Below are 138743 nucleotides of genomic sequence, written 5' to 3' on the forward strand. Positions count from 1 at the left end.
GTCCAAATCAATCGTCATCATCGTCTGCCTTAGTGCGTGGGTCCCATTTTTGTTTCTGCAGTTTTCTCTCCTGTGAAGTAAAGCATCATCGATCTGTCCCTTCCTTCGCTTCCTGTGGGACTGTTCGCACCCAATCGCCACTACCCCCTTCATGTGAAAATGGGATTTCTATTATATGGATATTAATTAAATTTATCACTGTAATATATTGTTTTAATAATTGACATTGTACAAATGTCGCATGCCATTAAATAGGATATTGACTCTAAACAAATTTATTTTATTTTTATATATGGTGCAGAATTTTCTAATAGCATATTTTCTTTGAAGGTATTTAATTGATATATATAATTCTATAAAAAATCAACAAAATTATGTGTGGTCATGCATCGATTATATTATACCATCATTGAGTGTATAGATATTTACTAATCGATTAAATAATCGTTCTAATACGAAAAAATTATGATGTCTCTTTTAATATTTTAATTATTTTATAGATACAAAAATAAAAATAAATTCAAGATCATATAAAAATATATATATTTAATACAAAAAGGGGGGGGGGGGGGTTGTGATGGGCAGACAGGAGAGATGACGAGGTTGTAGGAAATAGGACAAAGTTTGGGCTGTGGACTGCAGTGTGGTGTAGTGTAGTGCAGTGCACTTCCCAATTGGACAAGCCATACATCTAACTAACATCTTATCTTTGACGACACATACAACAAAAATTAAGCCCTGCGTTTTATGACATACTGCAAATTCCGTTGAGAATTGCTAGAATCCAACTCTTAGCTTCTCTCTCTCTCTCTCTAAAAGAAAAATAAAATTGAAATACCATTATGATATAATTTATTTATTAAAGTTGAGATTTTATAATTACAAATTATATTTTTAAATACTGCAAACGTGTGGATATTATTTTACTTTGACAGATATTGATTATAATACAATTATTATTGATCGAAATAATGTAACGATGATTGATTTATTCTAAGAAAACATACAGGTAAAATAGAATTCAAGGAATTACGTAGGCGGTTAATAATGTAAGAAACCCATTTATTTGAAGTATAAATTATTTGAGTAATAAAATAAATTTAAATTAAATGTATTATTAAAAAAATTCAAAATTAATTGTAAGTCGCCCTTTATATATTAAAAAGTTCAACCATATGTTTACTTTGGGTTATAACTAGTTTGTTTGAATTCAATTTAGCATATGCCCATGTTAGCAGATTTTTCACCCCCTAAATGAGATGCATGCAAGCCCTAATTTCTCGTCATCCAAGTGGATACCCGCATGTTTACCTTATGCATGCATGCATGTTGCCAAATTTGCCACGATGAATCTACAATGTTCTGTTGATACTGTTTATAATACTCTTGCGTGCTCGGCTTTTTCTTTTTTTTCTTTTTAAATAAGAGTAATGAACTATTATTAATTGAAATATATTGATTAGAATTACAATTATTCCTGTCGACATCAATATTTAATAAATATTATTACAATAATCATATTATGGTCAATAAGACTTACTACTTCAATAGACAATAACTCAAACTATGCAGTAGATAACATTCAATGCATATGGGGGATTCGAACTCATGACTTTTAAGATCATGGGATCTTAAGCAACGTAAATGGTTGGGCAAAAATTTGGACATTTTGGTCCTTCTACATGCTTATCAGATCATGGGCTTTTGCCCGATAAACTCACACCATCACTTTTGATGGGTTGCGTTATGAAAACTCAACAGTAAAAACAATTGCTCTTAGTTTATGAGATTACAGAGCTAATGGGCCATTGAGATGGGCTTCTCAAGAAAGTTATTTAGCCATTCAGATGGGCTTGAATCTACAAACTTGGGCCAATTACAAGTGAAGTAGCGGGCCTGTTTTTGAAACTATAAGAATTTTTTCGAATAATTCTAAAATGAAAAACTGTTGAAATAACTTCTTTGAATTAAAGGAAATTTTTTATATATAAAAACTTTTTCCAAGTGTTTTTTTCCCTCCATTATATAGCTATTGTTATTTAAAAATAAATAATATAAAATTTATTAATAGTTCTTGCAATAAAAGTTTATATATGCAGTTAATAATTAAGAAGAAGGGGCTCCTTGCAATTACTGGTTACATTTGGGAGGAATTTACAATTATACCAATATTTTCAACATAGTCTTCTTTTACATTTTAGTAGAAGTTCAAAAAAATAAATAATTAGAGTTTTTTCTTAGAAAAAAAAAAAAAAGTTAAGCTGACTTGGAATAGTTGAACAACTTTTGGAGTTCATGACCCAAACTTTATTATAAATATATATAAGAAAGTCTGATCGAATTATTTTATAATTATTCTCTTAAATATAAGTAACTAAGTCAAAATATATTTTTCAAGTTTCACAAATTAACACATAATTTTTAAAAAAATTGTGGGTTTTTCCACCAAATGGAACCAAAATTGTAAAATTAAAGTACTAAAATTTATTCATACAAAATGAAAATTACTTCCCTTTAAATTACAACAGGAAAATTATATTTTTTCCATAGATATTATATATGGAGTGAATTATAGTGCCCCTGCTACTTAATTAATAGTATGCAGATTGAGCAGGTCAAAATATGAAGTTGAGATTTACCTTCAAAGCCTCGGCCTCCCGCTAGCATACGCATCTCATGCAAGTGCACGCCGCCACGCGCCTTCGACAATGGCGGCCACCACATCCCGATCCCCACTCGCCCCTCTCTATTCCCAGATCCAAAACCCTAAAACCAATCCCTTCTTCACCCTCAAGCTCCCTGAACTACGACCCAACATCTCTCGTCACGCCTGCAGTAGCACCAGAAGTAATAGACGGAAAATCCAAGCAATCGAGCTGCAAAAGATCATCGAGGACTACCCTTATGAGTTTAATTCTAAAGATTCTCCCACTTCACTTCCTCGTATGTTTTAATTTTGTTGGTTTTTGTTTCATGGCTTGGTGTTTCTAGGTATTAGGGGATTGATTTTCTTCTTCTGCTTCTTTGAAATTCTCGATTATTTTCAGGGCCTCTGACTTCTGCTCAACTGTCTAATTTGACCTCCGAAGGGTCTCGTCTCCGCGTTGCCTATCAGGTTTTGCATTAGGGATATTTTTGTTTTTCAAAGTCTTCTTCTGTTAATGATACAAACTTCGATGCACACGGTACAACATCTAAGTGCGTTGGGTGCGACATATAGTTGTTGTACCTTGTGCTATTACATTGTACTGTGATTAGTATATTTTCTGCGGTAGATGAGTGCATATGTTTCTGATATCAGTTAAATCTTATGAAAGGGGGTTCGAGGTGCGTACAGTGAATCTGCAGCCGAGAAGGCATATCCCAATTGTGAAGCAGTTCCATGTGAACAATTTGACACGGCTTTTGAAGTCAGTAATCAGATTTCCTTTTCTTTTGGTGTATTAAATCAATCATACTTCTTGGAAATACTTCCTAATGTGGTTAATTTTTATAATACTATGGCCGAACTGCATTTTCTTTAGATGAATGTAGGCATATCTTATGAGGCTAAGATGAACGACGAGACATCAAATGTTGTTGGTAGGATTGCCTTTTGGATCAAACGTGGGAAATATATGATAATAGAGCTTTCTCCATCAATTAAAGTTCTTGCTTTGCTGTTTTCATCCGATCAGAATGTTGCAAGCTCCTTTCTAAGCTGGTTTAGTTTACTTCTCTATTACATACAATTATTTCCAAAATTCCCAAGTAGTTACTGAGTCAAATTTGTGGTTAAAAGTATTCCATTCTGGGTGTTAGGCCATTCTGCTCAGCAAATGATCCTTTTTGTTTCATACCATTTTGTGTCCTCATCTTAACTTTTTTATATATGAGAAAGACAGCCTTGTTGTTATACATGATGCACTAAGTACAAAGTTGCACAACCATATGATGCAATAAAGAAAAGCACCCCAATCCTACTGACATATAAAGACTTGCCCATAATGATGAAATATCCCAAAACAATTTCAAATATGATTTCACATTTTTTTTATCTTTCTACCTTATCTTTAAATGTCCATGTTCCAGTTCTCTTTATCCCTATTCCCCACTCTTAATTAGGGTTCTGCATTGGTTAGTGCTGGGTGGGATCTCATTTAAGATGTAGTAATTTTGACAAATAATTTTTGAGTTCCTTTAAATGGCAATTTAGGATTGTTTGAATCTGGTCATGTTGAAGTAGTAATGTTTGGATGACCTGCTCATTGGAAATATTTTTGGATTGAATATCAAAGGCACGATATTATCACATGAATGGTATGTGAAATAGTCAGGTAGAGAAAGGAACTCGACGACCTAATACTTAGCTAATGTGACATGGACTCTGGGAAAGAAAAGGGTGGCATTATATAGTAATAGAAATGCTTTTGGACATCTCTGTAAAATGGAGGCAACAGATGTGGGCAGATGGAGGAGTTTATATTTGTGATTTACCAACATACTTTGCATTGTAAGTTGAGAGGTCAATATTTTGGGGAGTTGAACCAGTCGCTGTCTCTTCTCTTTCAATTTCGTTAAACTAACATTATTTTTCTTGACTATAATTTTGCAAAGGAGCAGTACTCACTGAAACTTGCTATTTCCAACAAATAACTATGGAGGAACTATTGCCTGATTTATCATTTTTTTATTCCATGTTGGTTCCATGATTTACAGGCTGTTGAAAGGTGGCTTGTGGATAGAGCAGTTTTGCCTATAGAAAATTCTTTAGGTGGCAGCATTCACAGGAATTATGACCTTCTTCTCCGACATAGGTTGCATATCGTAGGTGAAGTTAAACTTGCAATCAGACATTGCTTACTAGCTAACCATGACGTCAAGGTTGAAGACCTTAAGAGGGTTCTTAGCCATCCACAGGTACCTCAAAGTGAATAAACCCATTTCATTAATCTTTTATGACATGCAACTCACAATCTGTAACTTCTGATGATGCAGGCTCTTGCACAGTGTGAGAACACATTAACTCAATTAGGGCTTGTTAGAGAAGCTGTGGATGATACTGCTGGTGCAGCAAAGGTAATTAATAGCTATCAGTTTTTTGCATATGCAGTTTGATTTAATACTGTATCAGAGACCAATAAATCTTGTCTTTTTGCATTTTTTACCTGGCTAATAGCTATAGAGGAGTTTGAGAACAATATTCTGAAGTCTGGGCCTTTCGACCAAAGCATAGTCTTGCGTGATTAGATTTGGGAAAGAACCCTATTGATTTTCTTGACAGTGTTTATGTTGTTTCTTGCTGTAATTGGGATCAATTGAGTTTGACTTTATTCTTACCTTACACTTCTTTCTTGAATGGTAGCATGTTGCTTTCCATAAACTCAAGGATGCTGGTGCAGTTGCTAGCATGACTGCTGCTAAAATCTATGGTCTGAATGTACTTGCTGAGGACATACAGGTTTGTCTATGGATATTGTAAATGATTTTTGGCATATATACAATTCCAACACATATTTTCAGACTTGAAACATTTAGTCACACATCTACTTCACTTTCCAGGATGATTCTGATAATGTCACTCGATTCCTTATGCTGGCTAGGGAGCCTATCATACCAGGCACTGATAAACCTTTCAAGGTTAGCCTTCCTAGATCAGCAACTAATTTGATTGACGAGAAAATTCAGAACCCGGACTTGCAATTCTATTTACTTCAAAATGTAATTTCTCCCATCCACCTTCTCATTATTCACATTAATCATGTATCAGACCAGTATAGTCTTCTCACTTGAGGAAGGTCCTGGGATGCTTTTTAAAGCACTTGCTGTATTTGCTATGAGGAATATCAACCTTACGAAGGTGAATTTAGTGTCTAAGTTACTTTATGTGAGGTTTTTTGTATGGCTGAACTACAAAATTGGTTTTCATGCCTATGCAGATTGAAAGTCGTCCACTTCCAAAGCGGGCTCTACAAACACCTGATGAGAATGCCACTTGCTTCCCTAAGTACATGCAGAAATCTTCCATCTTTTAATATATGAATCTCTACTGAAATTCATTATACATTCACACGTTTGGTATCTAATATGTCACGTTTCTTATAATGCATACTTCTATGTGTCTGTTTCTAGTGGAATGTTTCTTATCAAGCACATATGTGTCTGTTTCTAGTGGAATGTTTCTTATCAAGCACATCTTCTACTATCTGGCTATTTTGTTAGTTCAAATGTGTCTTTGGCCAAGCATCTGAAAATTGATTTTGACTAATAGATTCTTGAAAGTTGATTTGTGAAAATTGTTTGAAGTTGGATTCAAATTCAAGAAGCAAAGTTTATTGTCTTTTAATATTAGAGAATTCACATGTTTGATTCTTTACCTGGAGTTCATCTTTTGCAATAGGCAGCCTTGATCCTAATTTAAGCATGGGTCAAAACTCATCATAAAAATGGCAGTTGTTTTCCCAACTCGATTCTCAATTTTTCAAAAGCTTTTACTAAATTTCCCTAGAGTAAGATGGGTAATCAGGTGTCAAATTCCTGCACAGGTACTTCCCGTATCTTTTCTATGTTGATTTTGAAGCATCCATGGCAGATGAAAGAGCTCAAAATGCTCTTGGTCATCTGAAGGTACGTCCTGCTCCATTCTCAAATCCTGCATGTAGTAATTATTTTCATGAAGCAACATCACAGTTGTACATTCTTGGCAGGAGTTTGCAACATTTATGAGGGTGCTTGGAAGCTACCCTGCAGACAACGGCCTTCCATAAGAAGAATTCTTGTAAGGTGACAATATCTGATAACTATCATATAGTAGATCTGTGAGTGTGCCATGCTTTTGTACTGGAATTGTTTATTTTTGACGTGTTAATGTATATACAAGTGAAGTAACATAGCGGAGGTTGTGGGGTCAGTTCTTAGCTTTAGTGACATTACTTTATATTGCAAAATCAGGACTAAGTATCACTCGTTAATAAGAAGCTACCTACAATTATTTCTTGAGGAACGATTTGTTACAAGCATCTTAAGAATATGAATTATTTCGCTTGGGTTGTTAGTGGGTAATCTAGTGAAGATTATATACTGGTAACTGGTGGTAAGGCTATTCATTGTGTGTCATCTCACTATTACGGGAGCCAAATCTTTATCATGATAATTGCGTCTCGGTTGATTAAGACTCATGTTTTAGCAGGCATAACATCTTAATTCTAACTTGCATGAGGCGTATGAACTTCTCTTTTTTCCTTTTGTGAAACTTAAACTGAGCTCTGATGAAGTAACTCAGATCCTTCCCCCTCCTGAAGTAAAATGTAAAGAGGATAAAAAAAGAACCTGATTTGGTTATATGTCATTTACATATTTCTTTATTTAGACTCCATCCACATTTATGTGATATGGCGCAACAACTTCCTACATATCTTATGTCCTTAATGCTGACAATGATGCAGGTCTTCCCATTTGGATGATATATGTTCATATCCAAAAGAAGAAAGTTTTTAAGGAGTTTGTACAATGTGTTCGCTAATGCAAAATTGAATAACATTATGCTAGAGAAGAGCAAGCGCCATGAGCTGTCAGCATAAGTTGCAATTCACCAATGCTGTTATTCTTTCATGTAATTACTTAATTTTGCTTTTCACTTCTTTTTGCCCGATCCATCGTGGGTGGAGAGATAGGGACATGTGATCCAAGAACCACACTGCACTTCTTTACAATTGATTATATTTTTGGTCAATCAAGTTAGCTGTACTAACACTTAAGAAATTTTTTGAAGAGAAGGAGATCTTTGATCCTCCTGTGTTGTTTTATTGCAGCTGAACCATTTGTTGACTTGGACATCGAGCTTCGATATTTTATATGTTCTGTTGAATCCATGTCTTATTAGTTTTTTTCTAACAGTTTTGCTTACCTTTTACCTTTTATCAATGTCTTAATAGTTGATGAATAAGAATTCTCTACACCCTGGTGAGATGGGATTTAATATCTCCAGCAAGCTCCATGTAGAAACTAAAAAAAACACGGGGCCATTGTCAGTGACTAGTATAGCTGTCCATTGTCAAGTATAGCTCGCCTTGTTAGAATGTATTCTTAATTTAAGGAGGGGCTATCCTGCCTCCATTTGGACCATAATTCCAATTTATTTCATAGATCAGGTAAGAAAAATATCATTAATACTAGAATTGGTGGGGTGTATCAGGTCAAGGCGATAGTGCAACGGCAAGGGTACACTTGAAAGCCCCAGCGATATTAAACTGATAAGAATATTCTTAGCCAAAAGGCCGAAAAAGGTATAATTAATGAAATGTCAGAGCCCAGTTATTTGTAGCAGCAGCAGTCCTTCTGTATGGTCTGCCCCTTTCCAATCGTATTAGATGCTTTGGTGAGCAGTGTAGGACGAATTCAGGTTGCGGACGTTCTTTGTCGTCCTAATGAAGGCAGAAGAAGGGCTCTAAATTTCTCGGCTGCTACTGCACTCGCTTTTGATTTCTAGTTATCTGCTGCATTCACCTCTGATTTCTACTTGGTGTAGTTGAAGTCCTACCATGAGGATGAGGGTTTGATTTTCCCTGATGCACATGCTTTCAACTAAATAAAAATTCCAGGCATGGTTTATAGTACCGGTCAATATTCAATGTCTTGGAGATAATGTCCAATATTATTGGATGAAGTCACCAACACAAACGACATCATTAATCATATCAGCATACTGGCGGCATGCACATTAATTAAACACTGTTATTATGAATTAACTATTTTTTTATATTTTACTTTGTCTTATTCTTGAACATCTTAACACAAACTAATTTTAACATATTATAATGTATGTTTTCATATGGTTCAATAAATATAATCACATAACCTACCAATATTATCATCCATGCTGCAACTTTAAACTATAATTCTAAAGCAACCAAAATGAAATATAAATTTCAAACATAAATTGTAGGGTGGGAAACATAAATTAGAGTATGCCGTTGAATAAGATAAATACACGGTATTCTTTAGTAAAAAGCCAAAGAATACTTCACTCTGTGTTGTCTCAGTAAGGAAAAATTATTTTTTAATTGCAAGAAAAAACAAAAATTAAGGAAAAGGTGTGAGTGTGCAACAGCCTTGAAATTTTAGTTACAGCCCGGATCTCTAACACGATTTTTTTTTTTTAAAAAAATAAAGCCACACGCAGATTTGGAATTTTTGACCAATTTTTTTTTAATAAATGACAAACAAAAATCCCAGATCTGACAGAATTTATGCTTCAGAACAATGTGACACATGCATATTTTTCTGTGTCAGAATCAAGATTTCACAAAAGTAAAAGCTTTGTTTGGATTCCACTCTTTGCGTTTTTCGAGACAAAACACCGAAGGTTTGTTTTTGTGTTTTTACACCTTATCTGTATGTTTTTCTGGTTTTCAACTTTACATATAATATATATATATTTATATATATATAAAATATAAAACAGACATGATTTGACAATAAACAGTAATTTTTGTCTCCAAAAAATACAATACTAAACATAAAATATTTATATATATACATATTTATATATAAAATTATATATAAAAATATATGATTTGACAATGAACAGTCATTTTTGTCTCCCAAATCCCAACATCAAACCTACACCACTTATTTTAAAATATTTTAAATTACCCCAAAACACAAATCCAAATATATCATCTATTTTCAACACACACTAACTTATCTCTATTTTCAAAACACAAAAGAAAACAACTAAAACACAAATCTAAACACAATGAAAAAAATTCATTTCTTGACATGTATGCATCCAATCAAGAGAAAGTAAAGGGTAAATTACAACAACCTCCCTTGAAATTTAACATAATTACAAATACCCCTTGTTGTACGAAAAATTACAAATATCCTCTTGATGTTTGATAAAATATGTAATCTTTGAACTGGGGTATGAAATTGTCAACTTTACCCTTATTGTATTTTTTTTTATTTTAAAAAAAATTAAACACTTATAAAAAATCGAACGGGATGGATGAAATTTTTTAAAAAATTATAAATAATTATCCAGTTAGTCCATTAAAAAATCAAAAAAATTTAAAAAATAAATAAAATTATAATTTTTAATCCACAAGGGTATTTTTTGGTTAGTTCATTACAAAAAATAGATGAAAACCTAATGGATTGGGCTAATTGTTAGACAACCATTAAAATCAGGAGGGTCTTGGTAATTTTTGAAACAATGATGGGGTATTCATAATTATGTCAAACCTTAGGAAGGGTCGTTGTAATTTACCCAAAAGTAAATTTGGGCATTGATAGTAGAAGGACCACAAGCAATTGATAAAACTTAGTGCGAAAAATTATTGTGAGGAAAAAATTTTAGTAGTTGAAAAAAATTTGTTATTGAGAGTAGAATTATGACTAATTTTGGTCCGCATGATAGTCGTATATTATACAGGCAATCAACTCATTGATCTGAAAATGTGCCCGTAGGTCAAGACACAATCTTTAATGTATAGCGTGGTGATATTTCTTTTTTTTTTTTTTTTTTTCAGCTTCTTCAACTTGTTCTACGCCGCAGTCGTGTTCTTCAAGTGTTGCAGAATATGAATTTTTTAGGAGTTATCCAGTATTGTCATATTCAAATTGACCAACATCTTATTACTGCTTTAGTAGAAAGATGGAGACCCAAAACTCATATTTTTCATTTTCTTTGATACACGGTCTGAAAATCTAGAATACATAGTTCAATATTTTCAAACCAAGCATATCAGTGTCCAGATGCAATCACTCAACAACGGTCTCCGGATTCCATTTCTACAATGCAAATATGTACCTAGGTAATTTCTGCACAAAGCTTTTCCAAGTTCCATAAACCTCTTCTTGAGCCGCTTTTAAAGCCTGTCAAGCTTTATGATAAGATATTTTAAAATCAAACCTATCTTTCACATTTTGTTGGACATAGTTGATGTCATATGTTAGGTCTTAACGAACCATACCAAGCAGATGTGTTGCAATTAATCTCTTATCAAGTTACAATGATTAATAGAAATCTCATTTATCAAACAGATGTGTGGTCCCACGTACTTGGTAATATTAAATAATCTCATATTGGCTTTGAATATCCTTCGTAGCATCCAATTGCACCCAGTGGCCTCATTGTACTTGAACGCAATTTTTCACAGTTTTGGTTTGCTCTCAACCACATGATATTCTAGTCTTGCAAACCTCATTGAGAAATTTTGTACACTCACGTTCAAGTGTGCTTTACCCTTGAAAACCATTCCACATTCAAGCTCTCCAGAATTTGAGTCGCAAAAATGACCCCAACTTTCAGAAGAGATATTGTACGAGTCGACAAAGATCTCTGTATGTGTTTTACTGAAAAATGGACGGATAGAAAAAAGATGGGCTCGATGAAACTGGTATGTTCAAATCAATTCCCTCTTCAACACGGATTGGTCTTTAACTCGAATGTTGATTGCACAATCTAAAAATGAAAACTCTAACAAATAGTATGTCGATATACTCCATTTATTTATTATTTTTTTCCTTTGAAATATAGTACGATAAAAATAATTAATTACTCTTTTACAAATCATTTATTCTTTAACATCTAGTGTTGATCTCAGAATCTGAAAAATTTATATTTTTGTATTTTGCGTTGCGACGAGATATTTTTACCATTTAATAAAATTCCAATACTACATCATTCATTTATTACTTTTTGCCGTTGAAACATAATATGGTAAAAATTATTAATTATTCTTGCACAAATTATACAGTGATTAACATCGAGCGTTACATGCACAAAATCTTGAAATGAAAAGTCGGAATAGCAAACTTAATTAATTGTGCATTGTGTACTATATAAATAGGGTGGTTGAGATCGTTTTCATAGCACTACTCAACCAAACTCAAAAATAATTTGTTTTCAGGGATCTAAGGTAATTAGTTTTCATAGCATTGCACGCTCTAATTTTTTTCATATCGTCCAATAAATACATCAATGAAATAATAAGTGTTGTTTCACTTAATTTAGACGAGAATTTAGCATATACATAAAGTACTTTACATATGTTAATTTTTTGGAATTTTATTGTATTTATAGTTTTTTATATTAATGTTCATAATTCAATTTATATTACTTTTCTTATATAAGTAATTGACATATATAATATTCAATAAGTATATTATGAAGAAAAACATATGAGTTTGTTGGACAAACAATATCCAGTCTTAAAATTAATAAAAATTGGACAAACATATATTTATATTATTTATTTTGAGATGGTTTTGATCAATTTGGTTTGTATGTCAGAGTTGATTATTTATTAATGCATAATTATAGCATATCTATGTCTGAACTAAATGTGAATATCTTGTTAATTCTCGATGTGCAATGGTCCACTAGATATGCACACTACATGCATGCAAAATGCACCAACAATTTTTCAGACTTAATTGTGCTATTATTGTTAATGTGAATATATATGTGTGTGTTCAAGTATTAAACTCTCTCTCTCTCTCTCTCTCTATATATATATATATATATATATATAAACTCTGATAATGATGAAAGAAAAGTTATTAATGGAAGGATATATCTTATGTTTCTAATATATAGCTTGTTACAAATATTTTTGTTATTAATTTTCTTTAATGGTGTTAAAAATTATGTTGTGGTTCTAGCGAATCAAACATGTTTACCGTAGAAGAATTGGCCAGTTTTCATGGAGTCATACAGAACACACAAGAGTTTTTAGAGATTGACTGCGGTTGCACGAATCCCAGATACGGTGACACACCTGGGAAATTTAGAGCTTATGTCGATGGAAGACTTGAGATTGATTGCAAGTGCACGGAAGATTGTCCGAGAGGTATTTTTATCTGAGTAATACAATAGACCCAATAATTCTTCTGACTCGTGCGATTTGCATTAAAACTATTTTTACAGCTCCAGATTCAAAAGCCAATGTCTTGATATATATATATATATATATATATATATATATTGATAATTATCTCTATTAATAATTACTTCTCCAATGTTCATAAGTTCATATTATTTTCATTGAAAAATAAATATCATGAAGCTACAAACATTAAAAAAAAAAAAAGATAAAATATTTTACATTAATATGGATTTTGCTAAATGATTTCACAGGTAGTTTATCCTTAAAGGCTAAAGAAGAATAAATGTTTCACATTTTATGATTTGAATGAGTACTCGTTTACTTTATATATTGCAGTTAATTTATCCCCAGTTGAGTTTGCTAGACATGCTGGGAAAACCAACGCCCATAACAACTGGATGAGTCAGATTTGGGTGTTTACTCGTGATGGTCATAAAGTTGCTCTAAGGCGGACTTGTTTATTGAAGCATTACAGACATACTTTTCAGAGACCCTTACGTCAAGTAACTCATCGAGATGAGTTTGTACGTTGTTCTCGATGTGACAAACAACGTAGATTTAGCCTCCGAACTAGAGAGGCTTGCAGGATCTACCATTATGCTCTTGTCGACAATAATTGGAAATGTTCAGACATACCAGACCACTCGTAAGTATACACGTGCGTCAATTTTGTCCGATGAAGAATATGCACATTTGCAATTTTATCAAAAATTGTTCAAGGTTGGAAACTTATTTCATTTTTCGGATTATGCAATGTAGTAAAATAATACTACAACAAGTTCTTAAAAAATAATTAAATGATTGCTTACTTATAAAATGCTATACCAAGTTATGAAACTTATTTCATGAAAAAGTATGTGAGCATGAGAACAAAAGTATAATTATCATTCTTTATACTCATTTTTAAACTTTCAGGTTAACGTGCGATGATGCAGAGGAGCGTGAATCTCGAAAGGTATGCAGAGGTTGTCCTAGAGCTCCAAGATGTGAGGGTTGTGAGCAGTGTGTGTGTTTAGGTTGCGACAACTGTCGCTTTGAAGATTGTCACTGTCAAACGTGCGTTGAATACATTATGAACATGTGACTTTCTTTTAAGATCTATCTTTAGTGTTTTACAAATAAGAATATCACAACGAGTGAATTATATTTAAGAATTTCTCATTATTGCAACATGCATACAGAAATATAAATTTGCTATTTTGACTTTTTATTGTTTAGATTGTGCAATCAACAAACAGTTTTTGGGATGCAATGGTTTTTACAAGAATAATTAATTAACTTTTTTCATGTTATATTTCGATGGCGAAAAGAAATAAATGAATGATGAAGTGTTGGCAATTTTTTGTTATTGCGACATACATAAAAAGCAATAAATTTGTTATACTGACTTCTCACTTTTCGAATTTGTGCGATTAACGTACGATATTGATGACTACATAATTTCTTGAAGAATGATTAACTGTGCTTATCATATTACATTTCAACAGTAAAAAGACATAAATTAATGATGTAATGTTGGCAATTTTCTACAAAATGAACAAAAACATTTTATTGCAACATACATACAAAAATATAAATTTGTTATTTTGACTTTTTATTTTTCAGATTGTGCGATCAATGCACGATGTTGAGGACTAAAATTTCTACAACAATGAATTATTTTTACCATATTATATTTGAAGGACAAAAGAAAATAAATAATAACATATTATTGACAATTTCCTATAAATGACATGGAGATTTTATTGCGACATACATAAATTTGTTCTAATATGACTTTTCATATTCCAGATTGTGAGTTGATCAACGCACGATGTTAAGGACTTAATTATTTCTAGGACAATAATTTAATTATTTTTACCATGTTATATTTCAGGGCAAAGAAATAAAGGAATAACGTATTGTTTCGCAGCTTATTGTGCAGGACAAGAACATCTTATTGAGATATACATGCAAAACTATAAATTTGCTATATTGACTCCATTGTCCAGATTGTGCGATCTAAGAACAATAATTAGTTATTCTTGCCATATTATTATTTTAACCGCAAAAATAAATAAATAAATAAATGAAGGACGTATTATTGACAATTTTCTGTAAGCAACAAAACATGTTATTGTGATTTGTGACACATATATGTTCTATGTTCCTTAAAATCACGGAAATATATTATGATTATCTGAATACCTTTGTAATTAAGACCTTATCCTATCCCATTGCCAAATTATATTGGATGATTGCATAATATAAAGACTTTTAAGGGTAGGGTTCATACAAATTTATGAATTGATTCCAATTATCTGAAAGAAAATATAAACTCATTAAATTCATATTCTCAACCTCTACCTTTTTTTTTCTTTTAACAAATAGATTTCGACTTCGTGGAGATAATTTCTGAATTTTCCAAAACCTTCATTTTTATTTTCATCAATTTAAAACAATTGTGCTTAGAAAAATCATTGCTAAAAGTAACAATAACTAATTCTTGTCAGTCAAAATTCCTCGATATTCACAAAACTCAAGACCTCCTAATAATTTCGGAAGCACTTTTAATTATAAGAATTACTCTTAAATTACTCATTCTTCAAAACAATAATTAACAGTGCATGCAGAATGCTCTATAATTTATAGCGCACCGCTAGGTAGAGGAATAATAAGAACATTAGTGAAACTAAAATTGGTGGGGTGCGCCAGGCCAAGGAAATAGTGCAACGCCAAGGCGACGCTTGAGAGCCCCAGCAGCAAGCTGCCGTGATGGGCTCTCCCCCTCGAAAAATTAATTTAATATCATGTGAGCCAATGGCTCACGTATCAGATATTAAACTGATAAGAACAGATACTACACTTGATCTTAGCCAAAAGGCCGAGAAAGGTATGCTTTTCTTGATCCTGAAAGAGTCATTTTATAATTCGATACCGCTATTTCTTCTTTCAGAAACCGATGTGGGATAGATGGTCTAACTTTCTTGTCTCCGGAGAACAAATATGGCAGGTGCTTGGAGTTTTTCTCTTTACAAATTAAAACTTGGCTAAGGCTCTACCTATAAACTGTATATAATGCAACACAAGGTAAAGTCTGGTTATACAGATCGAACTCTTTGCGGGGACTCTACCCTCCAAGCTTCAGGTCTCTGTATTGTGTCCTCGTATGCGTATGCGAGAGGAGGAATAAAACAGGCCAAAAACCCTACTAGAGCAGTACTCTTGTTTCACAAACAAAACTTGAAAAACTTAAGACTACAAAAACATCATTTGCAAAAAAGATCTGCACTTATCAATACTCATGAAGCATACAAGCAAAGTGCAGGTTATGAGTCCGCTGTGACATTGTTTAACAACCATTCAGCCAGCATAATTCACTGCTTAGACATTAGACTTCTTACTAGTTCCAAGATATCATTTCGCATCTTAGAGACATGAGATGGTGTAATCTGCTCCTTAATGGCAGCAAACCACAGATCGTCTGTGCCCCTGGGTCTGTCATTTTGATACCATTCACAGATTACTCTTGCAATGGCTGTAACATATAGGCCACAATCGTAACCATTATCTTGCCTTGGTGAACTGGAGCATTCGACATACTTGGCATCCGATGCTGTATAAGAAATTACAGCTCTATACACCCGCTTGGCGTGTGCGTTGTTGATGCCTCCACTGCTGTCGTGATGGACAAACACATTAGCGTTTCTCTCGAATGCAAGTAAGCTCCAGTGACTCCCGCCTTCTGCCATACTTACGTCAGCATTATCATTTATGGGAAATATTATCAACTTCCTTCGCTGTAGATGAAGGGGCTCGACAAAATCTTTGAGGCTCGAGATATCTGGGCACTCTTTTATCCAGAAAGCAATTGAAGGTGGTATGAGGAGGATGTCCTCGGATGGATAGCAAGATGTCAGATAACTGAAATAGAACTCAATTATGCGATCATTAAGGAAATATGGACCACTAAGAATGTCAATGTCTGATCGCCTCAGGACAACATCATTGTAGCTGAGAATTTTCTCATCAGCCTTTGCTTTTGCCATTTCTGAAATGTCAATTATACACCTGTAACACAAAAGTGATTGTTAAAACAAGATATTATCTATAGAATACAGGAAGAACATCTAATTGAGCATAGAGCTAAAGCTGAAAACGGTATATAGGACGAGAGCCTTCTCTAGGTACAACAAGAACATTGGAGGATATATCCGAATCATACACCATAGGAGGTTATATGACATGAAGAGAAAATTACAGGTTAGCCAATAAGAGTCTTGCTTTGACGTGCAGGACTACAGGTTGAGCTACGATTAAAATGACTATATTTTGGTGATACAAAAGAAATCAGGAATGTCATTATGTTGTTACGACTTACAAAGTCCATTGTTCATTTCAACAGAGGAATTCAGTTTTTGCATGTTTTACAAATTAGTTAAATCTCCGTTGACTTTCTATCGAGAAATATTCAAAAAATCTGAGAGGTTCTTAGGGTTGACAACTTTCTAAGAGATTCAAAAAAGGCAAATCTTTTACCTCGAATGTCTTATTCATCTACTCTTTCTATATATGAGCCCTATGTTCTCTGTCGGAATAGCCCTTTAAATCCAACTAAAGGGGCTTCCCGGTCATAGATATCACTATGTTAAAATGGCAGCCAATACCAGTCTTATAGTAGAAATTGATCTATTTAAATTAAAGCCCTAGCTGTTTATATGTCCCAAAGCATATTTCTTGTTGCACCACCAACTGTGTCACCTTATATAACACCATTTAACCAGACTATACAAACTAATCAGAGAGCAATCAGAACAAGAAAATATCAAGCCAGAAAACTTCTTTCTGCCTTTGAAGTTCATCCAAGGCAGGCAAAATCCTCGGCAGAGAATATGAGTGATGAGCACATGTCTAGAAATAAGTAAAAGTTATAGGAGTCTGCACACCGGCATAAACACAGAAATATAGACACATACCGAAACTCGTACATGAAGAAATCAGTTCAGTCCGAATAAACATTTTATCAAACAATTCATGTTCAACAAAAAGAGTTGAGCAGCATAATACACTAACAGTAAATCATTGAGGAAAGTAGGAAAGCTGTCTTGATTATGTGATCAGCAATGCATAATCGATGAAGAAGGTAGATAACTTTTCATGCTTGCACCGCAAAAACCTCAAAATGCCGAGTACCATGAGGAAACTGGGTAAAAGAGACTCACCAGATAGAATGTGAAGAAATGTGGCCGACAAGACGATGCTCAATGCCTCAAACCCACTGCGTATGCAGTCAGCAAAAATATTCTGTTTGGAAACAGTAAGAAGGAATCAACAAGTGATGATAAATAAGATGAAAACGAAATAATCAGGAAAGAGAACCCACTTCGTGAGGCAAATGTTCATTCAATCGAATCAATCCTACGCGAAACACAACATAAACTACAATAGCATTAACCAATTCAAATATATTATCATCTTCACATAAAAATAAACACAAATTTGAAAACACATATTTTTCAAAATAAAACGAAATCAAAGGTAAGATATAATATGAAATAATATTTTCTTGAAAAATATGCAACAAAACCTTCATTTATTACGTTTTGGGGACTGAAAGTATCTTTTCCAATAAGATTTCATTAATGCCCATAGATATAAGTCGCTATCACGACAACATAAATCAATGTCAGAATCTTTTTATTGTTTTTTCTTTAATAGAAGAAATTAATGTCAGATTCTTTCAACCTAATTATCTGACTAGCCCAACTGTTGATATAAAAATGAAACATTAAATGCACTAGCTAACCAAATGTAACATTCCACATGACTATTTATTAAGCCAGGACTAATACTTCATCTTTCTTGCTACTATTACTGTGAGTGTATTATGCATGGACACAGACACGTCTTGTATACATGTCGAACACGGCATCAAAGTGTTCAAAAATTAAACTAAAAAAAAGGGTAGACACATCTTGAATTTTTCTTTTTTTTTTTTGTAATTTCAAAAAAATTTGAGTTGTCTTTTAAAAAAAAGACTTTAGGCTTAATAAAAAAAATAATTCATTCACTCTTATTAAACTAAAAGTATTATGATGAAATTACTAAAAATTCGAGATATGTTTATGATAATTTAACTAATTTAAATTATCAGAAAATTTTTACCGCGTCCTTTTTAAAATAAACTAATTATGTATATTTTTTAAGTGACAATTAATTAAAAATGTATAATTTTGGAGTCATTTCAACCTTACCAACTAAATTAAATGAGTGTATGTGAAATTTTTAGAAAAGAGCTTTTAAACTTTTAATTTAAAAAAGAATTTTTCAATATTGAGATTGTCAGCTTCTGCTTTTAGAATTGATAAAAAGCCACCTTTGAGACAAAAGCTAGTAGCATATTGGAGGTGCTATAGCTGTTTGGTTATTTTTATTATAATTTTTATATTAGATAAATTCATTTTCTTAGACTACTTTATTTATTTTATAATAATTTTAATTTAGATGTGGCCTTTTGAGCTTATTCTTCAAAATTACACATCTATAATTAATATTGAAGGTTTCAAATAACTTGTAAAAGTTAGCACCATTAAAATTTATATTTTCACATATTTCATATTTAAAAATTTATTTGATAGAGTATCAGATATTATTCATGTAGTGTAGAAAAACATAAATTAAGTTGCTATAATTAATTAATATACATTGCAATCATATTGTGCATTAACAATCCATTATATGGCGTATTAAAGGAAGCATTAATTAATTAAACATTAAGTTTTTCTATGATTCTATCAACATTCAATAGTTTAATAATATAATCAAAATATTTGTAAGAAGTTAACTGTGTAACATATCGATTGAAATATTGTTAAAAAAAATAATATATTTTTAACACACCAAAATAAAAGAATATTTGATCGATTGATCCTATTTTATATTTTTATTCAATTTAATTATTATTAATTTATCACTATTTTTACAAATTCAACAAATGCTTAAGCTAATGGACGTGTCTGAACCGCTACTTAACCTTCCCTTTTTGCAGGAAGCACAAAAATGGGCTGCAATTTTCACAATTGATTTTGTTCCTCTAATTTAGTAAAACGTCTGGGGAACAGTCTTAATTACGTTAATAATTAAAATAGTAAACTCGAATTTCTAAAAAGTTGACCAAAACTCACCCTTAACAGTTTCCATTTTCCTTCCTTTGGAGTCATCGGCTCCCCGCCCGAGTACCCGAAAACAACCAGAAATTACCCCATGGCAGTTGCCACCACCGCCAGCACTATCAGTTAGTTGCTGCCAACATATACGTCCACATATACATACAACTGAAATCGCATCACCACCACCGACACACCTCGCACTCTCGGACGCTCTACGCCTCTCCGTCTCTCTTGTCCTTACACGCGAACGCACTGGTATGTTAGTTTGATCGGATTCAGATCTGAAGAAGACAGAGTGTGTGGTTGTGACTCGAGCGGTATCGAATTAGGGCGCGTTTTGACGGTGGATGGAAAATGGAGTACATAGACAGATTGCCGGCCATGGATCTGATGCGCTCGGAGAAGATGATGCTTGTGCAACTCATTATCCCCGTCGAGTCCGCTCACCGCGCCGTATCTTATCTCGGCGAACTCGGTCTCCTCCAATTCCGCGACGTACGCTCAGATCTCTCTCTTTCCATTATACGTTTTTGTAGATTAGCGCATAAAATTGCATTAAGTTATATCCATTTTTATTTATTGGATGAGATTTTAGTTTCTTCAGATCAATTATTTGGGTTTCTGTAGAGAGAGTGCCTAAAAGAGTGTGCGAATTGATTGGAAGGAATTTAGTGTTTATGCCGACAGGGTGGAAATAATAATCATCAAGTATTAGCATTGATATCTGCTCACGTAATAGGAATGAAGTATGATTAATGTATCCTGTTTTTTTAACAATTGGCTTCCGCATGTGTGTTTGTAACTGAAAAATTGATCCTTACTGAAGAATTCATGTATATATATATGTATTGGTGGAAGAGTATATACTGATCATTCAGAAAGACACAATCTTAAAAGTGCATAGATAGTATTTGTTCCCTTGTTTCAAATTTTTTTATATTAATTTCACTTTTTGTTTACAGCTCGAGTCCCATAGGATGTTTCAAGTGGATGTATAAAAGAAGATACCCCTGTATTTCAGTTGACTTTTCTTTCTTGCTAACTTTAGTATTTCTGAAACTTAAGTTTAGATGCTGTTATTGGCATTTATACAAGAGTTTTCTACTTATATTGAATATATTTTATAGAAGTCTTCTTTATGCTTGCGGTAGATTTTGTATATTCTGTGTTTACATGACGTCCGTCAACACACTGAAATTTTTTTATGTTGATTTGCAGTTAAATGATGATAAAAGCCCGTTTCAGCGAACATTTGTTAATCAGGTATGCTCATGCTATTGTTTGTTTATCATTAACAGATACCTAGTCATTTCATTTCTTTTCCTAAATTTTGAATGGTACAATTGGAGATAAAGCTAAGTTTATGACGGAATCTGTCTTGCCAATTTTAATTACTACTCCACTTCAGAGCAACTATTGTTTGGTTTTTATTGTTAACTGCACGGTTTAGCCAGAAGAATTTCTCAATAAAATAGTGTTAAGATGCAAACAATTTAATGCTGATACAGATTGTTTTAGGATGAGAAACTTAAAAAATAACAATGATAAATATAGCTCCGGAGATTTTTGTTGACTAGAAAGAATAATGTTCGAGTTGTCAAAAATAGTTGCTTGAAGGGGCCTGTAGCTCATCTTGAAACTCATTGTCTGTGATTGTTCAAGTGTTGTTCACCAAAAAGAATCAAGAATCCTGACAGATATTGTAACTTTGTTGCTTGAGTCTGCTAGAGCTTATTATGAAATTAATTTGCTATGGTTGTTCATATGCAATACTACTTAAAGATTTGTAGCATTTTTAATGAGACTGGAAATACTAGTATTCGCATAGCAGAGTTTTACCTCCGTTTAGGGCATTAATTCCTCTCTCTATTCTTCTCAAGTTTATTTTTCCAAAGAAATTCGACGATTCTTTTTCATAAGAGGCTTATTGATAATTTCTCCAATTAAGATCTTCCACCAAAATAATTGGGTTGCATTAGTTTAATTCGAGGTCACAAATACAAGCAACAGTGCTATATTCATGACAGACTACCTCCTCCACCAAAACAGTTAGTTTAGGGATGCATGTTTCATCTGATGTTTGGATGCTATGGTTTCTGCTCAAGAATGCAGCAAGCTGATTTTTGATCAGTCTTGCTATGTGGTTTGGTAGTGTGACAATGGTGGTTTGAGGCTCAGCCTTTGAGTGAGTTTCAGCAAGTCTTTGCTTTAAGCCTGTAACTATTGAGAAGAGAACCTCCTTCATGTGCTCACCTTTGTCTCGAGGAATTGGATTCTAGATCATCACTGGTGACCCTAGAGTCATGAAAGATCATATGCTTTCATACATTTGAGCGTTGTTCCTAACTAATATCTTGTTGACTGTGTTAGAGGAAGGCGCTTTGATGTTTCAAAAAGAATACTTTCAGAAGATGATTCGTCAGTCACAATATACCCCAGCAGCATAAGGAATGCTGCCTGGTGGTGAGCAGTTTTGGTGGTTCAAAGTTACTATCTTCCAGCAATCTCCAAAATTTTAGCTTGGTTCTTTTCTCATCAAGCTTCATAGTCCTTATCCTGAAATGGATAGAGGTGGTGCCTTGGTGGTAGTGAAACTGGTATCACAGATTACATCGTTATTCATTAGAAAGAAATTTCCTTCTTGTTGCTCATGGAAGAACTGAACTTGTTTACAGTTCTGTCCATGAATTCATACTATGTTAAAAAGACTGGATGCACTATAGATAAATGAGAGATAGTTTTATCTAATTGAGGGACTTCAAAGAAGTGAGCCGAGTATGTTAAGGAAACCATATACCGGAGCCGTAAATAATGTGATTTTTGCTCTTAAAGCTTTAGCTATTTTACTTTGTTTTTGTGGGAGGTGGTCCAGAAGACATTTGGCCCTGTTATAGTTGTCTCTAAATTTATACTTCTTTATCAGCAGACAAACATATATAATACACGTGAAATATTTTCTCAATCTCATTGGGAAGTGAAGTTACCTGCTCTACTGAAATGCAAATCTGCAATATGGCACTTGCGTGTCAATTAGGCTCTTATGATGGTTTGCTGGAAGTGACTGTCTTGTACCATCCTCATTGGTTGTTTGATTTTATTTTGGTATATTATCCACAGGTTAAAAGGTGTGCAGAGATGTCTAGGAAACTACGGTTTATCAAAGAGCAGATACATAAAGCTGGTTTGACACCATCTCCTAGTCCAGCCCCCCAACCTGATATTGACTTAGAAGAACTGGAGGTCTGTTTCTTTCTGTTACTAGCCTTTCTATGTTAAAGAATGGCTCTACTTCTCCTTCTACTGTGACAAATTATGATTTTTTTCGTATTTGATATTAGATTCAACTTGAGGAACATGAGCACGGGCTAATAGAAATGAATGCCAATAGTGAAAAACTGCAGCAAACATATAATGAGCTGCTCGAATTCAAGATGGTCTTGCAGAAGGTACATAGTCGAACATTGTGCATATCTTCTTTTCCTTTCTCAAGGAAAAAGAATCTTGTTTTTAAATTAAAAATTTAAACCTTGTAATCATATAAGTGTAAGAATTGACAGAAGTGTAAATCTAAATTAATCCAAAGCAATCTAGACAATACCATTTATGTTGAGGGGACTGGCATTAGGTTACTTTGTAAACCTGTTTTTCAGATATTTGTTTTATACAACTGGTGTTCTTTTGTCTGGAAGATTTAGTCTAATCTTGATAGTTTCTTTTGTAGCTTGCAGATCCAACAAGCGCACCGCAAGTTTTGTTTGCTTAGTGCTTGTGATACATGGTGTCGTTTGTTCTTATGATTTATGGACTTAGCGAGTAGTTGGTATCATATAGTTATTGAATGGTTGTTGAAGTTTAACTCTCTAGAATCACAAGGAAATATCTCAACTTCGTGATCCTTGACACTTGACTTACTAACCTTATATAACCAATGGACTGTTGTCCAGGTCCAGCTAGGAAGAGAAGTATGGAACATCCAGTCAACTCATCCAAAATTAAGGGGCAAGTGCTGACTGTAAAAAATAAAAGAATGGAATAGTTATTCATGCATACAACAAGCAACGAAAATAGAAACTAGCCAAAAAATGAAAGAAGACAAGGTTTGCATGGGCCAATTGATTTACCTGTGTCCACTGGCAACATTAGACAAAAAAAAGATTTTTAAGCTATCGCCTCTGTTGTTTGCTGCTTCTTTCTTTCTGCTGGGAGATTTTATATTGTTTTACAACCTCTGAACTCCGTGTCAGTCACATGTTGGAATCTAGGAGTTTGGTTATCCTATTCTATGAGGTGAATCATATAAGATGTATCTTTTCCTGGAAAAAAATTCAAATGAATGGATTTGTCAGGTTGCATGAATTAGATGCAACCCGAAACTACAGTTAAAACAAACTCAAGACCATAATGGAATAGATTACAGAAGGATATGTATCTGGATGTTGTGCTAATATGTTTCTTCACGGATCCTATATTCTACTTGTAAAATTTGCATGATTTTACATGATTTTTCACATTTATGTGTTGCCATGGGTAATTCCAGGCAGGTGACTTCCTTTTGTCAACTGGGAGTCATGTTGCAACCCAGGAGACAGAACTAGCAGAAAATATCCATGTAAATGATGATTATGCGGAGACATCATCGCTACTTGAACAGGTAACAAGCTATATGGTCTTTTGTCACTGGATGCTTTTATATTCATCTAGCATATTGCTGCTGTAATCAGGTAGGTTCTAATTTTCAGGAGATGCTACCTGGACCATCAAATCAAACTGGCGTAAGATTTATAAGTGGCATTATCTGTAAATCTAAAGTTCTGAGATTTGAAAGGATGTTGTTTCGCACAACAAGGGGCAACATGCTTTTCAATCAGGCACCTACTGATGATCAAATCCTGGATCCTGCAACAAATGAATTGGTATTGTTTCTTTGATTTTCTTTCTGGAGTGTTGAACATTTGTTATGTGAATGCCAAAGCATAAACTACAGAAACAAGCCTCAAGAAAGTGAAAGTTTACCACTCAAGAAATGAATGAAAACACTATGTCCTCAAAATTTTATTTCTTTGCTTGGATTTTCACTTGTTAAATAAGAGGAAAGTTATATTTTAGATTGTCTTTACAGATGAACAGTAATAACAATTTTCAAGGATTTGACGTATAGTTGGTTGATTGTTGTATCTGCAGGTTGAAAAAATAGTTTTTGTGGTATTCTTCTCAGGTGAGCAGGCGAGAGTGAAAATCCTGAAGATTTGTGAAGCATTTGGTGCAAATTGCTATCCAGTTGCAGAAGACACAATCAGGCGGAGGCAAATAACTCGAGAAGTATGTTTGTAACCAGATTGTTTTGTGTTCTGTTGCGTATAGGAAGGTTCATGCACATTTTTGCTCTGTGCATTTTTATTATTGCTACCCAAATTTATTAAATGACCCCTGTTTTTCCTATTTCACTCAATGCATGTGAGGACTTAGTATGCCATGGATCATCCCTTTGATTTAGTTAAATTTATCAAGAATGATTGTATATGCAACAAAGTTTGTCGAATTCAGGTGTATACTTTGACGTAAACATAGGATTGGTTGATTAACAGTAAATTTCTGGGTTGCTAATTCGTATTCTTACCCGGTACTGTAGAAATCCATATAGTTGCTGAAATCTATATTTCAATTTATCAAAGCTTTACCAATCAACACAAGTATTTGACCTTCTGCTGTTTGTATCATATTATGGTGTTTCCATGAATACTAAGTAGACCCATATTACTTCTAATTTACAGGTTTTATCACACTTGTCTGACTTGGAAACAACCTTAGAGGCTGGCCTCCGTCATCGCGATAAGGCTCTGATCTCTATTGGGTTCCACCTTGCTAAGTGGATGAATATGGTAAGCGATAGCTGTTGTATCTTCTTGTGAGTAAACTCAAAATAGCTGGAATAAGTTGTTTCTTGAACTCCACTTTCTAGGTGAGAAGGGAAAAGGCTGTTTATGACACACTAAATATGCTGAACTTTGATGTCACAAAGAAGTGCTTGGTTGGTGAGGGTTGGTGCCCCATATTTGCAAAGACTAAGGTGGTTTTCTACTGTTTAATCTTATATTTGTCTGCAAAGAACCTGGTTATCGTATTGATTCAAAGTTATAAAATCTGTCATATTGCAGATTCAAGAAGCTCTACAACGTGCAACCACTGATAGTAACTCACAAGTGGGTGTAATATTTCATGTGATGCATTCAGTTGAGTCTCCTCCAACATATTTCAAGACCAACCATTTGACAAATGCATATCAAGAAATTGTTGATGCATATGGGTAAGTCAGCACGTGTAATCATATTTGTTTGCGGTTGATATCTTCTCCGTTTATTTCTCTGGTTTCTATTTACTGTTTACTCTCATAAATTTAACAATATAATGTGCTTGTTGACAAGGAGTAATTTCTATGAAGTGCCATTGATAGTTTGGTGTTTGTTTCCGTCTTTCCGTACGATTGCTCTTGCGTTCTCTTAGTAAATATAAGATAAGACTGTTAGCTTCTTTTTCTTTTTTAATTTTGTTCGACCAAATGGTTTAGCTGGTACTTGTTGGTATTACTAATGATTTTGCCCAAACTTTCTAGGGTCTCCTATGAAATGAATAATAAAAACATGTCATCTTCCCTGAATAAAGTCCCTTGATTTCCCTTCTAAACAATGTGGCCTGAGGAACTTGTCTGGCCTGAGGAACTTGTCTCTTAGTAAATATAAGATAAGACTGTTAGCTTCTTTTTCTTTTTTAATTTTGTTCGACCAAATGGTTTAGCTGGTACTTGTTGGTATTAATAATGATTTTGCCCACACTTTCTAGGGTCTCCTATGAAATGAATAATAAAAACATGTCATCTTCCCTGAATAAAGTCCCTTGATTTCCCTTCTAAACAATGTGGCCTGAGGAACTTGTCTGGCTGTTTGCTCCGCCATAATCTTCAATGTCCTATTTGTTTTATTAATCAAGACTATTTTGTGTGCTTTGGAATCAATGATAGGATTCAGTTGGATTTGCTTTAGCTTTCTGTCTTAGGATCACAGACCTGTTCCAAGTTGCAGGGCAGTGATTTTAGCTAAAATTATGTTTTATTTCGTGCTGTGATTGACTTCAGTTGCGGATTGATTCAGGCATCATTTCAGGTTATAGCGTTTTCTCATGTAGTTTTTATGTGTTTTTATGGTGGCATCATAAAATATAATAGCTTCTTGCACACTAAATAAAGATCTAACTACATTGAAGGAGAGTCCACTTTGGACCCTATGAAATCTATTTGTGGAACTGCAATGTCCTGCTCAGGCCTTTGTGTTGCTTCTAAGCATTCGCCCCAGCATAAGATGTTCTTGAGTGGTGTTTCTATTTTGAATAAAAGAAAACTCTTGGGAACTATGTATTCTAGCAATTAAACCAACAAATGTTTCTTTTTCCTCTCTTTTGAACATTTGATAAACAAGTTTGATGAATACATTTTCACATGCTTTGGAGGTGTTCCCAACTTTTAGGCAACAGACAACCCATAAAACGTGCTCCTCCATCAGCTATGTAAATCCAAAGCATCTTACAAGGTGTTCTTTAAGAGCGCTTATAAATGGTTGAAAAGTAAGACCATAATGGGTACTATGTTGAAGCTACTTTGACTTGATATATGCTGTTGATATTAGGTTCAAATTCACTCATTTGATTAACATTTCATTGAGTATGTACTTACAAAACTATGATGTTTTCTTGGATATTTGTCTCTGCTTGCTAGTCCTTAGCTGCAAAACTCTAACACCCTTATCTGAAACTCTATTTTGTGCAGTGTTGCTAAATACCAGGAGGCAAATCCTGCTGTTTATACTATTATAACGTTTCCATTTCTTTTTGCTGTGATGTTTGGGGATTGGGGTCATGGTATATGCTTACTATTGGGAGCATTATTCCTTATTGCCCGTGAGAAAAAACTCGGTTCACAGGTATGGCCATTTCATTTGATGATTTTCTATCTTAAAGATTAAGGTCAACAATCTATCATATACCTTGCATATTTTTTATGAGCCTGAAATTTTCTGGCTGCTGTCGTGCATTCCTTTTGTATTTCAGGTGTTTTTTAAAATTGACTTATTGTTAAATGGAAACTCTTGTTCTTTTATCGGATTCTCAAGTAGCTATGGTGTGTATATGATGACAACATAGGTAATTTTATGTTGATTCCTGGTATTGAGCATATAGTATAGTTACTTGATCATTCGTTTAAGACTTTAAGATATGCAGAGGTATGGTGATTGCTTCAAAATTATTTGATCTATCGACCATGTCTTTTGTGAATTGTTTATAGCTTTTTTTTCTTGACAGTTTGTGTGAATTTGTGAATTATGTTCTGCTGCATACTTTTCTGTCAACTTTAGAAGTTCCAGTTATTTTCTTATACTCCGTATAATTTAAATGTTTATTTCTATCAGAAACTGGGAAGCTTCATGGAGATGCTATTTGGTGGTCGATATGTCCTCCTCTTGATGTCTCTCTTTTCAATTTATTGTGGTTTGATATACAATGAATTCTTTTCCGTTCCTTTTCACATATTTGGTAACTCTGCCTACAGATGCCGAGACACCACATGCAGGTAAGAATCAGTACCTTCTCTTGGTCACTGAAGTGACTTCTGTTATACTGGGTATGTGACTGGAATTAAAAATTATTCCATGTTCTCTGTTTCTTCCCAAGTTCCAAGTCCGCAGACAGAAAAAACAAAAGTCAAAAAGAAGAAAAAGGTGAAAATAAATAATTTTATGGAAGGTTTTGGAACGTAAAAGGGAAACTTGGGAAGCCGAAGGCGAAGAGCGTTAGTAGTTGCTATTGTTGAATGTGTTAGTTTCCATTGATAATGCCTAAGTTTCGTACTTGAGTTTGAATTAGGAAAACAAATTACTACAGCATATGAGCTAGGGATAATTTCCTTTTCCCCTAATTTAGGATCAGCTTTCTGGCTAGTCAAGTTGTTCGAGTTCCATCTGATACTTGGAAGTTCATTGTAAATAGTTTAGTTAAACAGTCTTTTAGCTGTATACTTGACATCTGGTTTGAGTGCATTATTTGATTCTTCCAATCCCAGTACTCATATTTTATCCTTTCTGTATACCAATCTTCTCGTCCAAGTTAGTGACAAGCACACTTTTTGATGCACATAGGTATATTACATGGATTAATGACTTCTATGCAAGCTCATTGTGCAAACCTTTAATTGCATATTCATTTTGGCCTATTTATTAAGCAGGAAGATGTTAAATCTCATTAACCCTAAATGTTGGGGGTCTGAGTTAAATACTATTTAGTCAAACTATTCCATGGGATTTCTCCTTAGATCTCTGGTATTGTAATGCTTTCCTCTTGGGGTTCCCTACCTTTCATTTCGCTATTTGCTATCATCTGGTATTTGATCCATTTTCTTTCTTATTTTCTGATGTATTGTAATATTTAGGTTTGCCTTCTTTACTTTTATGTTCTATAGAACTCAGCTGATGCTCTCTTTCTCTTGTTAACAGTGATTCACGTTCAGTTGGTTTAGTCAAATATCAAGATACATATCCATTTGGCGTAGATCCAAGTTGGCGTGGAAGTCGTTCTGAGTTGCCTTTCTTGAATTCTCTCAAAATGAAAATGTCTATTTTGTTCGGTATTGCACAGATGAATCTAGGAATTATACTAAGTTATTTCAATGCGCGCTACTTCGGCAACTCACTTGATATTAAGTATGTTGTCTTTCTACTTTTCTCTAGTTTTTAATAATTTAGTACCGTTATAGGAACTTAGTCTTTTAATTTCCTTTCAGGTATCAGTTTGTGCCCCAGATGATCTTCCTTAACAGCCTATTTGGATATCTCTCTCTTTTGATCATTATAAAATGGTGCAGTGGTTCTCAAGCAGATCTCTATCATGTGATGATTTACATGTTCTTAAGTCCTTTTGAAGATTTAGGTGAAAACAAGCTATTCTGGGGTCAGAATGTACTTCAGGTCATTGTTAAATCTGATTTGATTATGCCATTGATATATTTGCAGGTGCATGTCGACATGCAAACATACATAATTAAGTATTGATTTCATTATTTTGCCCCGGTTTTTGGCAGGTTATATTGCTGCTTTTAGCTGTTATTGCTGTCCCATGGATGCTCTTCCCTAAACCTTTTATTTTAAAAAGACTTCATACTGAGGTACTCTCTATGTCCTCTATTTGTATTTATGTATGTTATCTTTCTTTTATCTTATCCGACCTGGAAGATTGTGGAAAACCTCTCTTTATCGGAACCTGTCCTTGTTTTTCTTTTAGCCTTTTTCCATAATTACAGTTTATTTTGTCGTCTTTTTTGTTTATGTAGTGCATGTACCTTTTTGGCTTTCTACTTGTATGTCTGAAAGAAATTCTAAAGTGCTTGGTTTGGTTGTTTGCAACATGATTTTTCATAGTTGAAGCAATGAAAATAGGTATTTCTTTTATATTTGTCTCAGAAAATATTTGAGCAAGCTGAGAGAAGGTAAAGCTTTCCTTTTTGTTTCTTCACCTTGTACTTTTGTCTTAGAAAATAATTTAAAGAGCTTAGCTGTGCCTCACGAGTGTTTGTAGCTGACACAAGTTGAGTAAAATGGAAGAAGACCGTTCTTATTGTTTCATTCACCCTTTGTAAAAACACTTTCGGTTTGTTAAAGAGTTTTTCTGCTATAAGACTTCTTTTCTTATCTCTTCACATTTATCTGGCGAAGTATTGACGTTGTCCCCCAACTGGAACACCTTCTACATTTGTCTGATAAAGTAATTAAAGGTTCATGTTTTGGCTTGTTTTGCCTTTGTGTTTCACGGTAGCAAGTTGGGAACGTGTATGTTGTTGCGCTTAACTCAAATACCCTGTTGAAATGCAGTAATATGATTGAAATCTTTGGGAACATTATGAAGAAAATTGGAAAGAGAGTGGTACGAACTTGAAATGCCCATTCAACTGTTTCTCCTTGAAATATGCACCCAATATGCTTTGTTTCAAAATAGAATTTTCTGAAATTAAATAAGTACCAAAGAACCAGCACTCTGATTTTGACAAGCCTATTGGAGTAAAAATTGAGTGAAGTACCAAAGTAATGAAACCTTTGGGACAGTTATTAACTTTGACATTTGTTGTGCATATGTAAGAGATTTCAAGGTCGGTCATACACGGCCCTTGGAACCTCTGACATTTATGATGACGAGGAACCTGATTCTGCAAGAGAACCACACCTTGAGGAGTTCAATTTTAGTGAGGTCTTTGTGCATCAAATGATACACTCCATTGAGTTTGTGCTTGGTGCAGTTTCAAACACTGCATCATATCTCCGGCTATGGGCTTTGAGGTAGGAGCAATTTCAACATCAAATTATGCATAAGCATTCTTGGCTTATTCATCTTATAACTCTTGTTTTTGTTTTATCCCAGTTTGGCACATTCAGAATTATCAACTGTTTTCTATGAAAAAGTTCTCCTCCTTGCTTGGGGGTAAGTTTTTTTGGCAGCAGCATGCGCCCTTAATAGATCCTGCTTTTTATGGTTTTGCTTATATTACTTTCAATGTCCTCTTGAGTTTTTCATAGTGCTTACACTTGCTTGTAAAAAGTTTTGTTTCTCTTAAACTGCTGTTGCACTTAGTTTCAGCTGTTTTGGAGAATATTTTTGTTGATTTCACACTCCCCTCAACTTATGTCCTATCTGGTCAAATGTGTCCTGCTAATAAACATAGTCAATTGAACTAGTAAAATAAAATTGCCAGGAAACTTGTATATTCATATTTCATGTACCTTTATGAGGTATTTGCAACAATTAAAAATAAGTACTTATCAGTTTTTTGTTGAAAATAAGTTGAAAAAAGAGTGTTTCATTTACAGCCTCTTTTTTTAAATTGTTAAATTAAGTTGATTGAAGTGAAAAGCTATAAGCAACACCCTACCAACTTTTAAGTTCTTACGCCAAATACTTCAACTTCAATTTTTTTTTTCGCCTTCACTTTTGTTTTTGAACACTCCCCAGCTAAACTTTCAACTGCATTTTATTCCCACGTCCAAAGCAAAGGTTGTTGCACACGCCTAATTAATTAAGGATGTGTTTGTGATGATCTTAAGTAATTTTCTCTATTTCTCCTCACCCAAACCCTCCTCCCACCTCCTCTCTGACTAGTGATACAAAGTAGAAGTGTGCAAGAAAGGCAAGAAGCTGTTGTTTGCCTTGATAGAGATGCATGTGAAACATTGCATGCTTTGTCAGAATTACAGCCGACTGATTGAGCATAGATCAAAGTATGACATGCAACATATGATTCCATCACTGTAAGTGATGAGAAAGCAGAAACTGTAGTTCTGTACAAATGGAGATGTGAAATGCAGAAATCTCTATGTTGGGTGTTGTATTTGGGATGTGTAATGAAATGGTATTCCTACAGGACCATCATATTACAACACTGATGGTCATTACCTAGTGCTTATACAGAAGAATCTGACACTGAATTTGAGATAGCATGACAAAAGATACCAATAGGTTGCAGGCCATGTGCATGCTTAATAACAAGTTTGCTTTCTGTATGGCCAAATATTTTACTGCTCCCATGTATGTCAGTGCAGGTACGACAATCTTGTCATACGTTTAGTGGGTCTGGCAGTTTTTTCTTTTGCAACAGCGTTTATACTACTCATGATGGAGACCCTCAGTGCTTTCCTCCATGCTCTCCGTCTCCATTGGGTGGAATTTCAAAACAAGTTCTACAGCGGTGATGGATACAAGTTTAGGCCCTTTTCTTTTGCTGCATTAAATGAAGATGAGGACTAGTACCTTCTTTGTGTCCTTTCTTTTTCGAAATTTTTGTCAGGAAGTTGTACGCAAGATGGAAAATTTTGCAGCAGCAGTGGTGCATAGTTGAAGCATATTTGAGCTAACTAAGGATCTTTTACTTCTTGCCTTTAACATGATACGGGTCCATTTGGGTTGCAATCCTTGCTTAAGATTGATCGGATGCAATCGGCAGCTTATCGGGAGAGCTTGTAAGTAATTTTTCTCCTCTAATCCATTCCTCTCCTGTGCACAGAGGAATTAGGATTCAGCTTTTGTAAACAGGGACCCTTTATGTCTTAAGATATCTACCCTGCCTTTTCTTTTTCTTTTGTTCATTTAGGGGGTTACATTTATATAATTTTAACACATAAAAACCCTTGCTCAAGATACCTATTGGCTACGTTTAGATAGTTCTTCATGTAATAAATAGTCATATTCTTATAGAGTTGTGACTTTTGGAAATAGATTTGGCAATTTACATGTGCCAGATTTGACTATTGTGGCCTTGCAGTCCCATGTGGTCTGTCAATCACAAGCGGGGCCTGACTCGACAGCGTGCTATTTGCTTATATGGAAGTCTGATATAGACAAAAATTGGGAAGATTTTTGTTGCCCTGCTTGGATTATTTCTGATATATTTATGTTTGTTACCTGAAAAAATTGTGCCTGGCTCCTTTGCAAATTTGTATTTATCTCATTTCTATTCCGAAATCATAGAACTCATTGCAATTGAATTTGCATATTTGCTGACATTATGATATAGCCTTTTTTACAAAATATGTGAATTACAACACCAAAGATCAATAGTTTTATACGTACACTTCATGACCAGTAAAGACTCAATCCTGTGGATCTACTAATGCTGTTGCAAGCATTCCTCGAACTGCTGTTCCAGTGATGTACTAGTTTTCCCCGACATCCAGCTTAATTTAAGTCAATTTTTTAGATAATTTTGCTAATCAAAATTTGAGAATTAAACGAAGAATAACCATCAATCACTTTCTTGTTTAAGTTTAACTAATGCACAAGCTACATGATCCTGTGTTATAAATTTATCTTTGATTTTTTTCGATGGGTATATTTATCTAAATATACAAATCACTATATGCCTGTATGTATAATGAATAGAAATCATCTTATTTATTTTGACGTGAACTTACCGGATACCGTAATATAATGATTACTATTTTTACTTTGATTTACTTGAACAAAATTTCGTTGATCCCAAATCAAAATTTATTTAAATCCCATTTCTACATTTATCACTGTGTCTAAAGTTGTAAGTAGATAATTATTATACATTATATCAACAAACATTATGATGTGATAAGTGAAAATTGGATTTACTCACATTTATTTAATTTCATAACAAATATCATTATATTTCATATGTCATTTCATATGTATCTAAATTTAGTAAGTTTTCTGAGGGCATATTCAAATAGGAAAAGATTCAAGTATGTTTAGATAGTTTGATATTCTGAAATGTGACTTATTCTAAGACAAGAACCAATAAGTACTATACTGGAAAGATTCTGGTTATGGTTCTCGAATGTTAAGGTTGTAAGGAAGATATAATAAACGTTGTAAGAGAATATGAGTCATAAAAAATTGTAGTTAATATAAGACTAGAATTTATAAATTTGGTGTACATTAATCACAAATCTACAAAAAAAAAAATCTAGAGGCATCATCAGTTTATTCATATTTGGTTTCAAGTTGAGTTGTGTCCTGAATCTCCAAATCAATGCGACTCGAATGTGAAAAACACTGCCAATCTTGGCCTGTTTTGAGATTAATAAAAAATTTGGGGATATTTGTATAAATTTTTAGAATCTTGAGGTAGTCCTACGTTATATACTTAAATCTTCATATTCTTTTTTGGATGATTCCCATATTCATGTTAATACAAATATAATTTATTTATCCTAATGTTTATTTGAATACAAACAAACTTATTATGTAGTAAGAATTTTCCATAGGAAATAGGTAGACACAAGGTCTTGACAGTTATGAGTAAAGAAGGGTTTGAGATTTTATTTTTAATTACGGAAAAGGATTTGGGATTTATGATAATTGATACCCTTCTTTACTACAACGCGAAACTTCTTCTTATTGTTTTGGTGAATGTAAAACGCGAAACTTCGATCCCTATGTACGCAGTGGGAAGATCATCGTAAGGTGACCTGCGTACGACGTCGCTGGACCTGCCGCCTCCTGTTCGCCCCCACACTCTATCTATCTAACTGTATGTATAGATTTATACTCTGAGCTTACAATTCCCATTGCATGGTGCCTCCACTTCTTCTGACTCAACGGATGCCTCTGTCTCCATCCACGATCCTCGCTTCTTGCTTCTCGCTGTTCCAATTCTCCTCTTTCTACTGTCCAACCCGCTGTTCTTCTTTCCTTCTCTCTGAACTTGCTAGCTGAAATTCAGGCGATAATCGATATGGAGGGAGTTTTCAAGAATTCTGATAATGGGCTGCTCGAATTCTTCAAGAGGGAGATGGGTTTTTGCTCTCCCAGGATTTTCTCGCGCCGCATGTCTGCTTCCGAGGTGCTACTCCTCTTCCCTTCTCCTAGGTGTATCTCTCTGTTTGATTTGATGATGGTTTTCTTTAGTATAATTCGGCTGATTTTTGCTGTTTTATTTGGATTTGATTGTGATTAGGTTTGTGTTTCTTCTTTTTGTGTTGCTTATAATCCTGTTGGTTTTGTCTGCTTTATTTCTTTGAGGTGTGAATTCTTTCGTGCCTGCCGGTTTTATGTTAACTGGAATTTCATATGCTTATGTCTTTATCAGAATGGTAAGGGATACTACAATTAGGTTGCCAAGATAGTGCAGTGAATAGGTACTCTTGAAATTGTTTGTGATTATTATATTGGCTGTCAGGGCTTTAGTTGTAGATCCTCTGATGCGAAAATTGAGTCTTGCTTCTCTGGTAGTCTGCTCGTGCTCACATGGACACATACGTGTATACAGAATACATCAATGAGAAAGGCAACAAAAGAGATGCTGCATGAGTATTGCTTTAAATTTGGCACAATTTGATCAAATGCAGATGCAGAAGCCTGGAGTCATCTATGTAATTGGACCAATTTTTGAGATATAGACTTTGATCTTATTAGTAGAAAATATATTCAACTCATAGAAGATAAAATATCGGATTTCTTCAAATTTTCTGCTGCTTAGATAGTTTCCCAAAACCTGAATCGTTTCCCAGGTTCTTTTTGTTGAGAAGTCTGATGTTCTTTTCTAGTCTCCTCTTCAATGCATCATTCCAATTTTCGAACTTAAATTTTGTGTCACGCCATTTACTCCTTCCGTCAAAGATCTTTTCATGCATTCCAAGCGTGACAATGGACATGTTTGCTAGGAGTCTAGGAAAGATCGACTTAACTTTGAATTGTTTGTTTGCTGCGCCTATATACTTAGTTTTTAAGGTATTATTGGATTTCCTAATGCTTTCCCTATATGTGATCTGTCATCAATGAATTGCACTGAAGACATGCTAGATAGATCCTAGTTTTATCAGACAATGGCCTGCATCTAGTTGGCAGTTTCTTCTACTTTTAGAAGACAATTTTGGGAATTAGGTATTACATTATGATCTCTTTTACAATAAAACCTTATTTGTTGATTATTTTATGTGCTATTCAAACTCTATTGTTTGGTGTCCATTAGCTTGGCAAAAAGCCAACTAGCTGAGCAGGCCTGCGGGTTTACATTGTCTATAGTTCTTGCCAAACATCTATTTGATCTTGAACATGATGGAATTGATTAATAACTCAACTCAAGAAAGTCCTATGCCTTGGAGCTAAACGAAGCTAATTTTTTGGTAAATAAACCCTTTTCTTCTATTCACTTAATTAAGTGAAATTAGCAACATTTCCATCTCAGAAAATCTGACTTCATGTTATTTGGGGTGAGTATAACATAAATATCAATTGAATACTGGAGCCTGCTAGTGTTCACTAAATGTGCCAAAACAACTTGGACACTTCTCCTGCAACTTGTCTTCTATGGATGCTATATTGACCAATATGCCAAAAATGTTTTGATCACCCTATGCTATCTGGTCTAGCCAATATCCACTCTTAAGTCTCTTATCCACTTCCCTTGATTTATTTTGTTGTGCTTCGGTGCTTCTTAATATCCTTGAATTGATCTCGTACAACGTTGTCGTCATATTGCATTCATATATTTGTTCCTTTAATTATTTAGGTTACAGTTATTAGACAAAAATCTCAGAGACATTTCTCCATATTTTTCCAAGAATTCTTTACGTGTTTCCTAACATCATCTTTCAAACTGTATCCTTCCTTAAAGAAATTGAATCCACCTTCCTACAGTGCACTTAACTTTCATTGGATATCACGTTTCAAATTTAACAGGATTTTCGAATTGTGCAGTTATAGTTATAGCAATGATTTGAATTGAAATATTCCAGAAGAAAAGAATCTTTAAGTAAATACATTCATATGATATCTGACAGTAATAAAATTGACGCAAAATGCTAAACAAATTCCGTCGCTTGATGTTGGGGGAAAACTACTCTCTACAGTTTGTAGAATAAACTGTTCTCTAATAGAAAAATGGATGGTACTGATGGGGAAAATAAATGATGTACCAATATCAATATGTAAAATAATTGTTCTGCATAGACGATACTGAGCTTCTAGTTTGTACATGTTGTTTAGATAAGACGTCTGTGCATTATTACATCTCTTTGCATCAAATTCCGTTCATCTTTTGGTTTGTTATTTCTGTTATATAGGTGCTACAGCTGTATGTTCCTTGTTTTCACTTCCTTTTTTTTAGCTAGGTTATATGCATCAGAATAATATGTTCACAGTTTTGACAACTTACTTTGTCTATCTCAACATCTTCTTGAATTTTGTGTCTATCAATTGTTCAAAATTTAGCTCTGATCCTCAGTGACTTTCATGTCATGTAACGTGCCTTTTCTTGCTTGATGCAGACCCTGATCAAGCAGATTGATTTGTATGGAAAACTTACTGGACACCAGGGTTGTGTAAATACAGTTGAGTTCAACTCTACTGGTGAGCTTCTCGTGTCAGGTTCAGATGACAGACAAATCATGCTCTGGGATTGGGCAGCACGGAAACTAAAATTTTCTTATCCATCTGGCCATTTGGACAACATTTTCCAGGCTAGATTCATGCCATTTACTGATGACCGCAAAATAGTAACTTCATCTGCTGATTGCCAGGTAATTTGGCCAGTAATATATGCGTTGGAGAGTTCTATTATTGTTCCTCTATGTCAGAGTAATTCTTTGGGGTTATAATTTAATTAAAAGTAAAGCCTACTATTATGATAAGATGGCTGGCTAACTTGGAATTTATTACTTTGAAATATCCAGAATATTCGTTTGATTAATAGTAGAGGCAATGTCCCAAATTTGAAGTATCTTGTAGGTAAAAAGATGCAGAAACAAACTGTAATTGTATTTGGGTTTGCTAAATAAGAATAGAGGGTTATTTTCAGTGTTTTCCACTGCTATTATGAGTATTTATTGAAATTACAAGTACCCCTTTGATTAATGACCATTAGTCAAACTTGATGGAATTGGGTTAAACAACAACTTTACCCATCTAAAACTCCAAAAAGGAAATGAAGGAACTCAGTAAGATACTTATACATGAAATGAGCATATCCCTCAGCCCCCTCTCACTTGAATGTGGTGTTGCAGTAGATCCACCTCTTTTCTCTCTCCCCCCCCCCCCCCACTTGTTATTAACAAGTCCCAACCTGAGGGTGGGTGGGTTATTTTGTTAAGTTGACTAAATAAAGGTTTTTTTTTAAGACATACATATCCACAAGGCTCGTGTGATTTCCATAGTAAGATGGGAAATCTGTAAATGCATTTAACAGGGCAGAACGCTGTAATAGCCAAAATATACAATAAAATTTACTAGAATTAGTAGGTTATTGTGAAATTCCCTAAATTGGGGCGTAAAATTTTAAAGTCTACACTCTCTCATCTCTTGTTGCTTTCATTTATTTTCATTTTCCTACAGATTTCTTTCATTCTCTATTGAAATTTTATTTCTTGATTATTTATGCTTATGCTTCTTAACAAAAGGATATGATATGGATTTTTGAGAAAAAAAAAATCTCAATAGTATAGGTTTAGGATTATTTTTTCTATTGTATATGAAGGGTAAAAGAAACATAATAATGAATATGACAATGACTGGTCACCTCTACTCAATATCCTGTATACTTACCCCAGTGGGCCTTCAGCCTTCTTATGAGCTCGTTTTTTCTAATGATGTGGTTGATTATGAAGTCTGAAACTCTGTTGGCTTCAGTAACTAAGAATTCGTAATAAGTAAAACATGTCTTTTTCTTTCAGGTTAGGCTCAGCCAGTTGTTGGAGAATGGTTCAGTAGAAACAAAGAGATTATCCAAGCACCAAGGTCGTGTTCACAGGCTTGCTGTCGAACCAGGAAGTCCTTATGTGTTTTACAGTTGCGGGGAGGATGGTTTTGTCCAGCATGTAGGCTCTCCAAATCCTTATGGTCACAATAAATTCCTTCCAATTCATTATCATCTTCCAACTCTCCTCATTTCTTTTGCAGTACGATCTACGAAGTAATTCTGCTACCAAGCTTTTCTATTGCTCATCCATCGGAGAAAACAATCGGTCTTCAAGTAGTATTGGGCTGAATTCCATTGTTATTGACCCAAGAAATCCTAATTATTTTGCTGTAGGAGGTGCTGACGTTTATGCACGTGTTTACGACATCAGGAATTATGATGTAAATGCATCGACCAAAGCAGGAAGTCCTGTTGACACTTTTTGTGCTCGTCACCTTATTGGGACCCACGACGCTCACATTACAGCACTAGCTTACTCCAGAACAAGTGAACTGCTCATCTCGTACAACGATGAGCTCATATATTTGTTCCAAAAGAACATGGGATTGGGTCCTCATCCTACGTCTTCCTCATCTGAAGACTTGCATAAACTGGTGGACGCACAAGTATATTCCGGTCACAGAAACTCCCAAACTGTCAAAGGAGTCAATTTCTTTGGTCCCAATGATGACTACATCCTAAGTGGGTCCGACTGCGGTCATATATTTATCTGGAAAAAAAAGGACGGTGAACTTGTCCGTCTGATGGTTGGTGATAGACATATCGTGAATCAGATGGAACCCCATCCAACGATTCCACTTCTTGCTTCCTGTGGGATAGAGAAAACTATAAAGCTTTGGGCCCCATCTTCAAATGTCGTTAGCCCTCTGCCAGATAATGTTCAGGAGGTAGATCAAGAGCTCAATGCTTCTTATCATGTGCTTGATTACCATTTCTTTGACTCTTAACCATATCTCGTCTGTGGACAGATAATGGAAGCCAATAGGCAAGGTCGGGAGGACCATTCACGGGTAACTCTTACTCCTGATGTGATCATGCATGTTTTGCGTCTGCATAGGAGGCAAGCACGGGTGTATATCGAGAGAAGATATAACAGAGAAGATGTTGAGAGTGATAATGATGGTGACGAAGGGGAGTCTTATGTTCTGGGATTTTCCGATGGCGATCCTTCCGAGGAGGGTGGAAACTCCAGAGAGTGTAACATTAGCTAGATCAGACATGTAATTATATCCGAGCTTTACCTTTTTCTGTTTATTCTTGCTGCTTCTTGTATAATCGAGCGCATTTTTTGTAATTCAAGATTTGATGTTTGGGCCACACTTCCTCTTGTGGAATATCCTTTAGTGCAGAGGCCTTGATAAAAAGTAGAATAAAAACCAACAAGTTTATCAACCTGGAATCATTTTTCAATTTCTGTTGGAATCATCCACAACATTATCAACACCTTGGTACTTGTACAATGATGCACACACAAGAAAGTAAGCGAAATTCAGTGCTCCCAAGGTACAACAAAGCCAATACACATTGTCCAATCTCCCGTCATTTATATTTTCTGGCAGCCACTCCGTCACCCGTTCGACCACGTCAATCACTGCGTTGCTCAAATAAAACGCACCGCCGATAGACACAGCAACAGCCGCAGTTGAGATAGTCTTTAGCGACCCCGGAAATTCTTGGTAGTAGAAAGCAACCTGTCCGGCAAAGTGAAACGCTTCTGCTATACCAACAGCAGCCAGCTGAGGCCCCAGCCAGAAAACTGACATGGGAATCACAGAACCATTTGTTTGGTTTTGAACATTCTCAGACTGTGCTATTTTCAGCCTCTTGGACTCGACAGCTCCTGAGATAGCCATGCTGAGTATGGTGAAGAGATGTCCGACCCCGACACGTTGAAGAGCTGTAAGAGGGTGTGCAGCAAGTCTTTCCCAGAGGGGGAATAGAATGCGGTCTGTTATTACTATTGTTATGGAAGTTGAGATCAGTGTGAAGACTTGCATTGAAGCTGCTGGGATTTTGAAGTGGGATCCGAGACGAGCATCCATGGTTTTGGCCTGGAAGATGATGAAACTTAATTGGATCGCAATGGGAATAGACAAGATTAAGCCGCTTGACCATATTGGGAGGATCTTGATGATTGCTTTGAGATCTTCTACTTGTTGCACTGTGCAGAGTCTCCAGGGGTTTGTGATCGAACCATCTGGTGTGGTTTCTCCTTCGGTTCTCAGGGCTGCGTGGTTCAAGAACCTGCAGCCTCATGGAAGGTTTCGTTATGAATTGCAAGACAGATTGTGAAACGTGTTGCAAACACAAGAAAGAGTATGAATGATCTGCCCTGATGCTGTACGAGGTTGCTCAAGTTTGTTAAACAAATAGATATACTAACCTGAAAAACTGTGTAGGAGGCTTAGCCACTGTCTTGATGGCATCTCCATGCAGACCATGATAATAATTTTCACTCTCCACTGGAAGAACCATCTTCCTTTTACTGATGGCCGCAAAGACAACGCATGCCAAACTCTTGAAGGGGCTGCCCTGTCGTTCGACAAAACAGTAGAATCTGGTACCGGACAAGAAAACTACTAAACCGAGCACATTGGCCACAGCGCAAAGGCTGAACCCCCACGTCCAGCCCACGTTCTCCTCCACATATACGGTAGCGGTGGCGCTCACAATATTGGCTATGTACATTGTGAAAGTGTACCAGTTGAAGAAAATATCTTGATGTTTTGGGGAGTGGAACTGGTTTGCTCCCATTGGTGCAATAGTGAAACGTGAGAATGCAGTGCCCAGAGATGCTAGAGCCAAGCTGAGGTACAAAATTGCAAACTGAAATTGTGAAGGGTATTTGCAATGTTGTGATCCCTTTTCACTGCAGGTAGGAGGCCTCAGCTGATTGATTGCTGCTGTTAATACAAGCAGCACTATTCCCTGCACCACCCAAAACATCAATTTTATGCATCAACTATCTCATATACCATGTGGAAATCTCCGTATTATCCTTGCGCTCTTCTAAAATTTAGTAAATTACAACCACCTCCCTTGAGATTTAGCATAATTACGAATGATTTCGTTGTTTGAAAAATTACCAATACCTCCTTAATTTTAACGATCCTCTAACAAGTAGCCAATACGTTAAGTTTTCATCCATTTTTTATTGTGAACTGACCCAAATGCCCTTATGGTTTAAAAATTATAAATTTATTTTATTTTTTGAAATTTGTTGACTTTTTTATGGATTAAGTGGATATATTTTTTATAATTTTTTAAGAAATTTCATCAATCCCATTTGATTTTTTTATAAGTTTTAATTTATTTTTTTTAAAAAGCAAAAAATACAGTAAGGGCAAAGTTGATAATTTCATACCTCCATCCAAAAATTACATAATTTCATAATACACAATTTTAATAATTTCTCTTCATCTAACAATGATTTTTTTTATATGCTCGTGCGGACCGCGTGCAACAACAAGTAGTTTATCCTAAAAAAACCTTTGTCATATAAATTTTAGAATACCCATATTCACCCTTTAATTTATTTCTTTTCTTAAAAAAAATAGTCAAAATAGTAATTTCATATTTTTTTTTGATCTCACAGTTATATTCTTTTTTTTCTTTTTTCTGTCAATCAACTAATCCATATTTTTCTCTCACAAACTTTTATATTTTTAATAAACTCTCTATTTCTTTCTTCTTGTGGATTTCTTTTTCTCCTTCCAAAACCATGTTAGTTTTTTTTATAATTTTTTTTTCTTTATCTTACTCCATATCTTTTTTATATATTCACGAGAACCACATGTAAAACGACTAGTAATAAATAAAAATAACTTCAGATGGGGGGATATTTTACTCGTAACCATATGGGGATATTTGTAATTTTTTATCATAATTGCGACTAGTGCTAATGTAAATACTAACAATTAAAATTTATTTAATTTTTTTTATCTTTTAAAAGAATAAAAAGAATTTCAAAAATTAAAATAACGGGATGACCATTTGATCTTTAATCATAGAACGTATACATATAATATTTTAATATTATAAAATAAGTTAATGTAAATATCAAGAATACGTTTTTTTTTTCTCTTAAAATTTTAAAAATTAAATTAGTACTTTTTAATTCAAAGAATAAAACCATAGTTGTAATTAGGCCAAATTATAGGGGCTTCGTGCATAAATTACCCTTTTAAAAAAAAAAAAGGTAAGGAACGTGGGAAAATTGTAACCTAAATCAAATTTGGTCAAACTTGAATTAATTATATGATAATGTGATTGATATACAATTTAAAAAAAGAGAAATCATATAACAAGTATATTACACTTATTGTGTGAATAATTTTGTCTGACCAAAAGAATTTTCGAGTAAATAGGAATATAATATGTTAAATCATTTAAATAAGAAAGCGAAAGAGCAAAAAATGAGAGGGTAAGGTAAGTAATAAGTACCAACAAAGAAATGAGAGAAGAAAAGCAGATGACAGAGAAGCAGCCTAAGAAGGAGTCTGCAATAATTGCTCCAATAATAGGAAGCACAGTGATGCTCCCATTCACATAGTTGTAAACCTTAGTTGCATCTATGTCTTTCATGTTGAACTCCTCCTTCAGACACGTTATTAGGTTTGTTACCCATCCTGCCGACATCGTCAACCCCGCCACCGTTGCTGTATATTTTTACACCAATCACATAACAAGTATATAAATTAGAAGGTGAGAGAAGAAAAAAACCTATGATGAAAGGGAAGGTGATCCAGCCCCCTCGCCTGTCAACCCGACCCGGCTGCGCTGCTGAACTTGAAAAACTGCCCATCACCATCACCCTTAATTTTCCTGGTGAAAGGCAAAGGTTATATATAATTGTAGGAGGTGTGTAATGAACTCACTCTCATGCAAATCTTCTTCCTGTAACATTAACAACCATTCTTGCCTTGCCAACCTAACAGCTCAAACATTGTCCCCCACATTAATACGGGTGGGTAAATGAATGGGTCAGGTCATATTTGTCCAAATCTAATAAAAACGGGTTGAACTTAAAATGGGTTTACAAAATTTAACTGAGTTAAGCTTGTTTTCGATCTAAAGGAATTTTTGACAGAATAATAATTAATTTTTTATGGGTTAAATAAATGGATTTGTACGGTTCAAGTCTAAGTGTTTGAATCCATAAGAAACATGCTAGTTAATCTTTTTTTAGTTTAATGGCATGAAAACACAAATATCTCCCACATCCGGAGTTTACGCAGTTGCCTTTTTGTAATAAAAAAATAAAATATAAAGCTACTCGCATAAACTAATATAAAAAAAAAGGGAAAACAAAACAAAAATTCGGACCTAGTTTTTATTGAATTTATGTAGGAATAAATCCACAGGAAACATCATGAACAAGTAATGGCTAATTAGAATAAACAATGAATCAAATGTAAGAAAACATAAAACTGAAGCCTCCTAATTTTCCACCTTTAGGAGGACAAATTGAGAGGGAACTTACAAAGAGTGGAGTCTGAAGAGCAGATTGATTGTTGTTGGCTTTTGCTTCTCTTTTGGTGCAGAAATTATTAAAATAGACAAATTAGCTTTTTGTTTTTTGCTTTTGGAGTAGTGGCAGTGACAAGGTGGAAGTATTTATGATTTCTTTTAAGGTTATAAATGTAATTATTAACAACACTTGGAGGTTATAATGTCTTTTGAAACCTTTGTTCAAAAAGGAATGCAATTTTTGAAATTATGATGATCAAATTTAATTTTAATTCAAACTTTTCTTTTTATGGTTATATTTTTCTTTTTTTTTTTGTTGACCAAAGATCAAATTCTGTTGATTCGTTTTAGATTTAGGATCCTATCAAATTCAGTACAATTCAACCCTAAGGCTCGAATAATTTTGTGGTTTGGATATATGGTTGATAGGATTCGAATGGATTTGTTGTAGAATTTGATAAATTAATAAAAATTATAAGTTGTTTACTTGATTAGATTAAGTGATGGATGAAAAAGTTTTAATAGTAAAAAAAGGTTGGAAAATGTCCGCGTCTACCTGGATTTCTCAATCAGACCACATATGGGCTGACTTCATATCAAGCCCAATCAAGACTTGTCCATGCTTGTAAGATTTGAACTGAGCCGATATCATGAAAAGAAAATAATTTATACAATTGTATAGATAGCACAATTCAAATTTATACTTAAATGTAAACAGTCCTTAAGAATCTTAGAAATCTTGATTTAAAATTAATTGGGTGGGGTTGTATTTATGGATCTTTAACTCATGTTCCCACCAATAGTGTATCAATAATAGTTTTAATAACTAAAAAAAACACCTAAATATTTGTTGAGGTATAATGATATTACAATCAACTACTTAATTTTGGGAAGCTATGCATGTGGGAGGATTTGAGAAAGAACAAAGTAGGATTGTAGGGATTTATGTTTGGACCACTTCATAGATTAGTCTGTTGCAGTGTTCATGTTGTATTGTGTCCGTTATTTTTTAGATTAACATGGCATGATATGAAAATAAATTGGATCGTCCTGAAAAAGACAAAGTAACACGATTCCGAAAAAATGGCAGCTCATAAGATCCTTAATGCAAAGATGATAAGTTTCTCTTTTAAAAGTTTAGGAGTGGTAGCCCTTTCATGACAAGAACATGGAATTTTGGGGATTTGTCAACTCAGGAAAGTATTTATTGTCTCTCAAGAAAAGGAAATTGGAACTTAAGGTTGAAAATTCTTTTATGACTTGTGAGAAAAAAATAAACTACTACCCATAATAAAGCTTAAAATTCCTTATTACTGTGCAAGATGATGAATAGGTCATAGAGCTGCAAAGATTCAAAGAAACATCCAAGAATCATATCAACTCTTACTACATCCATCTGCAGATTTTTCGACATTCTGATACTTGTACAAGGATGCACATACAAGATAGTAACCGAAATTAAATCCTCCTAGGATGCAACAAAACCAGTACACATTATCCAACCTCCCCTGGTTTATATCATCCGGCAGCCACCCCGTTGCCCTCCGAATCAAATCTATAATCGCATTGCTGATATAAAATGCAATGCCAATAAACATAGCAACGGCTGCAGTCGACGTGCTCTTAAGTGACTCTGGAAATTCTTGGTAGTAAAGTGCAACTTGTCCTGGAAAATGAAATGCTTCTCCTATACCAGCAATAGCCAGTTGTGGCACCAGCCACAAGGCCGACATTGGGACTACAGCGTCTGTTTCGTTCTGCACATCGTCCAAACGTGCTATTTTTAGCCTCTTTGACTCCACAACTGCTGAGACCGCCATGCTAACAATAGTAAGGGCGTGGCCGATTCCAATGCGTTGGAGAAGTTTGGGAGGCCGATGAGTGAGTTTTTCCCAAAGGGGAAAGAGCAGCCGGTCTATGAGAAAAATGGAAAAGGAAGTTGAGATCAGTATGAAGACGGACATGGAACCGGCTGGGACATGGAAACGGGGTCCTATATGACGGTCCATGCTTAAGGCCTGGAGAGTAGCCAAGCTCAGTTGGATGGCTAGTGGGGTGCACAGGAATAAACCAGTTGACCACAGGGGAAAGATCTTGATGAGGCTTTTGAGCGCTTCTACTTGTTGCACTGTGCATTGTTTCCATGGATTTGTGATGGAGCCTTCTTGATTAGCGTCTCCTTCAGTACTCCTCAATGCTGCACGGTTTAAGAACCTGCAAATGTCGTGGAAGATATTGTCAGATAGGCTACATTTGGCCAGGAGGATTTAGAGAAGTTATAATCAATTGATTGCATAGTAAAGAATTTGAAATTTATTAATATTCAATAAAACTTAGTTCAAAGTCAGAATTGAAAGATTTCAAATTCTTTCTATTATGGACGTTGGAATTCTTAATTTCAAATCCGTCCATTCAAATACAATGTTAGGAATTGTAAGATGGAATTGGAACTCTTGTGAAGAAAGAAAAAGGGAATCAAATACTTTTGTGTGTTCATGTTGTTACTTTGCAGTAAGACAGGGCTACCTAACCTGAAGAAACGTGTTGGACACTTAGCATGTACATTCAAGTCATGGTAATAATCTTCGGTTTGGTCTGAAAGAATCATTCTTCTTTTACTGATAGCTCCAACGACAACATGAGCCAAACTCCTAAATGGGCTCCCTTTTGGCTTAACAAGGCGGTAGAACCGGCTGCCAGACAAGAAAACAGCTAAACCGATCACGTTAGCCACAGCACAGAGGCCGAAACCCCATGCCCAATCGACGTTATCCTCTACATACACTATGGCCGTGGAGCTAACGACTGTTGCTGTATACATTGTGAAAATGTACCAGTTAAAGAAAATCCCTTGACTCTTTGGATTATTGAATTGGTCTGCTCCCATCGGTGCGATGGTGAAACGAGTGCCCGCATTTCCCAGAGACGCCAGCGCTAAGCCGAGATATAAGACTGCAAACTGAAGATGAGAAGGATATCTACAAGCATTCGACCCGTTTTCGCATGATGGAGGTCTCAAGTGACTGATTGCTGCAGTTAAAACTAAAAGCAATGTGCCCTGCACTTTTTAATTTGACAAACATAACATATTAATTGGGATATGATATATATATATATATATTAATCATGAGACTAGAGGTATATATAGAGGAGAGTACCAGCAGAGAGATGAGAGATGAAAACCAGATGACAGAGAAACAGCCGACAAAGGAGTCGGCGACTATCGCTCCGATGATAGGAAACATTGTAATGCTTCCATTGACAACGTTGTAAATCTTAGCAGCACTTATGCTCTTAATGTTGAATTCTTGAATCAAGTACACGATCAAGTTTGCAATCCATCCTCCAGCAGCAAGTGTTAGCCCAGCCATTGTCCCTATTTTTTCCTCCCAAAAATCGCATGTTATAACCAGAATCATCACTTTTGAAACATTATAAGTTCTTGTTCCCATTTCCCACCCTCATTATTAGTACTATCTAAATACCTTAAACTTGTGAAACATTGATACGTCCACACAAAATTGAAGCTTAGTCTAACATGCGATAAATTACGTGCACATTTATGAATTGGTGTTGTAGAGACAGGAAAGAAACCTATGATGAAGGGGAAGGTGATCCAGCCACCTCGCTGCGAACGGACCGACGGCGGTGCTGCTTCGTCTGAACTGTCCATGATATGTCACCTCTGAACTGCAGCCTGTTTCTGCTAAGCATCCACTAAGGTTGAGAATCTTATCCAAAATATTCTGGTGTACCGAAACTTATTATTATCTATTCATAGCATAACAACCTATTCTACGTCCGGATTGCATTGCCAACTAGCAAAGTTAGAATTCTTCTTCCTAAAATAATCAGACAACTATTTTTTCTGCAAAGATACAGCAGACTGACTGACCCCATTCGCAGAAAAAATGGGCTCATGAGGAATATAAAAAAGAAATTCTCTTACACACTTATCACTTAGTACATAAGCATTTGGTGAATTAAAAGAATAGTTTTTGCTTGATCTTTCTTGAAGTAACAATCATGAGAATGATGTCTCTACTACTTTTCTGTACATATGTAGTAATAATTGGAGGAGAATTGAGAGCAATGTCTCACCAATAAGTGCGCGTGTGTTGACTTGGAAAAAGTGGGAGATGGGAGATGGAAGATTATTGATTTGAGGCCAGTTTTAAATTGCTAATGAATGGTCAATACTGTAAAGGATGAAGGAAAAACTAATTCTCAACATATACACTGTGTGCATTTGTTTGACTTGTGTAATTCATGTTGTTGTACGTATTACATCATCGTAAAGAGTCTCAACGTTTTACTTGGACTAAGAATAATCATAAATTGTCTTAATTACGTGGTTCTGACTTTTACCCCTCTCTCTATGTTGGAGCGAGTATCGTTAATGTTTACACATATTGGTTCGATTGTAAAGACAGGGTGACTTCCGAAGGTTTTGCTCGAATTCTTATGTTGATGCAATAGTTGTTTTGGTAGGTAATTTGTAAGTATACCTTTACGCGATGTGGTACATCAAACTTTCTTAATTTTTTATGGTGATTGAATGGAAACCACCTAAGAGAGAGATAACAAATTAGAATACATTTACAGAGTTTAGATTGAAGGACTGAAAATTTGAGATATATTATAGCATTTCATAGGAACAGACATGTCTGAATTAATATGTAATCTGTACATAACATAATTTCGATGTGCCAATGAAAAAAAAAGAAAGAAAATTCTCAAGCCCTCAATACAGGACACACTCTAAAACAAACACAGGAAAAAATCTCCAATTTAAGACAGGACAACCTCAAAACTTGCCAGGTAGCATAACCTTGCACAAGCGAAAAAATAGGATGCTGGTTTGCCTATGAACATCATATGGTTATTAGACAAGTCCCAGAAAGATCTGCAGGCTTCGCTTCCTTCCGTTGTTGCTTAAATTATGTGATGACAACTAGAAAGATTTCCATGCAGATCGATAAGTCTTTATTGCTTAGAGAAAACACTATTGATATGCCTTGTTATTGCATCATGCATAATGTGGGTTTAGGTCCAAGGCCTCCTTGTAAATCATGTCCTTAATCTGCTCCTCCGTCAGCATTTGCTGCTCAAAATCAAAAGAGAACGACTGCGAGCATACTGGTTCATCGGCTGCATCGTGTAGTCTTGCGAGGTAAGGATGCTCCAGAGCTGCTTCGACTGCAAGAAAATCAAACAAAATTGATCATGTTTGAGCCGTATGTAAAGAATGGAAATGGACACAAATCAACCAGGTAGGAAACAGATAACCGAAAACAAACAATGAAAAACAACAGAACTTAATGTACCTGTTATTCTCTTTGTGGGGTTTACTGTCAGCATCTTATCCACAAGATCGATGGCTAGAGGGTTCACGTGTGGGAAAACCTTCGCTAAGTTCTGACGAGGGTGTCGTGGGAGCTGCCTTATGTACCTTCTTGCATCCTCATTTCGTGTGAAATCAAGGTCGGAGTCGGTTGGCGTGCCTAGAAGCTATATGCAAAATCACTGAAATGAGCAACTGACAAATAAAAACTCACAACTTTCTGTACAACTTATTCCCACCACAGAAGTAAAAGTTATGACAAACACACCCAATAGTGCAACTTTAGTGACTACCTCAATCAGCAAGTGCATTTGATGAACGTGATCTTTCCCCGCGAACAGAGGCTTTCTATTCATGAGCTCCATGAAAATGCACCCGACCGACCACACATCAATAGCGGCAGTATACTCGGACGAGTTCAGCAACAGCTCAGGTGCCCTGTACCACCTGGTCACGACATACTCCGTCATGAACTCATTTTCTGAGTTGGGCCGAGCAAGGCCAAAATCACATATCTTGAGATCACAATTAGCATTCAGCAACAGATTGCTCGGCTTCAAGTCCCGATGGATCACTCCAGCAGAGTGTATGTATTTCAGACCTCGAAGGATCTGATACAAGAAGTACTGAAAACAAACAGATTTTAAAGCAAACTTTTAGTCTCGGCTCCTGAGCGTTCCTTCCCAGTTCAAGAAATGAAAACTGGAAACAGAGAGATTGCAACCTGACAGTGTTCCTCTGATAATCCCTGATTAGACCGGATTATTTGGTGAAGATCGGTGTCCATGAGCTCGGTAGCGATGTAAACGTCGGCAAATTCTCTCCTTAAAGGAGGAGGAATCACATCTCTTATACCAATCACCTGTACTCACCCATAAGGACTAATATCAACTAATTATGACAACATGAAATTCAAGAAATACAAGGTCATAAACCTCAACAACAGTGTCAACTTTCAGAAAAAAATTAAACAGAAAATATTCAAAAAATCATTTGAGAAAATCAAATCAAGATTCACTCATTAGGCCTACTGGACAAAAGTTCAACTAGGCCCTCTTGCATCCCGAATTTCTCGCATCATCAATTACATCATTCAATACACTAATATCAAACCAGCAGCCAAGAATTGTATAATAATACGAACATTTTCGTGGTCCAAGTGGCGAAGAAGCTTGATCTCCCGCAGGGTCCTCTTTGCGTCCATATAGTTGTCGAAAGCATTCGCTATCTTCTTAATCGCCACCATCTCATTTGTCTCCGAGTTCAAAACAGAGCTAAATTCAAAAGTATATCATGATCATAATCAGTTCAAGATAATTCAAAGTAGTTCCAAATTAAATGTGTATGTATTTATGTTGGTTACCAGACTATGCCGTAAGCGCCACGGCCAATAGGTATGATGGGAGGGCGATACTTGGTGGTGATCTCGAACATGTTGCCGAAGATGTTGTACTGTATGTAGTGTCCACCGTGAGTCGCCACCGCCGGGAAATCAGGGTACTGGCCTCCGGCAGCTGCTCCCATGTCGCCCATATCTCCTTGTATGAATTACTCTCTCTCGTTCGTATGCACGTATCAAATAAACTCTGTATATGTCTGAACTTGCATGTATGTATGAATCTGAGTATGCATATATATATATATATTGATGAGATATAATAATTTCTTGGAAGAGGGTTGCTGGGAAAGAGGAAGGTGATGGGGAGGAAAACGCGTATGACAAAGTTGCGAGCCGCCTGTGATCAACGGCTGCTTTTGGTCTTCATTTGAATCCTAGGAGAGGAGAGGAGTTGTCCATTTCTCTTCAAACTGTTAATTATCTTGTCAACGACTACTGTCCGCAACTCTCTCTTGCTGTCGGATCCCCCCGCCATATGTATATACATTTATTTTTAAAATTATCCTCTTGGTGTGTCTATATATATTAGGTAATAATTTGACACTAGTAGCTAGCTTGGAATCACTATAATATAGAATGTGACAACTTTTATTTTCTAAAAAAAAAGATGCTACATACATTAATTTCCCATGAAACAAATATCTTTCCATATATATATATCCGTATTTAATGAATTCGTTTGAGTATTTTATTTAATGAAATAAATTTCTAATTATAAATTTAAGTTAAATTATATTTATACCCCTTAAAATTTAATTTAATTAAATTCGTCCGATACTAGTAGGGTTCCATCAAATGGGTTCTGACCAAACTTTGAGCATTTTATATGGATAAATATTTTCTTTGACCTCAAAAGAAAAGCGCTTTATTTTCTATGTGATAATTGTAACTTTTCTAAATTAGTAAAGGGAAAGAAGGTTTAAAGTCATTGAGAGTAGAAAAGAAAGATACGTATATATATACAAATGTTCTTTTTTCCCCTAAACTATTTATGTTCGTAACATTTTATATCAAAATACATGTATATTTGTATGTTGTAAAAGAGAATATACAGAGATGATCGAGACAAAAATAAAGATGAAAGATGCATTGATTGGATAAGCGAGAAAAGGACGGGATTGACCCCGAGAATTGGTGCGAGTCGGTGTGAGAAAGTAGGGATGGGAATGAGTTGGGGCAGTGGTGGAGGCCGCCTCGAATTAGGTGATTGGATGCAAAAGGAACATATAAAAAAAATATGGAGTAAAAAATAGAGACATGATTTTAACATGTTAAAAAAAGGAATATACATAGATATATATTTCAATATTTTATACTAACATTCTTTCAGGTATACCTACCAACTTGGGGTAAAATTGTCATTTCCTTATTTTTAGATTTTAATTCTTTTAATCATTTCTTTTTTCCTTTTAATATCGTATGGGATATATTACATATAATTATCTCAATCATCACAGCGCATTTTGTAAGTTTCCAAAACGATGAGGGTGAATATCGTAATTAGACCAAATTTTGGGGATGAAAAGGGCAAAAAAAAAATGAGGTTGAGGTTGCACGTTTCTTATAGGTTAGGAGAGAGAACACCACAGAAAAAGTGGAAGGGGTTCTTATGCTATTAGTTTTCAATTCAAGAACTCAAAAAAAAAAAAATTTCAAAAAATCAACTCATTTTAAAATTAAGTATTATAATCACTTATGAGCTATTCGGGAAATTGAATTTATTTGAGATTGTGTTTACGTCATTATATAAAATATACTTTTTGATAAATAAAATACACATACATTCCTCCTGAACGAGAAATTACAAAACAAAAAATCGTAAGAACCACATCAAAAATATCTAGATTATAGCATCCCCAATATTAGACAATAATATTATAAATTGTTCTAATTTACAAGTTCAGGTGAACCACAAATCTTAAAATGCTCGATGAGTCCACACATATTAGCATATTGAATCAAATTGAAATCAGGTGAGAATAAAAAGATGGGAATCTAGAGCTTGAGATATTAAATTTATGAACGATTTTTAATGAATTATCCCATAATATATATATATACACACATGTATAGATATTATTAAAATTTCGGGTGACTTGTTAAATTAATTGCCCTGGACAGGAGTTAGTTGACTGGGTCCATATATCTATTTATTTAGCTTGCAAATAATGTTAAAAAAAATTAATAGAGCACGTCGACGTTGACCAAAAGTCTCTGTCTCTGTCTCTGTTTCATTCCCAGACAGGCAGCTTTCTTCACCCTCAGTCCTGCTATGGATTATTAACATTTCTGTTAATCTTAAAGTCACCAAAACACAAAAGTATTGTGTGGATTTTGCATATACTTTTGTTGACAAATACACTGCAAGAAAATATAATATTATTGACGTTATAGTATACTAATATGTGATTGTGCCAAAATTATTATTACGAATTTATATATAATAATTTTAAATCGTAATATAGTTATTAAAGACAGAATTATGTCAAATTGAAACTACAAATAATTAGTAACATGTTTATATTAATAACTTAATGATAGCGGAGATGTAATGATAATTATATTTATAATCATTGCATTGTGATTATACATATATTATTAATTATTTATTGTTGACAAATTTATACACAATTTTGTTTTCGTTAATTCTTTCTAATTGGTGTCTTTTACTCAAATATTGTCTTTGTTACAACTATCGAAATCATTATTGTGACAAGATAGAAGTTTATCCATACACCAAATCCAAAATTTTGAATCCTTAACTTTGACCAAAATGTTTCAAACACACCACGATGGGATGTGTCCGGAAGGAGAAAAAATGGTCAACATTAATGTTGTTTTCTTGCATTGTCATTTTCTTTTTTCTTATTGGGAAAATAAATTAATATAATGTGTATTTGTCAACATTAATTTTGATGGTATGAATCCTACTCAATGATGAAATGATCAAAATAAATTCTCCCTTCATAACGGCAAAATACCTATTTGGATCGAGAATCCATGTCTTTCTTCCTTGAATCGGTCGCACCCCTGCCTTGACAACCCTACTACTAAGCTGCAGATTGCTAACAACAGCTCAGGATCATGTCACATAGCCCATATAAGTGAGTACATTTGATCATATAAACACAACTATTTCATTTATGGTCATGTTATTTATAATTTTTACACCATAATTAATATTTATAACCGACCTCACAAACTGATTTAAGCGAACCTAACAATCTATTTTCTTCTCAGGTTTTTAAATACCCAATCTAAACTATCTTCGAAACGACTTCAATTTTCAATTCGAATGAAATTTAAAATTCATTAATAATTAATCCTCTTAAGCAAGCAGTATTGGAGTTTCACAAATTTTTTTTCTTTTTTTATGATATTGCGTATATATGAAAATTGAAAAGAATACTCTACTAAATTGTTATTAAATTTAGTGAGTGGAAACCGAGTCTACGTACCCTAGCTCCAAGTTTGACTCCAACATTGTCATGTGTGAACTATATTTGGAAAACGTCAAGCTGACTTCGTACAACCTTAAATCAATTCAACTTATTTGACCTGTCCAGAGTCGCGTTTGTTAAAGAAATCAATATGTTCTACAAAGAAAAAGATGAACTCAGTAGTATACTATTTGTAATGTTAAGCGGGCACCGACGCATGATTTTGTAGTATTTATTAAATCTTAATGATGATTGTAAGATTTTTGGGTGCAAGTCAACGCATATAACCCGACAAGAACACGTAAAATCGCACTTCCCCGGGAGCACTTTCCCAGCCACTCTTCCATGGATATTGCACACGTGCATTACTTTGTGTTTGGTAATTGAACGCGTTACTGCCCATTTATCATACTCCCTATGTCAAAAACAAAACCCTCATTTTTTTTTCCTTTTCTAAATCATAGCAAATTACGACTTAAAATAAACTTATCATGCCCTCTTATTAAACCATTAATTTGAATGCTGCCAACTTCAATTTTTTTTTTCTTTTCTAAGTTCTCATTTTAAGTTTCATGCTTAGTCAAACTAAAAAATTTAAAAAGGGGAGAGTAGAACAAATCTAACATGTGTTAAGATGACTACATTCAATCAATCACTTAAGAGGGGAAAAAAGAAAAAGAAAAACTATTATTCAGAACGAGTTGAGCAGAATCAATTGATCTCTCTTTTTAATCTCTACACTTACTATCGGTTAATTCATATTAATTACACAAATTTTATTCAAATTATAATTTCCCATGTTTTTTATCGATAGCATGAGACATGAAATTGCGCTAGGAGTGCCATGTGACTATGTCCAACACCTAATAATGGATACAGAGAACCTTAGCTCCATCGGCATACGCATGCGCGCGCAATTATAGGATGGAGAGATGGAGAGGTGTGTAACATCTTCTCGCTTAATTATTTCTCTAAAACATGTGTAAAATCTTGATGACTAGCAACATCGTCAAAATCCAACACAGCCATCAAAAGCAGTGAAGGAATCTGCACTCCATCTGTGAGGAAAGACGCTCTGTAGCTTAGGCTTCGGCAAATCTTCAAATTTGCAGTAACATGTGAACAGAATAGCGCTTCTCACACAGAGCCTAACACATAAACCTTTAACATAAATTATGGCTAACCCCAACTCAGAGAGCTTCATGTGGGAAACTGCATAATCTGCATAGAAGCCATCCTCGTCCTAGTTCGAAATAACTACAAGTCAGCACAGAAATAAAACATGCAATGTATGAGTAGGGAGGCAGATCTACACACCGCCTCATATTTCTCAACGAGAGGCTGAAACACAGGGTCGGATAGAAGTGCCTTGTCTGATGGCAACTTCATAAAGCCTTCTTTATCTCCACCCAGAAGCTCGCTGTTAACAATCGGATGGAGAAATAAATTAGAGGACAGCGGCATCAACATGTTATGTGCTAATTCTAAATCCAAAAATATAAGAGGCTTATAGGTCTCACGTAAAGTAAGAGTTGTCAAAGTGAGAGGGTTAGCCGTCCCATGGTCCCTCATATCCTAAAGGGTCCTTGTGGCGTCTTCCCTGTATGATAGAGGATTATTTATTTAGTTGCTGGTATATGAAAGTAACCATTTCCCGGAAGTGGCGTCGAGGAAACCAAAAAGTAATAGCAAGAACAAAACAGAGTGTGGCCACCAGAGAGTACAACATTATCCTGTTTGCTCAGGCCCATTTGTTTGATGAAAACATCGCTCAAGTGGTCACATCCTGCGTTTAACAACAGATGAAATAAGAAACAGGATAGACGAAAAACATATACAAACAAAAGGAAGATTCCAATGCAACTGAAATCTTAGCTAAACATATAGTCTCTTTCTAATTACCGAGTGGGTAGAATGCTCAAACTCACCCTTGGTAGCATTAGGTAGGCGACCTTCAGTAGGGGGCTCTGTCCTGAGATATTAAACCATCAACATTTTTCAATTGTCGCAGTTGTAATGCTATTAAGTATTAGTTAATACTACATCCACGCCATATGGAAATGGAAAAGGAATGTTGTTATTATTTCCCGAAGGATAATTCTACTTAAAGGATAAGACCACGAAAAGAACAAAAAAACCCTCACGTTCAACGAATAATGATCACATTTCTTTATTCATGTGATACATGATAGCCAGTCAACAGGTAATCCAGCATTTGATAAGGCAGTCCCCGGAGCTAAGAAAACTACGCTATTCAAAGCAATCCGCGGGTTTCTAGGGGGGCTTTGCTCAGTATGTGATGCAAAACACAAGATAGAATACCAAGAAGTAGACTTATATACTCAATTTTCGTAAAGAATATTTGCCACCAAGAATTTATCACAATTAATAGGATTAACCTGTTATAGCTACATAAGCAGGCCACAAAGAAAGAGCCTCCTTCAAGCAGAAACCGATTTATAATATGATAGAATTTATCACATTCAATGATTCATTAACCAAAATGTGTTCCGGATGTCAGATTAGATTATTCCTCCACAGAATTGCCATTCAAATATAAAAAGGGAAAGCCATACATACAGCACCACCGCTTAACACCATACCCTCACAGTAACAAAATAACTCCTGAAGCATGTCCTTTCTACATAACAATACATTGAATAAGTTAACGGTTCAGAAGAAGAGTCCACTAACCTGCCTTCCAGGGTGAAATGGAACTTCAGGTCCTCCAGCAACTTCAACAGCAACAACACCAGCCAACTGTATGGAGTGGAATGACACAAAAAGTTCAACTACCTAACACTTCTTGTGTTGTTTCAAAGTAAAAGATATACTTTTCGAGAAAGTACCTGATAGAAGTCAGCATAAGAAAGCATGGGGAACTGCTCTTGATGGGCTCCAAGAGCCTAACAGCAATTTCAATGCCATTGTTGGCAGTATGTCCTTGCTCAGCCTTTAATCTCGTGGTCCCAAAAGGGCCTGCAGTCTTGCTGCTCATATCAAATGTACCAGCAGAGTGCCGCCTACAGTAACAGCAGACTGTGTTTCTAATTGTCCGAACTAAATGTTATAACAATTTAGCTCAAGAACTTTGCATATCTCCAACACTGACAAAAGCACATGTAATATCATATTATCATATATATTTTACATGTATGTATGCGTGCATGTGTATGTCTTTAAAGTTACATGTAATACATTCTTGGCCTCATCAATATGGAAAATAGGCTGCGGATACCGAATTACAATCACTACAGATGATGACAGCTAGCGAACTACAGAACTTTCTCAAACCAAAAACAGTAATCCCATTTTAAGCTGCAAAGTGATAGATTAATTACTACACATCTACTAATTCACAGAATCATTAGAAATGTAGAGCAGATGGAATGAGGGTGATCCAGGTCGCTTTTATGGGTCGGGGCGTGATCCTCAATTACTGAAGGTCAAGAGTCGATTCGAAGCCGGGATGTGGATCCGGAGAACAAAGAAGCATGCCAGGAAACCCCAGCTAAGGCCACTCTTAAGTTAGAATAGGTGGGGTCTAGAGGGTTTAAATATCATCCGGGGAACAATAAATGCAACATAAACGACATATTTACGTGTTCCCATGCAGGCCGATGTGTTAATATTTAGTAGAATGTCTACCCTAAAAGATCCAACAACTAATAATTTAAATCTCAACTCTGGGTCGGATTGGGTGGGCCAGTCCAGCAACCCAACCCGCTAAAAAGTGGACAGATCTTGGGCCATTTTTGTTATTTTTCTCTTATTTGAGGAGCATTCTCGTCATTCTATTTGAAGCATGAGAGGAGCGCAGTGCTTGAAGGCGATGAAACCTCTTAGCTGCTTCTTGCACTTCTCCACGGCCTTCAGGTACTCCTCACTCACCTTTGAGTAGTTCTTCACCATTTTCACCGATCTCTACAATCAGATTCATTTCCATAACACAAAAAACTCTGATAGAATACATAAAATCACTTCAACAAACAAGAAAACAAGAGGTAATCAACTCTGATCCTGAAAAACATACAGGATCATTAGCATTTCATCTACACGCTGAAAAAAAAAGAAGGAAAGAGAACAAAAATCAATGCTGCGATCAGAAAGTAGAAGAGAGAACTAGTGTGGAGAGCGCAAGCAGAATGAGGTGAGTACGTAGAGAGGGCCGTTAAACATACAAGGAAAGAGTGAAGGAACGTTTATGCGGAGCCGTTGGATCGCAATGATTGGTCCCCAGGAGTCCGAATCTACGGTTGGCATTTTATGAGTTGGGGACGAATTGGAAATAAACAACCGAATTTTAGCACAAAAAAAGGAGGAAATATTTAATTGGAGGTATTGTGCAAAGCTGGGAGTATTTGGTCTTATGGTTGTTGAGAAATAACCAAAATGACCTCATTGTTCAGTTATTTTTATTAATTAATGCTAATTTTTTCTTTATAAGCTTGAATTTGGGGAAAAAATTTAAAAATCGATATCGAAAGAATTCCAATATCTTTACATTCAACTCGTTCACATTATCAACATTAGTTCAAACTCGACAAAATAGATAATGAGCTACTTGATGATCAGTGCTGCAAACAAAAATAAAATTTCTTGATAAAGTCATGATGACTTCAACAATTATACCCTTGATGGAAGTGTTATAATGGTTGCAACAACTTTTCTAGCTCATAGTTAAACAATCACCTTCTCCTTCAACTTAACTTCCACCTTTGGTTAGTAATTTATAACCATTTGAGAGTGATTTATGCTGCAACCGCTTCCGCATGTTTTAGTAGAGAGGGGAATTAATGTAGATTGCAAATGTTAGATTCTAGACATATATTTTTATGATATGTACAAATAATGTCAATACTACTCGAAAATTTTAAACATATAAAATATTTATTTTAATTATTGGGCCTGGCCCAATCTATTTTTTAAAAATATATATAGGGTCGAATCGTGTCTAAAAATAAATTCAATAAGTTTTGTGCTGATTTGTTTGGATTAATCTGTCGGTATGAGGTATTGGACGTCTTGACTCCTTTTCAATTTATACTGTACATGAAACAAAAATTTTAAGTCTTTCCAATACACTTATTAATAAAAAAATGAAAAAAAATATGACATCTCACTATTTAGATAATTGGATATTAAATTTGTTATTTATTTCACTCTAAAAATAATAAAAAAAATCATCGTAAAATGAAAAAGAATACATAACATGCATTTTTATTTGTATTACCCGTATAAAATTTAAATATCGGTGTAATAAGAACAGAAACAATTAATGTATTCCAATTTTAGGTTCCTCATATATTACAAAGAGTCAAATTAGGAACAACGATAATAACAAAAATTGCAACATTGTAGTACGGAAATAACAAATAATTATTCTTTTTATTAAGCTTAAATTATAAGATAATATTGAATTCAAAATTTCGAAAATTCAGCAATCATGATATACCATTCATTTAAATCTCTATTATAATTCTTTTATCAAAAAATCTTTTTGTTGATTTTTCCAATTTCAACAAGGAAGAGCACCAAATTAGCAATTGGGTTTCCTCCCATTTTCAGTTGGGTCGCCCATTCATCGGCATCGGCTGCAAGAGAGGAGAGATCTGAACCCGGGTCAAACCCAAGTCGAGATGGAAACCCGATCCGAATAGCAACAGCATAAAAGGGCCCATCATCCGAAGCCAACCCTTTCTCTTTTCTCACTCTCATTCTCTCTCTGAATACTCAGTCTTCTTTGTGGCTCTCTTTCTCTCTCTGTATCTGTATCTATATCTCCATATCGCTGTTCATCTTGTATCCTTTTTCTCGATCCAATCATCAACTGTAAGTCGCCGCATCTCCAATCTCAATTCGCCCTTTAGATCCCTTATTTTATTTACAGATAGCGGATTCAATTTTCTTTCTTTTTAATCAATCAGGTTGAGCTTTGTTGATTTCTTGAATTTTTTGAGTTAAATTGATGCTCTTGAGTGTTCTTCTCAATCGGGTTTTGATCACGACCTTATATTTTTGGAGCTCTGTTTTGTTTATTTTTCTCTACTGGATTTAATTTTGATTTTTTTAATTGGTTTTGTAATTGGCCGAGATATTTGATATTTCTTTGTCGATGGTGATTTTAATTAGGAAAAGGTGTATAAATTATATGGTCATCATGGTTAAAAGTCCTTTGCTTTTTCACTTTGGATTGGGTAGGTAAAATGATTTCTATTCCGAACTAGTGAAGTTTATCTTACCTAGATTCAGACTTTATCCTTTTGCATTTGGTCGATCTTTTTCGTTTTTTACTAATTTTGAATCTTTGTTGTGATGATCTGTTGTTTTTTGTGCTGGATGTTGGGCCACTTTTGTTTTGTTATTGCATTATTAGTAAATTCAGTTTAATCTACTTGTAATTTTTGGTTGCTTCTAAACATGTAACGGTTTTGTGTTCTAGTCGAATTAATATCTACTTGTATGATATGTAATTGTCTTAAGGCAACCATGAGCGACGAAGGAGAGAAAACTTGCCCCCTCTGCGCTGAGGAGATGGATTTGACTGATCAGCAGTTGAAGCCTTGCAAGTGTGGCTATGAGGTATATTACTGCATGTTGCATGTAGATTTTATTTTTATTTTGTAACATCTGCCGGAGTTTGCATTTCTTTTGCACCTGTATTACATAACTGGCGATTGGAGAATGTAGTGCTTTTGAGCTAACTTTTTTAAGATTAGCGTAGTAACTCGTGTTGCAGTTTGGAACCATGTGAAATTGCATACAAAACACATACCAATTGTAGGAGGGTTTCATCTTGCTTTTGTGTTGGTCGAATTCGGTTCGTTTGCTGAGGTCTTGCTGCCGTTCCACTTCTCTGGCTGGCGATAACCAGAAATTGGACATGTGATTGGGATTCTGAGTGCACTGAACTTCTCTTTGATGGATTTGTCGGCATCCTTGAGGAGGCTGGTCCTGTTTTGCCCAAGTTCTCAGTAGATGTGACACCTTGGTTTGCTATACTTGTTACCCAATTAAGGCTTGAAAAGGATGCTGAGCTATGCTGAAAAAGTATAAGTTTGAGGACAAAAGATGCAAAATGGTGTTATGATGCCATTATTATGAAATATACTGTGATAATTGAGAAATGATCTTGGAAGAGGTTGAGATGAGGGAGGTGGTTAGGTTATAGTTGAATGCCTTTTTGCAACTGACAGGATCTGCTCTTAGAATCAGTTTCCTTAATCAAGGAGCAAAACCTTTTGTGGTCCTTGATAGTTCTGCCTGATACTGTTGCTCAAGTATCAAAACTGGCACTTTTGGTGTATAGTTCAAAACCATCAATTTGTGAGTATGGCATGATTGCTCTTCAAGATAGTTCAGATAAATGCTCATTGCACTGTGTGTTCTCTTTTCCTCCTTTTCTTTAGTTATATTTTTTTGGAGGCGTCCTATTATATTTCTTTCTTGTAAGATTGAGGACTTGGGATTTTTTTATTCACCCAGTACAAACTGAGAGAAGTAAATATAGAAAAAAGTGGAGAGAGAAAAATTGATGTTTTCTTGTTACATGTTTGCCTAGGCCAGTCAACTTTCTTTAAAATATGACTTTTCATATGGTTTGCAGCATTATCTTTAACATTTTATTGCATGTTCATTGCATGATCCCAAGTTAGGGGCCATTAAGTATTACTGATCATAACTTATAAGACTTTAAGCCGCATTCTAATTGATACTAGGCTGAGAAAGGAGCTCTTTCTTTCTATGTGTAGAAATGCACATGAAAAATAGTTATTAGTGAATATGCTATATTGGCATAAATAATGTTTTTTTAACTTGTATAAAAACTAACAAGTTAACCCTATGTGTGAGCACGTTGATGTGCTATTTAAACCACTCCAAGGACAGAATATATTTTTATTTTGCCATTCTCTCAACTCCAAGACCAACCTACATTAACATGCTATTTTGGACTTTTGCTTTATATCATTACTTGAGTATGGCTTGCACCTTTCCTGACCATACTTTGTTGTACCTGACTTGTGATGATTTACTTCTGATGGGTGTTACTGTTACATATCTTTTACTTTCAATGACAACATACCTGTTGGCAGTATATGGGCACCATTCCTTTCCATGTTTATTGCCAACTATAAGAATGCATCTGCCTCTTGAGCTAGAACTTTAATGAATTATTGTAAGGAAAAGACAAAACCATGTTGGTTTGCTCCTCTTTGTCCAAGAGTTCTCTCTGAGTGTTTCTCTTGTCCCCTTTTTGTTTAGTCTTCTGTGATCTATGAACTATGTATATGGGATGCTGAAATTAGTGGTGGTATTAGAACATTCCAAAAATTTGCGGTTTGGATTTGTAAAAGAATGAGTAGCTCTTTCTCCGAGCTTGCGAGAAATTAACTCTATGGTCTGACTAAATACCAATAAAAGTTTGATATTGAAAGCTTTTCCAAAATATAAGTCAGTGAGGGGTATAGCTGCTACAGCAACAGGTGTTGCAACTTCTTGCTACATTTTTGTGTACGTAGCAGGTAATCTGTTTTTAGCATCAAATAAGAGCAATAGGAGTTGAGAATCAGTCATGTTTTCAAGAAATAATAGACACTGCTGTAATTGTGATGGCTGTGCCGGGATTGTATTTGCTTACTGTTAATTCCTAGCTGCATTGACAAATAGTTATCTCTTACTATCTATATGCTGTCAGAAATGTTTGCTGCTTCCCTTTTCTTCATGTACTGAATTTTCTGCTTATATGGACGCGCAATCTTTTCCATTCTTGCAGATTTGTGTTTGGTGTTGGCACCACATAATGGATATGGCTGAGAAAGATGAGACTGAAGGGCGTTGTCCAGCATGTCGTACTCCTTATAACAAGGAAAAGATTGTTGGAACGGCAGCAAAATGTGAAAGGTAATTACCATAAGGCGTTAAGTGGACTATTCTAGAAGATCTCCTTTCACTCTTCGAAAAGTAAGGTTATAGTGTTCTCTGCCCTAATTATGACCTGCTATAAATTTAGCAGGCTGGTTTCAGAGATCAATGTGGAAAAAAAGCAAAAGTCACAGAAGGGAAAGAGCAAGACTTTAGAAGGAAGGAAGCAACTAAGTAGTGTACGAGTTATCCAGCGGAATCTTGTGTATGTTGTGGGCTTGCCACTGAATTTTGCAGATGAGGATGTAATTACCTCCCTTTTCTTTTGCTCATACCATCCCCCATCTCTCTTCTTGTCTTATTACTGTTGGTTTTGGTTGAGCAGCTCCTTCAGCGCAGAGAGTACTTTGGTCAGTATGGAAAGGTGCTGAAGGTGTCGATATCACGAACAGCGACTGGTGCTATACAACATTTTGCAAATAGTACATGCAGTGTGTAGGTTCCAATTTTCTGAGTGCAAATGTTATATTATGATATTAGATAATGTGTGTAGGATTTAATGAATATTTACTTGAATGATTCTGTGGATGCTCATCTTGCCTAATTTGTTTACAATTTCCCTTTATGCGGGAGGAATCAGAGCTAGTGGTGCAGGATAATTGCAGAATGTGATTTTATCGAATCCCAAGCTCCTGCGGAAGTGAACATGCCTGATTGTTTTTAGTTTGCTTATGTACTAGTACTACATAGAATTTTACGTCATTTATGACTAACTCGCCTTAGGGAGATCAACAATGTCTTCTGGCCTGTGTCGTTATATATTGATGATTAAGATTGCTTACATGTTATATTTATTACATCATCAAGTGCATCTGTTATACCAAGATTCTTGTGCAAAGTGTCTTGTTTATGTGTGACATATCTTATTCAGTTTGGTTTTCTTTTATTTTTTTCTACATATTGTTGTTTACTTGTTTCGCGTTGGTTGTTTCGAACTAGATATATAACATATTCAAAGGAGGAGGACGCAGTACGGTGTATTCAGTTGGTACATGGATTTGTTCTGGATGGTAGATCTTTGAAGTGAGTTGTTTGTATTTCTGTTCTTTGACCTCTTTCTATGATATCGAATGGTTTTTGAAAACCCCTGTTGCAGGGCGTGCTTTGGGACTACAAAATACTGTCATGCATGGCTGAGAAACATGGTACGGTTTTTATACCTTTTACGAATCAAATTTTGAATAGAATCTCACATTGATTATAAGTTTGTCAATAGTTCACAAGCTCTGGTGATGCACCCACTGGGTGGTGCATGCATAGTGTCTCCTAATGAAGGGTTTAAATTTTTGGTCCAGCCGTGCAGCAACCCAGATTGTCTATATTTACATGAGATTGGCTCACAAGAGGATAGTTTTACTAAGGATGAAATAATATCTGCTTACACAAGGTATTTATATCAGGATGCATTCAGCTAAACTATTTTCCTGTTACTTCATTTTTCACTTTATGTTAACTTGCATATGTTGACACTGCTGCTTCTAGTTTGGTTAAACTTGTGAGTGTTGAAATTCTCTTTTCTTAGACAGACCAAAATCATGTCTTCAGAGATGACTTCTATAACGTATAGTTCTGCACTCGTGTTGCTCTCCTGGAAGTCAAATTGGTTACCTGTTCATTCTTAAGCAGATAGACTGTAACTACGGACCTTATTTCTTTAATTCCTGTGTACCCTAAAGCTGTGGCATGTACTGGTTGAGCTAGAAAAGAATGGCCCTTACTCTCATTGCCAATTCGATCAACTTATTCATAAATCATCCTTGGTGTTTCCTCCACGAAGTTTTGTGTCCAATCTGGTATTTCAAAGTAAATGTTTCATTATCCTCATATATATATATATATATTACCTGCACTATCATGCCTTTTCCAGTAATTGCCATTATGTTGTTAGCTACATAGTTTGAGTCTTGAGGATTGGATTGTATGTAGGAAAGTTTTGTGTACGTTCTTTTTTCTTTTCTTGTCTTTTTTCTTTCTTTCTTTCCTTCCATCTTTTCTTGCCTTTTCTTTATGGTGGTGAGGGCAGGGGGTGGGGGAAGTGGGGCTTCCACCTTTTAATGTTTTTAGTGCAAGCTTGTCTCTACAGGATTTTTGTGTTCTTTGCTAGGCATCTGACTGTGTGAGGATTAAATTTGCATAGTAATCTCCACTAGAGATCTGTTTTGGCTGATAATCAGTGTACTGGGATCTTATATAGTCGACATATATTTTAGTTGAATCAAGATTATTGTTCTTAGTGCCTGCAATTCTTTGGCTGAAATTGATTGTAAACTGGTTCCCTGTGGTACTGAAACCTTTTATTGCTACTTTATGGTTTGAGATATGCATGTGGGTCAGGATGTGTGGAGCCCAGGCTTTCTAGTGAAATGACTTGAGTTCTGTGTGAGACTCATTTTTCCCTTGAGGTTGATGAAGTAAAATACTTTTTCTGTTGTATTCAAACATAGTAGTCAATGGCGCGCTAAGGCGCGCGCCTTCTCTATGGCGTCGCCATAGCGCGCTCCTGGGCGCCATTTCGGACTGCCCAGGTGCGCCATGGAGAAATCCCGGGCTGCCCAGGCCCATGAGTTAAAACAATAAATTAGGTTAATTAACCCTAAATATAAAAGGAATTTAGGGTTTACAAAAGGAATTTTAGCAAATTAAGAAGTTTGCATGCATGGGTAACTTTCATTCTTGAGTCTTATTTATTCAGTTCTCTCTTCTCCTCTTTCAACGCATTTTCTTCTCAATTCTTCTCTTTTTCTTTCTTCCATAGTATCTGCCACTGCTGTTCACTGGTATGACCTTTTTTTCTAAATTTATGAAGTGTAAATTTTTGGTCTAATTATGTCGATTGAATCTTTGAAATTGATGTGATTTTATTAATCTTTGAGTGTTTTAGTTGTTCTGTTAGTGTTTTCTTTTTGGGATGATTAATTACAATATTTTATTGTATGTTTATGTCTATATTTATTGTAGATTGATAGCATATATTGCCACTTTTTATATTTATACATTAATCTAATCAAAATAATACTAATTATATAAATATATAGATTATTTCTTATATTTGCGCCATCCTTCGAAAAGGCGCGCGCCGCGCCGCGCCGTGCGCCATGGCTCCAGGAGCCCTTGGCGCCATTGTGCGCCGTGCGCCACTGACTACTATGTATTCAAAGTGCTTTTAGTATCTTCTGATGTCTTTCTCGGGCCTAATGTCTGCTCCTGGAAATTGAGTATGATTTTAAAATTGTGGTAATCCTGTTGGAGAATAATTTATACTGCCCAATAATCATTGTCCATGTTTATATTCATACATGATTTTAACTGAGTTGAATAGGTGAAAGCTTTTCTGGTATTTCTGCATTTTTAACCTTGAAGGTGGTGGTTGATGGGTAGTAGTATAATTCCATCATATTTAAATGTTGGAAAGAAAATTACCATTTTATGAAATGGAACATTATCTGTGGAAGTGCAGGGTGTGGCCGGAGGGACTTGTTTGGTTTTGGTATATGTTTATTTTGACCTTATTATTGTTTCTCTAGTATCTGATTCACCTCTATTGTGATTTTAAAGGAGTAGAGTTCAACAAATTACCGGTTCCGCAAATAGTATGCAGCGGCGTTCAGGAAATGTGTTACCTCCTCCTGCAGATGAGTACTGCAATAATAGCTCCACTTCTTCAGGGAGACCTACAACTAAGACTGCTATAAATACAAATGTAAGATTTGTTTCTTATTGTTTTTGCCACCAAAGTCGTCTTTTTCTGAGTAAATTTGCTTGCTGGTTCAGCTGTATTTAATATCCACTTTTACCTTTTTTACTTTTTCTGGCATTTCTTGTCATTATGCTGCATTGAGCTTCATGAAGACTACGTAAATCAGTTCTGCAGTTATGATGATTACTTTTTTTCAGGAAACTATATCTGTTGTCTTAGCTGATGTAGTGGATGATTGTGACAGTTGACAATGCATTGCTTGATATACCATATTTGAATTGTTCCTGTGGTAATTGTGACTGAAATGTCAATTACTGCTGAAAAACTTGATTCTTTCCTCCCTGCTCACGCTTACTCCTTTTAGCAGAGTTCAGCAACCAGTGGTAGAGTCTCTCCACCAAACAGTAGCTCTGGCAGGTCTGCTGCTCTTCCAGCCGGAGCCTCATGGTACCCCATGCTTCTGCTGTATTTCGTCCTAACATTATTTTTCAACTCTTTCTGAGGATCCGATTGTCTTGACCAGGGGTACTCGTTCATCCAATAATCAGCCTTTGCCAACAAGTATACCGTGTTCCAGTGGACCACTTTGTGAGAAACCTGACACATGTAATGGTATAGTGGCAAATTCGAAGGCAGTTTCAAATGCAAGTCAAGTTTCTTTGTCGCAGAGTGATGCTGAAAAGAATGTAGTTCCTAATTCAGACAGCACCATTTGCGAAGAAAAAAGTAAAATGGAAAATATTGAACATGTAAAAAAGGAATCAAATATGGATGGAAGAATTACTGGTTGTGGCAGTTCCGTGGAATCTTTACGTGTGGTCGACTTGCCTTTCACTAAGCCTCACAGCCCACCTACAACCAAGCCACCACCAAATATTTCTAATGTAGTTGATTCGTCTGTATCTTCTAGTGGACCTGCATCAGATAAAGATTCTATTGATGTCACAGATGGAAACTTTGACAATGTTTGCTCTAGTGTTTTATCAATGAGCATTCATGAAAACCAACAGTTAGGGAATGGCTATGTTGAGCACATTAGAGAACCACCGATTTGTCAGAGATCTGGAAATGCTGCAAGTACAACTGAGAGGGTATCCGATGCAACTGTCCACTCTGAATATAGATTTGCAGTGCCATCTGAAGTAACAGAAGTCAACTTGCATGAAATCGAAGATGATTTGTTATCTTTTGATAACCAAAGGATTAAGGATCCTGAGATTGCTACCAATAGAGTACCAGATTTTTCTCATGCATTGAATTTATCAAAGCATACTGATATTGATTCTCCTCATTCTAGTAATGTTGATGGGTTAGTCAGTATAGATTTGGGAAGGCAGGTTGTAGATAGAAATAGCAATCTGATGGTTTCAACCTCTAATTTTTCTAGTGGGCATCCTAAGAATATACTCAATAATGCTGAGGCTAATGATGACGAATATTCTAATTTGCTTCCAAGTAAAGAGAAAAGGTCTCTACTTGGGAGATATGAAGGTATAGCAGACAATGGTACTGTTGATATTGGGGAGAGCAGCATAATATCAAATATTTTGTCAATGGACTTTGACTCATGGGATGAGTCTTTAACTTCACCTCAGAACCTGGCTAAGTTGTTAGGTGAAACTGAGAAACAGAAAGGGTCTTTTGGTGTGCCGGTCTCTCGGAAGATTCAGAATAGCAGCCAATCAAGATTTTCATTTGCTAGAGAGGAGGAACCTATAAACCAAGTGTCTGATTTTGGACAGTCTATTAATTACTATGAAGAGGCCTTTAAGCCGCACCGACTTGGCCATGATTTCTCTGGCACCAACAACTTGCATCTTGAGAAGTTTGTCAATGGTTTACCTGTTTTAAGTGGCACAGAATCGGATCTTTTTGCCGGCAGTCATTCTCATATCTCTTCAAACAAGCTTTCTGGTTAGTTTTCACTAACTTCAAATTTGTTGAATATTTTATCGTTTTATTTGGAGTCCTAGACTGTGTGACCTTTATCATGAATTTGTTGGTTATTTGTAATTTGTAAGCGGCTGAGGCTGTTCACAAGTTAGTTTTTCATTGATCCGAATACAGAGTACTAATGGAACTAAGTCGTATTTCTGTTGAAACTTATTCCTGGGAAGAGAACAATGCACTTGGGAATGTCTCTCGAGATATTGCACTGATTAGCTTATTTGATTCACTATTTTGTTTCCTTGTAACTTGTGCTTGTATCCTCAACTTATTGACATGCATTTCTGTTGTTTTGACATTTTTTCTTGAAGTGACAAATTTGTTCTCCAGAGGCAGTGTACTTTAAAGTTACTCTAGCCCCTTTAGTGTCATTAATATCTGAACATGTCAATTTCTTTCCTTTACGAGCTGTTATTTGTTTTTCATCTCGCTCAAGCTCTCTTTTCGAATGTCTTCAAACAGTTTCAAGATCTCAGATATCTGCCCCTCCAGGATTTTCAGTGCCTAGTAGGGTGCCACCTCCAGGCTTTAGGTCTCATGAGAGGACAGAACAGATTATGGAATCGCTATCTGGTTAGTCATTCTGAGCAAATTTAAGGTTTATGTTTTAATTCAAAATACACTTGTCTCGTTGATAATTAATTTTATTTTTTATTTGCAGGAAATCATATCCTTGATGGTGCTTCTTTATTAAGAAATCAGTATCAGACACCCTCAAGTGGTAATAATTTTGGAAATGGTGATATTGAGTTTATGGATCCGGCAATTCTGGCTGTTGGCAAAGGGACACTTCCAGGTGGCATCAACACCCCAAGCCTAGACATAAGATCTAGTTTTTCTCCGCAATTGAGTACATATGCAGATGCAAGATTCCAATCGTTGGTACAAAGATCTTTTCCTCCACATCAAGACCAAAGATTTACCAACCTTGGGGACAGTTTTTCCAACCTTCGTGATGCTTATCGAATTCCTTCTAGGATTATGGAGCAAACTCTATCCAATAATCTCTCTGCATTTTCTCAGTTCAACCCCCCTCAGTTTAGGAATGGAATAATTTCAAATGGGCAATGGGATGGATGGACTGAGGCCCAGAGTGGGAATAACTTGGGTGTGGCAGAGCTGCTCAGAACTGAGCGATTGGGATATAATAAGTTCTACAGTGGTTATGAAGATTCCAAGATCCGAATGCCCAGTTCAGGCAATATATACAATGGGACATACGGGATTTAATTTTAAAGACTCTTATTCTGCTTGGTTTGTGACGATATCAGTGTGAAATAGGATGGTGATCTGCGACTCTTAACAAACCAGCATTAAGGGTTCGAACGAAGGCGCTCAATTTACTCAATAACTGGTTACTGTATCCACTTTACAGCAATGATGCCAAAAGATTTTGGAGAAGTTTCCCATTAAGGGATGCATTGTGATTCGTCTGGATGGGCCCACTTTCAGGTTGGTAGAGGATCAAACCTTCTCAAATGGGGACTCCAGAAGCCAACAGGTAAATTTTGGCTGGGGTTTTTCTTTATATGTGATGAATGTTACTGAATATCAATAGCAAGTTGGACTGTTAATCTTGATTCTTATATTAATGGGCAAAGAAGGGGTGGGGAGAAAAGAGAGTGAAGAAGACAGGAGAAGAATCATTTGCCCGTTCTGAGGTACTAGTAGTTGTTCACCTTGTTGAAAAAGTAAGAAAAAAGAGAAGAAACAGTTTGAGCTTATTGTACTATTATACTCTCTCCTTGATGTCATCTTATTAGCATCTCTCATCTGCGCTTTCCGCCCATTCTTGAGTTGAAAATATGGAATGGTCTGATATATGTCGTGAGAAATCTCATAGGTTTCAGTAATGTTTTTGCAGGTGAAAGGATGTTGAAGCTAAGGCTGAGGCTCGATCTAAGGCTGGCGAAAGGATGATTTGCATGGCAGTCCATCAACTTCGGAGTTGTTTTTCTCAGTGGGAGAGGAGGATGACGAGATAACTGATTCCGGACTGGGTGATGGGAGTTTACTAGTCTCTGCTCATGTTAGAGTTGGAGGGAGAGAGAATAGCAAGAATGATCAAAATTTGTTACATTTGTAGAGAAAATGTGGGTGTTGAAAAGAACCCCCTGCCCCTCCTCTTTCCATTAATGATCAACACCAAATGGTTGGTTCTGAGGAGCACTACACCAATTACTAACTCGCAGTCATAAAAAGACGGTTGAATTTTTCAAAACCATGATATGTACGAAAGGAATTGGTAGTGTAAGAAGCAAACTGAATGGCCGTTAAGTGCAGTTTCCATTCAACTCTTGAAATTAAATTTGCACCCAACCATTAAAGCAAGAATATTTTTGTATCTATTGGGTGTCAGAATATTGAATGATTTAAATTATGTCACGTCACGCATTGTGCACCCACCCCACTGCCTTACTGAAAATATTTTCGGGAGATGCACTTCGAATTATATATTTCAACTTAACAATTCATTTGGTATTTTATTTTATATACTCATTATTTCCATAGTTAAAAAAACATTTATTCTATTAGTATAGTGAAATGCAAGATGAGCACTTATTCGGAATAATTATTACCACTACAAGAATATGTAAAAATCATTACTTCATGTGACAGACGTACATTCTTATAACTTCACCAATAATAACTTTGATGTTGTCAACTCATGTCTCCCAACACTCATTTTTCTTTCCATTTTGGTCAATAAAACATTACTCTCCTCTGTTTTGACATTTATTATTATATGTGATGTTAAAAAAAGACCAGACAAGAATGATCAAAGTGGTTCCTTTTTTCTTCCATCATGATTTGTTCCGACCAATAATTTAATGCCTTCAAACAAAATTCTACTTAGTCAGCCTCTAATTCTTACCCTCAATTATTTGGTTGACTATTTCTATTCGTACTTTCGGGTCGGGTCATAATATTTTTCAAATAATTTAAAAGTCAACATTGTATGAAAACTTGTATTTGAATAGGTCGATGTTACTAATTCAGTCAAAAAGGTAATCTGAAATACGGTTGTCAACACGCATTTTGGGCACGTTCTTAATGAATTATTAGGCTAAGTATATTATTTTATCAAAACCCCTTGAGACTTGTACCAAAAGTATCTTTTTCCCACTCTCATTTATAAAAAGATTAGAAAAGAGGAAAAAGGGTAACAGAGACATAAAGATGGTAAGAAAGAGAAAAGAAGGAAGAAATGAAGAAAAGAATGAAAGTCTTAATGAGGGAGAGGGAAAAAGAAACAGTAAAGACAGCACCAAAAATTACGTTTATACTCAAAAAAAAAAATTTAACCAAAATCAATCGCATATTTAAATAAATTGGGACTCAAGATGAAGTAGTTTGTCTGGTCTGTATATATATATATATGTGTGTGTGTGTGTTATTTTAAGGTTTCAAAGATGGAAAAACATGGTACCGCACAAATTGGTGTGCAGCAAATGTTTGACCAATGTGAGTGAATTTGGTATAATAATGGAGTAGCATTGATTGAAAGGTAAGAGTAAGAGGCGGGATAGAACCATTTGTGGCAGACAATTATTGATTTGACGGTACATGGCTACCGAATCTCCCCATAAACAGTAACCTAAGATTCGATGCGGCTAAATGGAAAAGGACCTCACCAACCACGTGGCATTTCCTTTACCAATCACCTCTCTATACTTCATATCCCATTGTTTCTACTACGTATTAATACCCACTTTAGACAATCATCTCTTGTCCTTGTTGAAAAGCATATATACGAATTTTCTTCATTCCTTTAAAAGAAAAACAAAAATTCTTTTATAGTATCATCCTCATACCTTATATAGCACATAAAACCCACAAAAAGTTGGCTGGAATTAGTGGGTTCTTGCCAATGAACCAATTTTAAGGATTGACAAAAACTTTGATTACATAATAAGAAGAATCCTTGTACATGAAAAGGCAGTACTAAGCTAAAATTGCTCTCTATGTATATCAATCTCCATGCTATCCATCAAAAAGAATAACCCGAAAAGTTATTGACTTTTAAAAAAAAATGATTCGCTATTTCTACATGCATATCCACATTTAACCTAGAACAACAGATCAAGACGGCGGGGAGTACAGCTTCATCTGAGAGTAATTAGGACAAGTATTTGGCGATGTACTAGGATAAGATGAGACGCGGAGTGGAATTAAAGAAGCAGAATCGAAGGGAACAGTCTTAGCCAGTGACGAGAATCCTGATGATGCTGCAGCACACAATGTTGTTGCATTCGGGGTAACACGAGCCTGTCCGTGCATTTTCCACGCCCAGTTCGCCGCTTCTTGTGGTGAAATGGAAGCAGTTCTTTCGGCAGATGATGTTTCCTGCAATATTGTCCAAAAAATCTCGTACATCATAGAAATTCTACTTTCAGACATGCAAGTCCGTTTAGTGTACCATGATCATAATATGCCTGTTGTCTCTGCTCATTTTATATGGATAAATGTAGTGATGCCCCCTCGGATATTATCAAATGAGAGAAACCGTCTTTGTTATTTTTAAATTATTACTTCGACACACCACGTCCATCATGTTTTTACATCATCAACAGGATGCATTAGTACAGCACAGCCCCTAACAATAACTTGATACCACTGTTTAATAGAATTGGAAGTTGCTAGAACAAAATAACCGGCATATTACCTCATAGATGGGAACAAATTTAGGATTTAAGCCAGTCCACAACATAGGATGCTCCGATGTTACTGGTAGTCCATTAAGTGGTCGATTACCTACAATTGTCGTGGCAGAACTTTCCGCATGTAGCTGCACAAACAGATTGAATCATCAACACATAATATCGATTCTCGCAAGAAGCTGACAGATTTGGCAGAAACATGGTGGAAGCAAAGTACATCAACGTAATACACGCAAGATAAACATTAGATTTGGACACTTGTGGTTCAATTCTATGTTTCAGCTTTACCTTGGATGTTCTTGTGTGTTGAACGTCATGAGTATTGAACACTAAAGAACCCAACCGTCCACTCTCCTCCGGTGGAGATGTTGAAATCCCCAAATTCAGATCAAGATCATGTTGGCTACCTGCTTTAATATATATATCTCATCATGAAATTTGAGCTACCTTTTTTAATCAAACGCACAAAACATTACCCAAAATATTATGTAGTAAGATACCATTAAAAAAAAAAAAACATTACCTCCTTTACAAGGTTTCGATCGGGTCTCCACATTGTACGTGCTCGGATTAAAATTCGTGAAAGCTTCACTCCCATTACATTTGATGGCCGCCTTGTCATAAGCCCTAAATTTGGAGAAAATCAAAAGGGACAGAGAGAGAGAGAGAGAGAGAGAGGAGTTGGATGACACGAATCGAGGTTTTGAGATATTTCACAGGGTAATAAATTTCAGTATCAGGGAAATTTGTGAAAATTCATGATCATTACGACCTTGCAGCTTCTACTTCAGTGTCGAATAGCCCAAGATATATATACCTGCAGTGCAAGCATCGCAATCCCCACTATGAACATACAATCCCAGATTATTTCTCGGCATAATTTACACACAGAGAAATCTTAGTATTATTGTTCATTCGATGATTACATATTTTCCCAACGACCTATATTTGTATAACAGTTTTTACCAATGTAAACACATACAAATAACAAAATCACAGTACACTACTCGAAATATGACCTTTTGTCAATGGTCAATAGTAATTAACTACGGTTGTCCAACGATTATTGATCGTTGTTTCAGCAGGCGATGGTAAAATATCAGCTATAACTAAAAAGTCATGGCATGTATTGGGTCATAACTAAGAACCATGTCAAATGTTGATTAACCATGGTCGATAGCTTACGTTTCTACATTAATTGGGTTTTTGTAGGTTTATAACATTGATTTATAATAACTTTTAAACCGTATTTTATTGCAATATAGGGAATAATCTATTACGCTGTAGGGACTTAGAACCAGAGCAAAATCATAGTACCAAAACAAAACAATGTGAAATGATGTCTAGTTTCTTACTTCTTGCCAAGAAGCTGGCCCATCCGAGCTTCCCAACGGCCGCATTTGTGGAGCGTGACTCCTCTATATTTAGAAGTCCCTCTTGAGAATCCAGTGCTCTGCCGACGCAGTAACTGCACAAATTCCTCCTTGGACAGATTCATAATCTGACAAAATGCAACTTATGTGAACATACATACGCTCTCAACACTACTTGATTGTTGCCTTAGAAGAAACAACATTAGAACCAAAACGAGGAACCAACATAGTAATAGCAGAAACGTTTTGCCAACACAAATTGTCCAAAACCTTTCTCACCTGTTTCATATCCTCCTCGTAGTCGCTGATGTTGAAGTTAATATCGGCATCGACACCCCGGAATTTGATTGCAGCTCTGTCATAAGCTCTGATGCCAGGACAGAATCATACCATCAAATCAGATGCTAAAAGAAGTAGAAACACAAACAAGGCAAAATGATCAAAAGAATTAAATTCAGAGGAATTTACCTGGCAGCAGCAAGAGCAGTATCAAATCCACCTGAACAAGAACAAATACCAGAACCCATCAATTATTTACCAAAAATAGAAAGAAAAGAGACAACATGATCCCAAATATGGAAAGTAAACCTCGTATTCTTACCCAAATAAACTTGTTTCCCACAGTCCCTGGAACAAAGATCAAATCACGACATACACATTAATTAAAGAAAATTCAAGAAACATATAGTCAAGTAATATAAATATAGTTGAATTGAAGGGAAAAATTACACACACGCACATATATATATATATATGTATATATAGGATTATAGAAATGCAAATTACCATATATGGGACTCCCATCTGCCGGTCCGTCTATAGAAAGTAACTCCTCTGTACTGAGAACTCCGGGACCTGGGCCCGCGCCGGCTTTTCCTCGCTTGTACTTGCTGCTGTTGTTGTACCGCCATTCCCGGTATGGAGTGTTGGCGGAGTCCCTGATCGACCGGGGGATCCGCCGTTTCATTTTGCCGCCTACCACGGATCAACTCGCCGAGTCGGCTCACGGGGAAAAGCTCCCGGGTCACCAATCCCGAATGGGTCGAAGTCAACCCAAGATCATCAGGGTCATGGTTCCCTAGTACTGGATCATCAGTCCGAGTACTGTTGAGGATGTCGAAGTTGAAGGTGAAGGCGGAGGCGCGTGGGGAGGACGCGTCGTCGTTGCTGGAGCTAACATTTTCTGCCTCGCCGTTCACCACCGAGGAAAGGGACGTGGCCGGAGACTGCCCCTCCAAGGTATTCGGCTCCCCGATGCAATCTACGGTGAGATTGAGATCAAACATCTCTGTATAGCGGGGAGCCTCTATCAAAGTTGTAGTCCTCTCAAAGGGCTGCTAAGTAGTATATATGCAGAAAATTAGGAAAGGAGGAGGTGGGAACACAACATTGGGAGAAAAGGGTCTTCAAAATTACACAGTAATGGAGAAAGAAGTGATGATCAGAGGCGATCCAGTTCTTGGGAGTTGAAGCATATATATACATACATACACAGCTCTTCAACTATATACATCCCCAATTCTTGGGCTTGAGAATATAAATAGATATAATGAGTTGCAGGGGAGGTGGTGGCATTGTGATTGTGAGGAGGAATCATCTTAAATAATAATAATAATCATGGAAGAGTACTGTGGTGATGAGTGATGCCGTTGGCAAGAGGGGGAGAGAGAGAGACAGAAATCAAAAGTAAGTTTACTACTTTTGGGGATAGTATTATAATAATAGTGTGGAAAATTTTAGGTCAGGTTGATTTAATTAGATTTTTTATTTAATTATATAATAAGTGTAATATTTTTATTACATAATTAATATATAAATAAATTTAAATTAATCCAATCAAAATTTAGTGACAGTAGAAAGTGAAGGGTGAATGCGAAGATGGGGACGTTTGAAGGAAGAAATAAAGAATATATTTGGGTCACTCCCCATTTTCTACACTATATTTTAACAATCTCGACTTTACTTTGGTTGTCTTTGCCACAACCGGACACTCCCGTTGCCGGTTGCTCTTTGATTATGTCGACAATTTCTTTCTTTCTTTTTTTTTATTCAGCTTTTCTTTTTGTTGATTATTTCATGTTTTATTATGATAGTATATATATGACGGTATGCAACGAATATTACATCCCAGTCAAATTAGATTTACTGCTGACACCAAACATTCTACTATCTCTCTCTTTCTCACAATTTCATGATTTCAGCCCACTTAATTTTTTATTTTAAATTTTATTATATTTTTTATTTTATTTAAAAATATTGTACATGTAATGTGTGTGTATATATATATATATTAAATGTAATAAAATGTGGAGTAAATTTTGAAATAAGAACAATCCAATTGGTTACTCTTTTCAAATTAACATAAAAAAAAAAAACGTTATACTTCTTGAAATTAAATTCACGATATTTATTTTACGGAGCATATTCTAAATATTGTACATCTCTTGATTCTTTCATTCGTTTTTAATCAAATCAAGTTCAAATTAAATTAACAAACAATATGTAGTTCTTACTTTTACTGTTAATTGTGAAAGGACGGCAAATAATGCATTTTCATTATTAAAAAAAAAAAACATGTGATCGGTAGCAAAATCTGAGGATGTGGAAAAGGGTGAAATAAATAATATTATAATAACTTATATACTAATTCATCGTCAATATCAAATAAGTACAATTAATATTTACTATCTATCTTATAAAATCAAAACAAGAAATTTTGTCCCAGCTCTAGGTAATGTTCAAGTGTCTTTATATATAATTAATTGTTAAATATAAAATATATATATATATATGATGTAATAATTAATTAAAAATAATGATTATATACATAAATAATTACCGTACATATTATTAAAACTAAGATACTAAGAATGAAGTCATATTCTAGGGTAGCTCTCTAGCATATCTGTTGCATATGTTTCTTGACTATGTCAATAGAAGTAGTTCAATGCAATAATGTGCATACCTTCAAAGTCTCCCTACTATATTATATATATATATATATATATCATTTATTACTTATTATATATAAATGAAGTTTGAATAATTTTAATTGAGCCCCCAAGTTTGAGTTCTTCTAAATGCCGCTCCAATAGTGTGTGTGTATATATATATATATATATCTATACTATATGCTATATATATAAAAAGAAAAATCTCTCATAAATGACGGTTATAACACCACAATATAAATTTTATTGTTATACTAATTATACCCCTACGTACATTGATTTTCATTTTTCTTTGTTGTTTTCTTTCTTTCTTTCTTTCTTTTTTTTCTTTCTAAAAATGTAATGTATTGGTTTATATATATATTTTTATTTATAATATAGTTTAAAACATAAAATCTTATTTATTATATACATGCGGGAATGGCGTGCCTCGATGGTTAGTATATATATATAAAAAATAATATTTAAAATTTGGTTGGACGGAAGTATATAGGGCAAAATAAGATGTATAACCACTACAACAAATATACTTTTTTTATAATGGTTAAAAGTAAAGAAATATGGCGGATACTAATTAACTACAGTAGCACAATGACTATTAGTTGTTATTTCTGTAAATGAGGCTAAAACATTTGCTGCAGCAAAAAATCAAACATTTTAGTCATAAAAAAATCATGATGAATGGAGATTAATCGTGATCAAAATTTAAATTTTCACATTAATTTTGTCCGATTATGATATATAGTATATATGTATTAATTTACTACGATTTTTAATTCATTATGTTATATATAATATAGGAAATAATTTTTTTTTGAATTAATCAGGGACAGATCCAAAAGTAAAAATTTGAGTCGATCGGAAAATTGTCACATTATTAATGATGAAATTGATAAATTGAATCTAATGGCAATATTTAAAATTTTGAATTTAATATAATTATTTTACAAAACCCAAATATAAAATGCATGATGATCACAAGGTACTAGTCGTATGCAGTGTTCTGTGTAGCATAGACCGAAATTGCGATGGAAAAACAAACATAAAAAGACAAATAAAGAAAAGATAAATAATGGGACGAGAAAATTGTGATTGGTCTGTCTGGAAACTTGAGAATCTCCGCATGTCACGTTAATAAGCTGTCTTTTCTTTTTATTTGTTTTCCATTTTAGCCTCCTCAATCAATCGAATGACATAGAAACTACTCAAAGTTAACAAGGTTTGCCGCTTCAAGGATCCGAAACCTTAACGAGGTTTCCTTATTTGTCCATGTTCTTGTAGTAAATCCTCTTTTTTGTATTTATATGAGATATTTTAATTCAAATTGAGTTTATCATATTTGAATTAATTATATGACAAATATAATATATTCATATGCTTATCATATAATAGGTGTACAGTTTAAAAAAAAATTGTATCTCATTTATTGTGCGATTAATTTCGTTTAGATAAAAAAAATTCGTACTTATACATACATGTAGTCTCTTACTCGAGGTATTGTCTGTTCTCATCACTAATAAAACTATCTCTAATATAGTAAAAGTATGAGTTTCACAAAGATCCCCCTCAAAAAGAGAAAAAATATCAAAATCAACTCAAGATTCACGTGTTTTTGCGTAGAGTCGGATAATTGTCTGACCGACCAATTTGCCAAGCGTAGATATTGAAAACGTGGAAAGGATTTATCAACCACTAAGATCTATACAAATGTCCAAACTATAAACATTAAATCATAACTTATACTAGACAAGCTTTCAGATAAATACGATCTTTTACTTCATTTGCTATATCTCCCAGCTGCAAAGACCTTATATCTAACTTGACGATCGAATCATTTTTGCCAAGTATGAACCGAAACACATTCGATGTTTGTTTTGATTTCAAATTTATTCTACAATTTAAAAAAAACGGACCGACAGCACAACCTCAACCACCCTCCTAAAAACACACCTCGTAAGTAGATGAATACCCTAATTAAGACATATATATGTCTTCATTCGATATGAAACGGGGATGATGATTTCAATATCAGACATTATTCCAAAACAAGCCAAAACTAAAAAAAAAAATTAGAATTTGAACCCATGTACTAAGAGATATTTTTTTTTTCAGAACTTGGCAAATAATTAAAAAGAAAATCTTATAAAGTAATAAATTATTGATAATAATATTATAATTACAACAAATACATATATATGTATATATATATATATATATATAGCTGGGTGTGAAAGATCATCACACTGATTCTCCACACATGCTCCTGATATACCATGTAATATAAAATAAACTGAAAAAATCGAAGACATATGTATGTATGTATCTGGAAGGACCTGTTGTTGCCTGTCTCAAAATTTTTGGTTGGATTTCAATTACCTAACTTATGATCTTATTGCATTACTTAATATTAATTAGACCAATAAATCTTTTCATTAATTAATAAACTATGTGATTTAATTACCCAAATTATTGTAATTTATTTCACAGCTCGATTGAGTCGACAGCTACATATATCTAAGATTTTATTCAAATTCAATTTCAATTTGCATGCGTGTTTGTGCAAACATACCACAAATTAGGTGTAAATAATGAATATCCCAAAAAAAAAAATAAGTAATAATAACTAATTTTAGTTATACCGCAGTAATTATGTGTAGCGGGTACAACAATTTATATATGTCGAACACATTATCCAACCCAAAATAAAAAATTTTAAATTTAAAAATTATCATTAATTTTTTTATAGAATAAAGCGATGATTTTATTAAAACTAAGACGACAAGAAAACCATGTAACCTCGATCAGAAAGCCTGAACATGGTGAGACATTTCTCACACTATGTCATAATTATAAATATTTTTATTGTTATTTAAAAATTTAATAATAATATAGTGTAAGTGCCATTCTGATGTGAGTGCCAAATAATTCAAGTTTTTTATTTAAATTTATAGATGGAGAAACAAAAAAATTAAAAAAAAAACTGACAGATCACTTTAGGGGTCTCATCTTTCCAACAAATAGTATATATAGTAGAACAATACTATAAAAAAAAATATAATATTTAATTATGATTTATTAATAATTAAAAATTAAATAGTTGTATCAAATAATTATTGATTACGATCATTTAAAATCATAACAAATATGCATAGAATAGTACATAACCACCAGGTGTATTGAGGTACATGTACTACATAGATCAGATAGCAATAAAGAGGGAGAGAGAGAAAGAGCGTTGGTGGGACCACCACGCATTCTTATAAGAATCAAACCCTAAGACACAATTGCAACCAAATGCTTATAATGTTTTATTAATTTCCTAGGACCTTAACTCTCCACCTTCATATAATCAATGTTCTATACCCACAATTCTTTATTTTTCAATTCTATAAATGAAACCTAAATCCAACTACTCAAATTATTAAGATAAATATATTTTCTTTTTTGTTGTTATTAACTGTTACAATCACGAATAAAAATTATGGTAAATATTGACTAGGAAAAATTGCATTAACACCCCATGAATTTAGATTTAATACACTAACATTCTATATTTTTTTAATAAAATTACAAATAGACTAGGAAAAAACCTTAGCCAAAGAGCTTACAGATAGGAGGGTGGGGAGTTGTATAGACAGAAGAATGTGGTCCCTACTCCTTCCCCTTACGGTAACCCATCCAACCTTAAAAGACCTTTTTAACTAAACTTACATTCCAAAACAGGTAACATACGGTCCACTGATTACGACAACTGCATACCGGCTCCACCCGGTTCCAGTTCTTCAACGCCTACCACATCTTACACTCTCTCTCGCTCTCTACTCCTCCTTTCTGATCATAATAATAATAATAATAATATAATAAATTGTTCTTCTTTCACCCAATCCTGACCTGCCACCTGTATTCTCCACCAACGTTATCCGATGTGATCCTATTCCACACCAGCTCATTTATTTCAGAATGTGGCTCATCATCACATTTGTTTCATGTGATATCTCTCTTTTTTCTTTTATTTTTTTTCTTAATATTTTAAATTAATCATACATCACATCCGTTAATATATTAATATAATAATAAATTTACATAAAACAATACACCACAATAATAATAATAATTTAGACTTAAAATAATCGTATTCTCGTCTCGTTAAGTCCTTTTGGTCTAAGTATGTGTGAGTTCTCGAGAAAATTCTTTCAAACAAATATATTTAGCTATAATTGCATCATAACAACTTCAAATTTCACATTCTTTCTTAGGTATAATTATTAAGATATTACACTATATGAAAATTATTCAATAGCAACGAAAAAAATTAGCATTGAAATAATTATCAAGTAAAACTTTAATTGTTAAATTATATTATTTAATACAAAAAATTTTACTGAATAATGAATTTACAATAAAATTAAAAATACTTTTTACAATAAAATATCATGAAAAAATATTTAGAATTTCTTTAAATAATAATAAAATAATTATGAATTATATAAAATACGGTCGCAATTTGGCGTGATAATAATTTACAATGTGCAAGTGGCGGAAGGTGGAATTGGGAAAGCAGTGGGTAAGTACAATGTCGGTAGAGGTGGTGTACTATACGAGGTTCAACGAGTAGGGTGACGTGGACCCTTCTTCTCCATTGCTGCCTGGAAACTCTCGTACTATATATATATATTATTTTATTTTATTTATTGTATAGAAAAATGTTAGGATACCCAAAAGCGGTTTCCAATATTAACGACTTTGCTTTTCGTCTCTTTCGCTTGTGCAGCGCTTCAATTGTTTGCACGTCCAACTTTACGCAAAGTACAATATAATTTACATTGGGTGGAGAAATGAGTAATTAATAATTATTGGGCTTATGCATATATAAGTGGTAGTATCTTTTATTAATTTAAATACTATGGTATTTTTGGATATTTGATTTATTTACTTCTCTATCACTCAAGCTATTAATGACACACAATTTACAATGTACTCTAATTTAAAATAATAATTCAAATTGTGTTGGACACAATTAATCTACCCAACAATAAAATCTGATATTAATGTTATCACAAAGTATTTAATCGAATATTGAAATATTAATATAATCACACATTCAGTATTTAAAATAAAAATGTATAATTAGCTTTGTTGGTTTTAAAGAAAAAGTATGTGAAGTCACGAAAATCACACCGAAAACGTAAGCATCAGAAGCAGTAAAGTAATAGAAGTGGAGGAGGATGGGACAGACATCAAATGTTCCACCATATCAATATGTCTTGAAAGTGAAAACGCATTAACAACTTGTGAAAACTTGCAGTTAACAAATACCGCTTTCTTCAACTGTTTTTCTCACAATTCAGATCTAAATGGAGCTCCTGATTGTCTGAATATATATCCTATTTATGAGTTGTTGATTGATAAAATAAGTTATAAATTGGAGGCACGTCAGTTTTTGTTACAAAGATGACAGATTCGCATTTCAAGACTGTATGAGGTTATATATTGGAGGAAACAGAGTGCATGATTATTTGCATATATGTAGGTCTTGCATCGAATCTCTCCAACCCCATTCTCTTACCTTAAGAAAAGCAAAATATATAATTAAGTGTATTTGATATGGAGGTGAAAATCAATGTCACATAGCACAAGGAACAAAAGAAATTGTGAAGTTGGTAACAAGTAAAAGGTGGTAGTGTCACATGTGCATGCATGCACGTATATATAATATTACAAAATTGAAGTTCGAGGCGATTAAGATGCCAAAATTACTAGGAACAATAAACAAAAAAGGTATTCATCATAGTTGGATCAGAATATGGACCACATTGCTCTAATCTACATTGTTTTTTACAACTAAGTCCTATATATATGTAGATATCCCATGATACATTATTATTTTTTTCCTTGTTATATATATATTATAATTATATTTATAACTTATATAAATCTGAATCATTGATCTAATTCAAATGGATATGAGCCATTGATCTTATATATAAATATGAACAATTGATCTAAATAAGAAAAGATTTAAGTCATTGATTTACTTATCAAATCTCCACCGTAAATATATATGTATAAGGATACATTACAATGACCTCTTTTGAGGTTTTGTCATAATTACGAATATACCCTTATTATTTCAAAAATTATAAATACCCCCAATGTTTGATGAAATTATGTAATCCTTTGATGGAGGTATGAAATTGTAAATTTTGCTCTTACTGATTTTTTTAAAAAATAAAAACTTATAAAAAATATCTAATGGGATGGATGAAAAAAATTTAAAAATTATAAAAAAAAGTATCTACTTAGTCCGTAAAAAAATGAAAAATTTTAAAAAATAAATAAAATTAGAATTTTTAATCCACAAGGGCATTTCAGTCAATTCAGCACAAAAAATGAATGAAAACCTAACAAATTGGGATAATTGTTAAACAATCGTTAAAATCACGGGGTATTGTAATTTTTTAAACAACAAGGGAGTATTCGTAATTATATCAAATTTCAGTGGAGGTCATCGTAATGTACCCTATAAACAATCTTACGATTTAAATTCAGGGGTATAAATGTTATTTTATAGGTAAAATTTAATCAAAATTACAAGTAGAAAGAGTGTGTTGCACCTCTTGTACGAAGGGAATAATTTACTTCTTTTTACAGAACACAATGGGATGAATTGCTTATTTTTCTAAAATAGGGGTATATTCGCTCTAAAGTCCCTAGTTCGACTCCCAAGAATAGTAATTTTTTATAAGGGAACTTATATGTTTGTGCGTGACAATAATCAGTCCACTAGAAAAGGACAGGAGAGGCGGCTTACAATGAAAATACTCATAATCCCACCACCTTAATTAGTGCCTTCTCTTTCACTTTTACACTCACACTTTCTCAACTTATTTAATAATAATCCTTCTCTCTCAACCTAATTTTCTCCAATAGTTGAATTTTTCAAATTTCTATATCCTTAATTATGTCCACAATCATCACTAATTAAATTAATATGACTGCTAACAATTAATTAATTCATTTCAAATAATAAAATAATAATTATTATGTTAATATCTCTGATTATTAATATCGCCTGGGCCTTCATGTTCAAATTAATATATTAGAGGAAGATACATGGGCTTGGGCTGTCAAAATACAATTCCTTTAGGTACCGGCTACTGAAGCCCAGTAATCACAAATTCGAACTCAATATCAGCCCATTGGGCTTTTTGTAAAAAAATGTCAAAGTCAGGCCCAGTCTAAAATGATCATCAGAGTTGATAATTATATGTATAATTAAAAAAAATATAAATAAATACAAGTAATCCTAATTTATATATACGTGGTTCTTATCTTAAAAGCGTCCTTGTCTTATTTGTATGATTACGTCGTACTGATGACGCCAACACGTTTTCTAGATTTATTTATCAAAAGAAGAAAAGACAAAAACAAAAACAAACAAACACGTTTTCTAGCTGATTAGGATGCCTAAATTCCATAATTACTTGAACCAACTTCCTTACTTGAGGTTGCTTGTACTAATTTTTAATTTTGCATTCAAAAAAATAAAATTTGAAGCGTTTTATTAAAATATTTTTATCAAAAAGTTTGCAGAAAATTGCTTTATAGCTTGTGACTTAAATCATTTCGATTTAACAGTTTTAAAAATATTATTTTTAACTCATTCTCAATATATAATAAATTGGTAAATACTTATTTTAAGTCGTTGCAATCACAATTTTTAAGTGTGGTAGGAATTTCTATAGTAGTTTAATTAGCAGATCATTTTATCGATTAAGTCATAGTAATTGAACAACATGATTTCTTATAAAATACCTTGCAATCTTTTCATATTTTTGTAGACGGAAAAAGCTTATAATTAAGATAGAAAAAAAAGACGTTAAAAAAATGACTTATTCGTAGTATCTTATGAACAAATTAATTCGATTTTTTACTCACATAAATTATAAACTTATCATTCTCAAACTTTTATAAATCTCATAGTCCAAATATTTTATGACTATATTTCTAAATTATAATTTAATATTTTATAAATTTATAATTTAAAAGTAAATTTTAGTCAAAAGCGAGATGGGATTGATGCAGAAAGTAAACGCGAAAGAAAATACCAAAAAAGGTGGGTGTGGGCATGGGTGAACGTACGGAAGGAAAAGGACTGGCACGTGTGGATTGCTGGTGCGCGTGGAAAATACGTGTGTCGTAGCTGCCGCCCCAATAACTGCATTTAAATCCACCACTCAATGGTTTGAGCTCAAATTTTTCAGACCGAAGCTGACAGATTTTGTGTTCAATTTTATTACTTATTATAATTAAAAATAAAATTGAATCAAATACTAATTTTAAATTTAAATTTTTGCTTTGATTTTATATGATTGCATTAGTAAGTATTTGATTTGTCATAATTTTTTATTTGTAGTTATTAATTATAATATACACGATCAGTGAAAGTCGTTTATAATTATAAATTAAAATATATAACAACAAGTGGCACTAATTTTGGTATCATTTAATTAAAACGTAAACTTATTACCCTCGTAAAATTATATTTATACCGATTTATTTTTGCTATGAGCAATTTTTCAACAAATATATGTCCTCAATGCCATCACAAAAATATTTAAAGTTCTTATTTATACAATACAACCTTTTGGCACAAAAGTACGTCATCATATTAAAATGAACAACCTACTGACAAAATAATTATTTCATTATATCATGAGGAAGAAAAGAGAGTTTTATTTAATACATTCGAGTCGATGTGGCACATCGTTTTTATGTGGATATAATAAATAAATTTTATATTTTAAAATATCTTATAAATAAGAGTAAAATATTAAAAATCAATATATTATATTAAAAAATAATAATTTATCAATTAATGTAAAATTTGAAAATTGAATAAGTTAATTATCTTATCAATTGAAATGTACTTTGACTTTACAAAAAAAAAAATAATGTAACAATATCACTAACCGCCGTTGGTAAGTGTCGAGATTTTTTGTTTTTATCAACATAGCATACAAGATGACGTAGGACTGTATGTTTGTAGCCAATTCAATTAAATAAGGATAATTACACTCTCACTCCCTAAGGTTTGGTGTAATTACATGTAAACTTTATGTGGTTTAGAAAATTACATCTAGCGCCTTTGAGGTTTGTTTCAGTCTAACAAATAAGTCTCATCGTTAGTCAAAATTTATTTAATTTGTTGATATTAACAAAAAAAAAAAAACAAAACATAGTAACAATTGACATTTTATCCTTATTAACCGATTACTGACTAATTGCAGGTCATATAAATTTTTTGGACCAAACTATTCTTATAACGATGAAGATATACATACCTCTTCACATGTGTTAGCAAATAAAAACGTATGAACGTAATTTGATCATAAAAAGATTTATTTGACCTGCAATAAGTTAGTAATAAGTCAATCTGGTTTAACAAAGACTTTTTTTTTAATTTTTTTATTAATATCAACAATTCGATAAAATTTAACTAACGGAGCAATTTATTTGTTAGACAAAAGCAAATCTTAAATGTAATAAATATCATTTCTCAAATTATAAAAAATCTATATATAATTACATCAAATTTTAAAAAAAAGAAATACATTCATCCCATTAAATAATAAAGAAAAGAAAAAAGCAGAATGGCAAATTTGTCTCTTAAAGTAAGAAGCTACAAGGAAAATAAACAGGAAACAAGTCCGCAGGCAGGTGGGGCCCATGCTGGTGTTGCTTCTCGACCGTCCACTGTCATGATTGTTGGGCTGCAGCAGTATTCCTGATACCAGGACAATAATAATACTAGGGGCATTCAATTAACCCTACTTGCACCAATTATTCCATTCAACTCCTTTCTGTTTCACATTGCTTAATATATCTCTTAATAAATTACTCGGAAATTATATCGATATTCTTGATATTACGTCTCATATACAAATAATTAATGCTTTTTTTTTATTAAATTATAAATACATAATTGGAGGGTTTTAACTGTAATTTACTTCAAATATATACTTATTAATAAAAAGCGTACTTATAATTATAAATTTTGACATTATATTGATAGTTCTGCAAATAACGATGACAGTTTGTGTAGTTAAAACCTAACTAGGTGTTGATACAATTTGCCCATGAATTAAACCAATAAAATATGCAAAATATTGCGAAAAAAGAATGTGTTGGTTTATTAAGTATAATTTAAGTTAGGAATAATTTTACGTACACTTCATAATTTATGATTTATTTACACAAAATTATATATGCATTTTATATAATTTCATAAATTACTCATAACAGTAAAAAAATAAAAATAACTTTTGTAATAATATTGAAATTTTTGTAATAAACGGATAAATAGTGAAATGAAACATGAAAGGTTGGAAGTAGAGGAGGGGGAAGAAGAAAGAATGTGAAGAGCAGAGTGGGATGGGTCGGCAAGAAAAGAGTGGGGATTTGACTCATCTCATTATCCTTTTTCATTTTTTATAAGGGGCAACCAACCTCCAACTTGCATTTAACTTTGACAAAATCATCATTTCCTTTACTTAAATATTCTTTCTATTTTTATTAATTATTTGGTTACTAATAAGTCCACATGAATTCCAACTCTACACATACTATAATAAAAAAATTTACTTTTTCATTACATTATAAACGACCACAGTTTAAAAATTATGATAAATTAAAATTACAGTCCAACAAAATCAATAAATTTGTTACCGCAAACAATTTATATTTGCCATAATTATTAACTATGGCCAAAACACTTCTCATGATTTTAGCTAGTTGTAAGTAATGTTTTGGTATCACCTGTCGTTGCGAAGTTGTGGTTAATTTATATTAATGTTGATTTTTGTTGTTAATTTTTTTTACCATAGTAATTATGTGTTGTAACAAAAAATTGGTTGATTTGAGGATGATTGATGTGTCTTTCCTTTCTGATTAACTACAACTTAATAATAAATAAAGATGAAGACAATTTTCATCTTTCCTCTCATATGGTAGTTTAAGTAAGTAAAATATAGTATTATTTCTATATATTATAATAATATGTTGTCCTTTTTGTAAGTTTGTAGGTGTCTGAATTGTAGGAGTAGAAGCAGAATAATGATGATGATGCTGGCATTGAAATGGCAACTTTTATTTTTTACTAGTTTTAACGCTTTTGCTTATCCTCATCAGCGCCACAACCACCTCTCCTTGTGGAAAAGCGCCACACTTTTTGAATTTCTTTATCTTTCTGACTGACTCTAAAATCGTATCACAGCTACCCGGAAATTGATACTAATCCCTACACACGGCAACTACTCTCTCTCTCTATCTCTCTCACACACACCACAAACACACAAATTGACTTCTATTATGGAGTGGTATTTTGTGGGGGTTTCTGACAGTGGTTTGGTATATATTAATACATATATACAGTTCTTTATTATTTATGTTGATTTCTTTATTTTTTAATTATCAAACTGTTTGGGTGATCGCGGCGATTTTTTTATCATGTGATGAGTATGTTAGTATTATTTATTTTGATTTATGTCTCGTTAGAAATAAAAATCACAAAAAACCTTCATAATGTTTGGATTCATTTTTTGAGTGTTTTGTTGTGTTTTGTGAAGATAGAGAGAGAAAAACAAAGATAAATAAGTGTGTGTTAGAGATAGTATGTATGTTTGGATTTATTTTTTAAGATAATTTAAAATAAATATTGTATGTTTAATGTTGTGTTTTGGGAGACAAAAATTACTATTCATTGTCAATTCATAGTCAAATCATATCTTTTTTATATATATTTATGTATATGTATGTGTATATATATACGTATGTATTTATGCTAAAACAGTTTAAAACACCTAGATAAGGTGTTTTTGAATGATGGCAAACATTGTGTATGTTTTGATTCGTCCCGAAAATAACTTGAAAATGAAAACAAACATAGCGCTTTTGTCTGCGATCTATATGAAATATTTCGACAATATGACCAGTCCTCACGCGGGATTTTTGGATGGACACATAATCTGGTTCTCATATATGACTCCAAATAAGATGGTGTGCAACAGGATCAATATCTCATGACATAAGCTATAGTCCGATTTGATCTAATCTCACGATTTTCTAATTGATAATATGCGTCTAAATAAATAATTATTATGGAACGCAAACCAGCAACACTCTGATAATTTGTTGTGGTTGGTCAAACCACCAAGTACATATTGATCGAGTGACCCAAATACATATTTAGTTCTGATAATAAGGGCAATCTTATTCCAACTTGCATTTTGCGACCATATTAATTTGATTGTTGTTCTAGTTATCCGGGGTTGAGGATGTACATTTCGAATGCTGTCCAAATTTTCTACGTCTGACTCACTTATAGACAAAGTAACAAGTTTTGTACTAAATTATTCAATAATAATTAATAAATAGCTAATCCGATTGACCATTCTCTCTCTCTCTCTCTATATATATATAGAGATATGTGATACATCAATACATATATATATATATGTATATTTTGTCCATATCCATTTAACAAAGTTCATGTACAATTTTTCTAAAATTGACCCATCATGCGTTTAGGTAATTTAATTTTATTAATATATAATATTGCAACTTAGGTAGTAGTGAAATGACAAGAATATCCCGGGGGCGCTCTCCAATGTCATCATAAATACAGACACACATGGCCCTCCTCCTCTTCATCCTCATTCATATTTCCACTCTCCCACAAACCCTCTGCCCCGGAGGGGGCCCTTTCTCTCTCTCAATTCATGGCAACTTTTCCTTCAAACCTTCCGAGAAGACAAACCACCAGCCTTCCGCCGCCGAGGAGAGGCCGTGTCAAAGCTCAAGTTTTTAAGAGCGTGGCCGGAAACCTATCCTCTCTCGCCGGTCACGTGCTGGCCAAATTTAAAGGAGACTCCTCCGCCGCCGCCGCCGCCAGCGACGCCCCCATCTCCGTCTCCACCTCAGCCTCAGCTTCCACCTCCGCCAGCCCACCGGCAAGCACGTATGCTTCAGATGGATACCCTGATCAGGTGTGAAGAAGATGGGTAAGAACGAGCAGGAGTACGTACGATTGATGAAATGGGCCCGTTTTTGTTGCCTTGTTCATCATCGTATGTAGCTAAGTTAGGTCGATGATGTTGTGTACTATGATGTGTCGGATCATGAGAGCTTTTGTTTTACTGTTGGCTCCGATGATGATGATGATTGAATGTTTACCTCAATTTGGTTGTTTGAGGCTATGTACGTGAATCCTAGTATTGTTATTCTGTGGCTTCTCTACTTTTTATATGGGCTGCTTCTCATCATGTATGTCTTGTCTCCTCTCATGTATAATGTATTGCTATGAATAAATAAATTCCAGTGTGTTTGCCTTCTCTCTCTCTCTCTCTCTCTCTCTCTCTCTCTCTGTATTTTTGTTTTTTTTAATCTTTTCACTTACCCCTTCAACATGTTACAAATTAGGTGATTAGAAAATTCCAAACCCAACTCTTCTACTTCTCATTCTCTTATCTTCCTTTCTTACACAATTTGTGACTCGATCGGTATCTTATTACACGAAATATTGTACATTTTAATTATTCATAAACTTTACAATTTTTTCATAAATATATGCCGGATGAGGCCTTCAGGTCACTGCAACCAATGTAAAACACATTTGCTTGTTTTTGTTTTGGGAAAAATAATATTTTAATCCACTAAGTATGTCTAATTTTAATTTTAATCCGATAACTATGTCCATTTTTATTTAGATCCAGTAACTTATGAAATTACTTACTTATAGTCATCTGATAGATTTTTGGATAATTTTACTCCTATGAGTGCATATGGACTAAAACTGCCTTTCAAAAGTTTCATAGGGGTAAAATTGTCCGAAAATCTACCAAATGACTAAAAGTAAACAATTTCATAAATTATTAGATCTAAATAAAAATAGACATAGTTATCGAATTAAAATTAAAATTAACATACTTAGCGGACTAATACAATACTTTTCCCTTTTTTTTTTCCTACTAAAAGTCGTCCTCAGGTTCCAAAGAAGAGGTTTATATATAGAAGGCTATGTTTGAATTAAGAAGTTAGCGGAAGACGTTTCAATTCACGTCTCTCATCACACCATTAATTAATTTTGGACATATGCTTGAAGAGTTTGGGAAATTTCCGGTGCTATATGCCTTCCTTCTTTTAGCCTACTTATGTAATATTGGCAGATTTACATGGCAGCAAGTTAGATATATAGTCTTATTTTAGCCAAATCTGATTTAATTTGGATACAGGGAAAGCAAGTTGGGTTGTGAATCTTTGAATAAAACTATCCATGTTATTATTATTATTATTATTTATGAACTTTTATACAAATTCTATGGGGACAGTGGCACCTTAATATGCGGGTTATGGTACAAGTGGAAGTGGTCCCTTCAAATTTACGTTGCATTCAAGATTTTGTGTATTAAATATAGGAATTGATGTCATACAATACCTTTTCTCTTTAGAAAATAAAGTTTGCACTATAAAAAGATTAATTATTCCTTACATTATAAATCACTACGATTTTAAGATCAAGACAAATCAAATTTACTATGACCGAACAAAATTAATGCTAAATAATCATTTTGCAGAAATAACGGCCAGTAATCATTGTCCGTCCGTAGTTAATTAATATTCACCGTAATTTCTTTTATCTTTAACTATAATAAATTAAGCATTACGAAAAGTTATATATATGTGTGTGTATATATATATTTCTTCTATTATACAGCGAATATGATATTTACAACATTTTCTGTTTGAAAAGAGATGGACAGAAATCATAGTCTAATTAAGTTGTCACAGTCATGAATTGTTGTCACTTTTTTTAAGCATTTATATATTACCCAAGATGTATACATATGTTTCGAATTATGCAATACCTTTTTTGTTTATGATAATCATGTTTTAGATCATATCACCCTCTCCAAGTATGTCAACTTCATAAAAGTTTATTGAAATTTTATTTTATGGGATTAAAAATATAATTATGCAGTATGAGATAAGAGGCCCAATTAAACTTATGAATACTGAGAAAAGTATTGGAAAATATGCTATTGATTATTTGTGACTTGGGCACACTATATCTTTAATCATAACTTTAATAAAAGTATTATTAATTAATAAATTATTGGTTCAGCATTGAACGAGTTACAAATTAAGGCGTATTCTTGTTAATAAATTGGGTTTGAAACCTCAAAATCACATTTATATATATAGCTAAAAAATCATGCTTATGGTATAAGGAAAGTTTCTCAAGCTTAGGTACGGGCGACTCAGCCACATGTGCTCGACTGAATTGTAGCCACGAAACTGCTAAATCCCTCGTGAGACTCCAGTTCCGATCAATTGTGTCGGCCTTCATCACCGCTGCTTTGGCGATCCGACTGAACGAATACGGTGACGCGACTTGTGTACATTAAAAAGTTATTAATAAAAATATATACAATAATTAAGTGATGTTTAACAGAGCACCGCGTGAGAGGCAGCGTCAAATTGAGTAAGTCCTTTGTCTTCTTGATAGTGATCTTTGAGGGTCCTTTTCACTGATTTTCCAAAATTAGGTGTTGTAGAGATTGTATTTATCAAGTCTAATTCAGTCCAGATTTCATGATTATGAGGTTATGTAGTTCAAAATCCATGTGTATGAATTTAGTCTATTTTCATAGTAATAGTATTTATCTAATGTAATAGCAGTTGCTAGTTAATTATAGATTTATTAGATGATTATAATTAATATATTGATCGGTATAATTGTTAATATTTAAATTCATGATCCGAAATTAGGGTGGTTTAGGGATTTAAGTCTATATGAAAGCTCCGAAAAACTTAAGTCCTTAGATCCATTTACGTGATCTGTAAGAAAATAATATTGACAACGCCTCAATTATGGCCCTCCAATTATTCAATTAGGTCATAATAGAGAATATGTGAGCTCAAATGAAATATTGTGTATTGCTAAAGTTCTACTCGGGGCATCCGGGCGAGTATTGATGAACATGTCCCCAATTTTTTATTACACGTAAATCAACGATACATAATTGATCGTGTGGTCGTCGTGAATTCATATATACTCAAGTTCGAACAAACCCCAGATCAGGTTGATGCGGTTCAAATAAAATATGATCGATTAATTTTTTTTTGTATAATAATCAGCAACTTAAGGACCTGTGTTTCATTTTGGGTGTAATTTATTGATCATTTTGAAAAAATGGTTCGATCCACGATGAGAATTAAAATTTTCTTAGGATGATGAAGCGCAAGTAGATATATAATCAGACCAAAAGTTTCTTGGGCCCAACCACTTACTTTCATAGTCAGGGAGGGACGAACATCTTAGGACCAATGTGGGATCTGCTCAATGACCTACCCATTTAAGTAACGGTCGTATCACTTGACTAATTGTAAGTGATAATAATAATAATAATAATAAGTTGTATTTTTTAAAAGATCAAAATGTAAATTACGTATAATTACAAAATTAAAATTATAATAAAACCATAACAGATCAAAATATGGCCTGTTTCGTAATAACATTATTAATTCACATGATTTTAGTACAATTTATTTTCTCCGACGATAAAAAATAGCACTAAAGTACTGATTGTGATATTGTCAAATTCCTCGGTCTATAATGGCTACATCCAATTTTTTATTTTAAATATTATTATATTTTTATTTTATTTAGTAATACATATGCATCGTGGTAAATAAATATAAGTTTGAAGTAAAAAATTTAAGTGCACGATCAAAATTCAAATGGAACTTTCCATCGACAATACGGTAAAAATGTTACTTATAGAGTAAGAAACAATTATATTAGCTCACGTTGACTTTGACCAAATGATATATATTTGGTTTGGACTAACTCTTAGTGATGAATAATAATTAAACTCAAATTTTTCTCAACAATTTTAGGATCCGTTTATAAATACAAAAAATAAAAATAAAAAATAATTTCGAGAAATATCTCAATTTAAAAAGTTCACCTAATTATTAAATTATTTTCCCACTAGTTTTTTTATTTGCTAATTTCCACCTAAATTATATATTTATATATATGTAATTATGCATAGCTATATATATTTTAACGATAATCTTTTTTAAATTTAAATTAGAAGCACTGTATAAAATTATGTAATTATATTCAAGATGTGTGTTAACTTTTGCTTGAAAGTAAGGTCAGACCAATGTTTTTTATTTACAGCTTATGTTTTTAAATACTTCATTTTTAACTTTTTTTATACATATATATTGTGAATTTCGTTTTAATGACAGTAAAACACTCGATATTTTCTGCTTATTAAAAAATATGGATATTTTTTTTTTTAATTTTAAAAATACGTGCAAATGCAATTTTTCCTTATTTTTCTCCTTTGGCTCTTCAATAGTTTCCTTTCTCAAATGGGATATTCTATTTTCATCGTATCATATTTTTTTTATCTTATTTAATATATAGAGTAATGATCAGGCTCGAAATCGCGGATCGCACTTATGGGTCGTTGTCTACGTTTCGCTCCCGATCTCTAGAATTCTGAGAATGAAAGAAAACGTTATCTAGTCGGGTAAGACCCGACGGAAATACTCCGACGCGCAAGTTAGTTTTGACTCGAGTGGAAAGTATCAGTTTGTCAAAATGTAAAAAATTAATCTCTGTAAAGCGGAGATAAAGATTACCTTATTCCCTGATATTTTCTTCTTCTTATACTGAACGTAACCCCTATGCTGACGTGTCTCCCCACGATCTCCATTAATGCCCCATGATTAAGTATAATGTGTTAAAGGTCCGGTATTATGGGCATTAATTATGCCATTAAATATCTAATCACTAGAGGTCTAACACTCGGTCAAATCCCCTAGGTGCACAAAGTCATTCTTACCCTCTTGTTGGGGGATATATCTGTCTTTTCCTAAATTTTCCTCATCAAGTAAATTACGTTTTATTATTCAAATTATATTTATTTTTACATTTTGCCATTGGAGCTCTTTTTTAATTTATATAACTTATCTCACTACCATATTTGTTGTGATAAATTATTATAATAATATATTATATGTGAAATTATTTTTTGAGATAATTTAAACACAAATCCTACAACTCCATAACACTCAGGACCTAAAATAAATACTTCCAATAATGGAATTCTTTTTCCAAAAATATATTAAAAAGAGAGAGGTGAGGTGGGGTAGGGGCGAAAGAGAAATATTTGCGAATCTTCTTTATCTTCTTTAGATGCCAAGCAACCACAATCAATTTACTTTTCAGTCGCCAATGCTACAGTAGATATATTATTTGCATTTCCACATTTCAAATAATTATCTTTTTTTTTTTCTTTGTTGTCCTAAACTTTTAAATACGAAACTCATTAATTCCCACTCGTTCTTTGCCTGAAGTAGTGTTTTGTTTGAGGACTAAGTTGTCATTTTTTCTATATATATACATTTTAAAAATTGGTTATTTGATTAAAAATAAGAAATATAATTTCGACATCTATGCTTCTAGAAGCTAACCGAGTTTGCTTAGTTATTAATTTACTACTACTCGAATACAAATCCCTCCCATCTCTTAGTATTTTCAACCACTATTTGAAGTATGATTCCCTTTCATATCTATAATCATTTTTGTTCTCTATTAAACTAATACCAAATATATTTTTATCCATTTTTTTTAATATTTCTCAATCATTTCTAAAAATAATATTGAAAACTAATAACATTTTCTAATATTTTTCAAGTTAGGGATAACAATAGGACAGACTTATTCGGACCAGGGACTCGCCCGACTTAATTTTATTTGGACCTAAAATCCACCTCACCTCGCCTTAAGCTCGTTCAGAACCTACATCCATACCTAACCCAATAGGTCTAACTTGAAAATTCAGGAACTTTTTTCCTTCAATTAATTAGTATATACTTTGAAGCAATAATTTTATTATTTATAAATAACCAATAAGATATTATAATGTTAAAAATACATTATTTTCAAATATATATGAAACAAAAAGAAAAAATATTAAATACATTTGCTAATATTATTTGAGATGCGTTCGAAGCAAGTTTTAGACAAGACTCAAAAATTAAAATCCTTCTGAACTCTACGAAGTCTGTAAAGTTAAAGCTTATATTTAGATTTAAACTTGATAAATTACAATAAAATAAAACAGTTTCAGAATGAGATTCGACGCTACTGGCCCATTTGTCATCCCTACTTGAAACCCTTCAAAGTCAAACTTAAGTTCATGTAGACAAACCATCCAAAAAATCAATCAAAAACAACTAAAATCCAGTACCATTTGAAACAAAGGAAAAAAAAAAAAAAAGGCCTAAAACATAGTAAAAATGGGATTTCAAGCTGCTAAGTCTAGATTGAGTGGTGTGGAACAATTTCTTGCGCTGACTTCATGCATGCCCCACCACCTACACTGCAGTCTGCAGCCAATCTTGGAGGCCAAGTATCTTGAATTTGCTGACCACTCCTAGTCCCCACCTCCACCTGTATAAAATCCTCCTCACTCTTTGGACCCAAATATCCAATCACCACTCACTCATTTCCTCAACCCATACACACTTTTCTCTGTTTTCCTCTGTTTTCCAAAGACACACACACACACTTTGCTCTGATGGAATCCATCACTGAAAAAACAACCTTCAAGGAAAATTACAACATGGTTCCACCCAAGAGAGGCCAAATCAAGGCCAAGATACTCAAGTCCTTGGTGAAGTCGGCCCTGGAATTGTTCGAAGAGAAGGAAAGAGAAGGCTCTCAGCTCCAACTCCACAACCCCACAAGAAACTCTCAGTGGCTACAACTCAGGGGATGATGATGATTGTTATCAACGATTGGAGCCTGTGATGTAGTCTCTGTACAGTAAACTAATCAGGGGAACCAAAAGGGTCCGGAAGTTTTACCCTTGTCTTGATCTTGTACGTCAATTTTCGAGACACTTTTGTTTCTTCTTTCTCCATCTAATCGCTGAAAGCCCGTGAGGCCCTCAGATGGATGTATTATAATTTTTGTGTTGAGATTTTAATAGTAACATATTTTTGCTTGTTCTTGTTGAATTAAAGCAATTCGATTACTAGAAAAATTTGAACGTTTTAGTTGCAATGCTGAGTATTGATCCATTACTTGGTTCCATTCAAAGTGTATTTACTATCATTGTAATTTTATATATACATTGTTCTTAATTTTTTATAGTGAAAAAAAACTTCAATACATAGACAACAAATTTGTTTCTCCAGCGCCAATGCTACAGAGTGGTCTCATCATCCAATCAAATCTTCTTTACCAAATTTGAACAAATTCTCTGTTTGCCACTTGCTTTGCTCTGTTCTTAACATAAAAGCAATCCTCCCCTGTTTTTCACCTGCAAGTGCTGTCAACTCAGTACTTTACAAGATATTTGCCTAAATTTATATCATATGTTTTTATATCTTATAAAATATTTTTATATTTTATTAGAATATAAACTCTACATTGGGTTTTATCACATCCGACAAAAAATGCCAATCATATATTTACTTATTTTCACAATATTTTAACTATTATGCATGTGTGATTTAAAATTTACAATAATTTTTATTTTTTCAAAAAACGATATTGAATAAATTATTTATCTACTTTTCATACTTTTTTTAAGCCATGTGCCAAAATAATACTAAAAGCCAATATGATTTTTCCAAACCAAGTGAAGATTCGTATTTTCAAAGTGAAAGAATCAGAAATTTTAATGATAGATTTCGTATTCACAAAAATATTATTAAAAATTCAATTTGGGTCTGTTATAACATTTTTTTACCTTATTAATTTACATACACAAAATTTACAATTATCATCATAAAAATAAAAATTATTTCAAACACTCTTCTAAATATAGATTGACTAGTGTGAAAACTATTTATTGACTTCGTTCTTACATGGCCCACTCCACAGTGCAGCCAGTCTTGTAGTGCAAGTATCTTGAATTTGCTGACCAGTCCGCAGCTCCACATTCATAAATCCCCCCAACCTCTGGACTATCCTCAAACCTCGTCAGTAGTCTCAGTTTCCAATCACCATTCACTCATTTCCTTGCCCATAATCTCATTTCTTCTGTTGTCCAAGACAAACATCCCCTGTTTCCTCTGTTTTCCAAGAATACACACACACACCTTCCTCTGATGGAATCCATCACTCAAAAACCAACTTCAAAGGAAAAGCATAACAGGGTTCCACCTAAGAGAGGCCAAATCAAGGCCAAGATACTCAAGTCCCTGGTGAAATCGGCTGTCGAATTGTTGTCGGCGGCCGACGAGTCGAAGAGACGGAAAGAAAAGGCCCTCAGCTCCAACTCCACAACCCCACAAGAAACTCCCAGTGGCTGCAACTCAGGGGATGATGATGATGATGATGGTTGTTATGAATGATTGTAGCCTGAGATGTAGTCTGTACAGTGAACTAATTTGGGGAACCAAAAGGCTCTAAAAAGTTCTATTGTTGTCTTGATCTTGTAGGTCAATTTTGCGCAACACCTTTTTTTTTCTTGTTTTTTTTTGTGTGTGTTCTTTCTCCGTCCAATCTGCTTAGAGTCTGTGAAGCCCTGAGATGGATGTATTATAACTTTTGTGTTGAGATTGTAATAGTAATGTGTGTTTCTCTTGTTTTTTGTTGATCATAGATTTCCAAGTTTAAGTTCATCTCCTTCGAGTTTTTTTAGTTGAATATGTTGTATGTATTGTTTCTTTAATTTCATTTTAATTTTGAGTAAAGTAATGGTAAATAATAACTTTCTAACACTTGCTTATTATATTATGGCCTGCTTAGATTGCTTATTGACTCAGCAGCGTGGGCTTGTAACTCTAGTAAGGGCACCAAGATGTTTGGACATTAGGACTATTTGACTGGCTGGATTCAAGTAGCTTTAATCTAGCCCTACCCGTTTCAAGTCAATTAGGTTGATCCTAATTGAACAGTCACCTTCATGCACTTTTTTCTTTATAACATATGTTATTAAAAATATTTCAGAAATTTAAGCATTTTCGTTACAAGTAATGAATATTTAAACATTGTTTTTGATTCATTTCTATTATAAATTTTGAAATCGTCATAAAAATAAAAGCATGTTGATTTATATATATTTCAAATGGTATGCGTCATCTTTTAATCACCGTAAATAGACCATATTCCATTGATAGATTAGAAATTTCCTAATTTAAGTTCATTTCCTTGGGATTTTTTAGTTAAATATGTTGTATGCATTGTTTTTGCAACTCTATTTCAATTTTGAGTAGTTGATAGAAAGGTGACCTTAAAGTAAACGGCATTACATCATGTTAGTTCATATCAACGATTACTTTTCACTCTTCAAGAGAAGGATAACGGACTAGTGCTGCTTGATCCCATTAAAGTCACTTGAGTTGGTCCTAATTGCATTGTCACCTTTTTGAATTTATATCATTTTAACACTGTCATCATTTTTCTATCAAACAAAAAAAGAAAAAAGAAAAAGAAAACTATTTAAGCATTTTATAGTTCATTTCTATTACTAATGTCGATTTTCAAAATCATGATAAAAATAAAATATATTTATTTATATACTTTTTAAATAATTTACATCATCATCTTTTAACCCATATAAACAGACCGTAGTGGTTTGATTGGTCTACATCATCATTTAATTGTCACACAAACTAATTAAAACCAAACACATCATATTCTCAAACAGAGAAATCGTCAAAATATAGCCATTTATTTCTGATGAAAAATCACGTTTTATTCCACAAAAGCACAAGGGTCGGGAATCATCTCAACCAAATTTCTACATATGAAAATTATAAAAGCGATATTCGTTTGATTGTCACTTTTGAACAGATTTTTTCGAATAAATCACAACATTATAACTATCCACTTGGAATAAATTTCTTGTTGGGATTTACTTTTTTCCTAAATATTCTACCTTTCTTATGAGCACTTTATAACAAATTATATTAAATATATCATCTCTTAAATAAATTATTTACTCAATTGTGGAGCGAAACACATGATTCATTGTGAATTGTAGTAATGCTGAAGTTAGTGAACTTCTCTTTTTAAAAATTTAAAGAAATGTGTTGCCATTTTTTTTCCTTTTTGGATAAATTATGCCGAAGCCTCTGAAGTTAAATTTAATCACAAAAATAGCTAATGTAATTTGTAAAATTATAAGTACTCTCTATTCAGTGACGAAACACTGAATTTTAAAGAATTTGTAAACACCTCATGTTTGTTTAAAGAATTTTATACAAACACCAAATGCGCTACATTAACTAAAGGAGTACTAATAATTAGCGGTGGGCACTTGAGCTGGATAGTTTGGATCCCGACCCAACTTGATTGGGTTCGGGTAGTTTTTTCGATTTTTTTTTATATTGGGTATTAAATTACTGAATACTTGAAATTAAAAAGTTAGATCGGGGTTTGGGTAGGATTCTCCTACTCGAACTACCCAATCGGATAACCCATTTTTTTTTTTTGGAGTAAAGATTACGTGTAAAATCATATTTGGGTTTAGGATTACAAGTTAGCGGTGTAAGTTCTATCATTTGCTCTTTAATATTTTTCTTCCCTCCCAACTATTAAGTTCGAAATCCAACAAAAATTCCTCTTCTTCTCTCAAATTCCTGAATTTCTAAAAGTCACAAGAGATGGTTGATAAGACTACAAAATCCAAATTTTAGTATTATTTTCCTTTTCTTTTGTTGTTTAGATAATAGTATATTCAAATTTCTATTATTTATTGTAAACCCAAGAACACTTAATTTTAATGAAAATCTGAATGATGTGTTGATTATCATTTATTCATTGTAAAAAATTGTACTATTGTTTTATTTTTATTATGACATGTGGATTTAATTGATTGTAAACTTATTAAGATGAATGTTATTACTTTTATTAATTTTATTAGCTGCAAAAATGAAATTTGAAATTGATTGAGCCTCTTTCAAAGCCAAAATTTTGCCTCTGAATCGTTCATTCAAAGGCTCGAATTTTTATTTTTTAATTAAAAAAAAATGTGAATACTCGAAAGTCGATTGCCTGACAAATTTTGATTTAGGACCGAACAGCTAAAATAGCTACTTGAAAGTTCGAATACCTGACCTCAACTAACTGAACCCAAATTATTTGACCCAACATCCATCCTATTAATAATTTTAAAAAGGAAAAGGGTAAATTAATTAGTACCGTCGCAGAATCGTACCTGAAAGTTTATTAAGAATATAGAGTGTTTGTGTAAGTATACCTTATTATTTGCTATAGAGATTATTACATTTTTTAGTTGTAATTTTAATTTATTGTAAAGGTAAAGGTATTAAAAAAAATCAAATATGGAAAAAAATAATCTTAAAAGCTACCAAATGTCAATTATCAGAATTACAAATTAATTATAATTTCAACCTTTAAAAGGGAAAAGATAATATAATACCGACACGACAATTATACAAATCGCAAAAAGAAAGCATAATAGTGTGCGACAGTGCCCCTCTAATATTTCAAATCTAGTTAGGGATCAAAGCTTTCAAAATTTGAAACGCGAAAACCTCCCAGAGAGCCCCACCAAAGGCGCTTCCGCACTCGATACCACCCCCAAAACCCTTCCCCCACGTTCCCTCCTTTCACTTTTCCTCTTGAATTTCATAAAAGCTGAGGCGAAAGTGCTGCAAAAATTGAACAAGTTTCCCTCAAGGAAAAGGAAATGGAAAAGGAAAACGACTCCAATGGTTCTGCTGTTCAAGTAAAGGGAGTCCCCATCCATGGTGGAAGATTCGTTCAGTACAACGTCCTCGGCAACCTCTTTGAGGTTCCCTCCAAGTACATACCTCCAATTGCTCCCGTTGGCCGCGGCGCTTACGGTCTCGTGTGGTAATTTCCTTTACTTTTGAGGTTGTCGTAGTCTCTAGGTGCAGTCGTGTGTGTGTGGCGCGTATCTGATTTTTGTTGATTTGGTGTGATTTATTACGCCAGCTCTGCTACGAACGCCGAGACGAAGGAAGAGGTGGCGATTAAGAGAATTGCGAATGCTTTTGATAACAGGATTGATGCGAAGAGGACTTTGCGCGAAATCAAGCTTCTGACGCACATGGATCACGAAAATGTGGGAGAAGCTTTTGATGCGTTTTAGTTTTTCTTTGGTTTAGGTTGTTTGTGTGCTTGTTTACATTTTAATTGTAGGGATTTAATTGAATTACGTGTTAGTTTTGGGTGTTCAGGTTATTAAAATTAAGGATATTATACGGCCTCCTGATAAAGAGGATTTCAATGATGTATACATTGCGTACGAACTGATGGATACTGATCTGCACCAGATAATATGCTCGTCACAGGAACTTACTGAGGACCACTGTCAAGTAAGTTTGTGATGACAGTTAGCGATAGTTTTTTTATTGTTATCAATCCATTGTTTCTCGTGTTCATTTGTTTGTCGTTACTATTATTAGCTTTTTCTACTTTCTAACTGAGGTTTATGATTGTTAGCTGGTTTCATTTGTCCAATTGTCTTGGATAAGCTACTTCATCTGACGTAATGTATGATTCTAGGTTTTTATGCTCTGGCTATACTAGAAAACAAAAATGCTCTGTAGTCCAATTTAGGTTTGTTAATAATATTTGATTTGAAATGTTTTGATTGAGAATTTTATAATGCAGTTGCTTCATGATTCAATATAATTGCTGATACCTTGACTATCAACTATGATTTGTCTACCTGCCTGTATACTCCTATTTTTCAATTTGATAATCTTCTCTTTTGCAACTTTATTAGTGTTCCCTCATTGATGCATAATTTGATCAAATTTATTGGCTCATGCATGTTTTTCCATCCATGGGACTCGAAAATGCACGAAGTAATCGAGTCTCAGAGAATAAGATGAACATAATTAGTAATATGGACTGTGGTTTTGCTATTTTGCCATATCCCTGAGAAATATTATCTTTCATATGGATGAAAAGGTTTCACTATATTATACTCCGTGCGACAATGGTTTGTTCTCAAATTGGATTTTTAAAAATCTAATTTTGGCATGTCTTGGTATTTGTCTTACATAGACAATATGACTGATAATACAACTTGTCATAACGAGTATTACATATTTTACATTCCAAATGTGATCCTGAAGTCTAATATAATTTAATAGCTTAGTCTTTTGAACTTGGATATTCTAACCTCAGGAATAAGTCCTGTAAAGACAATATTTTGCCAAATGCCTCATGGTTCTTTTGTTTGCTGACCTCAGAGTGGTGTTTCATATATATGTTATTATTTGCAGAATTTAAATTGTTTATTCGTTGCCCGTCTCTTTCTTTGGCAGTATTTCCTTTACCAGCTATTGCGAGGACTTAAATACATACATTCTGCCGATGTTCTGCACCGTGATTTGAAACCCAGCAATTTGCTTCTGAATGCCAATTGTGACCTGAAGATTTGTGACTTTGGACTTGCAAGAACCACGTCGGAGACAGATTTTATGACTGAATATGTTGTAACCAGATGGTATCGAGCTCCTGAATTATTGCTCAACTGTTCTGAGTATACTGCAGCAATTGATATGTGGTCAGTTGGTTGTATATTGATGGAGATTATCAAAAGAGAGCCTCTTTTTCCAGGTAAAGACTATGTTCAGCAGCTGGGGCTGATAAATGAGGTATTATTCTCCTTCCCTTGCTAACCTGACACATACATGTTCCTTAGAGTTTTGGAGAACATTTAAAATATTGTTGTCCTTAAGGATTATAGTTTTTCATTAGGGCGTAGATTACTTTAGTTTTTCTTGTAGAAAGATGTAGCGTGGTGATTGATAATGACTGAACCTTTTGTTAAAAATTACGGAACAGCTGCTGGGATCCCCTGAAGATTCCGATCTTGGATTTTTAAGGAGTGAAAATGCTCGGAGATATGTCAAGCAGCTCCCCCATGTGCCTAAGCAACCTCTTTCTCAGAAGTTCCCAGATGTATCCCCTGTTGCAATAGATCTTGCAGAGAAAATGCTCGTCTTTGATCCTGCTAAACGTATTTCTGGTATGCATCCCGGTGTTATTTTATGCTTGGATCATTTTAACATTTATATACCATTACTGAGTCATTTACTTTCAATGTTTAAAGTTGAGGAAGCACTAAATCATCCATTTTTATCAAGTCTCCATGAGATCAATGAGGAACCTACTTGTCCATCTCCTTTTGTGTTTGATTTTGAACAATCATCTTTAAGCGAAGAGGACATAAAGGAGCTAATATGGAGGGAGTCTCTCACCTTCAACCCGGAATAGATGTGGCCATCTCTGTCTTGTGGTGCTCGAGGCTTCATGTTTGTTTTGGTCGAGTGTAAATACATGATTTTTCGTTTGTCATGTGTGTTAATGTGTTGTATAAGGTAAACATTCCTATATAATCTGGACCATGAGGAGATATGGTGGCTCATGCAAGACAAAGAAATAGCTATGTAAGCATCGGATTCAACTTTATCTCCAAGAATCCATTCCCCAGCAAAGTCGATCCAATGATGGAGTATATCCATTCAGCCATAATGTTGTAATAGATTCTGCAATTTTGTGTTTCCTAAGAAGTATAACGGGTGCAAGATCAAAAAGTCCCGACGATGTCTGAAACTTGTTCCCTGAGATATCCCATGTCTGTTATTTTCTGTCTTGTGGCTGTTGATTTATCATGCTTCGTTTCATTATCTATTGATTTTTCACAGACCACCATGGTGGAGTCTGGTTCATAGTTGGAGCAGAGTTTTCCTTTTCCAGCATTGAGCTGGATGGAGAATTGGGTTTATAGTTCACAACCATTGCAGTTTACCAGGCCCTCTCCTGAATTTATCTGTGTGGAAGACTGGAAGTTTATCTCTTCCCAAAGTTTCTATCACCTGAAAGCATGATTGTACAATGACCATCAATTACATCTGTAGGTATTATCATTTTGCTTTTGGGATTTTTACCCATCTTCCAATTTGATACCGTGAAATGGTGAATCACTATCCAATTTCTGGAAAAGGTTTTAGATTTTGGTATCATAATCTTTTGATTTCAAGCTTTTATTTTATAGATTTGTTTTCATAAAAAGCTAAAGCAATAAGTAGAAGAACATAAGGGAACATCTTTACTTTATAACATTTTGAGCTCTTATTAACATAAATTACAACGTCATCTTCTGAGATTTGATATAATTAGGATTACTCTCTCGTTTTTTAAAAAATTACCAATACCTTTTTAATTTTTATGGTGAATTGATTAAAATGTATTTTTGAATTAAAAATTAAAATTTTATTGATTTTAAAAAAAATTATTTTATATGGATTAAGTGGATAATTTTCAAAATTTTCAATCTATCCCGTTCAATTTTTTTTATAAATTTTTATTTTTAAAAAAAATAAAAAAAATACGGTAAGGGCAAAGTTGATAATTTCATAACTCCATTCAAGGATTATATAGTTTTATCAATATCATGAGGGTATTTGTAATTTTCAAATAACGAAAGGTATTCATAATTATGCTATACTTCAAGACATGTTCAAATTTAACCTTAATATTATTTAAAAATTCCATCCTTCGTTCAATTTTTTTTCTTCATATTCATGTAGAATGCACACCCTAGATCCCCAACTAAAATGCGAGAAAGAAACGAACTATAAATTTCTTACTTTCTCGCCAAAACTTATCAGTTTAATTTCTTAAAAAAATTGAAAGAACAGCTTTACATACAGTGCAGTGCATCAATTCAAAGATCTCCTCCACTACACACCTTCGATAATAAATCCGCAAATTACTGTTGTAAAAATGAGGTTTCTTCAAATTTTGAGAAAAGCCGCAGCTTCTACACAAAATCGGCTCAGAGTTTCTCCGATTTCCGGCAATCGCAGCTTTTTCTCGCATCAAATTCACTCGCAGTCTCTTCACTCGTACTCACTTACTTTCTCTCCGTTCTTTCACTCACAAAAACGCATTTATGTGTGATATGTTCTGATTTTTATATAATTATCTGCGTGTGTGAGAATTACTGTGCCGCAAATTAGATTTAATATCAAGTCTTAATTTTTTTATTTCTAGCAGTGCATCATTCGGCATTGCGTTCGACATTGATGGCGTGATTCTGCGAGGCGACACTCCCATCGGCGGTTCTCCACAGGCTTTGAAGAGATTATATGATGATTCCGGTAATTGAAGACTCGTCTACTCTTTTTTTTATTCTGATTTTCAATTTGGAACTTGACCGGAAAAAAGTTTATTGTACTGCCTTGCGTAATGTTTTGGTACTTTACCTGCCGATAATGTATTGTGGTTGTCATTTGTACGTAATTACGTGTTAAACTTAGTTGCTCAATCTAGTATTTTGCTCTTGAAGGACAGCATGGAAGTGCAGGATAAGATTTTGTTTGAGATATGAAGCTTTGAGAGGCTACTCATTGACTTCTAAGTGCATCATTTGTTGTACTTACATGTGCTTAGGAATAGTAATAGTATTTTGATAGTGTAAATGTTTGTAACTCCAAAGTTGTTCCTGTTCTGATGGCAGGTGCCTTGAGATTTCCCTATGTTTTCCTGACGAATGGTAAGTGGCTCACACATTCCCCTTTTCAGTGTTTAATATATTGGGTTTCTGTGGCTCATCTTTTTTTGTTTTTTTTCCCCTGGAAGGTGTTATTTGTACTTTTATACCTTGATTTGTTAATCATTCTGTGATGCATAGATTTTTTCTTTTTTTTTTTTGGGTGTGTGCGTTAATGGATGTACAAAATTAGACTTGTAATAGATAACTATAATGAAGCTTCTGCTGGGATACCAGTACTTGTCAAGTGGAGCAGCACAGCATTCAGTTTTCTTTATTTCAACGAGGTGCTGCATTGGTAACTAAGGTTTCAATTTTGAATATATTGTTAAAAATCAAATTGACATCACTAATAGAAGGATGATGTCCTAATTGGAATTTGATCTTTCAATAGTTACTATTCTCTATTGTACCTGGATTATTATAATATAGAAGTGCTTTGGTTTATTTTATGTATACTTCTCTTTTCCGTCACCAGTTTGTATAGTTTTCAGCAGCAATTCAGTGGCTCAAAAATATGGAGACACAAATAGAAAAGTTTTTGTACTTTCTGTTTATCTTCATGCAGTTATCTGATGATGTATCCCCTCAAAAGACCATCATTAGTGAATGAGAAAGTCATTTTGTGTTGCATGACTTTAGATGCCACAAGATTACATGATTTTGACATTGTAACTTATGTGCTATATTGACTCTTCTTTTAGTGTACTAATAGGTGGTGGTGTTCCTGAATCTAAAAGAGCAACAGAGTTGAGCAAGTTACTGGGCGTCCCTATTTTAGCTTCCCAGGTTTTACAATGCAACTGTTTTCATGCTCATAAATTTCATTCATCTATTTTTTCTCTACGTTTGTTTTTGTCTAGAAACTTTGCTTAAATATGTGAAGGTATTTTGTATTTGTAAGTCCTCTAATTTTTGAAGCGTATGGCCCTTTGGTATTAACCAATTCGTGGCGCACTATGGTTGCAGGTTATACAGGGGCATTCACCTTTCAGGCAGCTAATGAATAGGTAGCCTATCTCATTCCAGTAAGGGTTATTGCTGGATATAAATATATCAGATGTCTGGAAGGATGATTTGACAAGAGAATAAGTATCTCTCGGCTCCTTTGAGTTATATGGATTAGCTTTTTATAAAATTTTCATTGAACATTAGAAAATAGAAACTACCGCGTCTCCCTTGAAAGTTGCATTGGCGAAGTAACATTGCTTCTGGAAAATGTGAAAGATCTTTCTTACCTTGTCTTCTTTTTGCAGATTTGAGAATGAACTTATTATTGCTGTTGGAAAAGGAGAACCTGCGAGAGTTATGTCTGAATATGGTTTTAAGTATGCTATCCTTTTCCTTTTTATGTACTCATGTATACTTCTTCAACATGGCCCAATCTTGTTCTAATTTGCTTTTGCCCATAACTTTTCAGAAATGTTCTTTCCATTGATGAATATGCTTCTTATTTCAAACATATTGATCCACTGGAGCAATATAAGAATTGGACTAACGAACAGGCTGGTTATCAGAGAAGCTCTTCCAGAGAAGTGGAGAGGAAAAATGATCCTTGTTCACAGAGAGTAGAAGCTGTATTCGTTGTTAGTGATTCTGTTGATTGGAGCAGGGATATCCAGGTGTGTTTCTATCTTAGTATTGTCTATTTTCAATTTAAAATTGTGGATAGCATCATCCATAGCATATTAATATAGTTTAATCTTTGTTTGTTTGTATGTAAAATAACTTTTGTTTAGAGCTCTACTTGATGTTATGTAGTTAAAGAACTTTATTCTCTAGCTGAAGGTGTTCACAATATGCAAAATTCACTGCATAAAAAATCATTTGTTCCTATTGTTTGTTTTTATTGTACTAATTATTTTATTCTCATCACATAAGCTAATCAAGAACAAATGGAATTTTGACCTACTTGGGCTCCTATTAGTTTCAAGAAGCCTGTACTTCAGTTAAAGTTAAAAGGATGGATCAACAAACTTGATGCTGGGAAAAGCTCAAATAAGTTCAACCCGAGTGTGAGGCCCAATAAGCTTGGTTTTTGACATCTATAATTTTGTATGTGTTATTATATACTTATTTTACTTAATATGAACTGAAACCATACGGAGCCTACCTGGCTCATAGCTCAGCTGATTCAAATTCAAGTAACCTTTCATTTAATCTTACTTAATATGATTGGAAATTATCAATTCGAGGTTATGAACTTTGAGGCAACTTGGACTTGTTTCGATTTTTAACCTAAACCACAGTATTTATGCATATGTTGATCTATTTTGTTTTCATATATAGAGGTTCTTTTATGATATCCTAGGCACAAGTCAGAGAGTTTCTGGAATTGTTATTTTCTCTCGACAATTACATAGTACAAGTATATATTTGGTTCTAAGCCAATGTTTGGTGAGCTATGAGCTCCCTGATCTTTTCTGACGAATATTGGCATCTCCGTTACCTCCCTTTCTGTTGTGATCAATGTGCGTATTAAGCTGTCGAACACAACTGGATGAGTTCCTTCTAAATTGCTTTGGCACTTCATTACATGGCCATCAAAACTCCAAACTGAGCAGATAGAAGGAAATTGCAGGTTTTGTGCGACATTTTGAGCACTGGAGGTCTTCCGGGAAGAGAGATTTCTAGCCAACCACCTCTATATTTTGCAAATGATGACCTTTCCTATCAGGTTAGTTTGCCTTTTAGTTATGGAACCCATATTTGGATGGCCTATATTAGTTTGTTATATCTATTTCTAAACCATTACTAATGAAGTGCCATCAAAGGTAGGGTCTATTTCCAACTGAACGTCTTGGCATGGGTGCTTTCAGAATTGCATTAGAATCCATCTACAACAGGTAATGTTTTTCAGGTACTGTCAATTGATATAGTCCAAGTAGGAAAAAGAAGGAAAAAAATGGTGGCATCTTTGAAGTAATATGAAAGCTAATATGACACCATTCAGAAGAAGGAAACATATTACTTGATATAGTTCAATTGATTTTGTTTGGAAAGAAATGGTGTGATCCTACTTCTGAATTGTATTGTATATGAATCTGTTCCACCCTAACAGATATACTTGTATGCACAGAGTTTACCCCAATTCTCTGGAGTACACATCTTATGGAAAACCAAATCCATCTGTATTCAAGAATGCTGAAAATGTACTGATGCAACTACCTTCTACCATAAACCATCGTGTTAATGAACAATATCCTTTCAAAACCCTATATATGATTGGAGACAATCCCTCCGTCGACATTAATGGGGCTTGGAAGGTTTGTTCTTAGCTAACAATTGTGTTTCTCTTTTCTGTTTTCCTAATTTTGTATGCTATTATTACTAACATATAAGCTATTGGATTATTATCCAGGCAGGACAACCTTGGTTTTCGATCTTGACAAGGTCGGGGGTTTTCAAAGGAAAGGACAATCACCCAATATATCCAGCAGATATGGTAATAGACTTCTTATGACGGCATTTTTGCCCAGTTGCGATAGACAGCTTCTTTTTAAGTAGCTTAGACAAAATGTCTTGATAAAAACTGAAAAGCTTTTCTGTTACGAAATGGCTACGGTCTATGGTATCTAGGTTCTCACCCAAAAGTTAAACATAAGTTGATCTATTAAATAAAGGTTACTTTGTTACCTGCAGGTTGTTGATACTGTCGAAGAGGCAGTGGATTACATTTTGAGCAGGGAGACATTTCAACCTCATTATTGACCTCTGAAGATAGAAAAGTTATCGGTCTCTTATTGTGGAGTTAAACCTCATTGGATTCAAGTGAACATCTCATGGATCCTTCATTGGCATACCAATCTTCGTTTTTCCATTTGAGGATTCGAAATATGACCTTCATATGTATTGTTAAGCACGGAGCACTGAACATCAAAATTTTTCATCGAGATGTAACTTTTATCTGTTGTTGTTTAACCCCAAACTGCAAAACTGTTTGAGCTTTACTTCTTGTTTCTAAAACACGTGAAACAGTGACGAACACAAATAACCAAATTCGCCTCTTTTCATGGGAAGCCTCATGATGATTTAGACGATGAAACAATTATTTGTTGCATGACTTCTATTGAAAGGAGTATAGATTTGTCTGAGGCATGGCTGCCAGAAGGGCAGAACTTTTGCTTTCCTTTTAGGAATTCTGTCTGAGGATGCAAATATAGCTTATTAAGTCAGTAGTGACAAAATAATTCCTTTAAGCCAGAAAAAGATCAAGACGCGGAAATGGGAGTTCAATTCAAAGGGAAATCTATTCTGATGAAATGCTTGTTGGGTTACAGCTCTTCTGTGCCCTCTTTGACTTGAACAAAGAAAACCTTCGTCCTGACTACAATATACAAATTGTCATCTGGAATCCCTTTTTGCTTTATAATTTATCGAAGTTAGAATTTGATCACTTGCTTGGGTTGACTTCCTAGCTTTCCAAGGGCCTTATCCAATGCTGTGGGAAACTGATCAAAAGGACACAGCTCCATCCTGCAATTGCCAAACAGGTCATGCATTGGTGAGTGATTTCGACATGTTAACTAGCAGGAGCACAAAAGTTGATTTCAAAGAAATAAAGGCCTCCTTGCAACAGCTTAATAAAGTTTGATTTTCTACTTTTTGTTTTATTGGAGCATTTTGTGACTGTTTTTGCTTCTGAACTTCTGCACCAAAGAGCTACAACCACTCACTTTCCAGAAGTATCGAAGGGAGTACTTTTATATGTTTATGGTATTCATGGTTGATTTGAACTTTAGTTATTAATGAAAAAAGATGGAACATTTTGCTTCTTGTTTTCTCCCTCCTCACCTCCGTCACTATAAATCTATAATATGCAGCAGCATATATACACCTATCTGTATATATAAACATAAAAATACACATAAACAATAGTCTATATCCCCTAAAATCTATATATATTTTATATGTACACATACATACATATGTACTTATTGTATACGTATCATATAAAACTGTATATCTCACTAGTATTTCCTCAACTGCGAAAGAAAAATATGTGGTTTTAACTAACTAATATCGTTTAATAACAAATAAGGTATAGGTATGGAAGAAGAAAGTTGTCTCTTCCAAAGTTGTTCACAGAAGGCAACCGTTTAACTTTGTTGAAAACGTACTTAGACTAAATCATCTAGACTACTTAAATTTTTGCTAGAAGATTTAAACATATTAAGAATTTTTAATTCAATAGAGGCTATATAATATAATACATTTAAGGTAAGATTTTCAACTAACTGCATATAATGATATTTTCAACTTAGGCAAGTCAACATATTGGGAGGCATGCAATAACGATAAGGCATTATATATGGAAAATGCACGCTGACAATTTAGAAAGGAAACTATACAAGTGACAATTAAAAAAAAGAGAAAATCCGTATCTATACTATATATAAAAGTATGAATGTCCGTAAAAGTTTTTATTTATTTATTTTTTGATTTAGCTAAATTAACCCTGTAATATCATTATTTCTAACTATAGAGTATAAAATAATATACTGACTAACTCCTGTTAATTACTTTTTTAATTACAAAGGAGACATGGATAAATGGAAAGACAACAGAGAAAGAGGTAAAAACATTGAATTTAAGGATATTATAACCTTTCGTAAATTTATTCCAAGGATAACTCACTTTTTTTTTTTTTTTTTTTTACCAAAAATTCCCTTCCCACTTCTTGCAACACTTTTTACTAATTCACAAAATTCAAATGTTTCCAACTATTACTACCAGCTGGTCTTCAATGAATATCTAAAATTAAATTACTTTTTTAAAAAACACAGGCCCTTGAAAACAATCACTAAGTAATTCAAGCATGTACTTTGGTCGAAGTAGCTGAGAATTCAAGCATATTCCGGAGAAATGTGGAACAACGGACAACTATTTAGACATGATGATTTTGCCCAAAGCAAGCGAAGATAATTAAGGAAATGTAACTATTGGCAAGCATAAACCTGCAGCAAGCTAGCAACATTCTTGCATTTTTGCTTTTTCAAGACGAGACACAAATGGGGACAGGAAAACAGAGATAAAGAGATCATACTCGTATTTCAGTTCACCAGAGCGGGTCAGACTCAAAAGGTAATCTATCATGTCCCTACACTCTTTTGCTTTTTCAGAACTCATCCATTTCTGCAACCAAAATCCTCTCAAGGATAAGTCCTGCAAACGGAGAGAAAAAGTCATATCATACATGTTAAGAGGGATGTACTAGGAAACATATGGATGCAATTAGAAGTAGCTCAAACTTGATACATAGAAATTAACAACTTCTGCTTGTACTTGGCTTGATTAACGATCCAACACAGATTCAGGTATTTACTTCATATACTGGTGGATTTTAATCATATGCATACATGAGTCTATCAAGGCCTCCCTTAGGCCGTTCTCAATTTTGTATGCTGAATAATTTAGCAGACATCAAGCCATCCAAGAACAGCTTGGTTAATTTGCAGTTAAATTGGATGTGATTACACCTTTCTCGATTTGAGCCAAGTAGAAATAGACATAAGAAAGATGTTATTAGATCTTTTGCAAAAGCCACCAAGAAGAATAAACATCCACAAGCCTTCATAAAGAAATGTGAGTTGCATATTCACCTGGACATCAATTGTACAGTGGTATCTCAACACCAAGGGAGTAGGGAGAGTACTCAGGGTGACAAATAGCAGCTTTCCTTCTTGCAGACTTGTATTCTTAATTCTTAAAGCTTTTCTAGCATCAATTTTGTTTTCTTGAATGGTGCCACTGGAAGGTAAGAAATCAGATTCTATTTAGCTACAGTGGATTTGTCTTTTAGATACTTTAAATATGCACAACATATCAAACACATTAGCTCCTCAGTATTAGTGTTAAATGTCTTTCCCAAAATCATTTCCTTTTGTATAAAATCATGCAAAATCAGCTCTGAAATAAAAGTTAACAGGATGGAGCAACAAAACATGTGAGAATCTTCAATATGGACCTTGAATATAAAAGATGAAGTGGAGACAGTTATAGGTTTCTTCGACATTCCACCATATGTAACCATAGTTCCACCATACCTGGAGACAAGAATATTACAGGTCTCAGAAAAATCACAACAAAAACATATTCTAGAAGCATATATTAAGTCTCACTTCAGGAATTTAAGAACCAACGAAGCGGCATTTCCACCAACACAGTTAAATCCTAATGCGGGTTCTGGTATATCAGCCTGCAAAAGGTCAGACATGGATTAATAACTTCAACAAAGACTGAAGAATGACTAAACGCAAATCACCAATGATGTCAAAGGAGACTGAGGAATGACAAATGCAAATTATCATTGATGTCAGAAGATGACTCAGTATTACAACTTCAAATGCAAAGAGAAAGCTAGTTCAAAAGTACCATTAAGTGATAAAACATCCAAAGAATCAATACAAATATTGAATCTGAGAGTGAGTAGTTATTCCATTCATGTGGAGACTATTGATAGTTTGCACATAATACCAGCAGGCTCTTCACATTTTTAACATCCAGCTGGCTCTCAGTAAACACTTCATCTGCACCGAGCTCCTTGAGCTTTTGTTTTACTTCATCGGATCCAGCCCTGATACATTAGATCTTATAATGTGAGACAACTGCCAGCATGATATGTTTTATGCTTGATGCAAGCTGAAGGATGGTGATTCGATATGTAATATCAGATAAAACTGCTCATTAGCATTTCTAACACCCTGTTCCCTTGGATGTCAATGTTTCAACTATGGGGTGGAATAGTTGGCATTGGACCATAAAACACCCGGTTTTCAGCAAAAAGATTCAGGTCAAGAAAAATAATTCTGGAAAGCCCAAATCTCTAGCATATCAGTATGAGATAGTCATACATTGACACATGTAAATGAGTCCTCACAAGTCTCATGGCAAAAGAAAGTTCACCTGTCCCTGATAATGTTAATAGAGTGGATACCTCGAACCCGTGCAAGCTGAATGATACACTGCCCCACGATGCTTGTAGCACCATTCTGAACAACAGCATCTCCTATTTCACTTCACTAAATTAGGGAGCAGCAGGAAAAGGCACCTATAAATCACTTGTGGTATGGATGGAACCTGATTTTAGGTCCACGAAGTCCTCAAGCATTCTCAGGGCAGTCAAAGGATTTACAGTTATAGTGGCAGCATACTCCATAGGAGTGCTCTTATCAATTCTATGCCATACACTTTGCTCTTTGACAACATACGTCTGCCATGTACCTGAGCAGAAACAGTTCACAGAATGTAGAATATAAACAAACTGAAAGGCAGCTAGACTAACATCTTGAGGACCCAAACCTCAAATTCTCTGATCTTTGGCAGTAGAAAATAGCTGCCAAATAACATCTCCAACGAATTCAGGAAAGGGTATCAGCGTTTCTTTTTAACCTTTCCGTTGGTCATACTGACTGAAAAAGTAACTGCTGGGAAATAGCAGTTTCTATGTTGTAGTTTCTTGAATTGGCATTTAAGCGTGCTACCACTTACTAGTTTTACTTCTTACATGTTTACTGAGAAATAGTTCTTTTTTTCCTGAATATGTTCAGGCCATCAACTAAATCCAAGCACAAAAAGTTTCTGGCAGCTATACTCCAAACTAGCTATAGACTTATACCTTTGTATATAAAAGAAAATAAATGAAGTATTAAAAATGTTAGATTTAAAGTATAGCTTAATATATTAATTTTCAGGTTATACTAATCTAAAGAATTGAACTGGGAGTTTTAGTTTTTTCTTAACTTTACATGACCAAAAGGCCAACTTATAAGGCTGATACTCAATAAACATATAATCAGTAGTACTTTACTCAATGATTTTTGGTTTTGCTGTTATTGTAGTGTGATATAGGTATGTAGTACATAGAGAGAAGATTCCTTCAAACAAAGTATATATCAAGTAATTCAAATAGGATATATACTTCAATATAGTGCTATTGTTGAGTTATTTCACAAAATATGAGATACTATTAACTTGAACTTATTTGATGAGATAGCTTGATGTGATTTTAAGCAAAAAAATAATAATATATAGATTTTGTTCGAATGAAGTAAATTAATTGTTGTATTTTTAAGCATCTTAGGTAGATGGAAACACTATTGAATTTAAGTACAAAAGTAAATAATTTATAAGTATTTCCAACTTTCTAAAAATTAAGGTTATTAGTATGCATAATTACACCAAGATATATTAGATACAGAAAGAATTTGAGTTTAAATTAAGTTATTAAACAATTTATCTAAACAATCTTGGATTCTTTTGGATAAATATAAATAACTATACATTTTATTCAAATTTAAGTGGGAAAAAGAAAGAGTACCTTATTTCTACATTCTAAAAAGTGAATTAGAGGGGCTATTCAAGTATGCATATGCATGAGCTTATTTTGATGAACACAGTATTTCTATTTTATAATATATAGATTCCACTAAGTTGAATAGTGAAACATCAAGCAACAACAATGATCAATTAGTGTTTTACAACACTACTCCCATTTTCTATAACAAAAAAAGACTAACCAAACCAATCCAAAATCTCCAAACACATCAAGTAAAAGGAGTACTAATTTAGTTCCTGTTGAAATTCATATGTACATACCTGAAGAAGGTGGAGAAGGGATGACCCAATCGCCCGGACCAAGCCCCTTAACCGCAGGGCCTACAGCATGTACCTCTCCCACCCCCTCATAGCCACCAATAGCAGGTACCGGAGGCCTCACTGGATATACTCCTACATTCTACCAAATTTCAGGAACTCCCAGTATAAAGAATCAAACACTCTTTCTTAACAGTGAAAGTAACTAAGAATGTGAAAAGAAGGTCAAGATTTTACAGATATGAAAAAGAAAACGAAATAAAGACGGAAAATTTTGGATATCTTTCTACACTTTTACTTCATTCAAGCACCAAAGATCTCTGGCAATAACAAGCAGCTCAGCCAACTAAAGTGTGAAAATAGAATAAAAGTAGCACTGTACAAATCTGTAAAGCATTAAACTGAACCCACATAATTACACAAACGCCAAACCTCAGAACCGAGTGACATCTAAGAGAAGAACGGACCTTCAATCCGATTAACGTCGGAGGGATTAATTGGAGCAGCGAGCATCCTGACGCAAACATCGTTATCCTTTATTGGAACCGGGGGGAGTTCTCTCACTTTGCATACGGCGTCGGGAGAACCCTGCTCGTCGTAGACGATGGCCTTGGACGGCGGAGACATGGTGGTGGAAAATGCTCGCACGACTATGTTTGGGAGGCGGAAAAGAGCCGGCGGCGGCGCAGGCGACGATGCCCATGTGCGCCGGTGGAGCGCAGCTTTCAGGTGTACGAGTCTCGCTGTCGCCATTGTTGGACTGAAATTCGATTATCCCGTCCCGCAACTTATTAATTATTATAACCAAAAATAATTAAAACAATTCGCAGAACGGCGGCGTATTCTTTGTTATATAATGTGTTTTATTGAAAATCTATAGACCAAAAATATCAAATTTGATAGTTTTTAGCTAAAACTATATATATTTTTAACAATTAGTTGTGACTTTTTGTGAATTAAATATTAGATTCTTAACTTTGCAAATTAATAACTTTAATGATGGGTAAATATAAAATAAAATCATCATGAATTTGATATATTTAAAAAATAAACAAAATGCTATAAATAATACAATATAAAATATAATACTTATATATACTGCTATAAATTGAAAAGACAGCTTTACTTGCATACGACGGTTTGTGATACAATTATACCAATTATTTTATAATATCGATAAATACCCTTATGTTGGTTTTTTTTTTCCCTTAAAGGTAATTATTAATTTATATACTTTATTCTCATTTCTATTACTTCTTAAAGATGAAATATGACTTATTACAAGATAAATTATAAATAGCTCATCTGAAATTTATTATAATTATAAATATTTTTTAATGATAATATTATTTTATATATTTTATTTTTTTCTATTACTAATTTTATTATTGATTGAAGCACGTTTGATTTATATAATTCATTTAATTTTTGTCTATTCAATTAAATAAGATAGAGGAAAATTAAATAAATAAGAAAGTAATCGACAAATTAATTAATTAAAGAGATGGTTATTTATATAAAAAAAAGTATATATATAAAGATATTTTAGCAAATTTAAATTTTGCAATTGGTTTAATTTTTAATATATAGTATATAGATAGATGGATAAATTAATTATGTGTTATTATTATATTATAAAAAAGTAATATAATATTATATAAATATGTAATTTGAAAAAAAAGATGATGCAGGTAGGAAGAATGAGGTAGAGATTGATAAGTATATATAATTTACTAAATTAGAGGAAAGTGGAAGAGTTAAAATTGTTTGGTTCGGACCTTAATTCTCTCTCCTTCCTCAAATTTCTCTCCGTAGAAATTACCTTCCTTTTTGCGACTCTTTCTTCCCATTCTCTGCAATGGGCTCTGTTTTCTTCTGTCTATAGCTAAGAAAGCAAGAGAAAGATACGCATAGGAAGTATATATTTAGAGAGAGAGAAAGGAGAGAGATACAGAGAAAAGGTGAAAGATTTCAAGGCAATGGGGTGTTTCCAGTGCTCCGGAGAATCATCTTTTAAGAAACAAAATATAAGGAGAACGGTCGACGACAAGAATAACTGGTTTAGACGAGACGACAATAGACATATCCCACCAGGTATGTATGATCAAGCCTGTTGAATGGTATGGCTCCTTTTTAATTGTTGTGTCCATGATTTTCATTTTTTTCTTTTTTTTTTTTTTTGTATCTTTTTATTTGCATTTTGGGATTCTTAACGCGTGTTTTCGGATAAATTTTCCCTCGAGGCCCTTTTGTGTTGTGGATCAAATAAATTTTTTTTTTTTTTTGTTTTTCCTTCTTTCAATTTTTGTGAACCTTGATGCGGTTCTGTTTCTTGGGGTGATTTATTTCCATTAACTTGCATGCAGGATCTCTCCCTTTAATTTTCTGAATTTTTTGTCCAAGCTTGTCTTCTCTCTAAGAACAACTTTTTGCTAATTTAAATTTAACCGTTCTCTACCTGTGGAGTTACTATAGGCAATTGTTTTCTTGAAGTGTCTTTGTGTTTGTGAGATCTTACATTTGTGTGCATGGATATGTGCGTGTTTAGCTTTATTTGGTCAAGGCAGGTTGATTCATTTTTCCTTGATTATGCAATAATGGGGTTTGAAAAGATGGAATTTTGTGCTGTGAGCGTGCGTTATAAATGCTCGGGGTAAGATGGATTGTGAGGTCAGTATTTTTGGTTTGTTCGAGGACTGTATCCGGAGTGGTGGAATTGGTGCATACTTTAGGAAGGAGAAATTTGCAATTCTTGTAAAACTTTTTATCTTTTATGCAGGTTATTTCAGTTCAAAATGAGAGTGATTATGGTTGTCTATATTTTTAGTGAAAATCACATTGGAACAAATTCTTTAGCTTTACACCTTTCACATGTTCTCTTGTGTCTTTTTTGCCGGTGTTTTCATGGGGCATCATTCTCATGTTGGATTTTATGTTGTTTAGCTACTTTGAAGGACGGTCAGCCTAAATTTGTGAAGGAAGATTCCAAAGTAGTAAATCAGTCTGCTGTGGAGAACTCAGCCAGGGAGCCGCCTAGTAAGAGTCCTCCCAATGGAGAGGCCAATGCTCCTCAAGCACGGACTTTTAGCCTTGTCAAATTAGCTGCTGCAACCCAGAACTTCAAGTTAGAAAATTTTCTAGGCGAGGGAGGGTTTGGAAAAGTTTATAAAGGTCGTCTACCAGGTGGTGAGGTCAGTTTTGTACTTATATAAAGTAACTTAAGCTATATTTTATGGTGAATGTCACTTCTTGAACCTTCTAGCTCTGTTTTCTTGACAACCAATTATTCGGACTTCTCCTTCAAGAGAAGTTGTTTAATATATCTTCCCAGTGAAAGATGTAAAATGCATATTTTTGGTGTTATGCAGATTGTGGCTGTCAAGCAACTCGATCGCAACGGTTGTCAGGGGATAAGGGAATTTGTCGTTGAAGTTTTGACATTAAGTATGGTTAACCACCCTAATCTTGTTAAATTAATTGGTTATTGTGCTGAGGGTGATCAAAGGCTCTTAGTCTACGAGTACATGCCACTAGGTTCATTGGAGGATCATTTATATGGTATGTCTTAGGCACCTTATGGGTTTTAGTTCTGTACTATTTTTCTTTCCTCTTTTCATGTTATAACTTGCTCGCATTGTACTCTTGCTCCTTTGTTATGCTACTTTCAATAATAGAAAATTTGGTGGATTTACATGCTTTTTTTAAAATCTATAGGCCCTCGACCCAGTAGAAAAAGGCTAGATTGGAACACAAGGATGAAGATAGCAGCTGGTGCAGCACAAGGGTTGGAGTACTTGCATGACAAGATGAAAACACCTGTTATCTACCGTGATTTGAAGTGTTCCAACATTTTGCTTGGGGAGGGATTCCATCCTAAACTGTCTGATTTTGGTTTAGCTAAAGCTGGTCCATCCGGAGATCAGACCCATGTCTCCACCAGAGTGATGGGCACTTATGGATATTGTGCACCTGAATATGCAATGACTGGCCAACTTACCTTCAAGTCAGATATATATAGTTTTGGTGTTGTGCTTCTCGAGATCATCACAGGCAGGAGAGCCATTGACAATATAACATCGGATACGGAATCGAATCTAGTTGCATGGGTAAGCATCTGAATTTTCAAGTAGTGTTGGTATTTTGTTGTTTGAAACTATAGAAAAGATACTGAAAGGGTATTAATTTATACTATATTAATATGTTATCATATAATCCATTTTCGTGAAGCTAAGTGGCTACTCTTTCTTGTAACCCCTGGTCTAATGAATATAAAACTTATGTACTAAATTCAACAACTGGATAAAGCTTCACTACGCAGCAAAGTGGTGGTTCTTGAAATTCCATTGTCAACTAGGAATAAACTTCTTCCTTGTGGCATAACTGTTGGATTACTGTGTTCCCTAGCCATCCAAAATCACTTCAGTTATAAACAATAGAGAGCTGAGAGATGCAATATACTTCTTTTCTTTCCTTTTTGAATGCGAATATTTGTGTTTTTAGTTTGTTAAGATGTGCTTTATGGAGGTATTGGTGTTGAATTTGACAAATATGGAATAATGACGGAGGTGAAAATGATGTTTATGATTCATCATGCTGGTCATAGAACATGTTGTGATGCCTATTATTTATGCATAATTTTTCTCTACTCTGAAACTGAAAGAACCAAATTGCTGAAAGTATCAAGGAATAATTGTTAGTTGTTGGTTAATGGCGTGTTGATGTACACAGAGTTGCTTTCCCCTAGCCTAATATACATTGTACATCCATATAATTATTTTAGCGTAGAAGAAAACATGTCAAGGGATTATTCACCCTCTCATTTCTGCTAATTGTAACACCTATATTAACGCAAAAAGTTTATGGAAGCATACTTTAACTTCAATCTATGTTTTGATAGGATGGAGCTGTAGTATGTTGATCACATTTTGATGGCATCAGGATTTTGTCGGCAAAGAACTTGTATTAATTCAACCATGTTCTACATCCTATTGCATTATTAATTAATGTTTTTGTCTATAATGATGGTTGCCGGATAGTCTCCATCTTCTATATGGTTCTCGTGGAAAACTTGAGCATTTAACGATGAAAATATCCAACCCTTCAACAAGATTTCTAGATTGATGGGATGATGTTTCTGCATTCACGTTCTCCTGCATGTCGGAGTTATGAATTCTTCAATAAATTTAGATTCTGTAAGGAGTATCTCTGCTGCTGGTATACTTGTAAAATGAGCTTAGTATACTAATCCAAGTGTTATTTTCAGGCTAGACCATTATTCAAGGACCGCAAAAAGTTCCACCAAATGGCCGACCCGGTGCTGGAAGGTCGATATCCGGTTAGAGGTTTGTACCAAGCTCTAGCAATTGCTGCAATGTGTGTCCAAGAGCAACCTAACATGCGGCCACTAGTTGCTGACGTCGTTACAGCTTTAAGCTATCTTGCTGCCCAGACACAGGATCCAAATGCCTATTCGCCTCAAAACCTTGGAAGGATTCCTACTTCTGGGAGATGTAAACGAGACGGGAAACAAAAATGTCCAAGTGCTGATGAGAATGAGAGAGGCAAATTACTGGCGTAAATTCTTCTTCCACACTCGTCAGTAACTTTATAGTTTTGGATAAATAGGCCGGTCAATGGGTGTGTATTACCCTATTCGGACTCATACATAATAAATGCCCCTAATTATTACTTATATATATCTCACTCCAACCCTACCTATAGAATACTTATTGAGTCTTACTTATGTTAAACCCAAACGACTTAGTTTGGTCCGGGTCTAGCCCATTAAATTTTGTATTACTTTTTTCACTTTGAAAACTAAAATTTTACGTCAAAGTCAAACAATAAAGTTTCTTAGAAAGAATGAAGTTTTTTATGTCTTTTTGTAATGATATTCTGAAAACATCTTACTAATTTAATTTCCTAAAAATATTTCATGAGTTTTTGATCCATAAAATAAAAATTGTTCAAATATTTAACATATGCAACTTGATGGTCTTTCAAATGTAAACAATGGTCTTGACATTGTTGTAACAGTAGATTATTATTAATCAATTATGTAATCAAGATATATTTGAGATAAAAATTAAAATTTAAGTACCCACAAGAAATAAATAAGTACGGAAAGCATTTTAGTTTTGGCATAAATTTTTATCCGCTTGAACTAATATTACATTTCATTTGATGTATTTTTCTTTTTTTCGCGATTCAAATTCAAACAGATTTTTATCTATTTCATATGTTAATCTAATTAATTTTTAATGTATTTTTTTCATTCTAAACTATCACATTCAATTCAAATTAATTTGAGAATGTTTTAAAATAAAAATTAGCTTCATCTTTACCATTCTACCAATAAACTATAAAAGTCGGTAGAAAATTATTTATAATTTTTCATTTAAATTAAGCAATTTAAAAATAAAAGTTATAAAACAAAAAACATTCTTTTCGATTTATTTTTAAAATAATGTAATTGCAAATATCCCATAACGGGTAAATACGGGCTTTCCCGCCATCAACGAACAACCAAAAGTTACAAGTCCGATTCAACTAACTCTGTAAGGTCAGCAATCATAAACCTTTTTGTTTTTTCCCTCCCAACTCATATCAAATCAACAAAACAAACCCAGAATCCATATAGAATTCTAGCTTTACATGATTTCTTCTCCCACTCCGCGTCTTCTCTCTCTCTAGACCTCAGCTCTTTATGTTTCTCTCTCCACAATGCAGAGACAATCTAGCAACTCCCGCCCCACAGACCCACCCCAGATTCCACAGTCCAGAGCGATGTTCTTCCAGAGAAGGAGAGCAGAGAGAGGCCCCATTCTCCCACTGCACAATAAGGAGAATTTGGGCTTACGCTCCTCCGAAGTTGCCGTCCATTTCATCCCTATACTTGTCTTGTCCTGCCTCTTCATACTCTGGTGGTTTTCTCATCCGGGTATGATGATAACAGACAACTGATTCAGTTGTTAATTTCTTGTTGGTTTTTCTCGATTTTCTTGAACACCCCTTTGGTTATATGAGTCAGTTATCATTTCTTGTTGGTTTCAGTGTGTTTTTCCTTTTTCCAAGATTGAGAGATCATTAGATTGATTGAGGGATTTTGTTTTTGCTTTTGCAGCGTAATCAAAATACTGTTTTTGCCTCAAGTTCATCATAGAATCCAGTAATAATTTTCTTTGTCTGGTTAATAATCAGTCATTGTTTATCTGTCCAAAACAGTTAAGTTGGAGATGAAGACTGGCCGACTTGCAGCCACTTACCAAATTGCAGTGCAGGACACACCGTCCAATCTTACCGACGAGGTATTAACCGTTCCGCCTTATCCATGGATTTCTGAAGTGCAGATGGCGAGCAATGAGAGCACAGCAGAATCAGCAAGAACAGAAGGAGAAACTGTATAGGCTGTTGTATTGTTAGGTGAATTGGTTCACAAATTAGATTCAAGAACCACCAAATTTCTATCTCTACTGATTTGTTATGCTAGGAAAAACAAGTAGAAGAATTTTCTCTTCTGTAACCTTGATTCATGAATGTTTTGACGTCAATCATAGACAGACACTTCACACTTAGCTGTAAGTACACCTAAAGCCGCTTGCTTTACATTTACAGACAAAAACAGAAGTGCAAAATCTAGACAAAATTACAACTAAACTCATTCTTTTTTATAGTCTACTGTGCCGATTGTTGTGAATTGGATGGTCGACACTGAGAGGTTTTGTGCTGCCCCAAGAATTCGGAGGAGAAGAAACGAGACTTCACAGATACAAACAGGGCTCTGTCACAACTACAATTCACTTACTTCACCTTTTCTGCAGCTACCGACCCATAAGTACATAACTGTTTGCCTACTGGATGGCAAAACTCTACAACAATCCCTCCGAGGTGACTGAAACAGAGAAACAGAATATGCTGCTTAGTTGAAAAGAAGAATGCTAGATAGATACAGATATCGAGAAAACATAATAATGTTTTGGTACTTACCCTCTTCCACCTGTTGTTATCCGGCTTTTTCAAGACAACAACAGAGTTGAGTCTTTCTGGCGAATCGCTTCTCCATCGACAATAAGGAAACTGGTCTTTATGGAGAGAGTAAATTCCAATTATGTGTCCCCTCTTTTCATCGTATCTTATGGAGCTTAAGTAGAACAAGAATGGCTTCTGACAAGGGTGCCTTGTCACAGGTCTAGTGTTGAATGCATATGCTGTGTAGTCGGCTCGTTTATACCAGTTGAGGAATGTTCTTGTGGGCATCTCGAGCTCTCTTGGAGAGATGACGCCCCTCATGATTTGAACGACATAGCCCCATGACACGGAAATGGACCAGTACCTATCCTTGTCATAACAGAAAGATTGTTGAACTATGCTGGCTGTATCGTGCTCGGCTGATTCAAATAGTCTGCGGAGGCTCTCAACTCTGTCCAATCCCGGGAATATCGGATCCACCACATCAAGATGGTGGAGTGATACCAGTGGAGTTACAGGGTGCGCTCCCAGAAGCCCTAATAGGTTGCCGTATACATCATACTACATTGTGAAGAAAAAACTTAATTACTTAATTTCCAAGTACAGGCTTCGGGACTAAACAAATGTTTGATGCTGTGACAAAGAACTCAAGTGCATTCACTTGAATCTCTTTTGGGCATGCAAGTCTGTATTTTATAATTGTCTGATTCAGGACATAGTTTCAAATTTGACAGAAGCGATCTTTTCATCTATGCTTGAGCTATCACAAAAACCTAATCCGTAGCGATTCTTGCAAAGTTGCATTTAGCTACCTTTAGAGAACATACATATCAATTATTATCTATAAAGAGATAACTTACTTGATGAAAACCAGTTTCCTTGGTGAGAGGTACTCCCAACTCAGCCATGCAAGCCTGAATCCTATCATCACTGCCATACAATCCAGGATAGCGTTGGATGCACCGGTCCTGCATCGTCTCGAGCTCTTTAGCCAGTGGATAGCTGATGGCGAACCCCCCTCCACCATAAGCCATAGCATACGAAAAGAAAATATTCTGTATATGACTCTCAGATGAACTCCCAATATAGTAATACTGATTGTGATCATATTTGGAGAGCACCCTCAGAACATTCTCCACAACAAAAACCGTGTCGTCGTCCCCCATCACAAACCACCTCACATCCTCCATCCCCATCCTCAGAGTCTCAGAGACGACCCTCGAAATCCTCAACGCCGATCGCTTCCCCTGCCTATGCGTGTACTTAAAGCTGGAGGTGTCCTGAGAAATCCGCAGCTCAGGCAAGAGTCCTTCTTCTTCTTTAGAAACATTAACTGTACTATCCAACCACACCACCCCTCGAGTCTCATTCGGCCTCCACCACAGCTTTATATACTCTTTCCTACTCTCCCACAGACTGGAGGAGGCAGCAATGCCAAACACGACGTGCTTGAGCTGCAAGGTGGTGTCCTGTCTTTCCGGCAAAGGAGCGGCGAGGAGAGCAGTCTTTCGTGCAGGTTCTTGATCAGAAGAGGTGTTTGTTGGAAGAGTTAAGACGTCGTCCTTTTCAAGATTATCTTTGGCAGATAAATGGGAAGAGGAGGGTACAGAACAATCGGGATTGTCGGGTTTGTTGAGAATGAATTTGGAGGAGTAAAGGGAATAGATGAGAAGAACAAGAATGAGGAACCAGGTGATGATGTTCCTGAGGCTGCTGAAGCCGAAGGAAGGGCGATGGGCAGAAGAGTTCATTGGGATGAATGTGTGTGTGTGTGTGTGTGCGCGCGAGAGAGAGAGAGAGAGAGAGAAGAGAGAAGAAATTGAATGTGCAAAGGTGGTAAGAAGAGAGGGAAATGGTTTCTTGTTTTTGCTTTTTCCTGTAAAAAGTTGGTTGAGAATGGAACGAAGACAGAGGCGGAGTTGCCTCCCGGCTATCACTATTTTTGTCTTGCAAATGTTTTCACCCACACAATATACCCCTCCTATTTTCTATATACATATATATATATATATCACGTGTAATTTTTATTTTTGTCTTACAGACTGTCGTGTGTAAAATATTTTCTCAAAATATAGTAAATAATATAATTTTTACACGTAATATATATATATAGTAATTAAAATAAGATTTTGAATAGAAAATTCAATAGGATATGTTGGTGTTTGAATTTAAGTATTTCTTGAAAAAATTTGTTTATATTGCTAATAATTGTGTTTCTGCTATGACGATTTGTTATTAAAAAATATCTATACCATTTTTTAATGTTTAAGTGCTTAGGGTAATTATTTTTGATAGACACAACTTAAATTATTGAAATGCCCTTTCATATACTTATTTCCGAAATAATCATTTCTTTTATTAGTTTGTTAAGTAAATAATTTTCTATGTATATATAGTTAATTTATTTAGTTGATTTTGAAGCATCATCCATTTTATTTTTTGGAAATTTATTTCATTAAATAGATATATCATAATTTTAAATTATGCACATACATTGAGTGTATTTCGATCGTTAATAATTAATAATATATGATGCATACAGAAATTCAGTAACACCACAATGGTTCAAGAATTTTCATGAATATCCTAAAAAGATCACCTGGGTACTAACATGTAAAATAGAAGTTAGCACTCCGATACTTAAATAAAAATTGAATTTCGTGGAATAAATGAAACACTCAAATAATCTTGAGATATTAATGAAGTAAGTATTGTGAAGTGCTTGAATTTTACTACAAAAATATAATATTTAACTATGATTACTTGTCATGGTTAAAAATAAAATAGACGTAGAAAATAGTCATTTAACTATAGCTAAAAACCATGATAAATATTCAATTGGCGTGGATGGAAAAAGTAGTAATGATATAATTTAACCCACTTCTAGTTGGACCTGAAATCCGTACCATATCAAACCCACAAAATTTGATATAATTTTTTATTTTATAAATATCTAATAATTAAAAATATAATTTATTTTACACATATATACTCAACAAAGTGAATTTATCTAATATGTGCTCAAGAAATAAATTGTTGCAATTAATTTTACTACTCAATGGAATATATGTATATATATTAGTGAAATTTATATTGGTCCGATTTTAAATTTAAATTTCAACAACAACAAATTTTGTGAATAAATTGATAATAATGGAAAATTTTAATTTAGATAAGATTTAATCGAACTTAAATCAATTGCACGACAATTTTAATATATTTATGTGTAATTAATATATAATTTAAAACAAATAATAAATATATATTATATTTATTTTATAATTAATTTAATTGTATAAAATTAATAACAATAATAATATCTCCCGCTTTTTTTTTTTGGGATATTTTGATCTCTGATAAATTTATAGTGACTCCATTCCCCACCCACTTTTTCCCCTTTGTCGCCCAACACACAATGATAATAATTCATTCATACTCACTTCAGATCCAAAGCTTTCTTTCTGTCTTGGATTCCTCACTTTCACGCATAAACACACACACACACACACTCTGACACACTCGTCTCTCTGTGTGACATTACACCTCGCTTGCTTGCTTGCTTCAGTTCCCTTTCAGTTCCAATTCAATGGCTTCTGATGGCAACAGCACCAGTCACCACAAACCCTCCTCTTCAAGAAACCAACAGCAACAATTGGTCTCCACAATGATCAAGCAAGGTTTCATTTCTGACCCCTTTCTCTCTCCTTCCCGCTTCAACGCTCTCTCTCCTCCCCCCAACTTCAGGGCCCTTGCCAGCCCCTCCCTCTTCGAGATGATGTCCGTTGAGCAGGCCCGCGAGCCCAAGCCTTCGTCTGAAGCCCACAAGAAACTCCGAGAGAGGGTTTCCAGTGTTCTTTCTCAAGCCCCATTTCATAATAGTAATCACTGGGGGATGTGTGACGTCAGGCTGACGGTAGCGGCGAGGCCCGAGGCCGGGGAGAGGGAAACGGGGGCGTTTCGGGTGTCTATGGACGTTCACCGGAGGGTTCTGGCCTCGAAGAGTCGGTTCTTCTCGGAGAAACTCCGGAGAACTGGGCCCCACTCGGTTGAAATTCTTGAATGTGATGATGTGGTGGCGTATTTGGAGGCTGTGGTGCTCATGTACTCTGATGAATTGAAGACCAAACTCATGGGCATGGAGGTCTCAAAGATCTTGACCCTCTTAAAGGTTTGTGCTTTCGTTTCTAATTTGTTTTGTGCCTTGTAAGGTTTTAGTTTTGGTTTCCGTGCTCTGTTTATTTGGTTGTATGATCATGGTGGTTTATGTGGTCTTTATGAATTATTATCTTTGGGTGATGGTATCGATGGAGGTTTGAGTTGGTAGGACTCAGATTGACAAAGAAGATAAGAGAAGTTAGACTGTAAGAATATTTTTATTTGTTATTTTCTATCAAGTGCTTTTCTATTTGTTTCCATCTCTCATGCTGACATTTAGCTTTTATAACACATAAGTCTTATCATGCTCACTTAATACAACAAAATTGGAATGGAACTTGAAACATGGGAAGTGAGTGGAGAAGCTGATCCATTCTAGTTATTTGTGGCCGTATGTGCTTGCGTACTGAGAGACAAAGATAATTCTGTTTGATATTACGCATCCCTCTAACATAGATATGTTTTTCCTAAATTGGATTTTCTTGGCATCTGCAGATATCTTCAGCCATTATGTTTGATGATGGGATAAGAGCATGTTTGGAGTATCTGGAAGCAGTACCTTGGTCCGAGCAAGAAGAGGAGACTGTGGTTTCACATCTAAATCAGCTTCAGCTTGATGATTCAGGGACAGATGCTGTGCTTCAGAGAGTGATAGCTGAGCCATCGACATCTTCAAGAGCAGATGAGATCTTCTTGAAACTGTCACTCGGTGTACTACAGGCCAAAGATGATAAAGCCCGTAGAGAAATGAAGGCATTAATATTTCGACTACTAAGGGAAGATTGTAATAATAATACCTTCCAGAATAAGCTTGATATCTCAAGAGATACATTGTATCATCTCTGCCATAGGTGTCTTAGTTCTCTCATACTATGCTTATCTGGAGCCACATGCTTAGATGAAAGTGAGAGAGATCGAGGAACTTTAATGGCTGAGATTGCTCGAGAAGCGGACAATACACAGTGGATTGTTAGCATCCTAATAGACAGAAAAATGGGGGATGAGTTTGTAAAACTTTGGGCTGACCAGAAGGAGCTTGCAGTTCTTCACTCAAAGATCCCTACAATATATCGCCATGAAATTAGCAAGATCACTGCCCAACTATGCATCTCTATTGGGAAGGGAGAAGTTCTAGTGCCAAAGGAAACTAGGTTTGCTTTGCTGTCAACTTGGTTGGAAGCTCTTTATGATGATTTTAAATGGATGAGAATGGCTGGAAAATCAGTTGACAGGAAACTGATTGAGGAGGGACTGAGTCAAACAATTCTGACTCTGCCATTGCCTCAGCAGCAATCACTTTTGCTTAATTGGTTTGATAGATTTCTTAACAGGGGAGATGATTGTCCCAATATTCAAACCGCTTTTGAGATTTGGTGGAGAAGGGCTTTTGTCAAACAATATGTGGTTGATTCACAATTGCAGATAACTGTCTGTGATATTCCAAACTGATGGGTATGCTACATGAAATCCATGTCACATGCTACTATCTACTGGTGTAAATAAAAATACGTTCCTTTTGCAAGCCATCCATTTCTTTTTGTTCTTCAGAATTTTGGGTAAAAGATGACATTGTAAACTAGATTTATAAAACTGTAGTAATGGAACATACTACAGACCAAGTTTCATTTTCTAAATACTCCACGTAGGCTTATAAACATCTTCATTTTGATGCTGGTTCATCATAGTTCCAATAGTAGAAAATTTCAGGTGATACGGTGAGTACTTTTTTCCTTTAAGCTTCTAGAGAAGTTATTAGGCCCCCCTTCTGTGTGTGTATTTAAAGCATCTTGCAATGTGGTTCTCTCCAAATGGCCGCTGAGGCAGTTCTTCTAGAGCATGATGACTATCTAGCTTGTAGTGGAAGACCTTTTTCTGGTCATACACACACATACACTGTGTAGTACGAGGAGACAACTGTAAAACTCAAATATAAGAACCATGAGTGAAGCAATGAGGAGATTTTGTTAGACAGAAGGGTCATTCCAAATTTCATGAAAATGAAAGTCAACATATAATGAGATTTGGAAACATGTTAAACTTAGGATAAGAGTATGTGAACTGAAACTTTTATTGGACTTGGAAATTACAGATTTTTTTTCTTTTCAGAAATAGGAGATGTGTAGAGATATTAAAAATCAAAGATGTCCTTGCTTTTTTGTATGCTAAGATGTCACAGAGCTGCTAGACAGAGGAAAGTAGTAAGGAGTGAGCATGAATAGCTGAAAGTAAGTTATGTCCATTCCCTTCTAATTGGCTTATTTACAAAATAATTGGATGCAATATGAGGAGTTGAGATTCTTTGGAATCTGGAGCTACATTGCAGAACTGCATAACAGAGCTGCATTATGGTGGGTGGAATTGGTAGTCTTCTGTTCCTTACAGGAGATGATGGTTGCCAGTCTGCAGGTGATGATAAACTTTTGTCATTTTTTTCTCTTTTATTATTATCATTATTTTCTTAAGTCTGGGACTGCTTGTTGTATGAAATTTGAGAATACAATTATTAGTAGCCTTAATAGTCCATTTGCTGAAATTCACAATAGCAAATTCAGAAAATTTTATTTTTACAGGATTGGACACAATACTTAGAAACGGTTATCTTTATTTTCATGTGAAGAAGATGAGTCATCTTTGTCACTTTGAATTTCCTTGAGAATTTCTCCATTTTTTCCTTGGTTGTGGCTTGGCTAATTTGGGAGTTTAATTTTGTTTTTCAATTAGAAATTGTTGTTGCAACTTTTTTTGTTTTTCCAAGATGATAGAAGATTTGCAATACATGGAATTTTATTGGAATCAGTTCAGAACAGCTGGTGTTCAAACTTGGTGGTACCCATTTAAACCCACACTTGACAAGACTTTTGTTACCCAACAAGAAAATTCGTATATTTTCATCAGTTTGCAGGGCCTTGAATTGTGGCTTGACTTTAAGTATCTATATGAGATTGAATTGAAAAAGAAATTAAGGAGGTCGGGAAGATATTGTCTTGGAAAAGAAGTGCCTTTCAAATCTTTAGAGAAGGTTTGAGGGATACTTGTACTGTTCATGTCTAAAATAATGCCCCCATTTGATTGCCAATTAGGAATTTTGGTAGGTGATATTTTGATTTGGGGTAAGAAATAAAAGGACATGGTATTTCTCTCATTTTGTTTAAGTAGGAACTGTTGGAAGGCTTTAACATAATCCCAATCGTAAAAAAGTTTTAACTTTTGTTGGGAATATTTTTTAAAATCATAATGGTTAACAATTTATTAGTTGTTGATTGGGTTTCTTTTGGTGACATATTTTGGATGTAAATGGATTTTGTAGATAGAAGCATATCTTCGTAAAATTGCTCAGCTTTTTGTGGATCTCCAATGATTCCTATTATGCCTTTGACCAAATATCCAATTATTGTGAGTTTTTTGTTGGGTTTCTAGACAAGAAGATAGTAGTGAGGAGTGAGTCTTAACAGGCATACTCGAAGTGATCTAATCGAAATGAGTAATTTGGTGGTTGATCAAAGGCATAATTGAATCTATGATGATCCACAAAAAACCAGCAATTTTATGAAGATGTAAATGCCACAAATTGCTATAACGTCACGATGATTGCTTTTTATCTTTAATTCCTTTTTCATTCTTTTACAATTTTCCAGATTGACCAATAAGTGAAATTCTTTTGCTATATCATTTTAATTTGTAAGTAACAGGAAATGAAGCCAGAAGCTGTGCATTGACGAAGCAAAATGCTATTCTGCATCCTCAGCCGAGGAATACTGAGAAGTCCAAATGGCTTATGTCCGTTCTAGGTTCAAGTTTGGTTTGGCTGCCTTGTAAGAGAGACAAAACTACAAAGAAGAATGGAAATGTTGGGATACATATATAAAGAGGAAGAAAAAATGTGTCCAGCTTCTGGAATGCAACAACTGAAACTTCTTATTTTGCTACAAAGTGATGGGTAAGAGGATCTTTACTGACTGGCTAAGAAGTATTGAGACTGTCTTTCATACTGGAAATTAGCCTTCTTGGAGTCATCCGCAGACCAAATGAAGATCCCATGAAGTTTCCCCTGTTTACGCAAAATGCTGCAGGCCTTGAAGAACCCGTTCTTCGGGGATAGCCCACCGCTGCCGTCAGTCCCAAAGCTCACTAGAACTTTGCCTCCATAATAATTGGAGGTCTGGGTGTCAAAATACTTAAGAAACTGAGAGACAGTTGTGCCCTTTGGATAGGCATAGAACTGGAAGTTAACATAGTCTATTAGGTGGCCGTATTTCCTCCAAAGAGCTAAATAATAAGGCTGGACGGAATCATCTTCATAAGGTGCAATTGAAGTGAAGGAAACGACCTGGTTCTCTTTGAGGTGGAACATAAGTCTTCCTATGCATTCAGCAAACGTATCGGGATCTGAACTGAAGTGCTCATAATCTATATCTATTCCATCCAGATTGTACTCATTCACTATCCGTGTTATGGAACGGATTGCATTTGCGACCCAGCTGCTGACAGAAGTGGGATTAAAGTAGACATGTGTATTATCACCTACCGTATCGCCTGCAAGACTCATGGCCACCTTAACATTGGAATTCTTGGCCTTGATAGCAGAAACCTGAGACGGGCTGAGATTATCAGAGTCCCAGTAGACTCGAAAATCACCATTCGTGGGAGTTGGGGGTGCTTTGTCCGTGTAATCAATAGCGAACGAGAGAAGGAAGTGAAACTCAACACTGGAATTGATCGGCACATCTGAAAATCTGACATTCTTTTCCTCAGCTCCTATATATTCTCTGAAGAGCCTCTCTTGCACTGCTTGACTTAGTAAAAGGTTGTTCACCAGAAAGTGAAGAAGAAGAGTAGAAAGATTCTTGAGTCTTGGTGAATCCATGTTTCTAATAGTCTTGCATTGATCAGACCGAAACCAGTGAGTATTTATCTATGTAAAACTGCATCTGAGAGAAGATTCTCTTTTGTTTTCCTAGTGCCGGACTGATTTTCTATGTATGCTAAAACAGTCAAGGATATGTTTTGATTGTACAATGTATGTCGATTTCAAGCTCTTGTTGTCTTGTTGTTTTTTAGCCATCATCTCTTGCTGACAACGTTTTCCAAAGTTTGTTTCTGGTTTGAATTCGGCCGGTGTTCACTGCCGAACAAGGGATCATCTACTGCACATCCGTTAAAGAAGCCGTGCATTTTTCCTTTAACCTGATTTTTCATATCTGCCTTGTAAGAATAGATTATATTCGACGTAAATATATTACACTAACTACGCTGGCATATTCATTGTCTCTGCCCAGAAACGTCAAATAAAACACGATGCTGGTTATATATTGCTACAAATTTGAAATCATTTAGTGCCCTAAAGCAGCCTGCGGGTTAATTAATTACCAAATTGCTAACAAAGTTTTGATCCATATATAAATATATAATTATATCTCTTTCTCGAACTAATGAAAGAGGAGAGTGTCCTCACAAGATGTCAATATAATTTACACAAGTCAAAATTATTCGAAGCTCGATTTGAAATTAATCGTTAAGAAACTTGGTTATTTTGAATTTTTACCTCATCGCCTGATTTAAAGGCAAATTATCACATTTTGTTAAGGTTATGAAGTTCTGTGCTACAAGAATATGATATTTTGTTATGGTTAATTGTCAAGGCTAAAAATAAAAAAAAATATGGTGAATATTTTTACCACGATTAAAAATTATTGTAAATATTGATTAATTCTGATCCGACTTAAATTTTTTCATCGGTTAGTGTTAATGTTGCCGTAGTTGATGGTATTAGTTTATCATAACTTTTAGATTATATTAATTGTAATGTAGAGAATAACCACAACTTCATTAAAATGCAGACATCCTACAAATTCTCATATCTGATGGAAAGCAAAGTATCAAATCCTGACAAAGCTGTGAAGATGAAGAGAAGGATAAATTTCAAGGCAAATTACGTTATTATTCCTAAACTTAATTGCACAAATATTCCCTATTCTTCACAAAATTGTATGTCCGCCCCTTATTTAGCAATAAATTTTTACACAATCCCTCCAAGCTATATTACACTAACATCCTTTAGGAGTTTATATAATTTATTTTCCTTGCAAAAAAGTGAGTAAAAGAGCATAGATTTTTTTTTTTTTTTGGTTTTAATTTCTCTTTTTGTTTCTTTCCTCATTATTTTTTCGAACCACGAAAACAAATTTGAGACTTCATTTCTCTGATTTTTCTATGCTGTGGTCCTAACCTTCTCACCGAATTCTCGAACCCAAACAGAACCAGACCATTTTCTCATAACCAAAATACTAAAATTTGTGAGAAAGTATCAAGTGAAAATTTTAAAATTTTTATTAAAAATATATATTAAAGGTAAAATATTTTGATCTCATCAAAATAAAATTATTACTTCAAATAATTAGTGACAGATTTGCAATGACAATAATTATTCGTTCGACTAAATTATTAATATAAATGCATCGTTAATAATTTTTAACAATAATTCTATGCATAACTTTTTTGCCTCTATTTTTTTTTTCCTTTTACCACTGACAACTTTTATTAAATAATTATCGGCACGAACTAAAATTATGAAACTCATTATTATAACAACACAAAACTCCTTCACACTAAATATATAATTAATGATAATATTAAAATAATTATTTTATTCTTTATTGTAATCCCCCCCACCCTTGTTATTAGTGAAATTCAAGAACCAAACACAGCCTAAAATTGCTGTCCATTCCAGGGGTGATATTTTATTTCTACTGGACAAAGGAAATAAGTGTAAGCTAACAATACAGGAAAATTAAATAAGCCTGTTGGAAGGAACAAGAAAACAAAGGAATATTGGCTTTTATGCATTGGTAAGAAAAGAATGAGTGTTGAGTCAATAAAAGAGTGTCAGCACGACCAATTCTTAAGGGCTTGTTTGTCTTCATAGCAAGCTTGAAACTTTTCAAAATGAGGTTGTTCAGAGGAGTAGTAATTTTAACCAACTATGTTGTCTTTCTTGCTATCACTACAAACACTTGCACTAGAGTTGCAACTGCCCAGTTTCAGAACACAGATGAGCAGGTAATTAAGTTTGTGAATTTTGGTATGCAAGTTTTGTGCTTTTCAGGAATAACTAAAGTTAGGTCAATTAAAGTTTTGTGTTCTTTAGAAATAATTAAAGTTTTGTGATTAATTCGTCGTTTACCTAAAATATAATATGGTTAGTTACACTTAAAATCACCTCTAAAAATGCTAAATTACACTTTTCCTCAAAAAAAAAAATTTGAAATTACATTTACATTCCTTTTGAAAATTTTCGATTTCCACCCAACCCCCTTCAATTAAAATTTAAACGGAACGCATCAAAAAAATTACATAAATTCTAAATTTTGCATCTCATTTAACATTCCTATGTATACTTATAAAGAGATAAATGTAATATATATGAGTAAATTACATTTTGTCATATGAATTATGTTCGTTTTCACATTTTGCCATCAAAATATTTTTTTTTGTGTCAACTTACCATCTCAACTTTGTAAAATTTGCATTTTTCAACATATGACAATTTTTTTACTGATTTTTTTACAGGAAAAACATCACATGTTGTGCATATGTGAAAAGTATCACACTACAAAAGCCTTAAATATCACATGTGCACTGCATGTGATGTTTTTTTACACAATACTTGGTTAAAAGATAATCATAAATGGCAAAGTGCAAAATTTTATAAACTTGTTGTAAGTTGACACAAAAAAAAAAGTTTAGATGTCAAAATGTAAAAATGGTCATAGTTTAAATGGTTACATTGGTTTTTCTTTACCTTTATAAATACAAATTTTTTATATGAAACGTTAAATAAGGGGTAAAATTAAAAATTTACCTTTTTTGCTAACTTTAACATTTTCTATTCAAACTCTAACAAAAGATGGTGAGATGTAAAAAATGAATTTTTGGAGGGGGTGAAAATGTAATTTCAAGAAAAAAGTTTAGAAGAATATATTTTTGCATTTTTAGAGGGAGTTTAAAGTGTAATTAATCCATAATAATAATTAGTAACTCATGTAAAAAAACAAAAATTAATGCCCTTATATTTATCTACATATTATAATAAATCAAAATTCAGGCAAATAAAGAAAAATCATTGGATAATTTTGATCAGGTGATGAGAAATTGTAGCTATTTGGTGAGCATAGAAACAACATGCACAAAGGGCGCAGAAACCTCAGACCACGTCAGTCTTAGGTTTGGAGATGCCAAATCCAATGAAATATTGGTGCACAATCTCAACTCCAAGCATGCAAGTCGGGTCGACCCGCTGGACCCCCAACTTCTTGATGATCTCCCCCGGAAACCATTCCAGGCGTGCATGGTCGATCAGTTCCGGGTCGAAGGCCAATGCGTCGACTCACCCATATGCTACCTTTATCTTAAATTGGCCGGAGCCGACGACTGGAGACCCGCATCCGCCCTGGTCCGGGTCCTGGACCCCCTGAGGTCTCACTTGAGCTCGGGTAGTTTCTACTTTCGACGGTATTTGCCCCGGCGGGTGTGGCATGGATCCGAATATTGTGACCCGGAAATAACCCCCTTCGGCCTAAGGTACAGGAGGAAAAGCTTTGCTAATAGGTCTCCCAAACTCTGAGACATAAGCTAATTAGTTAGTGTTTATTGATTTACTAAATTAATTTTTAATAAGTCAGTGGTATATTTATAAATTTTTAAAAATTTATGGTGATTGAGTTTTTTCTAAGAAAATCGTTCGACTGTGTGGTTAAACCAACTAAGGGTACTCACGGTGCGGTTTTGATTTTTCTAAACCTATTTTCAAATCGAATTGTTATTGACGATTTTATAAAATAATTTTTTAAATTTTCACTTTTAAAACTAAAATTAAAGGTGCGGTTTTGTGACGTTTCGGACGGTTGCGGACGATTTTAATACTTATAACAAAAATAAGACCCTTAAGACGAACAAAAATC

At 34.3% G+C, this 138743-nt stretch overlaps 17 protein-coding genes, 3 non-coding genes and 1 pseudogene across 50 annotated transcripts; 10 read left to right on the forward strand and 11 right to left on the reverse strand.

Annotated features, from left to right (window-relative positions):
• The first annotated feature begins 2591 nt into the window (after window positions 1–2591).
• Window positions 2592–7846, forward strand: ADT2 (arogenate dehydratase 2). Of its 2 annotated transcripts, none has more exons than XM_011091062.3 (12): window positions 2592–2943; window positions 3048–3115; window positions 3318–3410; window positions 4699–4899; window positions 4978–5058; window positions 5345–5440; window positions 5542–5619; window positions 5750–5839; window positions 5919–5986; window positions 6525–6606; window positions 6687–6757; window positions 7425–7846. In XM_011091062.3, the coding sequence occupies exons 1-11, from the start codon at window positions 2709–2711 to the stop codon at window positions 6744–6746; spliced, it is 1152 nt and encodes a 383-aa protein (XP_011089364.1). In that variant the 5' UTR covers window positions 2592–2708; the 3' UTR covers window positions 6747–6757; window positions 7425–7846. The 2 variants fall into 2 exon arrangements, with proteins under 2 accessions (XP_011089364.1, XP_011089363.1); XM_011091061.3 differs by having other exon boundaries at window positions 2593–2943; window positions 6687–6762.
• A 1060-nt stretch (window positions 7847–8906) lies between these two features.
• Window positions 8907–9027, reverse strand: LOC148786818 (U5 spliceosomal RNA). The gene has a single exon (XR_016067648.1). It is a non-coding gene; the product is annotated as a U5 spliceosomal RNA (small nuclear RNA).
• Window positions 9028–12658: 3631 nt separating this feature from the next.
• Window positions 12659–13956, forward strand: LOC105170827 (protein ULTRAPETALA 1-like). The gene is made up of 3 exons (XM_011091748.1): window positions 12659–12836; window positions 13209–13518; window positions 13788–13956. The coding sequence occupies exons 1-3, from the start codon at window positions 12659–12661 to the stop codon at window positions 13954–13956; spliced, it is 657 nt and encodes a 218-aa protein (XP_011090050.1).
• A 1593-nt stretch (window positions 13957–15549) lies between these two features.
• Window positions 15550–18457, reverse strand: LOC105170338 (Cysteine proteinases superfamily protein). Of its 6 annotated transcripts, none has more exons than XM_020696626.1 (3): window positions 18439–18457; window positions 18074–18155; window positions 15550–16922 (listed from the first exon to the last, which is right to left on the reverse strand). In XM_020696626.1, the coding sequence occupies exon 3, from the start codon at window positions 16898–16900 to the stop codon at window positions 16229–16231; it is 672 nt and encodes a 223-aa protein (XP_020552285.1). In that variant the 5' UTR covers window positions 16901–16922; window positions 18074–18155; window positions 18439–18457; the 3' UTR covers window positions 15550–16228. The 6 variants fall into 6 exon arrangements, with proteins under 6 accessions (XP_020552285.1, XP_011089365.1, XP_020552284.1 ...); XM_011091063.3 differs by lacking the exon at window positions 18439–18457 and adding an exon at window positions 18235–18429; XM_020696625.2 differs by lacking the exon at window positions 18439–18457 and having other exon boundaries at window positions 18074–18228.
• LOC148786819 (U2 spliceosomal RNA) lies at window positions 15553–15748 on the reverse strand. Its single transcript, XR_016067651.1, has one exon. It is a non-coding gene; the product is annotated as a U2 spliceosomal RNA (small nuclear RNA).
• Window positions 18458–20010: 1553 nt separating the features above from the next.
• Window positions 20011–33455, forward strand: LOC105170339 (V-type proton ATPase subunit a1). Of its 4 annotated transcripts, none has more exons than XM_020696762.2 (18): window positions 20012–20515; window positions 21239–21283; window positions 23138–23260; window positions 23359–23466; window positions 24558–24671; window positions 24742–24933; window positions 25202–25339; window positions 25792–25899; window positions 25980–26087; window positions 26176–26324; window positions 27837–27990; window positions 28477–28637; window positions 29557–29763; window positions 29844–30027; window positions 30141–30224; window positions 31193–31389; window positions 31472–31531; window positions 32647–33455. In XM_020696762.2, the coding sequence occupies exons 1-18, from the start codon at window positions 20375–20377 to the stop codon at window positions 32849–32851; spliced, it is 2478 nt and encodes an 825-aa protein (XP_020552421.1). In that variant the 5' UTR covers window positions 20012–20374; the 3' UTR covers window positions 32852–33455. The 4 variants fall into 4 exon arrangements, with proteins under 4 accessions (XP_020552423.1, XP_020552422.1, XP_020552421.1 ...); XM_011091066.3 differs by having other exon boundaries at window positions 24760–24933; XM_020696764.2 differs by lacking the exons at window positions 31472–31531; window positions 32647–33455 and adding an exon at window positions 30928–30979 and having other exon boundaries at window positions 20011–20515; window positions 31193–31331.
• Window positions 33456–34876: 1421 nt separating this feature from the next.
• Window positions 34877–40658, forward strand: LOC105170341 (Transducin/WD40 repeat-like superfamily protein). Its single transcript, XM_011091069.3, has 5 exons — window positions 34877–35414; window positions 37840–38091; window positions 39241–39384; window positions 39467–40153; window positions 40235–40658. Exons 1-5 carry the CDS (start codon window positions 35307–35309, stop codon window positions 40475–40477), a joined length of 1434 nt encoding a protein of 477 aa, XP_011089371.2. The 5' UTR covers window positions 34877–35306; the 3' UTR covers window positions 40478–40658.
• Window positions 40651–44864, reverse strand: LOC105170340 (protein NRT1/ PTR FAMILY 2.7). Of its 5 annotated transcripts, none has more exons than XM_011091068.3 (5): window positions 44749–44864; window positions 43989–44090; window positions 43710–43924; window positions 41650–42194; window positions 40651–41510 (listed from the first exon to the last, which is right to left on the reverse strand). In XM_011091068.3, the coding sequence occupies exons 2-5, from the start codon at window positions 44074–44076 to the stop codon at window positions 40673–40675; spliced, it is 1686 nt and encodes a 561-aa protein (XP_011089370.1). In that variant the 5' UTR covers window positions 44077–44090; window positions 44749–44864; the 3' UTR covers window positions 40651–40672. The 5 variants fall into 5 exon arrangements, with proteins under 5 accessions (XP_011089370.1, XP_088741278.1, XP_088741279.1 ...); XM_088885152.1 differs by lacking the exon at window positions 44749–44864 and adding an exon at window positions 44592–44710; XM_088885153.1 differs by lacking the exon at window positions 44749–44864 and adding an exon at window positions 44144–44523 and having other exon boundaries at window positions 43989–44062.
• Window positions 44865–46026: 1162 nt separating this feature from the next.
• LOC105170342 (protein NRT1/ PTR FAMILY 2.7) lies at window positions 46027–48712 on the reverse strand. Its single transcript, XM_011091070.3, has 4 exons — window positions 48330–48712; window positions 47894–48111; window positions 47267–47793; window positions 46027–46949 (listed from the first exon to the last, which is right to left on the reverse strand). The coding sequence occupies exons 1-4, from the start codon at window positions 48406–48408 to the stop codon at window positions 46112–46114; spliced, it is 1662 nt and encodes a 553-aa protein (XP_011089372.1). The 5' UTR covers window positions 48409–48712; the 3' UTR covers window positions 46027–46111.
• A 636-nt stretch (window positions 48713–49348) lies between these two features.
• MPK3 (mitogen-activated protein kinase 3) lies at window positions 49349–51806 on the reverse strand. The gene is made up of 6 exons (XM_011091071.3): window positions 51443–51806; window positions 51224–51353; window positions 50804–50941; window positions 50373–50705; window positions 50063–50246; window positions 49349–49934 (listed from the first exon to the last, which is right to left on the reverse strand). The coding sequence occupies exons 1-6, from the start codon at window positions 51610–51612 to the stop codon at window positions 49765–49767; spliced, it is 1125 nt and encodes a 374-aa protein (XP_011089373.1). The 5' UTR covers window positions 51613–51806; the 3' UTR covers window positions 49349–49764.
• Window positions 51807–55619: 3813 nt separating this feature from the next.
• Window positions 55620–59267, reverse strand: LOC105170828 (L-ascorbate peroxidase 1, cytosolic). Of its 4 annotated transcripts, none has more exons than XM_088885345.1 (7): window positions 57768–59267; window positions 57613–57678; window positions 56847–56890; window positions 56646–56704; window positions 56439–56518; window positions 56236–56338; window positions 55620–56161 (listed from the first exon to the last, which is right to left on the reverse strand). In XM_088885345.1, the coding sequence occupies exons 1-5, from the start codon at window positions 57914–57916 to the stop codon at window positions 56468–56470; spliced, it is 369 nt and encodes a 122-aa protein (XP_088741471.1). In that variant the 5' UTR covers window positions 57917–59267; the 3' UTR covers window positions 55620–56161; window positions 56236–56338; window positions 56439–56467. The 4 variants fall into 4 exon arrangements, with proteins under 4 accessions (XP_088741471.1, XP_088741473.1, XP_020552323.1 ...); XM_088885347.1 differs by having other exon boundaries at window positions 56821–56890; XM_020696664.2 differs by having other exon boundaries at window positions 56439–56704.
• A 1325-nt stretch (window positions 59268–60592) lies between these two features.
• LOC105170344 (uncharacterized) lies at window positions 60593–71830 on the forward strand. Of its 3 annotated transcripts, XM_020696659.2 has the most exons (15): window positions 60593–60750; window positions 61402–61500; window positions 63692–63819; window positions 63929–64085; window positions 64166–64275; window positions 64780–64863; window positions 64937–64985; window positions 65136–65227; window positions 67396–67540; window positions 67905–67984; window positions 68061–69451; window positions 69947–70057; window positions 70146–70985; window positions 71089–71145; window positions 71349–71830. In XM_020696659.2, the coding sequence occupies exons 2-13, from the start codon at window positions 61408–61410 to the stop codon at window positions 70712–70714; spliced, it is 3009 nt and encodes a 1002-aa protein (XP_020552318.2). In that variant the 5' UTR covers window positions 60593–60750; window positions 61402–61407; the 3' UTR covers window positions 70715–70985; window positions 71089–71145; window positions 71349–71830. The 3 variants fall into 3 exon arrangements, with proteins under 3 accessions (XP_020552318.2, XP_088740740.1, XP_020552317.1); XM_088884614.1 differs by lacking the exon at window positions 71089–71145 and having other exon boundaries at window positions 60594–60750; XM_020696658.2 differs by lacking the exon at window positions 71089–71145 and having other exon boundaries at window positions 60594–60750; window positions 63932–64085.
• Window positions 71831–73356: 1526 nt separating this feature from the next.
• Window positions 73357–77166, reverse strand: LOC105170345 (ethylene-responsive transcription factor RAP2-7). 2 transcript variants are annotated; one of them, XM_020696524.2, is made up of 10 exons: window positions 76305–77166; window positions 76120–76145; window positions 75987–76017; window positions 75798–75885; window positions 75501–75646; window positions 74918–74962; window positions 74669–74772; window positions 74434–74552; window positions 74151–74273; window positions 73357–73831 (listed from the first exon to the last, which is right to left on the reverse strand). In XM_020696524.2, exons 1-10 carry the CDS (start codon window positions 76802–76804, stop codon window positions 73568–73570), a joined length of 1446 nt encoding a protein of 481 aa, XP_020552183.1. In that variant the 5' UTR covers window positions 76805–77166; the 3' UTR covers window positions 73357–73567. The 2 variants fall into 2 exon arrangements, with proteins under 2 accessions (XP_020552183.1, XP_011089376.1); XM_011091074.3 differs by lacking the exon at window positions 74918–74962 and having other exon boundaries at window positions 76305–77164.
• A 25848-nt stretch (window positions 77167–103014) lies between these two features.
• LOC105170346 (mitogen-activated protein kinase homolog NTF6) lies at window positions 103015–106167 on the forward strand. 2 transcript variants are annotated; one of them, XM_011091075.3, is made up of 6 exons: window positions 103020–103388; window positions 103491–103620; window positions 103736–103873; window positions 104834–105166; window positions 105357–105540; window positions 105625–106167. In XM_011091075.3, exons 1-6 carry the CDS (start codon window positions 103222–103224, stop codon window positions 105786–105788), a joined length of 1116 nt encoding a protein of 371 aa, XP_011089377.1. In that variant the 5' UTR covers window positions 103020–103221; the 3' UTR covers window positions 105789–106167. The 2 variants fall into 2 exon arrangements, with proteins under 2 accessions (XP_088741028.1, XP_011089377.1); XM_088884902.1 differs by having other exon boundaries at window positions 103015–103388; window positions 105357–106167.
• A 946-nt stretch (window positions 106168–107113) lies between these two features.
• LOC105170347 (mitochondrial hydrolase YKR070W) lies at window positions 107114–111990 on the forward strand. Of its 2 annotated transcripts, none has more exons than XM_088885452.1 (12): window positions 107114–107422; window positions 107571–107677; window positions 108037–108072; window positions 108785–108858; window positions 109039–109079; window positions 109326–109397; window positions 109490–109691; window positions 110651–110746; window positions 110848–110915; window positions 111149–111335; window positions 111431–111514; window positions 111712–111990. In XM_088885452.1, exons 1-12 carry the CDS (start codon window positions 107301–107303, stop codon window positions 111778–111780), a joined length of 1158 nt encoding a protein of 385 aa, XP_088741578.1. In that variant the 5' UTR covers window positions 107114–107300; the 3' UTR covers window positions 111781–111990. The 2 variants fall into 2 exon arrangements, with proteins under 2 accessions (XP_088741578.1, XP_011089378.1); XM_011091076.3 differs by having other exon boundaries at window positions 107115–107422; window positions 107574–107677.
• A 310-nt stretch (window positions 111991–112300) lies between these two features.
• LOC105170348 (Polyketide synthase, enoylreductase family protein) lies at window positions 112301–118475 on the reverse strand. Of its 3 annotated transcripts, XR_002287799.2 has the most exons (10): window positions 118131–118475; window positions 117667–117798; window positions 116149–116292; window positions 115975–116077; window positions 115546–115645; window positions 115191–115267; window positions 115037–115115; window positions 114672–114819; window positions 114116–114234; window positions 112527–112545 (listed from the first exon to the last, which is right to left on the reverse strand). XR_002287799.2 is itself a non-coding variant. In XM_088885453.1 (9 exons), the coding sequence occupies exons 1-9, from the start codon at window positions 118414–118416 to the stop codon at window positions 112452–112454; spliced, it is 1122 nt and encodes a 373-aa protein (XP_088741579.1). In that variant the 5' UTR covers window positions 118417–118475; the 3' UTR covers window positions 112301–112451. The 3 variants fall into 3 exon arrangements, 2 of the variants coding, with proteins under 2 accessions (XP_088741579.1, XP_011089380.1); XM_088885453.1 differs by lacking the exon at window positions 114672–114819 and having other exon boundaries at window positions 112301–112545; window positions 117667–117786; XM_011091078.3 differs by lacking the exon at window positions 114672–114819 and having other exon boundaries at window positions 112301–112545; window positions 118131–118473.
• A 927-nt stretch (window positions 118476–119402) lies between these two features.
• LOC105170349 (putative serine/threonine-protein kinase PBL7) lies at window positions 119403–123359 on the forward strand. Its single transcript, XM_011091079.3, has 5 exons — window positions 119403–119757; window positions 120607–120854; window positions 121032–121221; window positions 121378–121769; window positions 122927–123359. The coding sequence occupies exons 1-5, from the start codon at window positions 119643–119645 to the stop codon at window positions 123239–123241; spliced, it is 1260 nt and encodes a 419-aa protein (XP_011089381.1). The 5' UTR covers window positions 119403–119642; the 3' UTR covers window positions 123242–123359.
• Window positions 123360–125331: 1972 nt separating this feature from the next.
• Window positions 125332–127395, reverse strand: LOC105170350 (uncharacterized). The gene is made up of 3 exons (XM_011091080.3): window positions 126492–127395; window positions 125650–126192; window positions 125332–125554 (listed from the first exon to the last, which is right to left on the reverse strand). Exons 1-3 carry the CDS (start codon window positions 127380–127382, stop codon window positions 125453–125455), a joined length of 1536 nt encoding a protein of 511 aa, XP_011089382.1. The 5' UTR covers window positions 127383–127395; the 3' UTR covers window positions 125332–125452.
• A 1614-nt stretch (window positions 127396–129009) lies between these two features.
• Window positions 129010–134843, forward strand: LOC105170352 (BTB/POZ domain-containing protein). Of its 8 annotated transcripts, none has more exons than XR_016067433.1 (4): window positions 129010–129799; window positions 130282–132011; window positions 132110–132192; window positions 133470–134843. XR_016067433.1 is itself a non-coding variant. In XM_088885158.1 (3 exons), exons 1-2 carry the CDS (start codon window positions 129218–129220, stop codon window positions 131233–131235), a joined length of 1536 nt encoding a protein of 511 aa, XP_088741284.1. In that variant the 5' UTR covers window positions 129010–129217; the 3' UTR covers window positions 131236–131238; window positions 131893–134843. The 8 variants fall into 8 exon arrangements, 2 of the variants coding, with proteins under 2 accessions (XP_088741284.1, XP_020552444.1); XR_016067431.1 differs by having other exon boundaries at window positions 133476–134843; XR_016067432.1 differs by having other exon boundaries at window positions 130282–131238; window positions 131893–132011; window positions 132110–134843.
• Window positions 133736–134650, reverse strand: LOC105170353 (chitinase 2 pseudogene; annotated as a pseudogene).
• Window positions 134844–136658: 1815 nt separating the features above from the next.
• Window positions 136659–138519, forward strand: LOC110012611 (uncharacterized). Its single transcript, XR_016067474.1, has 2 exons — window positions 136659–136842; window positions 137924–138519. It is a non-coding gene; the product is annotated as an uncharacterized LOC110012611 (transcript).
• The last annotated feature ends 224 nt before the right edge of the window (window positions 138520–138743 follow it).

Source organism: Sesamum indicum, linkage group LG9, assembly GCF_026168435.1.
Source record: "Sesamum indicum cultivar Baizhima isolate 11 linkage group LG9, ASM2616843v1, whole genome shotgun sequence".
NCBI lineage: Eukaryota > Viridiplantae > Streptophyta > Magnoliopsida > Lamiales > Pedaliaceae > Sesamum > Sesamum indicum.

Coding starts and splice junctions, on each gene's coding strand:
- ADT2 (XM_011091062.3), top strand. CDS start 2,709: ATGGCGGCCACCACATCCCGATCCCCACTCGCCCCTCTCTATTCCCAG. Junction 3,411..4,698: donor AATTTGACACGGCTTTTGAA/GTCAGTAATCAG, acceptor CATGATTTACAG/GCTGTTGAAAGGTGGCTTGT. Junction 4,900..4,977: donor GGGTTCTTAGCCATCCACAG/GTACCTCAAAGT, acceptor CTGATGATGCAG/GCTCTTGCACAGTGTGAGAA.
- LOC105170827 (XM_011091748.1), top strand. CDS start 12,659: ATGTTTACCGTAGAAGAATTGGCCAGTTTTCATGGAGTCATACAGAAC. Junction 12,837..13,208: donor CACGGAAGATTGTCCGAGAG/GTATTTTTATCT, acceptor TATATATTGCAG/TTAATTTATCCCCAGTTGAG. Junction 13,519..13,787: donor TCAGACATACCAGACCACTC/GTAAGTATACAC, acceptor TTAAACTTTCAG/GTTAACGTGCGATGATGCAG.
- LOC105170339 (XM_020696762.2), top strand. CDS start 20,375: ATGGAGTACATAGACAGATTGCCGGCCATGGATCTGATGCGCTCGGAG. Junction 23,261..23,358: donor TTGACTTAGAAGAACTGGAG/GTCTGTTTCTTT, acceptor ATTTGATATTAG/ATTCAACTTGAGGAACATGA. Junction 28,638..29,556: donor TGCCGAGACACCACATGCAG/GTAAGAATCAGT, acceptor TCTTGTTAACAG/TGATTCACGTTCAGTTGGTT.
- LOC105170341 (XM_011091069.3), top strand. CDS start 35,307: ATGGAGGGAGTTTTCAAGAATTCTGATAATGGGCTGCTCGAATTCTTC. Junction 38,092..39,240: donor CTTCATCTGCTGATTGCCAG/GTAATTTGGCCA, acceptor TTTTTCTTTCAG/GTTAGGCTCAGCCAGTTGTT. Junction 39,385..39,466: donor AGGATGGTTTTGTCCAGCAT/GTAGGCTCTCCA, acceptor TTTCTTTTGCAG/TACGATCTACGAAGTAATTC.
- LOC105170340 (XM_011091068.3), bottom strand. CDS start 44,076: ATGGTGATGGGCAGTTTTTCAAGTTCAGCAGCGCAGCCGGGTCGGGTT. Junction 43,925..43,988: donor CACCTTCCCTTTCATCATAG/GTTTTTTTCTTC, acceptor AAAAATATACAG/CAACGGTGGCGGGGTTGACG. Junction 42,195..43,709: donor CTTCTCTCATTTCTTTGTTG/GTACTTATTACT, acceptor TGGGTGGTGCAG/GGAATAGTGCTGCTTGTATT.
- LOC105170342 (XM_011091070.3), bottom strand. CDS start 48,408: ATGGACAGTTCAGACGAAGCAGCACCGCCGTCGGTCCGTTCGCAGCGA. Junction 48,112..48,329: donor CACCTTCCCCTTCATCATAG/GTTTCTTTCCTG, acceptor AGGAAAAAATAG/GGACAATGGCTGGGCTAACA. Junction 46,950..47,266: donor TGTCCAACACGTTTCTTCAG/GTTAGGTAGCCC, acceptor CGACATTTGCAG/GTTCTTAAACCGTGCAGCAT.
- MPK3 (XM_011091071.3), bottom strand. CDS start 51,612: ATGGGCGACATGGGAGCAGCTGCCGGAGGCCAGTACCCTGATTTCCCG. Junction 50,942..51,223: donor GCCACTTGGACCACGAAAAT/GTTCGTATTATT, acceptor GGGTGAGTACAG/GTGATTGGTATAAGAGATGT. Junction 49,935..50,062: donor CCCCACAAAGAGAATAACAG/GTACATTAAGTT, acceptor ATTTTCTTGCAG/TCGAAGCAGCTCTGGAGCAT.
- LOC105170828 (XM_020696664.2), bottom strand. CDS start 57,916: ATGAGCAGCAAGACTGCAGGCCCTTTTGGGACCACGAGATTAAAGGCT. Junction 57,679..57,767: donor CTTATGCTGACTTCTATCAG/GTACTTTCTCGA, acceptor CACTCCATACAG/TTGGCTGGTGTTGTTGCTGT. Junction 56,891..57,612: donor CATTTCACCCTGGAAGGCAG/GTTAGTGGACTC, acceptor TTAATATCTCAG/GACAGAGCCCCCTACTGAAG.
- LOC105170344 (XM_020696659.2), top strand. CDS start 61,408: ATGAGCGACGAAGGAGAGAAAACTTGCCCCCTCTGCGCTGAGGAGATG. Junction 64,086..64,165: donor TGAATTTTGCAGATGAGGAT/GTAATTACCTCC, acceptor TTGGTTGAGCAG/CTCCTTCAGCGCAGAGAGTA. Junction 64,864..64,936: donor CTGGATGGTAGATCTTTGAA/GTGAGTTGTTTG, acceptor CCCCTGTTGCAG/GGCGTGCTTTGGGACTACAA.
- LOC105170345 (XM_020696524.2), bottom strand. CDS start 76,804: ATGTTTGATCTCAATCTCACCGTAGATTGCATCGGGGAGCCGAATACC. Junction 76,018..76,119: donor TGGGAAACAAGTTTATTTGG/GTAAGAATACGA, acceptor GTTCTTGTTCAG/GTGGATTTGATACTGCTCTT. Junction 74,553..74,668: donor ATCGAAACCTTGTAAAGGAG/GTAATGTTTTTT, acceptor ATATTAAAGCAG/GTAGCCAACATGATCTTGAT.
- LOC105170346 (XM_088884902.1), top strand. CDS start 103,222: ATGGAAAAGGAAAACGACTCCAATGGTTCTGCTGTTCAAGTAAAGGGA. Junction 103,389..103,490: donor GGCGCTTACGGTCTCGTGTG/GTAATTTCCTTT, acceptor TTATTACGCCAG/CTCTGCTACGAACGCCGAGA. Junction 103,874..104,833: donor TTACTGAGGACCACTGTCAA/GTAAGTTTGTGA, acceptor TTTCTTTGGCAG/TATTTCCTTTACCAGCTATT.
- LOC105170347 (XM_088885452.1), top strand. CDS start 107,301: ATGAGGTTTCTTCAAATTTTGAGAAAAGCCGCAGCTTCTACACAAAAT. Junction 108,073..108,784: donor CTATGTTTTCCTGACGAATG/GTAAGTGGCTCA, acceptor GTGTACTAATAG/GTGGTGGTGTTCCTGAATCT. Junction 109,398..109,489: donor ATGTCTGAATATGGTTTTAA/GTATGCTATCCT, acceptor ATAACTTTTCAG/AAATGTTCTTTCCATTGATG.
- LOC105170348 (XM_011091078.3), bottom strand. CDS start 118,416: ATGGCGACAGCGAGACTCGTACACCTGAAAGCTGCGCTCCACCGGCGC. Junction 116,078..116,148: donor CTTCGTGGACCTAAAATCAG/GTTCCATCCATA, acceptor GAAGTGAAATAG/GAGATGCTGTTGTTCAGAAT. Junction 112,546..114,115: donor TCTGGTGAACTGAAATACGA/GTATGATCTCTT, acceptor TGGCAATTGCAG/GATGGAGCTGTGTCCTTTTG.
- LOC105170349 (XM_011091079.3), top strand. CDS start 119,643: ATGGGGTGTTTCCAGTGCTCCGGAGAATCATCTTTTAAGAAACAAAAT. Junction 119,758..120,606: donor CAATAGACATATCCCACCAG/GTATGTATGATC, acceptor TATGTTGTTTAG/CTACTTTGAAGGACGGTCAG. Junction 121,770..122,926: donor AATCGAATCTAGTTGCATGG/GTAAGCATCTGA, acceptor TGTTATTTTCAG/GCTAGACCATTATTCAAGGA.
- LOC105170350 (XM_011091080.3), bottom strand. CDS start 127,382: ATGAACTCTTCTGCCCATCGCCCTTCCTTCGGCTTCAGCAGCCTCAGG. Junction 126,193..126,491: donor AGGAAACTGGTTTTCATCAA/GTAAGTTATCTC, acceptor TTCACAATGTAG/TATGATGTATACGGCAACCT. Junction 125,555..125,649: donor ATAACAACAGGTGGAAGAGG/GTAAGTACCAAA, acceptor TCTCTGTTTCAG/TCACCTCGGAGGGATTGTTG.
- LOC105170352 (XM_020696785.2), top strand. CDS start 129,218: ATGGCTTCTGATGGCAACAGCACCAGTCACCACAAACCCTCCTCTTCA. Junction 129,800..130,281: donor AGATCTTGACCCTCTTAAAG/GTTTGTGCTTTC, acceptor TGGCATCTGCAG/ATATCTTCAGCCATTATGTT.